The 144,179-nt window shown below is 41.1% G+C and overlaps 1 long non-coding RNA gene across 1 annotated transcript; it reads left to right on the plus strand.

Moving 5' to 3' along the window:
• The first annotated feature begins 51,975 nt into the window (after window positions 1-51,975).
• On the plus strand, window positions 51,976-114,534 carry LOC104007155 (uncharacterized). Its single transcript, XR_681277.4, has 3 exons — window positions 51,976-52,061; window positions 90,362-90,462; window positions 111,092-114,534. It is a non-coding gene; the product is annotated as an uncharacterized LOC104007155 (long non-coding RNA).
• The last annotated feature ends 29,645 nt before the right edge of the window (window positions 114,535-144,179 follow it).

Raw genomic sequence — 144,179 nt, forward strand, 5'->3', positions numbered from 1 at the left:
GGGGCGGGGGAGAAGGTGGTGAGGGGGGTCGCGCATCGCTCAGTGCAGGTCTGTGCTTTCACTTGGCCTGCGCTCAGGTCAGTGCGCCCCTTACTGGAGCACCCATGGCCTCCCGCGTTACCCCAAATTTTGTAGGCAGACTGTCAGAGTTCGAAGCCAGCTGTGTCCTCTGCGGGCCGTGTGACCCTAGGCTATCTGGGCTGCTCGGAGCCTTAGTTTCCCTAGTTGTGAAGAGGGAGGGTGTGACCATGGCCCGGAGCTCTCCGAAAGGCTGTGCGGATTGCTCGGTGGCGGGATGTGGAGCGCGTCTTCTATGATGCCAGGTGCTGGCCAAGCGCTCGGTGCAGGCTGCTCCAGTTAGGTCGATGCGATGGCGGGAAGCACTTTCCTCTGCAATGGAGAGACGCCGACACCCCGAGCCCGAAGGCTTGCAAGGCGCGCTCTCGCCACTGGGGTCGGGGATCCGTGGGTTCTCTATCCCGCTTATCCACTCCATCCTTAGCAGCTGTCGTCGGTCCCAGACCTCTACCTTGGAGAGACCAAGGCGGCCCAGAGCCCAGGAGACTACTGCGGGGTACGCCAGGATCCAGAAGTGGATTCTGACTTCTAAAGACCCCTCCCAAGCCAACGCTATCAGGGTCCCTGCAAGCAGTTGACTGTGGCGGAGGCAGAACCAAACCCTTTGCTCTGCCCGCGGCGCTCCAGCCTCTCACCCAGGACAGTGCTCTGGGCTGCAGCCGCTGCAGTGGGGTCGGGACACAGACGCCGAGTTAGAGGCCCCGCCGCTGCAGGTCCCTGCTTGGTCGGCGCGGTGACGGTGTCGCTGGCGGCGGCGGGGGCCTTCCTTTGGCCGCCCCGCCATTTAATCAGAGCTATTATCAGACAGGGCTTGCAGGATGGCGCCGGCCGAGCTTTACCCCCATTAGCACAGGGCAGGCTGGGGGCTGGGTCCTGAGGCCACCGCCGGTCCCGGCCAGCTGCAGCTTTTCTGGGGAGCTATGAGAAAGGCAGGCCTGGCGGCTCCGGCCTTCTCTACCCGGCCACTCTCAGGCTGACAAGTTATTAGAATTTTATTTTCTAGCTTCCCATCTGACCCTGACCAACTTCTGTGCCATTGGAGCAAATCACTGAATTTGTCTGAATCTCGGTTTCCTCATCTGTAAAATTGGTCCAGATAGATACATAACTCGAGGTTGTAGACATTAAATAAGATGAGGCATCTGAAGTGTAATGCGGGGACCTGGCGCGCTAAATGGTGTTATTACTACCAACGCACTAGAATTGTATCTGCTTTTTTTTTAAGTCCCCCTTTTTCATTAAAAAGGAAGTGAAGAGAAAGACCACGGTCAAATGTTTCAAAGAGGTCCAGTGGTTAAGGATTTGCTGGTTTTCCCCGCAACTGACTGGGTTCAAGTTTCACCCCCAGCATCCACTACCTATGTGACTTTGCGCAAGGCATTTCAAAGGATGAGCACTAGAACTTTATTGGACCGTCATGCACGATTCACAGCGGTGCCAGTAGAACAGTAGAATGCTGAGCACAGATTGGGCTCTCCATGTGTGTTATTAGCAAAACGTTTATGCAAACCACAAACATCAGATTTTTTTTTTTTTTTAGATGGTGTCTCACCTTGTCGCCCAGGCTGGAGTGCAGTGGCACAATGTCGGCTCACTACCACCTCTGCCTCCCGGGTTCAAGCTATTCTCCTGTAGCTGGGATTACAGGCGCACACCACCACGCCCGCCTAATTTCTCGTATTTTTAATACAGACGGTGTTTCACCTAGTTGGCCAGGTGGTCTCGAACTCATGACCTCAAGTGATCCACCCACCTCAGCCTCCCAAAGTGCTGGGATTACAGGCATGAGCCACTGCTCCAGGCCAACATCAGACTTTTAAAAGATCTACAAGCAGGCAACTTGTCTCCTAATCCTAAAGGATATTTATGTCAGGAAGGGGAGATCATCCAGGTTTAGGCTTAGAGGAAAGGGGGTGCGATTCATAACAGCATCTTCTGGTCCCCATTTTTCTCTTTGCATTTCCAGTGCAATGCCCTACTGATGCCCCACTTAAAGATAAAAGCTCAGCATCAAAATCAGTCACTATTGTTTTCAGATGTCTGGAAAAAAAGAAAGAAGCACTCACAGCAACTCCAGTATTGTCAGCATAGCTTCTAATCAGTAAAGTGTAATTAGCAAAGCAGGGCTAATTATTAAAGTGACCTTCTAAGTAGTGAATGTTTGTGAATGGTTGTTAAGTGGGATGTGCTGGGCACAGGGCCCAACCCTATGAACTGCCTGGGGATTCTTGTCATGCTCAGCTTGAGCCAGGACTGGCTCCAGCTCTCCAGTGTCCCTGAAAGCCTAGCCCTGTTTTTGGATGGACTCTCTCCTTCTGACATGTAAAGCAAGTGACTTATAATAATAAGAGCTTGTATGTGTCAGGAAGTAGCCTAAGCAACTTACCTGGATTATGTCATCTGATGCTCCTCATTTTACGGATAAAGAAATTAAGCACAGAGATGTCATGTAACTTACTGTAAATTACACAGCAAATATGTGTGGAGCACAGACTGAAACTAATGTCTGCCTTTCTCCCAAGGTTCTTATGTTCCCACCCCCCAGTTCTATTAGCCCCTACTCTTCTGCACCCTGAAAATACTTTGAAACTGATGGCAACTCAACTACTTGGGAGGAAAACAGACAGAAAACCTCAGAACATTCCTCTGCATCTAACGAGGCACCTAGGGGTGAAGGCTACCATACCTGGTAGGGGTCTGAGTACATTTGCTAATCAGCATGACTTGTTGTCATTTACCTTTGGGTCACTTCTTATGTTGTATAACTGTTAAATATATCCTATAACTAACATCTGGTGAGACCTAATGTGTATCAAAGCCTGTAGGAGGGGATTTTATATACATCGTTTCATTTTCAAATAAATTTCATAAATTTTATTTTATAATAAATACTGTCTGCTTTGCAAGGATGATCCAATGAGCCACACTTTTGTAAGTATTTAGAACAGAATTTATTAGAAATGACTATTGTTTATTCTTAAAATGCTGAAGAAATACATTTCTTAGGACAGTGATTTTTCAATGCATGATTCAAGGTCTATCTGAATCCAATGCACCTAAGAATTGTGTGTATTTCTTGGCTCCACCCAGAGCCCCTGGACTGTGGGCCCTAGGAGTTGAAGTGAAGAGTGGGGGGAATTTACATTTTAACCAAGCACCCCTAAGAGGCTGCTGAACTCTGGCCGGGCGTGGTGGCTCACACCTGTAATCCCAGCACTTTGGGAGGCTAAGGTGGGCGGATCGTCTGAGGTCAGGGGTTCAAGACCAGCCTGACCAATATGGTGAAACCCCACCTCTACTAAAAATACACAAAAATTAGCCCGGCATGGTAGTGAGCACCTGTAGCCCCAGCTACTCAGGAGGCTGAGGCAGGAGAATTGCTTGAACCCAGGAGGCGGGGGCTGCAGTGAGCCAAGATTGTGCCACTGCACTCCAGCCTAGGTGACAGAGCAAGACTCCATCTCAAAAAAAAAAAAAAAAAAGAGGCTTCTGAACTCTCAGTCTTCCTTATGGCACTACAATCTTTCTATCGGCCACATTTAGTTTTTTACTTGACTAGAGAAAAAGAAACAGGAACTCCCCATCTCTGCTGAGAAGCTTTTGGGATGACACAGAAAATACCACATTGCAATTTGTAACTTTCATCATTTCTTATCACACCCTTAACCCGAAAAGGTGGCTTCTGGTTCTGATAAGTCTGTTGTTTCTCTCAAGAATGGATACTGCAGGAGCATGAATGACTGCAGAAAAGCTACCAACAACACCCCACTCCCTGCCCCCATATACACTCTACATAGAGGGCACCGTTGAGGTGACTCTCCTTAGCTTGTCTTGCTACAGAGCAAGGACCAAGACATTTCAGAATGTTTGAAAAGACCAGAAGGGTCAGTAAAATCCACCCCACCTCTCATCTTATGGATGAAGAAATTGCAAATTGAAGCCTAGGTCAGGAAGTAACAAGTCCAGAGCCACACGGTTGGTCAGGTCTTTGAATCCTGACTTCAAATTAATGCTTGACATAAGCCCTTCTACATGAACACTCCTTGGGAAAAGCAGAAAGCTCTCTCGTTTTCTATCTCTGGTTTCCTAATTTGTGCAACTATACCTCTCCTGTGTGGTGGCTCACACATATTGGGCTTTTTAGTGATGATCGTGAAGATGGAAAAACTGCTCTGAGAACTGAAACTGAATTTCGCACCATGGTTTTATTTGGCCTTGAGCAGGGAAAAAAATTTGGAGTCTTGTCCTTGCCTGCCTTCAAGGATTTAACTTCTGGTGGAGCATCTTCTCATCTGGGTTGCACCACAGTCATCTTTGTATTTTAAGTTTGACAGAACTCCACCGGGAATTCACTCTTTTGGAGGGGAGAAAATGGGGCAACACTTACATATGATCAGATAAAATGTAAGTATTTGAAACAAAACTTTTAAGGAAGAGGAGTTAGTTGAGATAATGTGTACATCAATTAGGATTCTATACTGTGAATAGCGAGAAATTATTTTCAATCTGGTTTGAATAACACAATAAATTTGTTGGCCCATCCACTTAGTTTAAAAATAGCTTCAGGTGAAATGTGATCCAAGGATCAAAGGAAATCCTCTCTATTTCTCATCTCTGGCGTCTTGGAGTTGGTGCTATTTTTAGTCAGACTTCTCTCTGGGGTCACAAGATGGCTTCAGCAGGTCTCATGGCCATATTTCTCCTTGTTTGTACCCATTAGAAAATAGTTTCTCTCTCACAGAAGCACATGCAGAGAAAGGAGTCCAAGAAATATATCTTTACATCTTATTGACCCTGATTTGGGATCAAATCAAATCAGTGCCTGCACCTAGAATCTGGGGCAGGGGAAGTCCTCCAAAACCATAGGACTGAGACCAGACAAGGGGTGAATTCATTTAGGAGAAATGAGATCACTGTTGACAAGAGAAGGGACAGTGGCCTTGGGGAGACCATCGATAGTGGTTCACCAGCATGTGCAAGGGAGGTGGGAAAGGCAGGAAGGAATATCTTTATTCACCAGCATAATTTAAAAAAGACTGGAGTAACAGACACAATGCAAATCCCCACAATGACCAAAAATGGCAGTCAGTGAGGATTTGTCACAGCAGATTCTGTCCTCCAAACCTTATTTCTTTCCGGAACAATTTAAATGGCCCTTTGCTAGCAGGAGAGAAATTAGGAGGCTGAGAATTAAAGCAAGGTGGGGGAAGTGGTAGGAAGAGAAAATGTCTGTGCCGAAAAGGGATCTCAGAGATAATGTAGTAAGGGTGGGGGGGTGGGGCGGGGTGGGGGGTGCACAGTGGCTCACACCTGTAATACCAGCACTGTGGGAGGCCCAGGTGGGTGGATCACCTGAGGCCTGGAGTTTGAGACCAGCCTGGCCAATATGGTGAAACCCCATCTCTACTAAAAATACAAAAATTAGCAAGGTGTGGTGGTGCGTGCATGTAATCCCAGCTACTCAGGAGGCTGAGGCAGGACAATCGCTTGAACCTGGGAGGCAGAGGCTGCAGTGAGCCGAGACCATGCCACTGTACTCCAGCTTGGGTGACTCAACGAGACTCCATCTCAATAAATAAATAAATAAGAGATAATCTAATGTCAAACTCGTTTTAGAAGAATCTGAGGCTCTGGAATGTGACAACCATATCCAAGATTGAGAAACTTTGCATAAAAATATTTTTTTTTTCTTTTCAGGAAACCTGGATTGTATTTCTCAAATGAACCTTTGCAGAACACGGGTTGCTTCAGATGTTGCCTGTTTCTGTATCGCTCAAGAGCTAAAAATGATTTTTACATTTTCTAATGGTTAGGAAAAGAATCCAAAGAAGACTAACATTTTGTGACATATAATAATTATACAAAATTCAAACATCAGTGTCCAAAAATAAAATTTTATGGGAGGGATTGGCAAACCTTTTCTTTAAAGGGCCGGATAGTAAATATTTAGGTTTTGCAAGCCATATGATTTCTGTCACTATTGTCCGCCTCTGTCTTTGTAATGTAAAAGCAGCCATAGACAATATGTAAACAAATGAATATAGCTGTGTTCTGATAAAATTTAATTTGTCACATAGAAATGTAAATTTCATATAACATTCAAATATTACAAGGTATTAGTCTTCTTTTGATGTTTTTTCAGCCATTTAAAAATGCAACAACATTTCTTGGCTAGTAACCTGCACAAAAACAGGTGAGTGGCCAGACTTGGCCTGCATGGGCCATGCTTTGCAGACTCCTGTTGTATTGCCTGCCTTGGCAACACAGTGGCAAAGCTGAGTAGCTGTGACAGAGACCACATGGCCTACAAAGCCTGAAATATTTAAATATTTACTAGTTGGCCTTTTACAGAAAATGTTTGCTGACTCTGACTCTAGAAGGGTTCTTTTAAACTGTAATTTACATGCAAAGCACCTGGGGATCTTGTTAAAATGTAGACTAAGTCTGGGTCAGTCCAGAGATTCTGCATTTCAACAAGTTCTCAGGTGGTGTTGAGATATTGGTCCAGGGACCGCATTTGGAGGATTTTTCATTTACTCTTCTAATATCCTGTTATAAAATGCCTCAGAGGATCTCCTCTCTGATCATTCCCCCACTTGAATTAGAATCATTTTTGCAGGGGGATGAGAATCCGCATGTGAAATAAGTTCTCCTCTGATTCTTTTGAGAACCATTGATCCATTGATCTAGATTTTGTTGTTGTTGTTGTTGTTTGTTTGTTGTTTGTTTTTGAGATGGAGTTTTGCTCTGTCACCCAGGCTGGAGTGCAGTGGCACGATCTTGGCTCACTGCAAACTCCACCTCCCGGGTTCAAGGGATTCTCCTGCCTCAGCCTCCTGCGTAGCTGGGATTACAGGCTTGCGCCAGCACGCCCAGCTAATTTTTGTATTTTTTTTAGTAGAGACAGGGTTTCACCATGTTGGTCAGGCTGGTCTCAAACTTCTGACCTTGTGATCTACCTGTCTTGGCCTCCTAAAGTGCTGGGATTACAGACGTGAGCCACCACGCCCGGCTGATCTAGATGCTTTAACAGAGATTCAATGACAAATTCATGGAGGACTGGGTATTATTAGCCAGACAGTTAACCTTGGTGCTGTTGGGATTCAGGTAACTTTTATTTGACAAAGAATTAACAGCATATTTTAAAAAGTCATTAATCATCTAATTATTATGGCTGAAGGATTATTTATTTTTTGGTTAATCTCCAGAGAATGAATGCTGCTTATAGCATCTTGACTTTACATGAAGGCAGTGACTTAGGCATGCTGATTGCAAGCAAATTGATGCCGTCTTTCCCATTTGAATTGTGCATTTAGGACCTGCCAGATCTACTCATGTACAGATAGGTTTAAAGAGGAGAGACTGGGTTTTATATCCTCCATGTAGTAGCAAACCAATCCTTTCTATAAAACTCCATTAAGTCCTTTTACTGTTTCATTTCTTTTTCCTTCCTCCCCCCATTGTCTCCTTTCTTTGATGGACAATTATCTCAGATTTTTTATCTTTATTTCCAACTGTGGAAAACTTCTGAAGAATTAACCTTTCAAAAACATGCAACTCTTATATTAGAACTAAGAAAGAGAGGAATGAAGGGCTGTTAGTGAACATGGGGCTTGGGGCTTACAGAATGTGAATCAAAACTTTGGTTTCAGTTACAGCAAGGAGCAGACAGCCTGAGAGCCTGGAAGGATGGAGAATTGAGCAGCTGTGGAAATAGAACACTCATGTCCCTAATTGAGTGGGGAATCTGCACTGTGACGTGTGATGTGTCAGACACCCTGTTCAAACCACATTCGTGACGCTGTGGATCACATGACTGGAAAAGCACTACCCATTTTCTTTTTTTTATGCTTGTTAATGACAGAAAGCCAGCTATCTCATTGATCTGTGCACTTGATTGTGTAAGCCAGGACCATAAGGACCATCTGCTTCTTACACGACAGAAGGTGAGTGGAGGGAAACATTTTATTTAGAGGTTACATGGAAGTTCAGGGCATGTTGAGGAATTACCAATCTACCATTATTCTAGGTTCTAGTTGCTTCAGATGAGGTCTTCATAGGCATTTTTATTTTCATTTAAATTAGCAGAATTTCTTTGGAAAAGAAAAAGTCAAGTAGATGGAATTTAATGATGACAGTCTTTCTTTGGAAAGGGAGGACTATCTTGAATGTTCTCAAATAGTTGGTGATAGCAAAAAAAGTAATATTCTCCTACACACACACACCCCTATCTTGTCAGGGCTGGGAATGGCGAGTACAGAGAGCCTTCTATTCTTCACTTGATGCTAACCACAATGCAGAATGATTAGCCTTCTAACTTAAAAGGCCTCAGAGTAAAAGAAACCTGAAAATGAAAATCCCCTTAGACCTCTTAGAATAAATTATGTGGATTTGCTAAGTACACAGACTGGCCCTCTTAAAAGGGAGATAACCAGTTTAACTGTTGCTTTGGAAAGATAATCCAGGAGACCAATTATGAGTCTTATTTTACATTAGTGATTTTACACCAATAAATAGAACCACCTTGAGTCCTTTGTGGAGTGTTGTTTTAAAACAAAAACCTAACAAATTTGAAATCTGTTTACATTTAAAAGATAAAGTAGCAAAGTGTAGTGAAGAGGCTGCCAGACTAGGAGTCAGAAAACTGGGATTCTCCTGGCTCCTTCTGAGTGACCTGAGTAGGTCTGGGAGCCTTAGTCTTTTTCATCTGTAAGAGGCAGAGAAAAACATCTGCGTAACCTTCCTCATGGTATTTTAAAAATTAATTGTAGTTAAAATTCATGGCACTTTTGTGATGCACAAATGAAATAACAGATATAAAGTTCCCCTTTGAAAATTACAGATGCTAACAAAGGATATTTTGGAAGGTTACAATAGGCATATAGAAACTTTAGTTAACAGAATTTACATGACTATTTTGACATCAAAGCATGTTTCATTTCTCTTTCTCCTACTAGCCTCAGCTTTCTTGATATAAAAAATTATATATAATGTCAAAAAGGCTTAGAGATGGATCTTTCTTGATGACTAATTATAGGTTCTGTAGTTGCCAGCCTCCAAGATAGCTCCGATGAACTCACTTCCTGGTATGACATCCTTGTGCAGCCTCCTCATCCCTACATTATACCAGGATTGGCTTGTGTGACCAAAACAATACAGTAGGGGTTGGTCGGGCGCGGTGGCTCACGCCTGTAATCCCAGCACTTTGGGAGGCCGAGGCGGGCGGATCAGGAGGTCAGGAGATTGAGACCATCCTGGCTAACACAGTGAAACCCCGTCTCTACTATAAATACAAAAAATTAGTCGGGTGTGGTGGCGGGCGCCTGTTGTCCCAGCTACTCGGGAGGCTGAGGCAGGAGAATGGCATGAACCCGGGAGGCGGAACTTGCAGTGAGCCAAGATTGCGCCACTGCACTCCAGCCTGGGCGACAGAGCGAGACTCCATCTCAAAAAATAAATAGATAAATAAATAAATAAATACAGTAGAGATGATGGCATGTCACTTCCAGGATTAGGTTATAAAATACTGCAATATATATGTATATATATCTCCCTCCCTCTCTCATCTCTACCTCTGTTGGGAAGCAATCTGCCATATTATGAGCAGCTCTATGCAGAGGCCCACGTGGCTAGAAATGGAAGTCTCCTGCCAGTAACCTAGCTTAGAAGCAGATCGTCTAGCCCAAGTCAAGCTTCTAGATGATTTCAATCTTGCCAGTCAGCTTGACTGCAACCTCATGAGAGATCCTGAGCTAGAACCAACCAGGCAAATTGTACCCAGGTTCCTGACCCTAAGACACAGTATGAAATAATAAATGTTTATTATTTTAAGCTGCTAAGTTTTGTTATAATTTGTTACACAGCAATAGATAACTTGTATAGGTTCTATCAGGGAAAGAAAATGGCAGAAATGCAGATGATAAATTCTTTTGACCAGAAAGAACTTGACCAAGAAAGCCTGTTGGGCATATATTTCTTTACTCATCAGTTTAGCTATGATAAGGATTTAGAGGCAAAATGTCAATATATAGTAGTTTAAACTAATGACATGTTTTGATGTTGCTATTGCCCCTGATGAATCATAGCACACAGTTGAGGCTACTGTGCAGCATGAGAAATGGAATTCACTGAGGAGCAACGTATTTACATGTTTTAGCTATGTTCTAGTCAGGAAAACAGAGCTCATACAATAGCTCAATAGAGGGAATTTAACATGGGGATCCAGCCACAGAGACTGAAAAAGGCAAAAGCCAAATAGGGAATGGGGAGGCAACCCAGATTAGTAATACCAAGAAGCTTCTATCACTACTATAACCGGAGAAATTAGGTGAGCCATGTGACAGGGACTGGAATGACAATGAAAGCTATGAGACTAGAGATGAATGCACAGAGAAGCAGCCACTGCTGGAGATGCTGCCCTAATTGGAGAGAGACGGGGAGAAATTCTTCTACAGGTGGCCTGATCTTCTGCCGGTCTCCACCATTGGTCAACTAACCAGAATCCGTTTATAAAGAGAACCTTGGAAATGTAACCTGCCAAATTTGCCCCCTTGTGAAACAGAGCAGGAGAAGGGTGGGAAATGGATCAGAGGGCAAACAAATGAGCATCACCATCTGCCTCTTTTGCTACTCAGCATCTGTTCTCACATTCCTACCTACATTTATTTCCCAGGCATGCTTCCATCATTCATACCAATGATGACTCTTACCCATCCTTGAAAGGGAAACACAAAGCCCCATCAGTCATTTCAAAGTCCATGACTACTCATTTCAAAGTGTAGAATCACCAGGTGATATATTCTATAGTCATTCTACGTAATGCAACCACCTCTCCCATATGCCTCCTGCAGTCAACCTCATTCTTCCTAAGCCTTTGATTAATTGGGCAATATTGCCACTGCCTTTGAATAAGTGTAGATCTATACCTCAGGACATCTCTTAAGCAAAGTAAACAACAGAATATACTGCTTAAATTTGTTTTTCCACTGAGAGTTCCCTTCTTCACTGTCTGTAAGGCCTCCTTAGAGTGGAACATTAATGTCTTAGCTGGAACTCACAGTTGGAAACAGCTGATCATGCAGATTTATATGTAGACCAGGGTCAAGCTTTTTCTTCCTTCAATGACTGGCCATAGGGAACTCTTCATGCAACCATAAAATGTACTAAAGAAGAAGTGGTGATTCACTGAAAAAGTGCCCAGGTACTCTAAGACACCTACCTGTTCAAGCATTTTACTTGAGCTTTCCAGACCTGTTCAAGTCCAAATCTATATATACCATTCCCACTTAATGGTGCACTACATTTGTGCCCTCCTCAATTTATGGCTTCATGGGATACACAACACTTCAGTTCAATGTGAGTGGCTCTGTAGCATAGTCATTGGTGTCCTATACTTAAGCATTCAGTCTCTTCCAATACCCATTAGCAAGTGAGAAGCTATTTTCAAAAGGAAAAAAATATATATCAGCAGAATAGGACTATGGCTATGTTCCAAGATTTAGGATCTGTATAGGATCCTTCTATTGTGGCTTGCCAAAGGGCCACATAGCATCCTAATTTGCAACAGACACTTAAAGCATTATTTTCTCTGCAAGTCCAGAAGATCTGAATTGCAGAGCAGCTTACACTCCAGCTTGGACAAACTAAAGAGGCTTCTCAAAACTAGCAGTCTTACAAGTAACTCAGTAAAAGACTTGAAGCATCAAATTTAAATGTGGGACCTACTGCCTTCAAGATGTAAATATGGCCACTAAGCATTTTTACTACCAAGCAAGGTGAATGAACTTGTCTTTCATTTACACCAAAATGTTCTACTGTTTTTCACCAGCATGTTCCTGAACATCTGAAACTGGCAGGAATTATGAATTTTCATGGGATTTATCTTCCACCTGCTAGAATGCCTATGTCTTACTAAGGCAGCTAAGATACTTACACTTATTGCCCGCCAGGTCCAGTCAACTTGGTATTATCAATATCATGAGGCAGCATGATGTTCTCTGGAGTGTCAAAATGATCAGGGACCTAGTGGACAATATTATGATGGAGAGCAGGAGAGTTCTCATGGCCCTGAGGAAAGACAGTGAAGTTATACTCTTGCTCCTACCAAGTGAAAGCTAATTGTGTCTTGCTATGATACCAAAACCAGACAAGGAAACTACAAAAAAAGAAAACTGCAGACTAATACTCCTGATGAACATAGATGTAATAATCTTCAACAAAATACTAGCAAACCAAAATCCAACAGCATATCAAAAAGATAATACACCATGATCAAATGGGATTCATACCAGGGATGCAAGGATGGTTCAATATATAAATCATAAACATGATACATCATTCAACAGAATGAAGGGGAAAAAATACAATCATCTTAACAGATGCAGAAAAAGCATTTGATAAAATTCAGCATCTCTTGGTAAAAGCACTCAACAAATTAGACATAGAAAGAACCTACCTCAACATAATAAAGGCAATTTATAACATACTCACAGCCAACATCATACTAAATCGGCAAAATTCCTCCTAAATTGCAAGCATTCCTCCTAAGAACTGTAACAATACAAAGATGCCCATTTTCACCACTCTTATTTAACATAGTATTGGAAGTCTTAGCCAGAGCACCCAGGCAAGAGAAAGAAATAAAAGACATCCAAATTGGAAAAGAGGAAGTCAATTATCTGTTTGCTGATGATAGAATCTTATACCTAGAAAACTTATATTAGGCATCTTCAAAAGTTTTCTAGATATGATTTGATAAATGACTTCGATAAAGTTTCAGGATGCAAAATCAATGTACAAAAATTAGTAAGATTTCTGTACACAAATAGTGATTAATACAAGTGATTGATGTAATAAAGAACTCAATCCCAGTTACAATAGCTACAAAAAATACCTAGGAATACAGTTAACCAAGGAGATGGAAGATCTCTATAAAGAGAACTACAAAACACTGATGAACAAAATTACAGATGACACAAACCAATGAAAAGACATTCCAAGAATGAATATTCTTCCAACCCATGATAAAACAATCATATTGCCAATAGAAATAGAAATCTAAATTCAATGCAATCCCTATTAAAATACCAATATAATTTTTCAGAGAAATAAAAAACAAATCATCCTAAGGTTAATATGGAACAAAAAAGCCAGAATAGCCAAAATAATCCTGAACAAAAAGAACACAGCTGGAAGCATAACATTACCTGACTTTAAAATATATTGCAGGGCCATAATAACCAAAGCAGCATTGTATTGGTAAAAAAAAAAAAAAAAAAAAGACATATTGGCCAATGGAACAGAATAGAGAACCCAGAAATAAATACACATATTTACAACCAATTGATCTTCGACAAAGTCATCATGAACATTCACTGGGAAAATGGCATCTTCTACAATAAATGGTACTGGGAACACTGGATAATTGTATGCAGAAAAATGAAACTAGACCTGTCTCTCACCAATACAAAAATCAACTCAAGATGGATAAAGACTTAAATGTAATACCCAAAATTATAAAACTACTAGAAGCAAACATAGCGAAAACTCTTAAAGGCAGTGGTCCAGGCAAATATTTTATCACTAAGACCTCAAAAGCATAGGCAACAACAACAAAATAGACAATTGAAACTATATTGAACTAAAATGCTCCTGCATAGCAAAAGAAACAATCAACAGAATGAAGACACAACATCCTGAATGGGAGAAAATACTTGCAAACTGCTCATCCAACGGGGGTAGTGTAGATGTATACACACATCTGGAATTACATTGTAATTAATACACCACTTTATTAATTTAAGGATAATCTCAATCCAAATGGAGTCATTCTGTCTCTGGCCTTTGCTGAAGCCAAAAAAATGATGGGTTAAAATGGGGATGTATAACGAATCACCATCTCTGCATCTATTAACTCTTTGATGTTGACATTAATCTCTGCAAGTCTTCCAGGTATGTGCTATTACTTTGGTTTACTATTTTGGCAGAAAGGGATAGTCTCAGGGTCTTCAACTTGGTCCTTCTTACCACAATAGCCCTTACATTATTTAGGGAGCCAACAAGGATAGTCTCCAATTCCCTAGTATTATGTGTCCTCCAACTACGCAATATGGGTGAAGCGGTGGATCCTCTAGGTCTATTCTAAGTTTGACTAGGGCCCAAACTTCATTTATCACCTTAGGGGTAACTTTCATATACCTCTCACTTGGACCAGTGGACCACAGTGAAATTTTGGGTCACCAGAAATTAATGTAAACTCAAAGTCTAATAACTTCTGAAAGGTCTTGGTATTATTGTTACTTTTTCCATTCCTGGTGCATTGTCACTAAATTAAGTAATCATAGGTCCCTTTGGGAAAGGTGTGAAGAAAGAGTTACAATATATACTTATGGCAGTGGGACCTGCTTTCCCCTCAAGCCAAAGACTGGATCTGTCTTTACATGTGTCACAGACCCAAGACAATATTATTGATATTGTTTTAAACAATCATTGTTTTTCAATTTCCTATACATTTACCTTTTCCAGTGCTCGTAATTCTTCCCCCAAGTCCCATGCTTTCATCTGAGGTTTCTTTCTTTTTGTCTGAAGAACTTCCTTTAGTAATTTTCTAGTTCAGGTCTGATGACAATGTATTTTTTCAGCTTTTGTTTGTCTGACATTGTCTTTATGGCATCTTTATTTTTTAAAACAAACTTTAGCTTTCAGAACAGATTTTAGATTTACAGAAAACTTGCAAAGAAAGTGCAGAGTTCTTAAATATACCATACCCAGTTTCCTCTATTATTACATCTCATGTTAGTATGGCAAATTTTATTAAAAATAATTAACCATTATTAAAACATTATTATGTTATTAACTGGAGTCTATGTTTTATTCAGATTTCTTCAGCTTTTAGTTTTTTTCTCTTCCATGATTCTGTCTGGGATATCACATTACATTTAAACCTAATTCTTAGTCTTCACGTGACTGTGACAGTTTCATTGTTATTTTTGAAGGTGATTTCCACCAACTGTAAAATTCTCGGTTGGTCAGGGTATGTTTTTTCATTCAACATTCCATTGCAATGTTGGATGAAATTAGAAAGTGGAATATCAATGATAATGCAATTCTATTGTCTTCTAATATCTGAAGTTTCTGATGAAAAGTTAGACAAGTTTTGCTAATAAAATGAGTCCACTTAATTTGTATCCAGACCTTCTTTCTGTAACCAGCAATACATATTTAATAAATCAAAAAGGAGATATAATTATAAATTAAAGGAATCAATTGTTTGCATATGTGACTTATAAACTGATCTAATGCAGATTGGTATACTTTGCTTAATATTGTGATCTTGGTAAATAAGTAATATAATATCTAAAATGTTCTTATGTAAATCAACTCTGGTGGTCAAGAAAGGTATTTTGTAAAACAAGTTTGTGTTAAGTGATAATATAATTTACTTGTATGAATCAATCTTATTAATCAACAGGGCAATAAATGCTCCAGATAGATCACCCTTACATTCAATATATCCTCATACTATAATGTAAAAATACAATAACTAGCCATGATAAGCAACACATTCAAAAGAACACGAAATCAGACATAACAGAGTGTGAATCCTCGCTCCCTCTCTTGCTAGCTGTGGAAACTCTGTGACTCAGTTACTTAGTCTCTCTGAACTTCAGTTGTCTTACCCGTACATTGGGGATACTAGAACTTACCTTGTAGAATTGTGTGACGAATAAAACTATTTAATATATATACAGTCTCCAACATCCAAAAGGCAATAAATGGTAACCGTTAATAATGATAATAATTGTCATAATATTATTCATAATTATGGTTTATACTCTTTAATACACATGAAATATTTTTACAGTATCTGAAATGTTTTATTAATGTCCTTTGTGGTTGTATAGATACTATCTAATAATGCGGCAGCCCAGCTATGCTTCAGGATGAATTTCTGTAATGATTTTTCCCTTCCTTTTATTTCACATTCCTTTGAATAATACTCTCTCAGGACAGTCAATGTAATCCTGCAAATGCTGCAGAGAGAAAATTAGTGCTAAGGAAGTTCTCCTGAATGTGCTTGACTCTTGGATTTGTGGTGACAAGTTAGCCACAGGACACTCATCACAGTGAAATGCCTCCACCTCTCTGTCAGATGAATAGCAGTGGCTTATTAATAAGTGAGGAAAATGATAGCAGCCCTAGAGCATGAAACTTGTTACTCTATAAGGCATGCCCTCTGGATAATCCAGAGTTGTGCAGTGTCAGCATTTGAGGAATTATATGAACACAAATATGAATTATATAAATCTGGAATTACATGAGTTACATGAAATCAAACCCCATCTCAGATGCTGCATCTCAGGTGCCAGCATGTGGATGTATTCAGTAAAAGTTTGCTGAGTGAATGATACATAATTGATAGATGTACTAGGCATCTGGAAATGAAAGAAGGGTAGGACTTTGCTCCTGCCCTTGGTGGATGTATCATTGAACACCTAGTAATATAAAAGTAGAATGTGATTAAATTCTAAAAGTGAGGCTGGGGAGATCACAAGTGGACTTAAGTTGGAAGTGATGGATGAATAGGATTTATGGGTGAAGAGAAATAAGGAGAAATTCCAGAGAAGGACATAAGCATCAAAAGGCAAAAAAGTCAGGTTGAAGATAATCAAGGAAGGAAGGTGTTTTATAGAGAGTTTTATCCTGTTGGAATAGAGTTGTGAACTTTGCGGGTTTTAACCCAGCACAGGTGAAAAGAGGGATAGACAGAGTGGGAACTGTGGGTGGGGAACAGGGTGGCTGTTTGGTGGTCTAGATTTCAGGACGTGGGGCCACACAAGAAGCAGATGAGGGAGAAGTCTCTAAAGAAGGACTAACAAACCTTTGGTTACAAAGATGTTTTCTGGGGGAGTGGGGTGAGGTCTGGAAGGGGAGGGAAGGTGGAGAGGTGAATGTCCAGACAATTCCCAGTATTTGTACCTCATTGAATAGAAGAATGGCTTTACCATGCATAGAAACATGAAGTCAGGATAGAGAGCCATTTGTGGGAAAAATGGCAAGTGTGGTATGAAAGTTTGTGAATGTGTGTTAATCAGAACATCTGTACATAAATGAACCACAAGCTAGAGTGGGACTGCAGTGAAGCCATATAAACAGAGTAGAAATAAGAGTTGTCAGTGTTTTGGGGTAACCTCTGGGGATTAGTGGTGGGAAAAGGCTATTACAGTCCTCTCCTTATTCCCCCCAACCTTCTTTAAGATGGTATGGTACAAATGGTACAACAAAAGTAAAGTCTCCGATAGGCTTATCTCAACATTTAAGCAGGTGCAAAACAATTATAAAGGCTTTTCCTGCAAGCTTGGAGAAGCCCTGTTCTGTCCTTAGGCACTAAAAAAATTCTTTATGAGGTAGATGCAATGATATTCTGATGCTAGGAGCAGCCACCCTCTGGACTCTGTTTTTGCAGGCAACAAAGTCATCTATTAAATGTGTGTGGAGATGGATGCAGGGTGGGCAGAGAGGTAAACTGAGGGTCAGCCAAAGTGCTCATTGTACTTCATCCCTGCAAGGGTAGTGGAGCCCATACAATCTCTCTAGCCAACCATTAATCTTGTATGCCGCTTTTTCCACAGATTTAAAATGATTTTTAAAGGCACTTGTGCAAAACCGTACTCCCTCTAATGTGGGTTTAATAACAACGTTAGAAGTGTTTGTCATGCACTCACTCCATTCCCTTCACTAAGGGTGTGAATTCTTCATTTGAGCTCTTCAACTGCTAGCTAACCACATGCATATGCATCATAGACACATATATACAGAAATATTTTAAAGTAAGTTACTACACAGAGAGGCAGGCTCAAAGAGACAAAAGCTGGAAACCACATGAGCTGGTGAGACATTTGAGGGAAAGGGTCCTAGGGGAAGGACACATTAATGGAAAGAGAGCATTTCAAGACAGTCAAGGGTGCCTACTAGCAGCAAACACTCAAAGAAAAGAGTCAAAGATTTGGAGATTAGGGAGGCAATTGGTGACCTTAGAGAGAACAGGCTGAAGTCAGATGACGGGAGTGAGTGTGGGGTTTACCAGCAAGTGGAAGTGGCAGGTGTGACCCCCCTCTGTGAGAAGCTTCATCCCAATCACAAACCATTGTCTGGGAGCAGGTGAGACAGCAGGGTTGGAGTACAGAGAGCCATGCTGAGGCCCTGGAGCTCCATTTTAATGTTGTCCCAAGAGGCCCTTTTGCCAGGCTACTTTATGAGGAGAGCCTTTCAGCACTTGGGCAAGTCAGCCTCTTTGGGCAGGCCCATGGTGGCCCCATCAAAACTAAATATCTGGGCAGTGCAATGGAAGAGCTTCAGAGTGTACAGTTTCTGTTCTTTTGTAGCAATGATTAGGTCCACATATGTGTATCTGTGCTTCCCTCTTTTCCTTCCTTGGGCAAATGTAGTGACTGCCTCCAGGTGTCCCAGGCTGCACAGCTGGTACAACAGAGGCTCCTACTTCTGGACCCACAGGTGAATTTGACATGGAAGGAAATGGTCACCTCAAGGTACTATGCACTAGAGACATGGGGAAGGTGTGGAAATGTTGCCTGGGAAGGCTTCCTAGGAGTTTGCAACCTAGCTAACTAACCCACAAAACCAGCTAGAATTGGTGAGGCAAGAATTTCTTTATTGAGTGGCTTTATCCAGCTGTGAAAGAGAGAGTTGGGAAAGTGAAGGGAGGTCCCTGAGGAAGGGACTCTTATGCTCTGCCTCTCATTCTTCACACTATGGGACACCCCGTATGCATCTCTGCTTAGCAATTTAATGCAAAAATAAACTGTGTCTGTCTGCTTGTGGCTCTAGGAAAGAGAGTCATTTTATACATGATGAGCATGAATTCCAAATAAGAAAATAAGTGACTAAAGTTGCAGTAATAGTCATGTGGTCACAATGTGCTTGGGTCAGGAGCTGCCTGCAGAGAGAGATATGGCTTGCCCAGAAAGCTGAGGCTTGAAAGAAATAAAACACAAACGCACTGTGGAATGCCAAGCCATCCCACTGTGAGAACTGAGGCAGCAACTAGATATCATCATACCCACTCCGAGCTTATCTTCCTCGAGGTCTGGGTCTCAACGGCCCCTCCAAAGTAGGAGAGTTGTTTCTGCAATGCCTGGAGCTGCCTCAGCAAGGTGCTGCATGGACATCTTCTCTAATCTTTTCTGACGACAGGTCTGGTGACCTTTAATGGCACTTAAACTTTTTAAGGGAAAAAATATATAAAGTGCAGAAGCTTAAACAATCCAGTCCCCAGGATTAGCAGCCCATGTCCAGCCTTCGTCTTGAATCCTTCATCTTGCTCAGTTTCCCATTAACATGAGACAAGGTATTCAAAAGTTTGGGGTTTTGAACAGTGTGCTCGGTTTTCTTCATAGGTCCATTTTTGCAGTGTAATTTAAAGCCTCACTTCACAAATTCCTTTGCAACTCAAGAAGCCCCCCGAAAAATCTGAAAGTAATTTTTAGAGGAATATTTTGTGGCTCAGAGAGAGGCACTGATGGTATTAACATGAAACTACCTGTTCCCAATCCCCTTTCAATAGCACGTCAGGGAGCAAAGCCTCCCTTACAAGATCTGACAAGCGTATGTTCTTGAGGAAGTGGAGGGGAAGCTCTCTGTTCATATGACTAATTAGACAGACTTCATGCTGTGTTGCTCTTTTTTGATGCAGGTCCTGGTCCTAATTGTCAGTTTGCTCCTCTGGAAAGTAAGGTTGAGTTCAAATGCCAGTGTGGCCTGTTTTCTCTTAGCATTCCTGACCTGAAACTGATGCGGGGTGACAGGGAACAGACGGGAAAGAGACTCATTGCACTCAGAGTAAACCTTTTCAAGTTCCCCACAAGGAAGACTGGAACGCTAGAAACAGCTCCTAAGGGCTGTGTTTATCACTTAACGTGGCTTACATCAGCTGGGAGTTCTGCCCAGGAGATGGCTAGCCCCTGTGATGAGCACCCAAGCCCAAGCGAAGAGACCAGAGAAGCTTACTGGGCAAGTCCACTTGGACAGTTCTCCAAAGGGCAAGGCAGTTATTAGCAACGGACATGGTCAACGTGTTTGGGAATAATGCCAGAAAATGGGGTGTGAGGAACTGATTGCAAGAATGGCTGCAATTCCCTCCCTATAGCCATGCCCTTTGCAATGTGGCCTTGTAGCTCTTCCTAGTAAGAGGTGGGATGTTTCCTTACTCTTATTTCTGGGCTGGCCTCCTGTTTTGGCCACTTGAGTGCAGTAGAAGTAATTTTATGTAAGTTCCAAGCCCAGATCTTGAGAGGCCTGAGCACTTATAGTCCATCTCTTGAGATAATGCCATGTGTACAAACCAGAGGATGAGAGATCACATGCAGAAAGGCTGAAGTCTCCCAACTGAGGTCATCTACAACCATTCTGTGCCCAGTTGACCCACCATCTGACTGTGATGCGTGAGCAAGCCCAGCCAACATCAACTGCCCAGCCAACCTATAGACTTACCAAAAAAAAAAAAAAAAAAAAAAAAAGAAATGCTAGCTGGGTGAGGTGGCTCATGCCTATAATCTCAACACTTTGGGAGGCCAACGTGGGAGGACTGCTTGAGCCCAGGAGTTCAAGACTAACCTGGGCAACATAGTAAGACCCCATCTCTACAAAAAAGAAAAAGGAAAAATAGCCATATGGTGGTGCGTGCCTGTGATCCCAACTATTTAGGAGGCTGAGGCAGGAGGATTGTTCGAGCCTGCAAGGTTGGGGTGGCGGTGAGCAGTGATTGTGTCACTGCACTCCAGCCTGGGTGGCAGAGCACCATCCTGTCTCTGGGGAAAGAAAAGGCAATGCTTATTGCTTTAAGTGATTTAACTTTGGGGAAAGCATTAATTTAGATCATCTGAGAAGCAGATGCCAGCCAACATGGAATTAGATGTGCAAGAGATTTTTTGGATGAAATGCCTGTGGAGGATAAAGCAGAAAAAGAGAGAGAGGTGAGGAGAAACTTCAGCCTGAGATGCAGGTCTTATTTCCGTGAAGAAAGAGAGGAAAGGAAGGATTGAATAGAAGAGTCTCAGACTGTAGCACAGTTCTAGGAAAATTCTGGTCAGCCTGATGGGTAGTCCTTGAGCGGAAGTCACTGTCTGAGGAACCCTGCGTATCACAGATGTTGGCCTCACTGGGCTCAGTCTCTGGCTGGTAGCAGCCTGGGGGAAGCATGGCCTCCGCGGGAAATTGGGGATGAATAAAGAAGGGTAGCAGCTTGGACCATTAGTCCCCTCAGCAGAAGATCTGAGCAGCACAGGGCAGTTTGCCATGCAGCATTATTGGGGCAATAGAGAACTGCTCTGTAGGGCAAATAGGTTTCTGAGCCTCCAGGGATTTTTGTTGTGTCCTGTGCTTGATCTCTTTTCACCAAGCATGCCTCTTTGATTAAAACTAGAGCAGAATCTTTTCCTTGAATAACATCGAAGTTTTAAAAAGTTCTCTGCTGACTACAGTCCCTAAACTGGAAATATCCTAACAAAAATGCCACAGACCCAACATTCCACTTCCCTAGGAGGCAGAGAAATATGCAAGTTGTTCATCATTTTGCCTAAAAAGTGTCGCATGGTGTCCTCCACAGCGTGTCAGGAGGAAACAGAGTCCTTGGCTAAGAGGCTTTTCATTACCCAGATTTGAAATTGGCTTCAATCTGTGAGATAAAATTTATGAAATATTGTTGTTGATGACAAATCCTTTATGTATCTGTGTGGCCTGGATTAGCATGCCTCAATATTACTGTTTTCATAAAGCAATTTAATTACTAAGCATTTGCAATTACTATTATTAATTAGTTTTTTATAGACTTCTGGGAAGAAGATACAACCTCAGATTCAATTAACATTTATGGAGCTCTATTTATGTGCTAGGCACTTTGCCAGGGGTATATTTTATTGAATTCTCACCAAAACTATGGGAGGTACTTATTATCTCCATTTGTCTTGGTGATCACACTGTTGTACAACACAGATTGGATGGAGTCAGGTCTTCTGACTTCACAATTCATGTATTCAGTATTCGACAAACATGCTTGAGCATCTAGCAAATTCTAGGATCTGTACTAGAATTGTTGATAGTGATATCAACAGAGTTTCTGTTCTTGAATTGCTCATAGATTACTAGGGGAGACAGATATCATATTCACACATACTCACTGAGCTCTGTGCTTTATCTGAGAGAAGCACAGGGCACTTCAGACACTGAGAAATGACACCTGTTACGAGCTGAATCGTATTCCTCCAAATTCAAATGAAGAACCCTAAGTCCCCCAGTACCTCACAATGTGGCTGTATTTGGAGATAGGGCCTTTAAAGAGATAATTAAGGTAAAATGAGGCCACATGGTTGGACCCTAATTCATATGACTGGTGTCCTATTGAAGAGAAGAGGGGGACACAGACAGGTGTGTGCACTGAGGAATGACCACGTGAGGACACAGCAAGAAGACAGTAATCTGCAAGCAAGGAAGAACCCACCTAACAAGCCAACCCTGTCAACACCTTGAACTTGGACTTCTAGCCCTCCGAACTGTGAGAACCAAAGCTTCTATGGCATAAGACACCCAGTCTGTAGTGTTTTGTTACGGCAGCCAGAGCAGACTAATTCAGCACCTAAGTATACCAGGCAGGGTTGGGGACCGCAAGCTGACACAGGAGCCTCCCAACCAGAGAGGCAGCAGGATGTGGTAGAGACAGCATGGGACTGAGAGGAGTGAGCAGGCTTTTAGTCTCTGCCTCGCTATCGATGGACAGAAAAGCGTGTAGCAAGGCACGGCCTCTCCCCGGACCTCAGTTTTCTGTCTGTGAAATGGGGGGATGAGCCTTGAAGCATGTTTCCCAGTATGTGTTTCTTGGAACACTGACACCTTGAGACACTTCTCAAAAAAGGGATTGGTGGCTCTGCGATCCGATATATTTGGGATACTCACTCTCAGATATTCAGAATAGAGAGTTGCATATTATAGGTTCTGAAAAGTCCTGCAGGGAAAGAATCCTGTTTTATGTAGAATTTGCTCAACTTATTTAGCCATAGAACCCCATTTCCACGGCATACTCAATACTTGCATTCCAAGAAACTCCATTTGGGAGACTTAAGCCCAAGTGCATTATGTCTTTATTTTCCAACTCCAATACTAAGTGACTTAAAAAGACAGAAAACATTTTTAAAAATCTCAAGTATAAAATAGTCAGAGGCTAGGGGTTAGACCTGTGACTTAAACTAGGAACCCAGAGAAGTAGTTATAACAACAAGGACAAACAAAAAGGAGATGACATTAATTTGGACTATGCTCTACTGCCTGATTCTTTTTGTTTCTAACATTTACACTTAGTTTTTTCTTGACTTACTTCTTTGGCCAAAAGTCACTGGACAGTGTTGAATAACAGTGGTGAGAGTGGGAATCCTTGGCTTGCTTCTGACTTTAATACAAATACTACAGTGTTTCGCCTCAATTTGTTGTTTGCTGCTGATCTGGAAAGCTTTCCTTTACTACATTAAGAAAATACCTTCCTATTTCTAGTGTTGAAAGAGCTTAAAACAGGAATCGTTGATGACTATTAACAGAATTCTTTTTGTCTTTTATGGGGATAATCACATGATCTTTTCTCCTTTGAATTTTTAATTTAAAAATTATATTAATTGATAAAATGACCCTTACATTTTTAGGATAATTGTAATGTGGTCATGGTATAGTGTGATGCATTAACTGGTTTCAGAATTTCAGCCTAATACACTTACTGGCTTTCAGCTGACTAGTTAGATGTGTATATTACAAAAAACACTTAAAAGAAAACAGATTTGTGCTAATGAGAATTTCACCATATCCTATCAGGGTGCTTTAGTTCCCATTAGATAATCAAACTGCCCAGCTCTGGTTCAAGGTGACATTAGTCAACTGATAATCTATTTGAATATTCAGTAATGCATGCATAGAATTTAATAATCTCCAGAGAGGCACTTCTAAGGAAAATTCTGTCATACAAATTTCAGTTTGTACACAAACAAATATTATGGAAACAGTTGTTTTTTTAAGGTTAAATTATAAAATGAGACCAAAAAAACGCGCTTTAAAAGCATATGTTAACATTTTTCTTTTGCAAATTCTCCTTTATTAACTAAGTTTCATAAAATACTGATATATAAAAAATCTTTTTCTGATACACAGTTGCAGTTCTAGCTGTGAAAACACCACATCTGATATCTATTAAAAAATGCACTTACCTGTTTCTTTTCACATGATCCTAGGTAAAAAATGTGTTATCTTATCTAAACATTTTCTCAGATTGACTTTTAGAATATGTAAACAAGAGAGCTGGGCTAATTATTATGATAAAGTAAAGTGGAAAAAATCATTAGGACTGATACTCTCTATCTCTTATCTTAATAATGTAAAACAAATAAAGAAAATAAAACACCAGGGGAAATTGCATAGGGCTGATTTATTTTCTAGTTAACCAGTTTATTTCACATTTATTTTTGATTTAAATGCTTATTCATATCTTGATAGTAATTTTCAGATACACATCAATGTCAAATTATTAATTTATGCTCATCTCAGCAATGTTACTCAGCCATGGAGATAATCAGGCTTTGCAGATCTTCAGAAAAACACACACATTAAGTCTGGTAACATCATTAACCTCTTTTCTCCTGCAACCATTGCAGTAACCATGGAGCTCAGCCTGTGTAAAATCACTGCTACCAAGACCATGGGAAAAAACCTACATGATTTTTCTAATCCCAGGAATTCTTACATAACTTCTCTGCTAAATGAGGAGCATGATTCAATGGATGATAGAATACTAGGGCTAAGAGGGACTCTTGGTTTGCTGGTGATAGCCCAGCTGGCTTTATCACCGGTATTCTCTTAATTTTTTGAATGGCAGTTGAAGACAAATGCCATATCAAGAAGTTGAAGAAAAGTCTCTGATAATAGCAGAGTAGTAATACCCTTTTTATGACAACTAGCAGATGTATGAACCCAAGCTAGGGATATTCTCATCTTTGAGAATCACAGAATGCAAGAAATGGGTGTGAACTTAAAGATCCTTTTGTTCCACTAGCTCATCTTAGATAATGAAACTGGGTGCCAGAGGGCTTGACTGACATGCTTCCTCACTATGGCAGACAGCCTAGATGCTCATCTGTCTCATTTCTTTGTCTTGGGAGCCCAGGAAAACTACATTTCCCAAACATGTGGTTAGATTAGAGTACATGACTGCCCATGGGATGTGGGCAAAGGTGAAGTGAGTCATTTTAAGCTCAGCACAGTTCTCTTCTCTCACTCATTAGCTGAATGCAAAGGATCCTGGGGAAGACTCAGGAAATCCTAGAAGATGGTAGCACAAGATGAAAAGAACTGGCATCCCTGAAATACTACATGAGTGAAAAATATACATTTACAGTGTTATGGTCACATAATTTGGTGGTGACAAAGCTAAACCCAACACTTCTAACATCCTGTCCTTGATCCCAAGTACATATCATCCTTTAGGCAGAATTATTTACCTCCAAAGACCCCAAGGGATTTTTTTTTAATTGAAAACCTTCCAGAAGAGGGAAAATTTAACATTAGCAAGGCAGGAATGTCACAGTTGCGTGTATTTTCATTCTTTCAGATAGAGCTGATGGATAGTTGGGCAATTACTCAATGTGAAATGAACTGTGATTTCTTTTTTTTTTTATTGCTTAGAAGACATGGAGAAACTTAGCAATATTTAGATGCCTCTGGACCCTTCTCAGGAATCAAGGGAAATGACTCAGTCTGCTTGGGGGAGATAGGTTCATTTGTTTCTAGTGATTGCTTTTATACTTATTATTAGCTTGAAAAATGATTAAGAAATGATTAATGATTGAGGGGAATATTCCACACTACTCTGGCCTGTGGAATGAGTGTTGATCTCATATTCAGATCCGGATGGCATCTCTCTATAAAATCATGAATGAGTCCTACAGCCGTATCACTTTATCTTCATGGAGAGGTGAAGAAAATGTCTGCTACTCTTCCAGCCACTGTGGTAGACTCATTGATATACCCTACTGTGCCAGAAAGAGTGAATCCTGTTTCATAGTTTCAAATATTGAGGTTTTTAATAACGTCTCCTGTAAAATTTTTTTTGGTCCTTGTTATTTTTTTCTGATATGTATTTCTGATTTAAAAAATTTTCAGACTGGGACACAGTATGATTTGCTGTTAGCCTTCTCATGTCATTTATTTTACATTGTTTTGTTGGAAAAATTGGAATTGTTTTGAAAGATGAATGTTTTTTTTTGTTTGTTTGCTTTTTTTTTTTTTTTGAGACAGAGTCTCACTCTCTTGCCAGGCTGGAGTGCAGTGGTACAACCTTGGCTCACTGCAACTTCTGCCACCTGGGTTCAAGAGATTCTCCTGCCCCAGCCTCCTGAGTAGCTGGGACTACAGCTGCGTGCCACCATGCCCAGCTAATTTTTGTATTTTTAGTAGAGATGGGGTTTCACCATGTTGGCCGGTATGGTCTCAATCTCTTGACCGCATGATCCGCCCGCTTCAGCCTCCCAAAGTGCTGGGATTACAGGCATGAGCCACCGAGCCTGGCCAGAAAGATGAAATTCTTGATGAACATTTTTAACTTGAATTGAGCCAATTGACATGTTGTTCAGTTCCCAGACAGATGAGTTGTAATTGGCTTCCTCCAGGGACTGCAGCATAATTTTCAGGGGAGATTGAGAAGCAGTTTGACTTAAACCAATATCTATTTTAAGAAGTTAGAAAAAGGACAGCAAAATAAATCCAAATAAAGTAGAAGGAAAGAAATAATGAAGATGAGAGTAGAAATTATTAAGATAGAAAACACACATAAAATAAAAAGGATAAACAAAACCAAAAGTTTGCTATTTGAAAATACTAACAAAATTGATCAAGAAATCAGTTGGCAAAACTGATCAAGAAAAACAAGCGAGGTTGCTCTTATTTTCTACTATGTTCACTTAAGGCTATAATTTTCCCTCTTACAAACTACTTTGGCTGCAGCCCACAAGTTTTAAAAGTACATTTTTTGTTAGCATTACATTCAGACTTAATTTCCAATTCCATTATGATTTCTTCTTTGGCCTACAGATTTTTTAGGAGTATATTTCTTAATTTCCTAATATATGGGTGTTTTCTTATTTTCCATATGATTTCAATCATTTCAAATTTGATGAGAGTTTCTTTTTGACCTGTCATATATTCCTTTTTAAAAAATATTTCGTTTGTGATCAAAATACTTGAATTTGGTAGAGTTCTTTATATGCCTATTGATATAAGTATATAATCATGTTGTTAATGTCTTTTATGTTCTTCCTAATGTTTATCTGTCTGTAAGAAAACAGAAGATTTCAATAACATAATCACAAATAACAATCAGTTTCTGAGAGAGATGACTATAGATTTGTCTGGTTCTCCTCTTTGCTTTGTAAACATTTCTCTACATATTTTGAGGCCACATTTTTAGGTGTATACATGTTGGTCAAACAAACCTTTTATTGTCATATAGCATATTTTTAATCTCTAGTAACAATTTTTGCCCTAAAGTTTACCTAGTTTAATATTGATATACTAGTCACACCAACACTCCTTTGGTTATTGTTTTCATAGAATATATGTAAATACTATATATAAGAGGTTATATATATTGTATATAACTATCTTTTACTTTGTCTTTTTTATTCCTTATGTTTTAGACATGCATGTTATAAATTACATACTGTATCTTTTTCTTCTTAAACCCAATATGACCATCTTTGTCCATTTGACCCATTTATGCATTTGACCCATTTATGCAGTGAAAGGTATTATGTTAGAGAAATAAAACTAAACTTGTGAAAAAAAAGTTAGACCCCAGTTAGTAGCTTGGCTTGGGGTTGTAGACAGTAAGATTTATTTGACCTACTGGCTGGAAAAGCCCTTCCTGTGTCTCTGGATGGTACCCACACAAGTCAGAGACAAGACAGGGTCCTCTGGGGCATTGCTTTTTGCTTCTGAGACAGTCATCTTATCAGACGGAGCACAGAAGATGGCAGGCAGGGGAGACCTGCCTAGTCAGCCAGATCAGCCCTATTCACCCTGACTCCTAACACACGAGAAATGTCAGGCCAGATTGCCCTCACACCCGGAATGCCCCGAGGGCTGTTCCGTTCCTTCTGTAGTCCCCAGTGACTGGCAGCAAAGTGGCCATGTGCGGATTCTCAACCTTCTATGCACATTTGGGACTGTGATGTGGGAGAGAGTTTTTTTTCTGTTTGGGCTTTATCTAAGGATAATTTACTTCTGAAGGATGACAACCTTTTCCCCACTTCTATCCCAGATTTTAAAAATCTGCTGACATGATTCCAGTTCGTTCTGTAGCCTATTCAAGGTTAGGGGTGATAAAGTTCCCTGTGTAGTCCTGACTATACTATTTTTATGAGCTTGTACCTGTTTGTTTCTTCCATGTGGACTCTGAGCATGATGAAGAAGACTGCCTCTTGTTGATCTTTGATCTCCCTTGTATCCCGGCATGCCATCAAATGATGGTGATACGAAAATTGAATAAATAATCTAGGCAATAGGTATTTTATTGGTAGTATGGAAGAGTTCAGTAATATGAGATAAAAGATTCTTTCACGTTTATTCATAGACTTTTCTTTGGGAATTTATTTCTATTAAGAGGTAAGACAGGCTTAATTATTATTTATAACTTCAAGTTTAAAACTATGTCTTCTTTTTGTCCCAGTTTGTAGTGCAAATCCCTATTTTTTCATTAAATTCTTCTCAGCAGCTCTTGGTGTTTTTCTTCCTTCTGAGAGGAGTTGGCAGTGATAATTACTCAACATGGCAGTTACCTGGTTTTTGTCTGTTAAAATCTAACCGTCTCCATGATGTTCAGGTTTCAGTAGAACGATGTGTCACCAAGAATCTTAAGCCCTTGTGGCTCAATTCTTCCTGCCAGGTAGGAGATAAATGTCTTTCAAGACATAAGATGCTTTAAAGCAAGATTATATCATCTACAATAACACTGCAAGCTGTCCAGCTATTGGCTGACATTGTTTTGAATGTGAAAGAAGCTCAACATCTCCTCCAAGCATTTAAATTATAAAGTGAGATCTGTGCCCCTTCAACCAAAACAATCATAGCATCCATGAGGACTCTGCCCTGATGAAGATAGCTGCTTCGCAAATGGAGGAGGACTATTGGAAACCGAATGGACAAAGGCAGCTCTTTCTGAATAATGGCCTCTGAGAGAATCATGATATCATTGGTGATCATCTGGGATGTGCTCTGGGCTTTGGGTGTATAAAATGATTCATTCTAAGTTTTCAGTTCATAGAGTGCTGGTAGATGTTCAGGACTTAGTTTTAGTAGAATATAGGTTGATATCACATCCCCATGGTTGAAACAAAAAATAAATCTGGAAAGTTCTTATATGTTCTAAAGCAAGGCACAAGAGGCAGGACAGAAACTACCACATATTTGATACAGTTTTGGGATACTCTCAAGGCCTTCCTCCCTAGTATGGAACTGAGGCTGTCTCAGCCACAGACACTATTTGGGAGGTCCTCCTTTTCTGGCATTTAGAGGAAAGGAATTCATTCTGGAGTTAGAGAAGAAAGGGAAATTGATCTTGGGCACTGAGATGTTAGCAGAGCTTTACTAAGAAGCTACAGGATTATATTTAAAAAACTGATAATAGTAGTGCCCACAGACATACCAGGGGAAAACGGTCATAAGAAATCAGCATGGTATGGTGGAGGGAGGGCTACTAATGTCAGAGCTTCTCTATGGGAACCGTGTTGGCATCTTTGGGAGGAAAACTCTTCTTCCGAGGAGTGCCCTGAACAATGCAAGACATTTAGCATGCCTAGTGGTTAGGGCAGTAGCACCCCCTTAGTCATTGTTTAACAGTGCTCTCTGGGGGGTGATGCTGTCCTCCATCTAGGGCCACTGGTAGGTGTTCAAGAATCCTGTACCTGACTGGGCTTTGCTAGTAACAGACTGTGAGTTTCTAGACAAATCATATTACCTACGTAGACCTTTATTTCTTCATCTGGAAAGTTAAAAGGATTGAAAGTTCTATAAGATTTCTTTCAGCTCTTATGTCCCTTGGCTCTTTAATGTCTGAGTAAAAGAAATAGTAATGGGCTCTCTGGATTCTAAAAAGAAGACTAAGTGCACCCCCAAAAATCATAAGAAAAATTTAAGTCTGAGATGATTATCGAAGAAACTAAATATGAGTAGTAATGTTTAGTGAATTGTAGGCACTGTGGCTCCTTCAGGGCTGATGAGAATCTTTTTTCTTCTTATTTTTTTTTCCTTCCCTGAATAGTGACTCATTTCTATTTGTATTGGGTGGGAATGCGAAGGAGATCAAATAAAAGGGGAGAGTAAAAAGTTGTATAATTTTAAGTGAGTTGGATGAGAAATAATTTATAATGTCATTGCTAGCCTACTGTTCATTTCATTTTTAACATCTCCCCTCTTCCACCTTAGCCCTCCCTCCAAGGGCCAGGCTTTTATCACTGGGATCATTTGATAAAAGTCCTGCTTTGCTGTGTGAGATTGCAAAAAGGATCTGTGTACCCAGGAACATTCTCACCATTTTCAAAGTATCCAATTTTTGTCTCACTTTCTTGGTGGAAACGTTTCCCCTTGGGGTGTTCTTACTCACTTGAGTGCTTTAAGTCCACATTAATACACTTATTTAACTAGACCTTTAATCAATATTTCATGGGATGTATTGAGGAGACCCATTTAATCTCTTTTAGTCTCTGCAGGTGCAGGAGTGAGAGAAAGCACTGGCCCGAGAAGACGGGCGTCATTTACACACAAATGAAGATGTTCCTATTGATCATGGGCTTGTTGGGATAATAATACTTGTGATGAATCATTTATAGGAAAGGGACAAGGCATTTTATGTTTTACAGAATGGGATTTTTTGATCCTTAAATATGTATCAGAGTACCATTATTGAAGGAGTCAAGTATGACCACTGGATTGACTTCCTGGCAAGAGAAAACACTAATAAAAATAAAATAACTCGAATAGCCAGAAAAATTGGGACCACAAATGATTCCACTATTTGTAAATTGGGATATTCTGAAGAGATCTTGGACTTCTATCATCCATGGACAAATAAGACTCAATGAGTGGGAAGGTTAGAGTGGTGTTTAGAATGGTAATTTCTTTTTGGTAATGTTTACAGTATGGTGGTAAGTAGCCTGGGATTTGGAATCAAGAGGTCTTAGCTCAAATTCTGGCCCTAACACTGACTATCTAGAGTGGACGTTTTACTTTACATCTTTCAAATGTCACTTCCTGAGCTATAAAATATTGATTAATACGTACCATGTGTTAAGCACTTATTGTGTGCAAGGTAACCATCTACATTCTTAACATATATTATCTTTTATAATCCTCAAAATTATCTTCAGAGAAAAACACTATTGATTACTGTAGCCATGTAGGAAGTCTGTAAAGTGGATTTTTTTTCCCTTTTTTCTTCTATTTCAAGTTTTAGTTCCTTTGTCTTTTCACAGAAATTTTAGAATAAGTTTGTCTTATTACCTTACTGGGATTTTGATAGAAATTGCATTCAATCTATGGACCAATTTGGGGAGAAATAACATCTTCACTATGTTTAGTTTTCCAATCCATGAAAATGGTATGTCTCTTTATTTCAATCTTTGATTTCTTTCATCAGCTTTTCGTAATTTTCAAAATACCAATCCTGTACATATCTTGTTAGATTTATATGTAACTACTTCATTTTTCGGAGTAATTATAACTGGTATTGCATTTCCTAATTTTTGTTTTTACATATTCATTTCTATAGAAACATGGTTGATTTTTGTTTGTTGTTCTGGAGTTTTGCAACTTTGCTAACCTCACTTATTAATTCGAGGATTTTTGTCAGTGAATTCTTGGGATTTTCTATGTAGACAATCATTTCATCTGCAAATAGGGAAAGTTTTATTTCTTCATTTCCAACTCATATGTCTTTTATTTCCTTTTCTTACCTTATTGTGCTGGCTAGGACTTCTAGTATTATATTGAATAAGAGTGCCAAAAGTTGATGTATTGTAAATATTTTTTAATTTCCTGTATATTATCATAATGTTTTCATATCCTAAAACGAACAAAAAACCCTTTTTGACCAGGGCCAGACTGCCCCTCCTGGGGCTAGCCAATTTAGTCAGGAGCATGCCTTTAATATGCAAACTCACTAATTCACAGCCACATCTCCTCTAACTGGCTGTACACCCCAGATGGCAATATTCCTCTGTTTTAACCATCTGAGAGCCAGGTGCCAGGCAACTAGGGACCACCCCTGTGGCTTAAAGCCTGCCAAAATTATTTAAGGTAGCCAGTCCTAAACTGTTCACCCTGCTCTGTCTTGCCTTCGTCTCAAAAACCCCAATGAAGGCAGTGGCCTAAACCTTTCCCCTTCTCCTGTCTTCTGCCTCCTGACTATTCCAATGACTTTCCCATGTGACCCTGTGTGGACTGCCATGCCTCCTATCTCTAGGACCTGAGAGTATAATAAACTTTGCCTTTCTCAATCTCTCCTTTGTCTTTCATACCTATCTGAAAATCTCATAAAAGAATACGAAACAACCAACATTCTTGCTATGTTTCCAATCTTAGGGAGAAAGCATTCAGTTTTTTACTATTAAGTATAATGTTAGTTGCACAATTTTTGTAGATATTCTTTATCAAATTGAGAAAATCCTTCTTGATTTCTGGTTTGCTGAGAGCTTTTTATCATAAATGGATGTTGATTTTGTCTAATGGTTTTTTTGCATCTATTGATATGAGCATAAGCTTTTCCTTATTTAGTTTGCTAATATAGTGAAATGCATTAATTGGTTTTTAAATGTGAATCTACATTTGCATTATTGGGAAGAACTCCACTTGGTTGTGCTGTATTATTCTTTTTACATATTGCAAGATTTGATTTGTTAATACTTTGCTGAGAATTTTTAAACCTACCTTCATGGGAGATATTGATCTGTAGTTTTTTCATAATATCTTTGATTTCAGTATTGAGATTTAAAAAATTTAAATGTTACATTTTTGAGCTGGTGTATAGTAAAGCTATTAATTTTTCCATATTGTTCTATGTCAGCCAGCTCCTTGAAATTGTGTTTTAATTCTAATACTTTTTAAAGTGGTTTCTTGAATGTTCTAGGTAGACAATTGTTAGACAATTATAACTTTTGTTTACAAAAACACTTTGGGGCCGGGTGCGGTGGCTCATGCCTGTAATCCCAGCACTTTGGGAGGCTGAGGTGGGCAGATCACCTGAGATCGAGAGTTCATGACCAGCCTTACTAACATGGAGAAATCCCCTCTCTATTAAAAATACAAAAATTAGCTGGGCGTGGTGGTGCATGCCTGTAATCCCAGCTGCTCGGGAGGCTGAGGCAAGAGAATCACTTGAACCTGGGAGGCAGATGTTGTGGTGAGCCAAGATCGTGCATTGCACTCCAGCCTGGGCAACAAGAGTGAAACTCTGTCTCAAAAAACAAAACAAAACACTGTGGTCTCTCCCCAACTCCCAACTTGATACACTTTTTAGATATTTGTGCATTTTCTAGTGCCTCTCAAATCTTTACAACAATTTTAGTAATTTAAAGTTTACATGGTATTTGTACATAGTATTTACTGGTAAAATTAACCTCCTACCTACCTGTAGTTGTATTTCTTTTTCACTTGTAATTTTTGCAACTGTGTGCTCACTCTTCTGTCTCTCTCCTGACTGGACACATCAGAACTTTAACTTTTTAACTGACCTTAGAAATAATGGCCTTTAATTTTATGATGATCTATTCTTTCTGTAGATTTTTTATTTTATTAATTTATGTTCTTATTTTTAATTAATTTCTTCTTTAGGCTGGCTGTGGTAGCTCACACCTATAATCCCAGCACTTTGGGAGGCCTAGGCAGGAGGATCCTTTGAGGACAGGAGTTTAAGACCAGCCTGGGCAGAATAGCAAGATTCTGCCTCTATAAAAAATTTTTAAAAATTAGCTGAGCGTTTTGGTGTGAGCCTGTAGTCCCCCGCGATTCTGGAGGCTGAGGTGGGCTCACTTGAGCCCAGGAGTTTGAGGCTTCAGTGAGTCATGATCATGCTAGCACCCTCCAGCCTGGGTGACAGAGTGAGACTTTATCTCAAAAAACAAAAACAAAAACAGAAACAAAACGCCTCCTCATTTAATATTTTAGCTTCATTTATTGAATGTTTAGTTTATTTGTTTTCAGGCTATTGATTTTTCTTTGAGCACTCTTTGGACACATTTCATAGATATCAAAATATGTTTTCATTATCTAAATAGTTTAAAATTTCAATTTTGTTTTTGTCTTTAATGCAAGAATCATTTAGAAGGTTTTTTTTTTAATTTTTTTAATTGTTTTATTTTTGAGACGGAGTCTCGCTGTCGCCCAGTGGAGTGCAGTGGCGCGATCTTGTCTCACTGCAGGCTTCGCCCCCGCAGGGTTCACGCCATTCTCCTGCCTCAGCCTCCCGAGTAGCTGGGACTACAGGCGCCCGCCACCTCGCCCGGCTAATTTTTTGCATTTTTAGTAGAGACGGGGTTTCACCGTGTTAGCCGGGATGGTCTCGATCTCCTGACCTCGTGATCCGTCCGCCTCGGCCTCCCAAAGTGCTGGGACTACCTACAGGCGTGAGCCACTGCGCCCGGCCTCATTTAGAAGTTTTTAAAAATTTGCAAGTGGATAGTTTTTTTGTGTGTCAAAACTTAAAATAATCCTGATGTCATTACTTTGTAGTCAAAGAATGTGGCCTGAGTGACTTCTGTTAGTGGAGTTTATAGGGATTTCTTGTGGCCTACTACACAATCAATTTTTATTCCCATAGATATTTGCAAAGAATTTTCTAATTTGGAGATAGAAAATTCTATATATATGCAGATATATATTCAAATATCAAACTAAATTGTTCAATCCTCTGTATACTTACTTTTAAAAAGTCTTTCAAAGTTTTTCCACTACTATTGTAATTTTGTGAATTAGTGCTAATACTATCATCAGCATCATTATATATTTCAATGCAATACTTTTTTTGTACACAACTATTTTATCTATATTTTGAATTTTTGTCTTTTAGCATTGTAAAAAAATCTCATTTTCTTATTTAAAGCCATTTGCCTCTAAATCTATTTTGTCTACCACTAAAATAGTCATTTCTGTTTTCTTTGTGTTAATGTTGGCTTGGCATCTCTTTGATTATCATTTTACTTTCAGTTCCTCTATATGAGTTAATTTTAGTTGTATTATAGCATAAGACAGTTTTCTAAAATAGGAATTTGATCTACTCTCATTTATTTTGATCTTTAATATACTTGGACTTAATTACTTCGATGTTATTTTATATATTCTATTTACCATGTGTCTCTACCATTTTCACATTTTCCTGTGTTTACTGGTTGTATGGAGTTTTCTTTTTCTTTTTCTTCCCCCTTAGGCGAGTTGAAAATTTGCACTATTTGCTTTCCTTAAAAACAGACTTTATTTTTTAGAGCAGTGTTAGGTTCCTGGCAGAATTGAACAGAAAGCACGGAGTCCCTGTATGCCCTCTGCCTGCACACATGCACAGCCCTCACTATCAACAACTCCCACCAGAGTACTGCATTTATTACAACCAATGAACCTACACTGATGCATCATTATCATCCAAAGTCCATAGTTTACATTAGGGCTCACTCTTGATATACATTCTGTGGGCTTTGACAAATGCATAATGACAGCTATCCACCATTGTAGTATTACACTGAATAATTTCACTGCCCTAAAAACCTTCTGTGCTCCACCACCTATGTATCCCTCTCTGCTCCTTAGTCCCCAGCAACCACTGAATTTTTTTTTTATACTGTCTCTGTAGTTTTGCATTTTCCCAAATGTCATACAATTGAAATCATACAGATGTAGCCTTTTCGGATTGCCAGATTGACTTCTTTTACTCAGTAATATGCCTTTAAGTTTCCTCCAAGTCTTTCCATGGCCTGATAGTGCATTTTTTTTTAGCCTGAATAATATTCCATTGCCTGAATGCACTACAGTTTATATTGTCCATTCACAAGCTGGAGGACATCTTGGTGACTTTCAGGTTTTGGCATTTATGAATAAAACTGCTATAAACATCCATGTTTATAGTTTTTTGTGTGGACATAAATTTTCAACTCATTTGAGTAAATACCAAGGAAACTTATTGTGGTAAGTGAGTATGTTTAATTTTGAAAAAAAAACTGTCAAACTGTCTTCCAATGTAGACGCATCATTTTGCATTTCCACCAGCAATGAATGAGAGTTCCTGTTGCTCCACATCCCTGCCAGTATTTGGTGTTGTCAGTGTTCTGATTTGGGCAATTCTAATAGGTATGTATTGTTTTAATTGGTATTTCCTTAATGACATATGATGTGGGGCATCTTTTCATATGCTTCTTTGCCATCTGTAAATCTTCTTAGGTGAGCACTATCTTTTAATTACTTGAGTGACTGTTCTTAAAATTTTTATAAACATGGAAATGTATTTGTTGCATACTTAAATTATAAAAGCAGCACAAACTTGTTTAAAAATCTATTACTATAGAAGTCTAAACAGTAAAAGTGGAAGTCTGCACACCCCTGGGACAATCATTAATAAATATACTTCCAAACTTAATGATGCGTAAATAAGTATACATATAATTTTCCATATAAATATGACTATACCATATATGGTATAATATATTTAGTCTCTGCCCCTACAAATTTTGTGTGTAGTTGAAATCATATCTAATTTATTTCAAGACTGCTCACCTTTTAAAAATATTTTGCCTTAATATTACTAACAATGGCATCAAAATCACAGCCACATTACAATTCTTTAGCCCTAGTTAATCTTCTGCCATTATGTTTAGTTACCAGCAAGCCTTTTATTTGAAGTCTTCCTCTTTGTTGATTTTACTTATTGTTTTGCTGAGGAATTCTCTTGCATTTTTTTTTCAGAAGGGGCACATGTATGATGAACTTTTAAAGCCCTTGCCTTTCTTTAAACATATTAATTTTAGCCTACATGCTAAGTAATAATTTCATTGTCTTCCAGCGTTCTGTGTTGCAAAAATGAAGTTGGGCCTTGGTCAAATACTATTTCCTTTGTAAATAACTCATTCTTTCATCTTCAAGATTAGTTTAGAAATATAATATACAATTAGGTAAATTTCTTTATTCATCACTTTTGTTCAGTAGTCAATAGTGAGGTCTTAAATCTTTATTCATTTCAGTAAAATTGTCCTCTATTATTTCTTTAATTTGTCCCCCCTTCTCCAGTCTGCCTTTTCTTTCTTCTCTTTCTGTTAAGTAGATAGTTTAGTGAATTTCTATTAAGTGAATCTTCTAAATATATTCCCTAAGCCTTTTTTGTAATTTTTTAAATTTCTTTGTTTATTATTCTATTTTCTGGGAAATTTCTTTTCTTTATATTCCAGATCTCTAATTTGGTCCTTGGATGGTCCATTTTATTACTTTACATTTTAGCATTTCTTTTGACCAATTACTTCTTCTTTTTTTATTACTACTTTAAAAATAGCACCTTGCTCTTTTTCCATGGATAAAACATCCTCCTGAGAGCTTCTGAGGATGCTATTTAGAAATTTCTCTTCTGTTTTTTGTAACTTTTGCTTTTTTCAATTTCTTCAACATTTTTTCTGCTTGTTCATTTTGGCTCTTTTCATTGGTGTTGGTGTTTCTCAAAGGTCTAGTAATCTTTAATTGACCGTTTTTATTTATAAATGCATGGATTGCATTTTTCTTGGGCATATTTGTATTCATACTAGATTTCTCTCCGAATGGAAGGATGACTAAAGGTTGGGCCTCATAATGGGCATATTTCTCTTTTAGAGTGAAAGAGGGAGGGAAGTCAGGGTCTTATAACCTTGCCAAAACAAGGAAGACTGTACCCTGCTATTAGAAAACTTTTTAGGGCTTTCATTCCTGAAAGAGCCCCATTTCTTACCTATCCACCTACGCTGCATGGTCCATTATAAAGGACTAGAATTTCCTGGAGCTCTGCTCTACTTTTCTCTTTTTTCCAAACTCAAAAATTTCCTCTCCATCCCCTCCTCCCAACAGAGAGGTCTTGCCTCCATGGGAAGCTGGCAGACACCAAGGCAGACCTCTCATCTACATGCAGAGGTGCATGGGGACAGCAGCCCCACTGCTCTACCAGCAGTCTTTTACTTAATTTTTCTGAGGATTGCCCTGTAGCCAGGGACTACTCCACCTTCCTGTGCTAGTATTCTCTGAGTTTGGAGGTTCTAGAATCCTTGGGAAGAGCAGCTCTGTTCCCTGCAACAGCCCCTTTTTATTGTTGCAGTTTGTTTCATTCTGATTTCTCTATCAGTTTGATCTTACTAGTTTTCTAACTTCCAGAAATTCTCCCAAACATATGGTCTACTGGCGGTATCCTTTCCTGTTCCCCAAGGTGTAGCAAATTTATTTTTTAATTATATCATTTGTGTCATTTCAGATGAATTTTGGGAGAGAGAGGAGGTAAATATTTGTCATCAGTCTGTCACATTGAACTGGAAGTCTTCACCTAGTTTTAATCCATAAGTAAGGTTCTACAGGCTTAGCAATTGGAAGTTGTCACCAGTATCTAGATTCTGATTTTAATTGTCTTTTAATTTCTAATGAAATGTCCATATCAGGAGTTCTTTAATTTAAATTTCTTTTAATTTCTAAATGAAATGTTTATATCAGGAGTTCTTGTTCTAGGGTCCATGGGTTCCCTAGATATCAAAGAAGTCCCAATCTATTCTCCGGAGGGCTTTCAGAAGAAAGAATTAGAATAAAACCCTTTAAAAGTATTTCTTCATGGACATCTTAAAATGGCTATGGACAACTAATGAGAGATAAATAAGATCTAAAACCACATATATTCTTCAGGGAAGCTTTATACAAAGTGATTGTCTCCAGCATTTTACTATGAACAATTTTAAACATATAGAAAAGTTGAAAGACTTGTACAACAAACACCCGTATACTCACTCAGATTCTACAATACATTTAACTTTATGTGGTTTATATTACATCTATCTCTCCCTCTATCCATTCAAAAATTCTTTTTTCCCTTTTTATGTATTTCCAAGGAAGTTACATATATTAGTGTACTTTAGAAGATATTTTTAAAATGTCAGTCCATATTCTCTGACTTCCTTTCCACTCTTCTTTCTTTCTGTCATCACATTCTCATACCAGCAAGAGGTGAGCTTCTTTCTGGATACCAGGGCTATCCTTGCTTGGCTGGCTAGGGTGGAAGTTTAGACATGCAAACCAAACCGGCTGCTTTAAGGGCCAGCTGAAGGTCAATTCTTCTATAAAGACTTGACCAGATGGGTTGGCAATCCTTTCTCCTGTGATCTCAGAAACTTCAGGCACATCTCTGTGCATAGTAGATGCACTTGACAGCAATAACTTAAGAAATGAGGATTGCCACATGAAGGTTGCTGACAGGAGGGTGCTAAGTGAAAATGCTATATAAACTGCATGCTTCTTATAAGAGTAGATAAGAAGTTGCAGTTCTCCTGTCCAGTCCGGCACCACTGAACTGCCCTGTAAGTTCCCCCAAATAAACTCTATGTTTCATTCACTGGCTCTGGGTTCTCTCCTTTCACCTCTTGAACCTGGTGCCATCTCTATTGAAGTTAACAGGGGCCCAGCAGGACACTCTGTTAAGCTAGTCATCAGACTGGTGTTGTGATTCTTCCTCTATATGAACATCTCCCCTTCTGACTATAGCATACTATGCATGTATGTGTCTGTGTGTTTACATGTGCGCTTGTGGGGAACAGTGGGTTAGTGGCTAGGTCTTATTTATCTCTGTATTCAAGTGCTAAAACAGTTCCTGGAATATATTAAGTGAATAATCAGTGGATGAACAAAGGAATCATTGCTTGCTTGACTAGAATAGACAAATCAGTTCAAAACTGTTTTTGTGATCATCGCATTTTGACTTGGTAGGTTAAATTAGAATGATTGCTTTGCCTAAGAGTGTTTGTAGTCTACACAGTTGGTATGGTTTTGGCATCATGTTTAAAGAAAGTAAAAAGATGGCCCATGTGAGACTCTTTACATGATTCCAGGTTTAACACTCAACATCCAGAATAGATAATACTGAAAGAATGGAATGAATCTATCAGATCATAATCTCAGGCTCATGGCCAAACCTAATGTTGCCTGTTTTGCTTTGCCAGTGTCATCAGAAACCTTATATATATACACATATATATGTGGGTTTCCCCCATGCTGTTCTCATGATAGGGAGGGAGTTCTCATGAGATCTGATGCTCTAAAAGTGGCAGTTTCTCCTGTGCTCTCTCTTGCTCCTGCTGCCTTGTGAAGAAGGTGTCTTGCTACCCCTTTGCCTTCTCCATGATTGTAAGTTTCCTGAGGCCTCCCCAGCCATGCAGAACTGTGAGGAAATTAAACCTCTTTCCTTTATAAATTTTCCAGTCTCAGGTATTCTTTCCAGAAGTGTGAAAATGGACTAATACACTCATTTTTAAAAGCTTTCCAAGGTTAATTTTAGTAACTGATCTAACAATACCTATCTCAATAGCTGAAGTGAAATCTTGCATCTTGCCCCAGCTACCCTACATGCCATGCTTTCCTTTGAGCTTAGGTGATCCAAGAGCCATTCACACAAAAGAAACTCAGACAGGTGTTAAGTAGGAACCAACATCTATTGATGACTTGACACTATGCTAGGTAGTTTACATTGGTTGTTTTTGTCTCAAATCTCCTTCAATTGAGGGGAAATTGGATTAACTGGCTGAAATCATTCAGTTGAAAGATCTGCATGGTTAATGGTCATTGGTTGCTTTCTGACTTGAGATTAAGGGACTGTTCCTCCCCTTTCAGGTTTGTCTTGCTGGTTTAATATTAATACTGAAGAGCAGTGCCAGAAAACTAAGCCACCAAATCAGGCCCACAAGGGTTACTGAGCTCACTTCAATAAATAAAATAAAAGGGTACTTCAGTGTGTTCTCTGGTGGACAAGGTCAGGGGAAGACCTGGGCCGAGCTTTTGCTTTGTGCTCAAGTCACAGATTCCTGATCTTTAAGTCAAGGATGCAGACCCATTCACTCTCCACAGGTAGCTTGTATCCCTCTTGCTTTTTTTTTTCTTTTTTTTTGGTAACCCTAGGAGTTCATTTTACCAAAGATAACAAATGTGGCCCTGGAGGAGATTTAAGGAAGCAAGTGTGATTCACCCTAGGAGAACTAGGTCCTTCCTGAGCCCAGTACACCTGCAGGAAGCACCCCAGAAGCCTGCCCCATCCTGTGGCTTGAAGGCATCTCCAAGCACCATTCAGTGGCTGGTTTCCCTAAGATGCAACTTTGGGGCAGTCTGCCTGTGGGAGTAGATAAGAAGTGAGCTTAGCAGCATCTTTTATCAGCTGCTTATGCTCACAGAGGCCAGATGATCTTCAAGGAGTTGCTTAGAGATTTAAAGCACTGATGTGACAAGGATGCTTTGATTCCAACGTCTCAGCCATCTCCCTGCAGCCAGTGTTTACATAAACTTGAAAAAACCTGCCACTACTGTTCATCGCCCTCGTTTTTCAACCTTAATGGTAATTACATTCCAAGGACTAGGAGAGATTTTCCCTCTCCTTCAAGTCTGGGGTTAGATATTCCCTTTGACGTGGCGTTGGAGCTTTGGAACCCGGCGCTGGGGGCAGGGGTGGGGTGAGTTGAAGGAGACACTGCTTTCTGATAGGGTTTTTAAATCAATTCTTAGAAAGCTTTAGCTTGTTTATTTATTGTTTACTTTTTTATTATTGTGTATGCAGAGTTTTGACTTAAACTTGAAACTTATTTTTGCTTGAATGTATCAAAACTTTGCATGTAACTGAAATTCAAAAATGAAAGTTGTGGCTTTCTCCCTGCACTCAGTGAAGTTTGTGATCTCTTCTTCCCAAGCCCCTGGCCTCCTATTATTTCCCTCACCATGCTTCACTCTCAAACTCAGCTCTTGTCTTCTCTCTTTATAGCCCTTCTTTACAATGGCAAAGATGGGGCTGTGAAGGAAAGAGATCTGTCTCATCCATTCAGAATCCCAAATCAAGACAACAGGAAGGAATGTTAAGAATGGAGACTGCTACCCCCAAATCAAGGACATATGCCTGCCCTTTGGCCAGCTTTACATGTCTCTCCCTTACCCTCCATGTCCAATGGGCCTTGAATGTCCCTACCACCGTCTCTTTTTCTTCCTCAATCTATTTTTGTCCCATTGCAAGTGCACAGTTTCCTTTAAGAGTAAAGGAAAAACAAAAGACTTTGGATGGGGAAAAAGAGTAGCATGTGATGATGCAATTGCTTTTTCATCTTTCTCCACTCTGTGTTTCTAACCAAGCCCTAAAAGATGGAGTTGGCCGGCTCCAGTAGACCAGATCTTGGATTTTGAGCAACCTGGCCACTTCCAGGTAGTTTCTGATCTCCATTTGGCACAATAGGTGCCACTGAACACTGGCCCTCACCTGGTGCTTTGGCCAGCCCTGCCCCTAGGGTGATCATTGGGATGGTGCCAAGAGCTGTGGACACAGCCACCCAGATGAAAGAAATTTGGGTCCTGTTTCTAGAATCCAGAGCAAGGATGCTGGTGGAATCTTTCCTCTCCTCTCAATGGCCAGTATCTGGCAGACTTCTTCTTCATTTGCCCAGGAAAGCCAGCTTTCAACAGCACAGGATTTCAAGAGGTTTCATCCTGCTCTGGTATGCAAAGGTTGGCCCAGAGAAGAACTCCTGGCTTTTCTTAAAACCAATTCTGCTTGGCTGGAAATATGTACTCCATAGGGTTTGATAAACAGATCCTGGCATTTTTTCAACTTGTCTATCTTAAATGGAAATGCAGATGCAGATCCAAGTTTTGTGGGGCCTGAAATCTCACATAATTTTTAGGGATTCTTTTTAAGAAAAATCATAAAAACAAAATTGGGTACTCAACTTCCTCTTACGCATATCCCCAAAATGCCCATGAACTTTTCTATATCACTGACCTGATCAAGCGTGTGTTGAAGTAGAAGATGGAGTGGGAAGAGACAACAGTCTTGAAAATTGAGTTAAAATGTCTTACTTCATCAGCTTAAATAAACTAACAATGTATGATCAGATGAGCATGTTGTTGGGGTTCCGCCCAAAGCCCAGGCCGGGGCGTGCCAGTGAGGGCCCTGCAGCTCATACTTCATCCGCTTCACTGTAAGTCAGTTTCTGCAGGGATGCTTTCCTCTTAGATAAATGAAACACCCTTTCCTCCTCCCCAATCACATTACTTTATGTTTCTAAAATTGCCTCTCAAATGTTCTTCATACAATTTGAAAATATGAATCAAGAGCCTGATAATATTCATGCTTTAGCCCAGTAACTCTATTTTGCAATCTAGTATAACAAAAATGACTAGATCATGGTAGGACTTTATGCACAAAGATGTCTATTGAAGCATCATATATAATAACCAAAAATTGCATAGGCTTTAATGACAACATAGGAATGACTAAGTAAAACATGACATATTCATATTGTGGAATATTATACCATTAGAGACAATGAAGTTTTTACAAACTGCTTATAATAATGTGGGAAAATGCTAATATACTAATATCACAAAATAGCAGCTCACAAAAGTGACATAAGCAGTATATTTAATGAGCCAATTGGTAACACTGAGTTTCTAGCACTTGGAAAATACTGTTGCATTCATCACACTTATCTTCTTCAATGAGGAAACAAAAGTTTTGAACACCTTGGGTCCTTGGAATTTCCAAAATTGAGGGCCACACTAGAAGAAATTCTTATTTTAAAATAGCCTCTGATTTTATGTTATTTTCTAAAGATAATTCTTGATGTTATGCAACTGTGAAGAATCAGTACTTTTACATACCGCTTATAGAAGAATAATACATATACTGATACAAATGTATTTATACCCTTTGATGCAGTCATTCTAATCCTGAGCATCTATTCCAAGGAAATTACCAGGAATATAGAAGCATTATGTGCAAAGATGTTAATTGCAATGAAATATAATAAGAAGGCATTACAACTTACCTAACAGTAGAGGAATTATTTTTTAAAATCTCAGTGTACATCTATAATGGCATATTAGCCATGGAAATAGCAAAATAGAGAAGAAACAAAAAATATAAAGCAAAGATAAGGACATATAATGGAGCTCCAAGTAGGGTGAATACAGAAATGCATATTGAAGAGTTTATTTTCTTTACAAGCTCTAATACATATCAGCCACTGTTCCAAGCTCATATGAAGCTATTTAAACTTCCTAACAATCCCATGAGGTTAGTTCTATAGTAATCCCCATTTTTGGTTGGAGAAAGAGTACAGACAGGTTAGGTAACCAGCCACAAATCATGCAGCTGGTAAGTGGTAGAGCCCCAGTCCTTGCTCTGCAATCCAGCTTGGATGTCCTCGCTTGCATCTTCTATGCGGTACGACTCCAGAGTTAGCTCTAAGCTTTCTAGCAACCAACATGAAAGTGAAAGCCAGATCACTTCCTTGAGTCAATGTTAATAACAGGAGAATAAAATGATTTAGTATAAGCGATTCCTGACACTAAGAGAAAAAATCTCTTCTGAACACCACATAACTAGAATGCAGTGTTACTTAGAACTGGAGTAGAGACCACACCATGCTTTATATACCATTTTTGATACTCTTTCTTCATTGTGTGCCAAGCCAAAGGATCCTTCAGCAAGAATGACTCTATAGGGGATAGGTGGAAGTGGGGGAGCAATATTGTAATGCTCAGGTGCTTTCTTTAATGAGATGACTTGATTCAAGAATAAACTAAAGAATGCCTGGGAAAAGAAAAAGAGAGTATATTCATGATGCAGTACACTGTACTCCAGAAACATTGCTCCTCTCAGTCTGGCTTTTGATAGAGTGTAAGTCACTGCTTTAGCATTGTAATCCTATTTACCTTCACAATTCTCTTTAGGGAGGCAGCACAGGTATATTAGCTAATTAAAATGGAGAGGTAAAGGGGCTTGCCCCAAGATGCACCCAAGTGTTCTAACCCTTATCTTAGGATTGTCACCATAGATCAACTGTGAAATCAGTCACCATCCTGGGTCTATTACTCTCAGATAGCCCCTTGAGGCCTACGCCAATCCCTTTGTTCTCAGGGTGAGCTGCCAGAGCGGCCCGTGTCCATGTGCCATGTGGAGCAAGCTCCTTCCCTCTCAGTCACTGGGGGAGAGAATGTAACTTGCAAATGGAGAAAAATAGAAGTCAAAACACCCAACATGATATTCATCCTATCCCCATAGCTCTCCCCTATAGAACCCTGGAGAAAAAAAAAGAAAAAGTCAAAAGAAAGGCAAATGTGATGGCACCTAATACCCACTGGTGCCAACATTAAACCAGTTCTTCCCTCTACTCCCAGTTCCCAAGCTGGTAAGGAAGGAGCCGAGTCAGAGAAACCATGCGCTTGTGAGTGACGCTCCAGCCATGGCCTGCCTCTCTCAACCAGTCAAACACAGAGTCAGAGCAAAAACAAACACACAGGAGAGCGGGACTCTTTGTTTATGGTTTTAATTCTTTTAAATAAAAGGCAGAGGAATGGGTGCGCTGACTCCAAATATAACACAGAGCCCACGAAGCAGTGAATGAACAGTCACTCCCGTCTCTGCAGCCACCGGCTTTGTTCTGGGTGCTACCAGCATAAATACTCTATTCCATTCATTGAGTGTCCAAAACTTGGGGTTCACACTCTTTGTTTTGGTTTGGTTTCCGGTGGCTCCCATTCCATACCAGACATCATTATTATAGGGTCCCATCTGTGATGTAGGAGCCACTCTCATTTGACTGTGATGTTTTTCTATTTTCACCCATCATGGACATGTTTTCTTTTGGAATTCAATCTAACCGGAGAGGAATCTCTTTTCAGTATAGATTGCTATGCAAACTGCTTCCCTACAGACTTTCGTATTTAGTGTAGCAGGGAGTCGATTTCATTTCATTAGGGACAAGACCTGATCCTGTGATCTCGATCCTTTTAGCCATTGCCATAGAAATCCAGTTCTTTCCATCCGTCCACACGCACATCCACACATCCACACACCCGCCAAGCACTGAGCCCTTCCTCCTGACTAGGGCCTTTTACACGACCCCTCTCACTCACCCCCACTTTTCCTGAGAGGAGTCCAGTCCCCTCACCTCACCTACACCCCCAACTACTTTCTTTTGTGGCCTAGACACTTTTGGAACTGTACTCCTAGCTCGTTTAACTGATAGACAATTTCAGTGTGTAATTATTGGTGAATAGTAATGGTGTAAGATCATGCTTCTCAAATTGTATTGCATACAAAGGGCACTCAGGATGTTTTAAAAAGGTAAATTTGTAAGCCTTTGTCCACAGGAATTCTGATTCTTTAATTCTTACTCCTAATTTTGTTTGGTTTTGATTTAAATCAAAATAATACATGTGCATAGTTAAAAATCAGATAATACTGGATGACAGCGTTCTGCTTGCAATGATAGCAGTCTAGATTCAGAACCATGCTCCTCCTGATAACAACTGGAAAAACTAGACAAAATGTAAAAGAAAAATAGTCTGAAGTTCTCAGTGAAGAATTATGGAGCTAGATGATGGAAGAAGAAGGAAGCTCAGCGAGGTGACCTGGCAGTTAGGGCCACATTTTCCCTGGAGGTATTTGCAGATTCAGAAGAGGCAGCTAAAATTTGTCAAGCTTAGTAGAACTTTCGAGACAGTCACATGGCCAGGGGATTAAGTTGAAGTTTAGATCCCACCAAAAAAGCTTTGCGATGAGATCTGGAGTGGGTACCTGTGGGAGTAAGTCCATCAGAAAGCAGAACACTGACAGCCGGGTGCAAACAACTTCATTAAGTGGTGAGGGTAAAGTGAGGAGGGCAGGATTTCCCCTAGCACAGCTGTGTACTAAAGGCAAACCAAAACACCTTTCTGGAAGATAATAGCATCATTTTAGACTTTATCTGTACAGTTCTCCACATATAACGTCCAGCATGCAATTACAACCAACCAGGTACAGCATATCTGAATACAAACAATTAAGAGGAAAAACAACAATAGAGACAAATCCACAGGATATCCAGATAATAGAGTTATTAGATACAGACTTTAAGATAATTTAGCTGATATGTTAAAGGAAATTAAAGACAAGATTTAAAACGTTAGCAGACAAGTGAAATAGTCTTAGCTTAGCTGTTGAATGGCCAGATAAATATTTAAAAAATGGAAACTATAATTTAAATTTTTCCACAAATAAAACTTCAGCTTCATCATGGCTTTACTGAAGACTTCTACCCACCCATTTAAAGAGGATGTGAGACCAATGTACCCAGACATTTCCAGGGAAGAGAAAAAGAGTGGACACCTCCCAAGTCATTTTATGAGGCATTACTTTCATAGCAAAACTAGACAAAATTGGTACAAAAAGAGAAAATTATAGGCTAATCTCATCCTTGAAAATAGATACAAAAATTAAAAATAGATGGTAACTAAATATTAGCACACTGGACCTGGTGATAAAAAAAATGAATCATACATTCCAACCAAATTGGGTTTGTTCTAGGAATGCAAGATTAGTGAACACTCCAAAATCAATTCATAGAATAAAGGAGAAAAACCACACAATCGTTTCAACAAACAGAAAAAAAGTTACAAGTTCACCACCATTTTATGATAAACAACAACCACACACAAAATCTTTTAGCAAGTGATATGGTTTGGCTGTGTCCCCATCTAAATCTCATCTTGAATCTTAGTTCCCATAATCCCCACATGTTATAGGAGGAACCCAGTGACAGGTAATTGAATCATGGGGGTGATGGTTTTATCAGGGGCTTTCTGTTTGGTCAGCTCTCATTCTGTCTCCCGCCACCCTGCGAAGAGGTGCCTTCTGCCATGATTCTAAGTTTCCTGAGGGCTCCCTAGCCTTGTGGAACTGTGAGTCAATTAAACTTCTTTTCTTTATAAATTACCCAGTCGCCGGTATTTCTTCACAGCAGTGTGAGAATGAACTAACACAGCAAGCTAAGAACAAAAGGAAACTTCCTTAATCCGATAAATGATATCTACATAAAACTGCAGCAAAAATCATACCTACCAGTGAAATGTTGAATTTTTTTCCCTTTAGCTTGAAAAGGAAATAAAAATGCTACTAATCTTACCTCATTCAACATTGTTCAAGGTGTTCTAGTCAGTATAACAAGCAAGAAAATGAAATAAAAGGTAAAGTGGTTTACAACTGCCTTTATTTGCAGATGCTGTGTTAATGTGTATAGAAAATGCAAAACAATCTACGGATAAAATGTTTAAATTAAACAGTAGTTTAGTAAGGTGGCTGGATACAATGTCAATATTTTAAAAATCAATTGCATAGATTGTCAAAAAATTAAATTAAAAATGTCATTTGTAATAGAATAAAATAATACCAAATACCTAGAATTACGGCTAATGCAAAAAGTGTAGGGTTATTACCTAGAAAACTATAAAATATTGAAAGAAATTAAGACCTAATAAATGGAACTATATCATGTTCATGGATTACAAAATTAAATATTATTAAAATGTTAGTTAGTGTTAGACCACGCAACTGATCTATAGATCCAATGCAATACCAAACAAAATTTCAGAAGATTTTTTTTCCTTTGTGGAAATTTAAAATTTGGAAGCAAATTCTTTAAAATTTGGAAGTCAGATTAGAGGAGAAGAGAGAGAGTCCTGATTGGGTATAGACATGAACAGAACTTCTGGGCTACGGGCGATGTGCATTGCTTGACCTGGGAAATGGTTACACTGGTATAATCACTTTCACTCAATGCTCATGAATGTCTTAACTGCCCCATGCCTCCCACACCCAGACCTCACTCCCTGGAAGCGATCACTGCTAATTACATCCAGTTAGAATGCTCAAGCAAGCAGGTTTCTTTTTATTTTTGGTTTTTTTTTTTTGAGAGGGAGTCTCGCTCTGTCGCCCAGGCTGCAGTGCAGTGGCGCGATCTCAGCTCACTGCAAGCTCCGCCTCCCGGGCTCATGCCATTCTCTTGCCTCAGCCTCCCGAGTAGCTGGGACTACAGGCGCCCGCCACGATGCCCGGCTAATTTTTTTTTGTATTTTTTAGTAGAGACGGGGTTTCACCGTGTTAGCCAGGATGGTCTCGATCTCCTGACCTTGTGATCCGCCCGCCTCGGCCTCCCAAAGTGCTGGGATTACAGGCGTGAGCCACCGCTCCCAGCCAAGCAGGTTTCTTTTACAAACAATATGCCTGTGTCGTTTCATTATATGTATAAAATATATTTATTATATATTTATATAAATATTAATATATAAATAATATTAATATACTATAAATATAATATATAAATTATAAATTATATATAAATTATAAATTATATATTTATATATAAATAATATATGTTTATATATAAATAAAAACAAAATAATATATAAATATAAATATATTATATATAAATAAATATAGAAATAAAAATATATAAATTATAAATATATAAATATATAACATATTAGCATATACTATATTATATTATATTTAAATATTATATTAATATATTAATATTAATATATTATATATTTAAATTAAATATACTAAATAAAAACATATATAGTATATTATATATTTATATATTATATATAAGATTTATATATAATATCTAATTACATTTTTATATAATATATAATAATATATTATATAATATATAATATATAATATAATATAAAATTAAATATATAATTGTATTATACTATATATTATATAATATATAATTAAATATATATTATATTATACTATATATTATATAATTACATTATATATTACATATAATTATATATTATATAATTATATGTAATATATAATATAATATAATATTAAAATATAATATTAATATATAATATATAATATAATATTATATAATACATAATATAATATTAATATATAATATATAATTATATATTTTATATATATAAAACATATAATAATATATATTATAAATTATATATATAAAATATATAATATATTCCCAGTGTTTTGACTGGGAATAATATATATATAAATATATATATAAAATTATAATATAATATATATTTTATATATAAATATATTATATATTGTATATATTATATATAGTATACATATTATATATTGTAAAATATATATTATATATAATATATTATTATATATGTGTTATATATAATATATAATTATACATTATATATAATATAAATATATAATATATAATTATATATTATATATTTTATATAAGATATAATATATTCTTTATATATTATATATCAAATTTATACATACATATCAAAATTATACATAACTATGTTATGTTTAAACCTCCACTTCTTTTCCTGTAAACTTCAGCTTTATTTTAATGTGTTTTATAAAGATTTTATAAATGAAAAGAATCATTTTTAGCAATAACATGTCTAGGTGCAAGTCGTTGTTATTCCATCCATTTTGTATTTTCAATTTGAAATTCACTTGTCCCTTTAGCTCTGGGAAATGTCTTTGGTTGTTTCTTTGACAATTGTCTCCTCTGAATTCATTTGGCATCTTTCATTTTGCACTTCTGTTGGTTGGGTGTTGGACTTCCTGGTTTGATGCTCCTGTTATCTCTTATTTTTATTGCTCATAGTTTTTAATCCCTTCAACTTTTTGCTTTTATGCTCTGAGAGGTTTTCTAGATCTCTGCTCCCCAACTCTTCTATTAAAATATTTATTTCAGCAATCATATTTTTAATTTCCAAAACTAATGTCTTATATACCCTAGTCATTTCTTTGATTGTTTCCTATTCTTGATCTATGGATTAAATAGCTCTTTAAATCCCAGTGTGCCTACTAATTAGATTTTGTTCTTAAAAACAAATCACTGAACTTGAATGATGCTCCTATTCAGTTTCTCTTGGGCTTCCTCTTTCAAACTGCTCTTTTTCCTGAACTGTCGGGATGCCTTTGAGTGTTTATTGGTATTAAAGAATGGGAAATGGGAAGGCTAATGAGGAATTCTCTGGGTTTGGCCTGTTGAACTGGCAGGCATCTTTTTAAGGTGAGCAGATGAGGAGCTGATCACCATGTTGATGGCCTCCCTAAAGCCAGAATGAGGACTGCATTACTTTTAGGTGCTAACATCTATGGGAGCTGCCTTAATTCACCTTAGGTATTGTCTTAGAATATTTTTGCTGCTGTAACAGAATACCACAGAAGTTTATTTGGCTCTTGAATCTGGAGGCAGAGAAGTTCAAGATGGAGGGGCCACGTCTGATGAAGTCCTTCCCGTTGCATCTTAATGGGGCTGGAGGAATCTCATGGCAAGGAGGCATCCAGAGGAGACAGAAGAGGAAATAGGGCTGAACTCATCCTTTTATTGGGAGTCCACTTCCATGATAACTAACCACTCCCGCAGTAACCGTTTAACTCCATTCATGAGGGTGAAGACCTCATAACCGAATCACCTCTTAATATCGATGCATTGGGGATTAAGCTTTCAACACATGAACTTCGAGGGCCACATTCAAACCACAGCAGTATCCTGTGGTTATTCTCTTTTTTTTTCTTTCTTTCTTTCTTTTTTTTTTTTTTTTTTTAGAAAAATGCCCTTGTATTTTGAATGGGAATAAATGCCTGTTGGCCTGAGCTTTGTGCAAGAGTGGAGGTGTTTACTATTTCGTTGACAGTCCTCTCACTCTCCCTGGTTTTTGGCCCTGCTCGTTGTTTCCATTCTTGAGTGCATTGACTCTGGTTCTGCTGCTTTCAAATTCCTGCAGCTTTTTCAAGGCTGCTCTTTATTCTGTTCTGCTGCAAGCCACTAATGCTTCTCCATTTACTTCCTGTCTTCTGAAAATTCATTAAAACTTCATGTACGTTGGTGAGTATCCTCCCATTCTCTTGGCGGCTACATGCTTATGTCTTTATTGATTTTTAATCATCTTAGGACTCAAGAGATACAGAGTCTAACGTGGGGACTTTGTCTGTAATCTTGAAGCTGAGTCCCCTAATATGCTTAAGAGGAATCCCTTAAATTTCATACATATATGATTTAAGCCCAGATTTGTTTGTTTGGTTGTTTTTAAACACATTTTATTGTTTATATTTGAGGTTTACAATATGACGGTATGGAATACATTTAGATAGTAAAATGTTCACTTACAGTGAAGCAAATTAATGTATTTATCATCTCACATAGTTACTCGTATGTGTGTACATCTGTGACAAGAGCAGCTAAAATCTACTTATTTAACAAAATTCCCAAATACAATACAATTTTATTAATCATAATCTTCATGCTGTATATTAGATCTCTAGAGTTGTTCATCCTGCAAATCTGCTACTTTGGATTCCTTAACATATATCTCCCCATTTTAAGTCAAGCTTTGAGAAATAAGTAGAATGTGTATAGAAACAGAGGATTGTAGAAGACAGACCAAATAGAGGACATGTTTGAGCCGTGGTGTGGAGATAGGTTTGACCATGCTAGGTTTGAAAGACTAATGAGGACACCAACCTAGTAGGAGCCCAAAGTTCCAGGAGGAGAGTCACAGGAAATAGGGCTGGCAAAGGAATCTGGATCTAGAGCTTTTCGTTCTAGATGGGAAAATTTGGCCAATAGATTTTGAGCAAAGCAAAAAAGCAATGAAATCAAGATTTTAGAAAGATTAATTTGGCAGGACATGAAAAATGCTTTGAGAGTAGGTAGACCGGAGGCAGAGAGCCAGCTAGGAAAAAATTGTGATCATCCATTTGTGAAATGAGGGATGGTGGCAGCAGAAATAGAAAACTAGGAAGCGATGTAGGCAAATCAGAAATGACTATGTATGGTACTCAGTGACTGATTGGATATGGAGGACAAGATGATGCTAAGTTTTCAGGACTAGATAACTATAAAGAATTATTGACATTGATGTACTTAGAAAATTCACAGGCACCCATCTGACTTCCACCTCCTCTCTCTTCAAGATTAGTTTACCCATAGTAGAAATCTTGTTTTCCAGCCTACATTTCATAGGTAGTGGTAGCAGAGATGCCTGGTGGTAGTGATGATGGTGGAGACAGTAGTGATGATGGAGGTAGTGATAATGGAGGTGGTGGTAGATATGGCAATAGTGATGGCAAAGATGGTGTTAACAGTAATGATGTTAATGTTCAAGGTGGTGGTAATGGTGGTAGTAATGGTAAGAGTGGTGATAATTATGAGGAATGTGAGGTGAAATAGTGGAGGTGATTGTGGTGGTGATGGTGCTAATGGTGGTAATTGAGATTGATGGTGGTGGTGGTGACAATGATGGTAATTATAAAGGGGGCTTGTGATGGTTATGAGGAAGGTGGTGATGGTGATGACAGTGGTGATGGAGATGATCTTGGTAGTAGTGATAATGGTGATGGTAGCAGAGATAGTTGGATGGCGGTAGTGATGATGATGGAGGTGGTGGTGGTAATTGTGTTGGTAGGGGATGGTGATGGTAGGGGTAGTGGTGGCGATGTTAGAGGTATGGATGATTTCAGAAATGGAGGAAGTGGTATTAGTGGTGGTAATGGCGCTGGTGATGATAATAGTGACAGATGATTGTGGTGGGGATGGTGGTGGGCAGGGTAGTAGTGAGAGTGATTGTGGTGATTATAAGTGGTGATATTGATAATGGTGGTAATGATGATGGAGGTGGTGGTGATGGTAGTACTGGTTGCTGTAATAGTGATTGTGCTGTGGGTGTTGTAGTGATGGAGGGAATCACACTGGTGACTCTGTGGGTGGTGGTGATGGTAATAGTCCTTGTGATTGTGGTTGGGTGTGGTGCTGATATTGGGCACATCTTAGCTATGCAACTGTAACTTTAAGTCTTGATCTTACTCTTTATACACATAGGGACTTTAGGAGAAAAAGGAATAGGATCTTACTCTTTCTACATATAAGGACTTTGGGAGAAAAAGGAATAGGAATAGGATCTTACTCTTTATATATATAAGGACTTTAGGACGAAAAGGAATGTGGCTCTCCACAGAACTATGAGACCCTGCTCTATTCTCTAGCCCCAGGTGGTTAGATGAGGAGTGGAAAGCTGACTCAGGGGAGCCAATCTTTAATCCGAGTTAAGAAGATTTTCTTTCTTTTTCTTTTTTTTTTAGGGACAAGGCCTCCCAAAGTGCTGGGGTTACAGGCATGAGCCACTGCACCCAGCCTCAGTCAATTTTTTTTTTTTTTTGAGACGGAGTTTTGCTCTTGTTGCCCAGGCTGGAGTGCAAAGGCGTGATCTCGGCTCACTGCAACCTCCACCTCCCGGGTTCAAGCGATTCTCCTTCCTCAGCCTCCTGAGTAGCTGGGATTACAGGCATGTGCCACCACGCCTGGCTAATTTTGTATTTTTAGTAGAGATGGGGTTTCTCCATGTTGGTCAGGCTGGTCTCGAACTCCTGACCTCAGGTGATCCGCCCGCCTCAGCCTCCCAAAGTGCTAGGACTACAGGTATGCCTGGCCAAGTTAAGAAGAATTTCAACCTCTAGGATTTAGCTAAAGGCTTGGAAATTATATTGTAAGGTGTGAACATTTAAACTTAAGAGACTTGTGGAGTCAGAGCTTCAGTCATCACCATGGCAATGGAATGGTGCATAGAGTCGGGGTTAAGAAATAGCTCACAAGCCATGAGTAACCAGAAAAGGCCAATGTGCCAAGAGAAACAGCAGAGGAAGCAGGTGGGTAGAGAGAAGCAGAATAAGTAAGAGCCAGCCTTCATCCCGCCTGACAATGTCCAGGCCCCTTGTGTTCCCAGAGACCCATCCATGTCTGTTCTGGTCTTGTATGTCCATGAGCTTGCCAGTTGTATCTACTCCATAAACTTCCCTTTTATTTGAATTACTTAGTATGTATGGGTTTCTGTTTCTCACAGTGAAATACGAGGGACTAAGTTGTTCATGAAGTAAATTGCTCATTTTCCATGCTTTTTGCAGACTTCTTCAAAGGTCACTAGACCCTAGATACCACTATTAGATGCATTTGTGCTTGGGTCCTTCAGCCCTCTCCCAGACAGACCACAAGCCTAAGAATTTTATTTAAGACCATGTCCATTTCTCACAGGGTCCAAGCTTTACTTAACATAATCTAGTACTTAATAATTCCCCATTAGTATTTCCAAATTAGAGTTCCCTCCCCCAATGGGACATCACATCCTGCTCCTCTAGTTGTGGGAATGTCTCTAGATTGTGTCTCCCACACCCTCTTGCTATGATCTTGTTTCTCTGGTTTGCATCCTCGTGACTTACACCTTGATCCTTCTCTGCCTGCCTCCTTCAGATGCCTAACTGGAACTCTCCATCTGACTTTGGTTTGATTCACTCATAAGATCCTGACTCTGGTGTCTCTCTCCCACAGACAATGAAGCACAGCTGATGGATGAGCTGGACTTGGGCCTGATGCCCTAGTCTTCTGCTGGGTTGGGAGAGAGGGGTGGAAGCCTAGAGAGAACCCTTCTCTACTGCATACCATCCATGTGCCAGGTGTTCTATGACTTGGGAGTTCAGCATTCTTGCCTTCATTTTATAGTTGATAAACCTGAAGCTCAGAGAGCTGAAAGTAATTTGCCTAAGTTTATATAGTGAATGAGTGCCAGATCTGGGGTATGAACCCAGGTGGATTTGACTTCAAAACTCATCTTTCACTTTTAAACTGTGCTGACTTGCCAAGGGATTAAATAAACCAACATTTGTTGAGCACTATGGCAGTGACTTTAAGTTGTCCCCCAATGTTCATGTTCTCCTTTTTGCTTAATTGCAAAGCCCTGGTTTGTTTTGGTATAGAAATGTACCCCCCTAAAAGACTCTATACCCCAGGCTTCCTGAAGCAAAGTATGCCCATGCAAAGCTGGTATGATGAGATGGAAGGGTTAAGGCATGGTGGTGGTGGGAGGGAGGCTCCAGAAAGGCTGCTAAGAGCTTATAGTTGCTCTAGTTGATAAGTTCTCTCCTGTGCCCTTTCTTCTTGCTGCTAGAGAGCTCTAATGACCACTTTGGATATGAGGATATCCTGAAGAGAGCATCCATAGTCTAGAATAATGGAGACAGGGTCCCTGAGGTCTTCAATGCTGCCGTATTGGCTCTGGGCTCCCTGCTTCTGTACTGTTGTATGTGGAAGAGCTATAAATGCCTATTTTGTTTAAGCTACTTTTATATGCAATAGGACTCAAGCACCTTCTCTATATCAGACAGTATGCTAGCACTTTGATGTTTCGTTGCCCCTATTCCAGATGAGAATCCTGTTTCAGAAAGCTCAGGTAATTAATTTAACATCACACAGCCAGTTAAGTGGCATGATTTGACATATTGCTCTAGTATAATATAAATCTAAATTCCTGAACATGACATGTAAAATACCTGTGGTGTTCCATTTTGTTTTAGGCTTTTGAAAATGCTCTTCCCTCTGCCTAGAATTCTCTGCCTTTACTTTTCACCTGGAAAACTCCCAGTCATCCTTCATGATCCAGTCGAAGTGCTACCTCCTCTTTGCAGTCTTTGCTAAACAGCTGTCTCAGGACACATCTTTCTTCTGTGCTCCTGTTGCCGCATGCTGAACCTTATTAAGACATTGCGTTGCATAAGACACGTACATTATATTGCACAGTATGATAATTGTTTAGATACCTATCTCCTCTCTAAAATGTCAGCTTCTTCTTCTTCTTCTTTTTTTTTTTTTTTTTGAGATGGAGTCTTGCTCTATCGCCCAGGCTGGAGTGCAGTGGCTTGATCTCAGCTCGCTGCAACCTCTGCCTCCCAGGTTCAAGTGATTCTCCTGCCTCAGCCACCCAAGTAGCTGGGATTACAGACACCCACCACCATGCCCAGCTAATTTTTGTATTTTTAGTAGAGATGGGGTTTCACCATTGACCAGGCTGGCCTCGAACTCCTGACCTCAGGTGATCCCCCCAACCTGGGCCTCCCAAAGTGTTGGGATTACAGGCGTGAGCCACCGTGCCTGGACAGCTGCTTCTTTGTTAAAATTTTAGATTCAGGGGATACATGTGCTTTTTCGTTACATGGATATTACATGAATAATGGTGGGGACTGAGTTTCATGTACCTATCTCCCAAATATTGGATATTGTGCCCAGTAGGTAATAAAACGTCAGCTTCCTTAGAGGCAAGATCTTTCCATCTCTATTCTCAGCATTAGTTCACTGCTTGACACCAAAACAGTAAATATTCATTGAATGACTAACTGCCTGAATGAATAAAAGTAGGCAATTATGTTCAATGATACCTTTTATTAATAGTAAACTTCAGGGGCTTACTCTAGCATATTGAGGTTTATCTCTTCATGTCTCTAAAGCCACCTGGGAAGCAAAGAGAAGTATGTCCCTGGTGAGTTACTTTAAATGAAGATCTAAGATCTCAGGTCTCCATGGATGGACACCTTTCAGCTCATTTTTAACTCTCATTCCATAGCCTCTGCATCTAAAGATGATTGCAGCATATTTCCAATTCAAAATATCATTTTGTTGGGAGATGTGACTGAAAAGCTTATAAAGGTGGATTTGATTCTTGCCTTATTCCTTTCAAAAAATGGAATCAGCTCTAACACAGCATCCTTTTTTAAGATTTTGAAAAGTCTGAATCCATTTTAAACTAGATTGTGATTGACAAACCCACGGGAACACTAGCGAACAGTTAAATACTAATTAGCCAAACCCCTGCTACTCTCCCAGCTGTCAAAGGCAGAGATAGAGACAAAAGCTTCAGTTAAACCTGAGTTGGTCCCCAAGGAGGGAGAGGTCAAAGGGGAGTGTTCAGTCAACTGTGAGATTATGTGAACACAGTCCCAAGTAATAATCATAAAAAATCCAAATGTACCTTTACATATTTAAAAATACATTATACTGACATTAAAACTCTCTTTTTGTCATTTTACTCTCCTCAATCTTCCCATCATTTCAATATTTCCCATTATTTTTAGGATAAAATCCAAAGCCTTTCCCCTGACTTTCTGCCCCCAATAAAAATTTCCAGTTGTATTTGTCACTTACTCCTTGCCCTGGAGCACCTGCCCACTGGTCAAATATGACCCCAGGTACGTGGAGCTCAGGCTGAACTATACTCCAGCCTCCCCTTGGGCTGTCCAAATATGAGCTATCTATTCAGACTTAGCAACATGCTACCTCTTCTTAATCATCCGTTGAATTAAAATACCAGTTAACAACACAATTTCACTTATATAATCTCTTCTACACCTCCCTACAGCTTTAAGAGTTAGCTGTGGTGAAAGATAAATGCACCGAGACCAAGAGAGAATTCAGTGTCATTGTCCAAAGACACACAGACACCAGGTGAAGAGCCAGGGCTGGAGCCTAGAACTCGGACTGCAGCCCTTGCCTCTCTTGTCGCATCATTGACTAGCCTTCCCAGGTGGTGGCTCAAAGCCTGTGCCAGCTCCCAAGGAGGTTTTTCTGTCTGGGGAAAAGTGAGAAAAACATGATGAATTCTTCAAAAAGCTTAATCTAGTCAATTTACTAGACTCTCTTTTATTCTAACATTATAATTTTAGAATTAAAATGTAATTTATTTTTACGAAAGTAGTGGAAATAAGTTATGGTAAATTATTGTATAATTTATTTGACAATTAAATGTAACTGTATTATGTCAGAAAACCAGCTCTATTATTCTGATGACAAATTCCCCCAGGACTCCTTGTAGGCTGAGTTGTCCATTCTCTCGTTGGGCCACCCTGTCAGTAGAATAATCCCCCAGTGGAGCACCTGTCACTGCCCAGCTCCTATGTGTTTACTGGCCCTCTCCCCTTCTAGACCACGAGTTCCAAGGAGTATGAATTCTGTGCCCTAACACCAGAATACCTGTCTCCATCAAAATTGGGTAACCACCAAGAATATGATCTACATCTAAATGTGGGCTGCTGAACTGATGTTCAGTTGAATCAACAACATCCACAATAATAGTACCTAACATTTATTGAATATGTCCTAACTGCTTAAAATCACATTTTCTGCTCTACATGCATTATCTCATTGGAAGTCAACATCCATGAGCTGGATCATTGAAGTTTCAAATGGGATTCCATTTAGTCCAAGGAGAAAAATTTTGCAAACTGGATCATGCTTGGCCTTAAAAATAGGTAGAACAGGGAGAATGTAGACCCTCCTGTACGCTGGAATTTAAAAAGCATTGACAAGCTGCCCTTGCCCGTGAGATATGCACCCATCTCTCTCTTCCAAGCTCTACCATTGGAACTTAATCCTTTTCAGTAGTTCATTAGCTTTTTCCAGAGATTTCTTTTAAAATGCAAATAATCCTGGGAAAGTAATTACAAGGCATAAGATGGGATGGAGATATGAATGTGGTTATGAATGGTGGTGGCATGACAGGGGGTGTTGAGGAGAAAAAGTAGGGGAAGCTGCCTCCAGAAAACCCAAACTTGTCTGCACAAAAAGACTTGAACTCAACCACTGGGCATTAATTCTCTATTTTATTTTACTGCTCCTACCCCAGCTTCTCCCAACTGATTTTCAAAATTTGAGCAAATATAATTCAGTATTTTTATTTAGCCTAAGTCCTCTATTCAAGTGAAGCTATGCTAACACCTATCCTCTAAAGATTACATTGCAGTAAGAAGATTTGTTTCCCTGATAAATAGGTAAATTTGGGGGAATTCATAACTTTTATATAATTCTCACAGGCATTTAAAATTCTCAAAGTTTAAGAAACATCCATTTAGAGGAGATTACTATAAAGAATTAAAACAGAACTTCTTAAATTATGGACCACTGACGTTAGGATCAACTGGGGCTTCTTGCAGATTCCTGGGACCTCTAGCACACTACTCTTGAATTAGAAAATCTGGGGTGGGATCCCAGAATCTGCATTTGAAAATCTTCCCAGAAGATGTACTTTAAAATTTGATTTAAAATTAAAAATTTGAGAACCACTAGCTTTAAATGAATTAAGGTTCATGTTTAGTGGTATTGCATTATTCTGTAGTTATCCATATTTCTGAATTTTAATAGTTGAATAAATTCCTTGGGTTTTTCTGAAAGACAGTCATGTCATCAGAAGTAATCATTTTTTCTCCTCTTTTCAGTTTCTATGATTGTTATTTCTTCTTATTGCAATGGCTGTGTAGTAAGTAGATCAGGGATTGGTAAACTATGAGGCACAGTCCAAATCCATCTGTCTACTCTTTTTGTATGACCCATGAATCATTTTCACATTTCAAAATGGTTTTTATGAAGAACTTTCTTTATATCTTCCATGCTGTCTCTTGGCCAGCAAAGCCTAAAATATTTGCTATATGGCTCCTTACTAAAAAAGTGGGATGGTTCCTGTTGTAGACTAAGAAAGGTACCACCCAGAACCCCCGTGCTGTGCAGCTGCAGAGAGTGCGGTCAGTAAAGTGTCTCCAGCTGGTGAGGACTCCTCCACGGTGGGGCAGCTCACTCAGAGGAAACCCTCCTAGGCATCTCGTAACAGCTCTCCAAGTAAGATGGGGTAGAAAGGCCAGGCAAGGAGCACTTGCTCCAGAGTTACCATCAGCTTGGCCAAGGCTTTGCCGGGCTGAGTCACGGTCGAACTTCTTTCTTTAAGAAGTCCTGCTTCCCACTCCTGCCCTTCACAGGTTTTGATCCATAATGAACATCTTCTACCCCAAGCCCTTCCTTGACATCTGCTTTCGGAAAACCAACCTTTGGCAGGCTGTGCTGTTGAGTACAATATTAATAAACCTGATAACAACAAACCTATCTCCTTCCTTCCTTTCTTCCTTTCCTTCTTTCCTTCCTTCCTTCCTTCCTTCCTTCCTTCCTTTCTTTCTTTCTTTCTTTCTTTCTTTCTTTCTTTCTTTCTTTCTTTCTTCTCTCTCTTTCTTTTTCTTTCCTCTTTTCTTTTTTGAGACAGGGTCTCACTCTCTCACGTAGGCTCTATCATCTTATTTCTAACTTGGAGAGACATGACTCTTGTTCATTGCTATATAAAATACTTGTTGATTTTAAGTGGATATTCCTTGTCTCTTTAAATAAGTTTATTACTATTTTTAACAGTGATTATATTTATTAAGAATTTTATGAAGAATGGGTTTTACATTCTATCATACATATTTTAAGCATTTTTTATTTTTAAATTAATGTAAATGGATTACACTTAGAGATATCCTAACATTGAAACATGCCTGCATTCTAAACTTAGAAAACGATGTATGAGTTTTATTTATTAATTCACTTGCATAGTACCTGCTAGTGTTTTAATTTTTAACATTGAATAAGATTAATAGTACTGTAAAATTAACATTTTTTTGAGAAAATCTATGAATTTTAACACATGTATAAATCTGTGTAAATTGTGGGAGAATTGCTTGAACCCAGGAGGCGGAGGTTCCAGTGAGTCGAGATAGTGCCACTGCAGTCCAGCCTGGGTGACACAGCAAGACCCCATTTCAAAAAATAAAAATAAATAAATTGACCATGTTTATATGGGTCTATTTTTCTGTGTGAGTCCTCCAACTTTGTTCTTCTTTTTCAAAATTGCTTCGGTTTTTCTAGTTCATTTGCCTTTCTATATTAATTTTAGAGTCAGCCCATCTATATCTACAAAAATCCCCCAGAGATTTTGATTACAATGGAGCCAAACTTACAGATCAATTTGGAGAGAATGGGCACCTTGACTGTGTTGAGTGTTCCAATTCATGAATATGGTAGGTGTCTCCATTTATATAGGTCTTCCTCGATATTTCAGAAGGATTTGGCAGTTTTCAATATACAGGTCCTGCACATGTTATGTTAGTTTTATACCTAAGTATTTCTCTTTCATTTGAACTATTTAAATGGCATTTAATTTTTTTTTCAGTCTCCAATTGTTGATTGCTAATATATGGAAATACAATTGATTTGTGTATGTTAACCTTTTATCCTGTGATCTTACTAAACTCACTTATTAGTCTTAGGTTTTTTTGTGTGTTTAATTTTATCAAATGCTTTTTCTGCAGCAGTTTATGTATGATCATGTAATTTTCATTCTTTAGTAGTTTTGTATGGTAGATTACATTGATTGATTTTTGAATGTTAAACTAGCTTTGTATTTCTAAAATAAAACTCACTTGTTTCATTGGAGGAACATACAAGAAAAAAAAAACCCTACGGTAATACATTACTCTGGTAATGTATTAGTCCCTTAATAATTTGCTGGAATTGATTCAAGAGTGCTTTGTTGAGGGCTTTTTTTGCCTATATTCATTAGGGATACATGTCCTTAGTTTTCTTTTTTTTTTTTGTATTATCTTTGTCTGGTTTGATATCAGGTTACTGTTGGCTGCATGAAGTGACTTGGGAAAGTTTTTATTCTCTTCTATCTTGTGGAAAAAAATGTGTAGAATTGCTATTATTACTTCTTTAAATGTTAGAATTTACCAGTGAAATTACATAAGCCTGGAGCTTTCATTTGAGGAAGGGTTTAAACTACCCAATTTCATTACTACATATAGGACTAGTCATATTATCTATCTCTTTGTGGGTGAGTTTTGACAGTTTGTGGCTTTCAAGGAATTAGGCCATTTTATCTAAGTTGCTGAACTTTTATTCATAGGATTATTGCAGTATTCCCATATTATTTCTTTAAAGTATATGTTTGTATTGTTACTCCCTCTTTCATTTCTGATGGTGGTAATTAACATCATTTCTATTTTTTCCTTTGTCAGTCTGTCTATAGATTTTCCAATATAATCATTACTTCAAAGAACCAACTTTTGGTTTTATTAATATTCTCTATTGTTTTCTTCTTTTCAGTTTCATTGATTTCAGCTCTTGTCTTTATTTTTTTCTTTCCTCTGCTTGTGCGTCTCTATTTTAATTATGCTATCACATCTAAATACTTAATCACCTAATTTTCTTTCAACTCTTAAATGGTTGTAGTATGTCTTCAACCAATTATTCTTTAAAAATATGTGTCATATAATATTTTGAATCCTTGACTCTGAAAATTTACCTTTGGTGGTCATACATGAAAGCCAGCTTAGCTAGGTATAAAATTCTTAGGTTATAACACATCTTTTTTTTCTAATTCAAAGACTTCTATTGACTTTTCATGTTTAATGGTTACTATTCTGGTTTGTTTTGAGTAATTTTAATAACCGCAGTTTATTTACAAAATTCAGACTAATTATTTTGTTCCCATGCCAACAAAATACATTTGTTCCCAGACAGCTGGTGTGATGCATCATTCTAAGACTTTTTATGAGAGATAGAACCACATTTAATTTTGGCCACATCTTATTCTCATGACAGTTTGAATACTTGCCTCCGTTTTCTGAAAAAAAAAAAAAAAGAGAAAAGAAAAAAAAACCTTGAACCACAGTGTCAAAGACAACACATTTTTTTTTAATGTAGGTGTAGCTTCACTGACATCTAGCATACAGAGATGCAAATTCAACATATGGAGATGTCTGAGGCTACCCTGATTCTTGTTCCATCATAGGAAACTGGTTTTCCCTCCTGCAAATGAGAATATTTTCTTTATTTTTGCAATTCAAGTGTTTTGCCAAGAGGTTTACAAGTGTGGGTCAATTTTCAATAATTTTTATCTGGAATGTAGGGAGCTCATCAAGTCTCCAGGTCTTTCTTCAGCTCAGAAAAGTTGTATTAGATTATATATTTCATTATTTCTTTGTGTAGCATTTCTGGTTATGTACAATTCAGGCCTCTCCTTTGTAAATCAGAATGACTTGCCATTCCCTATTCTGTATGTCTACTGACTTTCAATTTTCATTGTATGTTTTTCTCTGTAGTCAGTTCTTATTTTGTTACCTTTTAATCTCATTTTATTCTCTTATTTTCAGATTTTTGCACCTATTTATTGAGATTATTTCTATTTGCACTCTTCTAAATATACCAATTATTTTTCTGAAATTGTTTTCTAAATCTTGGAGTAAATATTTCTTAATCATATACTTTTCTTCTGAGTCTCTGTTACATTGTTATTTTTCTTTTTTTTAATTTCCTAAAAGGTAACAGAGGTTAAATGGACATTTGTTTAATGAGTAAGAGGGGTAGGAAAGGTGAAATCTTTTCCAGATATTGGGTATGTGAATTACCTTTGGCCTCTCTTTGACTCTACTTATGTAATGGTTGAATTCACTTTTCAGATCTGTAGCTGCAGGCTAACTGATTTACACAGTTTCCAATCTAATACCCAGGCTTTCAACTAATGTGTCTTTCTATTAAGATGGCATCTATTCCTACATCTGATGTCCACCTGTCTGATAGTGATGGAATGCATGAACAAGCATAATTCCCATGGCTATCAACTTTCTTCCTATGTCTGCACATGCCTATAATAAGTTTCTCTTGGTGGTTACTAACCCCATGTACAATGCTCAAATGAAAGTTTTCTACCTGGCATTCGCTCTTTGACTGTAAGAAGATGTCATTAGATCAGAGAGGTTTATAGGCAGATGGGTTTATAGGCAGTAGTTCAGCTGTGTCTGGTCGTTGAAGGAAAGACTTATGCACAGTGTTCTGGGTGGTAAAACTGGAATCTCTGAGTCAGTGGTGGTATAAAATACAGTAAATACAGTATCATTCTACATTTTATCTCTTTTTTTGTATGCCCATTTATTGTGAAGTTAGAAGATACTAAATACAGAGCTATGAGCCAACATCATTTTGTGCCAGAAGTCTACTTCTAGTATATTTTTAAAGTATTAGGTTTTGTTGTAAAATCCAGCCAAAATCTAAGGCATTTATTTTGAATGAAGACACACTGCTGTTTGTCTTATCATATACACCTCCTCCTACACACTCTTATATGTAAATATGCCAAAATTAAATACTCACACTGTACACTGACTCCAGACACTTGATAAAGGACTTTTGAGATAATTTATAAATATCTATTAAAGTAAAATAATAGCAACCATTGTCAAAAAAAGCATCCACTTAAGTATATGCACAACTGAGGGTCTTCAAAATCATTTTATGTTGACCTATTTTTTTCATTTTATTATAATGCTGACATAATATTCTTTTCCAAATCACTTCAGAGTTATCAACTCCTCTCTCTCACAAATTCCCAGTCCAATTAGCAAATCCTTATGTATCCCATTAAACAATTTTTTATAGTGTCTTGCAGAGTTCCACATCCAACATTATCTATTTCTAGCCTGTGGTTCTTCCCATAGGAATTCTTTTGCAATTCTTAAATGTCAAATCATTTATTTTCAAAAGAAAAACTGATAAACAAATTGCAGAAAAATGTGTGTTTTTCTCCCAAGAAAGATTACTGCAAAATATAGGAAAAACTCATAGACCTCTGATTTATCATCTACGATAATCCTGCTTTCCACATTGGTCTCAACTAGTCCCACACTTCTTTCCTTCCTAATTGCAAAAGCATAGCTGCGGAATGGCATTAACTGTGGAACCAAAGGCAGGAAAATGCTCAATTTAAAAAGCTAGGAAGACATGGGCTGTATATAGTTATGCATTTTTCATTTAAAACATTTTTAGCAGCCATCTTACTGATTGATTTTCTTCGCCCTCTATTGGCATGTGTTTTTTAAAAGGCAGTTAACATGGTCCAAACCACTGTTTTTACTGTTTTTAGATCCCTGTTTTTCTTTGTTTGAACAATGGCTGTAATCATGTTTTCTCAGGTCTCTTAGAAGTTACATTAATAAGTAGCAGACAGTTCTGTCCCATGCATTCTAAAAGCAGCTTTCTCATGTGGCAAGACAAGAAAGGAAAAAAAAAATCATTGAACCTAAAATGAGGCCCTATATCTGAGAGCCCGTGAGGTCATGTCTGCACAGCATTTTGGAGTTCTGCTAACGTTTTTCTAATGGAGGTAGGGGTGAGTTGGTGATGACATAAAGGGCCCCTGAGAGGAAACTGTCAACTTTTGCTTGGGTGACACGACCAGTTCAGAAAAACAAGCAAACAAACAAAGAATGATACAATCAGCTCTCTACTCCTCCCCTCCTCCACTTGCAGAAATGGAGTTGAGGCTTGTCTAAATCACCTCCACAGCCTTCCTTTGCCTCCTTTGAAAATAGGTGTTGATGTACAAATCAATACTCTTTAGTTCTTACTACCCTCACTGGAAAAAGTACAAAGTTGGCCAAATGTGTTTCTGAAAAGTTTATTTCCAAGTTAAACCCAAGGCACAGTTGTGCCCACAGGACCATCTGTTGGCTCATCAAATAAGCACCAGAAAATACATCTGGTTGTGCATTTGGGAAACAAAGGTTAATTTCAAAATTGGCAGAAGAATTTGTGGGGGGATATCTCTCATTGTCTTGTGCAATGACTTATGAGATCACCTTAGTGAAGAAAGAACCCAAAGAGCATGGCCCAAGGGCCGAGTAAGGCAGAGAGTGATGAACTGCTCTGCCTCACAAGCTGAAGCTTGGGTTCCCAGGGCAATCCCCAGAAGGAAGAGAGCTGGCCCTGGAATAGGAAAGGGAGGACTAGGATGGCGGAGTGGAGGGAGACAGCCCAGAAGAGTGGCTGGAGGTTGAAAGCAGAAGAGAAAGCAGTCTCCCAGAAGTTCCCCATGGTGGGTATGATGGAGATACTTTTAATATCTGAATTGTTTGATATCTAGTCTTAAGTTTTTTTGCATTATATTGTCAATTCTCTTTATTTGCCGTATTTATATCCTATGAAGTTGCTGCAAACACTGAATCTTAGGGTGGGGAAGGCCTTTTAAAGCATGATGTCACAGGCAGAAATCATAAAGGAAAGATCAATGAATTCAATGCATAAAAATTTAAAAATTTAAAGCTGTATAGCAAAGAAACAAACAACAACCTACAAGCAAAATGACAAACTGGAAAAAAGCATTTACAGTATTTTTGAAGAAGGATTAATATTCTTAATGTACATAATTCTTTACAAATAAACAAGAACATAGAAAGATACTTAAAAGGTACAAGCAAGTGCTATGGACTGAATATTTGTGTCCCCAAAATTCATATGTTGACATCCTAATCCCCAATGTGATGGCATTTGGAGATAAGGCCTTTAGGAGGTAATTAGGTCCTGAGGGTGGAGCCCTCATGTAGGATTAGTTCTCTTGTAAGAAGAGACATGAAAGAGCTTGCCTTTCTCTCTCTCCCCTCTATCATGTGAAGACACAGCAAGAAGATAGCCACCTGCAGACAGGAAATGGCCCTCACTAGACTTCAGGTCTGCTGGCACCTTGATCTTGGACTTCCCAGTCCTCAGAACTGTGAGAAATAAATGTCTGTTGTTCAAACCACTTAGTCTTTGGTATACTTGTTATAGCAGCCTGAACTGAATAAGACAGCAAACAAATCTACCCCTCTCCAAAGTATAACTAAAGACCAGGAAAAAAAAGAAATAAAATAAATTTGAGATCACAGTAACCAAATAACTGAGAATTAGAATGATATACTTTTTTTAACCCATCAAATGGGCAAAGATGAAGGGAAAAATAACATCTGTTGTCTGTCAGTCTGTCGGAGAAAGAAGTCTACATCTACTGACACGGGGAGCAACGTGATACATGTGTTTAAAGGGCAATTCAGCAAGGGTAAAATATCGAAAGCCAGCACCAGATATCAAAAGTCTTGAAAATGTGCACATCATTTGCTATAGCAAATCTCCCCTTAGTATCTTTTTCTAAGAAAATTATTATAAATGTTCATCTTTAACTATAAGAATTTTTAACACAGTGTTGTTTAAAATAAGTACCCAACCATATCATGTTTGGGTAATTAAAGCATGGTAAATGCAGACATGGAGTATCATGTAGCCATTAAAAGAGCATTTTAATACATGGAAAGGTGTCCACAATATAAAATGTGATTAAGTGAAAAATCAATTTATAAAACAACGTCTTCAGTTATTCATGTAATCAATTACTTTAATAAATATTTGTTAAGTTTCAATATGTGCCGTGGCAGTGATCACATAAGTAGTACTATAACAGTCCCTGACCTATTTTTTAAACTATATGCACACAGAAATATATATTAGAACACATACACACAGAAAAAATACTGGAAGGCTATCCACTAAAGTATTAATAGTAGATATCTCTGAATACATGTGATTTTCATTTCTTACACTTTAATTATGATTTCTAAATTTTGTACGGTAAACTTATTTCCTTCTGTAGGAATACAAATCTTAATTTTTTTAATCATTTGCCTGTTTTACTCTCCTTTTCATTTTACATTCTTTAACCATTTCCCCCTCTCTCCCAGTGTGATATCTTGATGTAGAACCAGAATAGGAAATCAATTTCACCTGAAATAGTAAAGTGGCCCAAGACAGACAATGAGGCTGAGGAACTTTGCAGGCAAAGAAATGCATGCTGAGTAGAGTAACCTCCTATTTATCAGAAAGGAAGGAGAATGGTACCTATTCGGATTATCAGAGATTTAACTCACAGCCCAAGCTTATTTTGAGCATCTCCTTCTGTCTACTTGCACTGCCGCTTTCCACCTGGTTCCCTGAGGCTGGTTTTCCCACCTCCAATCTGTCCTATGTCTCATGCTCTCCACGCTACCTAATACAATCCAAGATCTTCAGCCTGGCATTCAGAGCCCATCTGCCTGGTCCCGGCCTACCACCCTTCGTTATCTTCCCTACACCTTTCAGTGCAGTCCAACCCAACCACTGCCTGCCCCGCTGGCCTGCCCTGTGCTGTGGTTTTGCTCATGCTCTGCCTGGTCAAAGCCATCCCTTCATTGGCATCTGCTCAGACCATACTTTTGCCACAAGACTTTTTCAGCAGTCTTCCTGCCAGGTTTCCCCATTAGCATATGTTTGTACCTGTATTATGGCACATGTCTCTGCCTGACATTACAGTTCTTTGTATGAGAGCTGTATCTTTTCTTTGTGTCCTCAGAGTGCACAGGAACCCAGTGCACATTTTCCCCACTGAATTCACCATGCTAAATTAGAATTAGCAATTTTCTTTGTATTTATTTATTTATTTTTATTATTAGACTTTAAGTTCTAGGGTACATGTGCATAACATGCAGGTTTGTTACGTATGTATACATGTGCCATGTTGGTGTGCTGCACCCATTAACTCGTCATTTGCATTAGGTATATCTCCTAATGCTATCCCCCTCCTTCCACCCCACGAGAGGCCTTGGTGTGTGATGTTCCCCTTCCTGTGTCCATGTGTTCTCATTGTTCAATTCCCACCTATGAGTGAGAACATGCGGTGTTTGGTTTTCTGTCCTTGTGATAGTTTGCTCAGAATGATGGTTTCCAGCTTCATCTATGTCCCTACAAAGGACATGAACTCATCCTTTTTTATGTCTGTATAGTATGGAATTAGCAATTTTCAAAGAATGAGAGTGTATAAGTGCACTGGCCACAAAATAGTCTAAATATTGTATTTTTTAACAGAAGAATACTTTATTTATATAGCATTCTACCATTTATTTATAAATCTCTTTCACATAATGAGAGCCAGACTGGGCAAATATTTTTATTTGCAGTTTCCTGGGAAACTGATTTATCTAATGCTACATGGATATTCAGAGGGCAGAGCTGAAATACGAAATCTGATTTCTTCCTTCCCAATGCAGTGCCTTTTGTTGAACTAACTGGTTTGATTTAGAAGGAACCTCAAGATCTTGCAGTATGAGGGGCATCATTTTAATATTCATTTTCATTGTAGACATTCTGATAATAGGAGCTTTTTGGTTATTTTGTGTCTGAGTAGGTTGGAATTTATTTTGTGATTAATTCATCTGGTAAACCAGCATTGTCAGTGCCTGGATGGTCCAGCTGGCCATCAGACATTTGTGTCCTGGCCTGTGGCATGACCTCTAGGTATTCCTCTCTTCCCAGGTGGGGGCAGGGCGGTCCTGCGTCACGGCTGACACTGCAGGCTTGCCCGGCCTCCTTCTCGGAGGTCGTTGGACCCTGTAGATTTTCCTACAAATGTCTCTGGCATTCGAGAGGAGAGTAAGCCCCACAGAGCCTGCTTGTTCACAGAGGGCCTTATCAGTTGTTGATGAGACCCTGTCTAGGCTCACAGACAGGCAGTTTCCTCCAGCCCCAGAGCCCGAGCCCGCTGTGGAGCCAGAAGAAGGTGATAAGCCTCCGAGAAGATTTTTTAGGAGCCTTGCCTATCTTTCACACCAAGTCGCCAGGGTACATTTTCCATGGTCGCCATTTACAGATAGGGTGGCTGCTCTCGGATAAGGCTGGGGGCCGGGAAGGGCGGGGGAGTCATTAAAGCGGGCAAATGGTTTTTCCAATTAGCTACCCTTAGGAATCCTCCAGAATTCTAAAGGCTTTGTCACTGACAACTTTTTTTTTTTTAATTGTAAAAGTTCCTCCCTAGCCGGCCAAGTAAACCCTTCCTGGTTGGCCCTAAAGCAATCGGACAGGGCAGGCCCAGAGCCTCAGAGAACGGAGTCTTATTGGGCTTTGACTATTGCGAATATTCTGTCTGCGGCTGCCAGGCAGGAAGGCTGTGGTGATAGGGGCGAAGGGGCTGCCACAGAAAATTCCAGTGTAAAGCCCAGTCACTCAGATCCGTCAGGCTATGGTTTATAGATTCTACCACAGACTGACCCTTTGATGGAGTCTTCCTGCCAACTATGTGGGGCAAGAGCAGAGAGTAACACAAAGAGATGGGTCAGGTGCTTGGCTGGAAAATGCGAGACAGGGTCCTATTTCTAGGACTCAGAAAACTTCTCTTTTCTGGACACCTTTTTTTTTTTTTTTTTTTTTTTTGAAATAAGGTCTTGCTCTGTCGCCCAGACTGGAGTGCAGTGGTGCAATTATAGCTCACTGCAGCCTCAAACTCCTGGGCTTATGCCATCTTCCCACCTCAGCTTCCCGAGTAGCTGGGACTACAGGCGTGCACCACCACGCCCCGGCACATTTTTGTACTTTTTGTAGAGACAGGGTTTTGCTATTTACCCAGGCTGGTCTCAAGCTCCTGGACTCAAGCAATCCGCCCACCTTGGCCTCCCCAAAATGTTGGAATCATAGGTGTGAGCCACTGCACCTAGCCCATGTTGCTTTCAGTTTTTTTAACTGTTAGTTTTGTTTTGGTCATTACCCCTAAGAGCAGATACAGAATGTAGCCTGCTAGGGAAAATTTGAGAGTAAAGCATGAGGTTTGGCGAGAATACAATGGTGTGTGTGTTGGTGTGGGTGGGTGACAGAGGCTGGCAGCAGTGTCAGATTGGCTACTCTAGTGTGGAGTTATTTTATAATATGCCATCCAAAAGGCCACTCCCTTTGTGGATTGAAGTTTTCCAAGAGTTAACACTCAGACTATTATCAATGCTGTTAAACACGCTGGCATGTTTTTCCCAATGTTGACTCACATGATAATCTTGCTAAGGTGGCTCAGATTCCACGGTGTGGAGCAGGCAGTCTGGGTCTAGCTCATGTACTTTGGCAAGATGATGCTTGTACTGCCTGTAGGAAGGTGACAGGAATAGGGCTATAAGTGGTAGCCGTAAATGTCATTATTATCATTATTATTTCTAGCAAGTAGCAATGATGTGAAAATGGACTGGGGCCATTACTATGAAAGGAACACATAAGCAAAGTAAAAATGACAAATACAAATGATGGGGCCTTATTTAAGCCTCTCTACCAGTCACAGAGAGAAAAACACTGGTAGCCGGTGAGCCAACTGTGTAAATACAATTGCAGGACAGCAGTTCCATTCCTCCATGGCTGAAGCTTGGACACTCTTCTTTCTGGTTTTTATTTTTCTTGAGAAACCTGAACCCTGGGGAGACAGGCATAGGTAGAAATGCCTTTCCATTCCGCTTGGAAGAAAGAATAAGCGGTCTTCAGATTAGGTTCCCAAGATTAATATTTATCTTCCTGTCCTGCTTCCTTTATTTTGGAACTTGATAACTCAAGGCGACCACCAGCAAGACCACCAACTATTCACCCTCTATGTAAAATTCCATGCTGGAACATGAGTTTTCTGGTTTATTTTGAAGGCGGAAAATAGGTGCTAACAGCCTCAGCTCCTGGTGTCAGTGCTGTTAGCCACTGGATACTGCTGGGTCCCAGGCAGCTCACTTTGAAAGAGGCAATTTGGGCCCAGCTGAAATGGTCATAATGTTGTCTGGAGGCCCCATGTGCCCTTTGAACTTTGCAGACAGACTCTGCCACTAAAGGGGCCTCAGGAATCATTTCGTAACATCAATGGTTTTTCTTTTCAGTACAGAGCTGGCAGAGTCATTAGGTACTTCGGTGTTTGTAGAAAGTGCCAAGCCCTTGGCAAATCTGGGTTCATTTACCAGGGTGGGTGGTAAGCTCATGTGTGTCTATTTATAGGTGAGGAAATAGAAGAAGAGAGAAGGTTACATGGAGCTGTAGGAATCTAAATCCTAGAAGGTTCTGGATCCTGCAAACTACACTGCCTAAGTTTGTCTCGTTGTGCATTTAGCACAGCATGATGGATGGGGTGGGGAGGCTGTGTTTCCCAGCTTTATGCTCCACAGTGGGTAGTTAGGCTCATGGACATGCTAAGGCACTGGTTTTAGTATTCCCAGGGCCCATCAGTATGAGACTCAGTACCCTCCTGACCACTCATACTGGCCACTTGGAAGTCACGCCTCCCTTGCTAATGGTACATTATCCCGCAGGTCTCTCTCTCACCAAGATGGAATGCAGCCAGTCGTCCCCTGGGGAATCCCCATACTTGAGTTACTATTTGTCCTAGCATTTATGAGTCTTCCTTTTCACGTATTTTTTTAATAGTAAAATCAAGCAATAGAAAGTATCCATTGGAAAAATAAATACAATGTATAATTTTCTTTTTCCTTAAATGAAAGACATCTCTTGTTCTCTTTTCACAATAGCGTCCCTTTAATCCATTATCTAATCAACGAGAATTTCAGTAACCCAATATTTTCAAAACGTATTGATTGTTTTAACAAAAGCAAGAAAAATAATAAAGTAAGTAAGACTTTATTAAGAAAATAATTTTAGAGTAACTTTCAAGATATACAATAGTAGGGGCAGTATACTTTCCACTTAATACTCAAATTAGTATTTGAGTACCTGGGACAACCAGGCATCAGAGGTCCCTTCAGGGAGGACCCAACTTCACTAAATCGGAAACTCTAGAAAACCCCTGCCCTACCCTGCCCCTGTCATCTCTACAGAACTGTACCAAGACCTTGAGGCACACTTCAGAATTCTCAAAAATCCATCCAAATAATTCCGTCTCATTTGAATGCTAAATGCAGTTTATTGCCTTTTAACTCTGAGAATCATTTAACTCTTTGGATAAATGGCATAACTCAGCCAACCAAACTACTGAGTTTCCTAGAGTTCTCAGATTTCCTTTCATTCTAGAAAAGCCAGGGGCTTTCTGCGAGAATTAAAAAGGAGGTGATTTCTTTTTTCCTTTTCCAAATTTGCCAAGTTGTTTTCAGTGGATGTCAAAGATGTGCTTATTTTTGTTCAATGCTCAGTTTTAGGCCTTTTAGACTTTTCCTTCCTCCTGCTGAAGGGACTTCAGAATTTAAAGTAAATATTTATTTTACAAAATCCTTGCCTTAAGCAACCTAAGTGTCCATCAATGGATGAATGGATAAACAAAATGTGGCCTATACATATAACTGAGTATTATTCAGCCTTAAAAAAGAGAGAAATTCTGACACATGCTAGAACATAAACCTTGAGGACATCATGCTAAGTAAAATAAGCCAGACACAAAAAAAGACAAATACTACATGATTGCACTTACATGAGGTACTTAGTCAAACTCGTAGAGATAGAAAATTGAATGGTGGTTGCCAGGGGCTGGGCGTAGAAGGGAATGGGAAGTTATGTTTAGTAGGTATGGCGTGTCCATTAGGGAAGGTGACAAAGTTCTGGCAATGGATGCTGGTGGTGGTTGCACAACAGAATGTAGGTATATACTTCATGCCACTGCACACTTAAAAATGGTTAAGATGGGGCCGGGCAAGGTGGCTCAAGCCTGTAATCCCAGCACTTTGGGAAGCAGAGGCGAGCAGATCACCTGAGGTCAGGAGTTTGAGACCAGACTGGCCAACATGGCGAAACCCCATCTCTACCAAAAATACAAAAAAAATAAGTTGGGTGTGGTGGCAGGCACCTATAATCCCAGCTACTTGGGAGGCTGAGGCAGAAGAATCGCTTGTAGCTGGGAGGTGGATGTTGCAGTGAGCTGAGATTGCACCATTGCACTCCAGCCTGGGCAAGAAGAGTGAAACTCCATCTCAAAAAGAAAGAAAGAAAGAAAGAAAAATGGTGAAGATGGTAAATTTTATTTTATGCATATGTTACCACAATTAAAAAACTATATACTATGTTATATGGGTTTTATCATCCTTTGACTGGTTCATGTGATTCTGAAGGGAGATGCTGTCCTTTCCCCAGCACTGGGACAACTCCGTAGCTTTCAGGTCTTGCTAGCACCAAGGCAGCGTGCTGTCAGGCAGATGCCAGAGTTCAGCCACCTGCAGTCAGGATCGCTGATGTCCAGGACATTTCACAGAGGCTTTTTCCTGGGTCTGTGTTCTTGGCAAAGTGATAATGCTCCTAATTAGCACAGAGACCTGCGTCCAGACAGCCTGACAGGCCAGGCCCTTAGACGTGGGGATGGGGAGGAAGCCAGAGGAGGCTCTTCTGCAGGATATGCTCCCAGGCTGAAGCTGACCCCAGCTAGGAGTGGCTGAGCACCCAGCTGTGGGGAGGCAAGGGCTGGAAGGAAAAGGGGGGCCCTAGATAGAGAGGGCAAGAGGAGAATGTTTTGCTGACAGAAAAGAGATATGTTTTAGACCAACTTCTAATGCTTGTGTGGTTTTAATCTCATGGTCAGAGAGCAGTGCTTTTCAGGATAAGCTGACTTAATTTACTGTCTTCTGTGCACTTCTTCCAATGAGGACCCAGGGAGGCTTCTGCAAAAGAATTTCTCTGTCCTTTTCTGTCTCCTCTCTTTTTCTCCCATAATTAAAGCCCACGAAGACTTTGCTGAATGATTTATAACAAGTAGGGGAACCTTAAGAGCAGAACTTCATCTCCCACAATGTGACATCTAGCCGTTTCTCTTTCCCTGTGACAGGCCCTTGAATCTTAGAGACTGTGTACCTCACTGACCCCTATAATACTGTAGTGAATTCAATGGTGGCACCCCAAAACATATGTCTACCTAGAACCTGTGCGTATTCCCTAATTTGGAAAAAGGGTCTTTGCAGATGTGATTAAGGATCTCAAAATAAGATCATCCTGGATAATCCAGGCAGGCCTTAAATCCAATGACAAGAGTCCATATAAAAGAAAGGCAGAGGGAGATTTGAGGCACGGAGAAGGCCAAGTGAGAATGGATACAGAGATTGGAAAAATGCAGCCCAAACTGAGGAACTGCTGGAGCCACCGGAAGCTGGAAGAGGTAAGGAAGAATTGTTGCTTAGAGCAGTAGTCCCCAACCATTTTGGCACCAGGGACTGGTTTCAGGGAAGACAATTTTTCCACACACCAGGGAGTTGGAGGGGGATGGTTTTTGGATGATTCAGATGCATTACATTTATTGTGAACTTTATTTCTATTATTATTAAATTGTAATATATAATGAAATAATTATACAACTCACCATAATGTAGAATCAGTGGGAGTCCTGAGTTTGTTTTCCTGCAACTAGACAGTCTTATCTCTTTGGGGAATGGCAGACAGTGACAGATCATGAGGCATGAGATTCTCATAAGGAGCATGCAGCCTAGATCCCTCGCATGCTCAATTCACAGTAGGGTTTGCACTCCTGTGAGAATCTAATGTCCCTGCTGATCTGACAGGAAGCAGACCTCAGGCAGTAATGCTCCTTCACCTGCTGCTCATCTCCTGCTGTGTGGCCCGGTTCCTAACAGGCCACAGACCAGTTTGTGGCTTGGGGGTTGGGGACCCCTACCCTAGAGCCTTCAGAGTGAGTGTGATGAAGCTGACACCTGATTTCAGACTAAAGGAATAAATTTCTGTTGTTTGAAGCCACTGAAGCTTGTGGTAATTTGTTAGAGCAGCTCTAAAAACTGACTACACCGGGATGCTTGAACTCTCCTGTGCACACATCACCTGGGGACCTGCCTGTGAGACAGCAGGTCAAGGCTGGGGTCTAAGATTCTACATTGCTGAGACATTTCCCATGACACAAATGTTGCTGACTGTTCCACACGCTTTGAACACACAAAAACTAGTTTGAGAAACCGACTTTCAAACAGAAGCACAACAAATGAACATTTTAATTATGTTCGGCTGGGAGCCACTGGCTAACATTCAATTTTGACTTGGGCCTCTGTGCTCTTTACCCTTATTTGTGGTTTTTATCACAGTAGTTGTCCTGATGTGTTCAGTGCTATATAGAATGCCATTATCTATGATCTCCGCCCCAAAACTTAGAACCAATAATTACTTTTGCACAAAGGTCTCTGTGTCTCATCTTCCTTACTTGTTAAACAAGGGACTTGGACTAGCTTTGCTTAAGTTTCTTCCAGTTCAAACTTTCTTTGAGTATGGGATACTTTTCACACCCAGAAAGAAGATTCTGTGGGTCTCAGTTAACTACCTGTGCCTTCAAACACCATCCTTTACTTTAACCTCGAAGCCTTTCTCATCATTTTGTCCCACACTAAGGAAATAAAGTATCCTAGATGGGATAGAATACTCCTTGCTCATTGCTGCTGTGATTTTTCTTACTAGTCAGCTGAGGTAGCCACAATGAGTGGTAAGCTTTCTGCTGAATAGCTAATTCCCATGAACTAGTTGTCTTTCTGATCTGTCCTCTATTTTCAAGGAGTGTGTGTGTGTGTGTGTGTGTGTGTGTGTAATAAACTTCACTGACTTCATCCCTGTGGTTGGCTCGTGCACATAACTGAGTGAGAATGCTGACTACATCCAGACCATGTAGCTGTAATCTGCGTTCCTTTAGCACAATCCAGAAAATACCCATCTTCTGTGGGTGTTGCTCTGTGGGCATAAAGTGACCACTGTCTTTATCAGAATGTCACTCCCTTAATACGTGGTTTTTACAAAAAGCACTTTACTCTCAGGATTGACACTGCAGAATTTTGCAAAGATGCTATACAATGTCCAATAATCCCAGCCGGACAGCCATTTTCAAAAGCCACAATTCAGTTCCTCTGTTCTTATTGCCCAACCACACTCCACTCCTTGAAGTAAGCACTTAAAAGATTTGGTTTCAAAATATCCAAAAAATGCATAAGGCAGGAGCCACTCGTCAATGACACAGATTTTCCAGCCCATCGAAAATGCATTTACCTTCCTCACAGGTCTAGCAGGCGCCTCCTCACTGACCTTCACAGGCAAGTTGGAATGGAAGGGTGTTGCTGGAAATGGAGTGAAGTCATGTTAAACATGTCCCCAAATGTTTATGCTGCGGAGTGATCAGTAACCACCATCTTCACTTTACTTTGATTCATTTTGTTTTTCTTCACTGCCTCACCCCTCTTCTCTTCCTGTTTCTGTCAAACTTGTTCGGTGATGAAAACAGTGATCCTCACAAAATACCTAATAGCTGTGAAGGCTGATAGTAGGAACACAACAGGGCAGGAGTCTGCTTGTGGGATCTGGGGACGGAGGCACACGTAGGACCAGCGTCTTCTCCTGGTACCTCTGGCTCTATCTGCTCCGTGCTCTGCTCTTTCTACCTTGCAGCTTCCTCTGTTTGCTCAGTGTCTCTGTTCCTCTGTTGCTTAGACTTACACGTGGCACTTTCCAGCCACCTAACCTGTTTCTTGCTATATGTAGCCTTCCATCCAACTGCATTTTGGCAAATTCTTTCCATGTATTTTAGTTCAAATTCGCAACGGAAAGAATTTGATCATATGAGTACCTTACCTTTTCATTGGACCAATGGAAGATTGCTGTCTAGCCTCTTATTGGTGCTCCCAGATCATGTGATCTTTGTCACGTGACTTTCATGGACCCAATCATCTGTGACTCAGGTACCACAAGGTACAAATCATGGCCCAGGTGGCAAAGGAGTGAGGGCTGGGCAGGTTCCTTGTGAAGAGAGTTTAGACGGGGCTGGCAATTTCCCGGGTACAGGCTTTCCTCATCTTACCCTGAAGGGGATCTAGATATAAAAACCAAATGAGGAGCTTCAGGGGATTGGAGGCCACAGGACACGGAGCTACAGAGTAAGTACAGCCCGCCTCCTGGATTCAATCTTGAAACGTGAGAATGAGTGAAGCCAGAGTCACAGAGAATTGAAGCTGACCTCCTTGAAAACAAGACCAAAGAAGTGTGTTCAGAAGCCAAAAATGAGCTGGAGTCCTTGTAGAGGCTCAGCCCAACATATCAAAACATTGTCAGGGAGAGGAGGCCGAGGCCTTGCTGGAAGCGGCGGGTGTGAAAGGGCAGGAGAGGAAAGCTCTCAGCTGTGAATGTGCGCTGTGCTTGTGGAAGTAAATCGGGCCACAGCCTGCCACACTGCACATCAAGGGTCATGGCACTGTGTGAATTCCATTTGCAGGTCCCCTTTTTAAAAGGCAAAGCTGGCCTTCCTGGCTCTAATGGAGAAGAGCAGCTTCAAGTTTACAGCCAGAGAGGAGGACGTTTCCCTGGCATCGGGAGACTTTGATTGTCTGGGCTGGGTACCCCATTGCTTTTGTGGTCCTCAAGCCCCCTGCCCATTGCTACCTCCTTCGCATTTTCTGTACTCCACTGCTTGGTCACTTTTACCAAAGATTTCTTATGTTTGAATAGCCATATGTGGCACTAAGAGTGACTTGACTTAAAAGCTAATTCAATAAAGCTTCTGGAAGAAAATAAAGAATACTTGCACAACCTGGAGATGAGCAGGGATTCCACAAACAGGACATTAAAACACTAACCATAAAATAATAAAAATAATAATTTGGACTTCATCAAAATTAAAAGATTTTGCTCATTGAAAGACACTATTGAAAACATGAAATGAAAGCCAAAGACTGAGAGGAATATCCCAATGTGTATGCTTAATAAAGGACTTGCATCCAGAATACAGGCATACCTTGTTTTAGTGCACTTTGCTGTATTGCCTTTCATAGATATTGTGATTTTTACAAATTGAAAGTTTCTGGCAACCCTGAATCAAGCAAGTCTATTGGCACCATGCTTCCAACAGCATGTGCTCATTTTGCGTCTCTGTCATATTTTGGTAATTCTTGCAGTATCTCACACTTCTTCATTGTTATTGTTATTATTATATCTGTTTGGCGCTATGTGATCAATCATGTTTGATGTTACCATTCTAATTGCCTTGGGGTGCCACAAACTGTGCCCATATAAGATGGCAAACTTAATTGATAAATGTTGTGTGTGTTTTGACTTCTCCACCAACCAGATGTTTCCCCATCTCTCTCTCTCTCTCAACCTCCCTCTCTTCTGACCTCTCTATTCCCTGAGACACAAAATATTGAAATTAGGTCAATTAATAACTCTACAATGGCCTTTAAGTGTTCAAGTGAAGAGTTGCACGTCTCTCACTTTCAATCAAAAGCTAGAAAAGGTTAAACTTAGGGAGGAAGGCATCTCAAAAGCCAATAGGCTCAAAGCTAGGCCTCTTGTGCCAAACAGTTAGCTAAGTTCTGAATACGAAGGAAAAGCTATTGAAGGAAATTATAAATGCTACTCTGGTGAACACATGAAAAGGAAGTGAAACAGCCTTATTGCTGACATAGAGAACATTTGAGTGATTTGGACAGCAGATCAAACCAGCCACAACATTCCCTTTAGCCAAAGCCTGATCCAGAGCAAGGCCCTAACTCTCATCACTTCTGTGAAGGCTGAGACAGGTGAGGAACCTGCAGAAGTTGGAAGCTAGCAGAGGTTGATTGGTTCCTGAGGTTTAAGGAAAGAAGCCATCTCTGTTACATAAAAGTGCAAGATGAAGCAGCAAGTACTAATGTAGAATTTGTAACAAGTTATCCAGAAGATCTAGCTAAGATCATTGATGAAGATAAATACACTAAACAACAGGTTCTTGCTATAGACAAAACAGCTTTATATTAGAAGAAGATGCCAGCTAGGACTTTCATAGCTAGAAAGGAGAAGTCAATGCCTGGCTTCAAAGCTGCAAAGGACAGGCTGACTCTCCTGTTAGAAGCTAATGCAGCTGGTGATTTTAAGTTCAAGCCGATGCTCATTTATCATGCTGAAAATCCTAGAGCCCTTAAGAATGACGCTAAGTCTGTTGTGTCTGGGCTCCAGAAATGGCATAGCAAAGTCTGGATGACAGCACATCTGTTCATAGCACATCTCTTCATAGTTTATTGAATATTTTAGGCCCACTGTTGAAACCTATGGTACAGAAAAAAAGATTATTTTCAAAATCTTACTGCTCATTGACAATGTTCTTGGCCACCCAAGAATTCTGACGGAGATGTACAAGGACTTTAAGGTTGTTTTCACACCTGCTAATACAACATTCATCTGCAACCAATGAACCCATGGACCAAGGAAATATTTTGACTTTCAAGTTTTATTATTTAAGAAATACATTTTGTAAGGCTATAATTGCCATAGAGAGTGATTTCTTCTGATGGATCTGGGCAAAGTAAATTGAAAACCTTCTGGAAAAGATTGACCATTCTAGATGCTATTAAGAACATTTGTGATTCATGAATATTTGTGATTCATGGGGAAGAGGTCAAAATATCAACATCGTATTAGGGTTCTCCAGAGGGATAGAACTGATAGGATATATGTATATATAAAAGGGAGCTTATTAAGGAGAGTTAGGTCACACGATGGCAAAGTGAAGGCCCATGATAGGTCATCTGCAAGCTGGGGAAGAGAGAAGCCAGTAGTGTCTCAGTCTGAGTCCAAAAGCCTCAAAAGCAGGGAAGCCAACAGTGCAGCCTTCAGTCTGTGGCTGAAGGTTTGACAGCTCCCAGCAAACCACTGGTGTAAGTCCGAGAGTCCAAAGGCCAAAGAACCTGGAGTCTGATGTCCAAGGACAGGAGGAATGGGAAGAGGCATCCAGCATGGGAGAAAGATGAAAGCCAGAACTCACCAAGCCATCTCATCCCACCTTCTGCCTGTTTTGCTCTAGCTGCAATGGCAGCTGATTGGATGGGGCCCACCCACATTGAGGGTGGGTCTTCCTCTCACAGTCCACTGACTCAAATGTCAGTCTCCTCTGTCAACACCCTCACAGACACACCCAGAAACAATACCTTACCAGCTATCTAGGCATCCTTCAATCCAATCAAGTTGACACCTAATATTAACCATCACAAACATTGACAGGAGTTTGGAAGAAGTTGATTCCAGCCTTCATGGATGATTTCGAGGGGATCAAGACTTAAATGGAGGAAGGAACTGCAGATGTGGAACTAGCGAGAGAACTAGAACTAGAAATGGAGCCTGCAGATGTGACTGAATTGCTGCAGTCCCAGGATAAAACTTGAACAGATGAGGAGCTGCTTCTTACAGATGAGCAAATAAAGTAGTTTCTTGATGTGGAATCCATTCCTGATGAAGATTCTGTGAACATTGTTAAAATGACAACAAAGAATTTAAAATGCAAAACTAAGTTGGTAAGGCAGCGGCAGGCTTTGAAAGGATTAACTGTAGTTTAGATGGAAGTTCTACTGTGGGTAAAGTGCTACCAAACAGCATCTCATGTTACAGAGAAATTTTTCATGAACGGGAGAGTAAATCAATGCAGCAAACTTTATTGTCTTATTTTCAGAAGTTGCCACAGTCAGTTGATCAGTCAGTAGCTATCAATATTGAGGCAAGACCCTCCACCAGCAGAAAAATTATGACTCAAATTTTTGAGGTGATTGGTAAGCTAATTACTCTGATTGATCATAATACGTTCTATATATGTACTAAAATATCACACTGTACCCTATAAGTATGTACAATTATTTCATTTCAATTTAAAATAATAAAAGCAAAAATAAAAAAGATTACAACTAACTGAAGCCTCAGATGATTGTTAACTTTTCTTAGCAATAAGGTATTTTTAAATTAGGGTATGTAAATTGTTTTGTTAGAGAATGCTGTTGTACACTTAGTAGACTACAATGTAAACATAACTTTTATATGCACTGGAAAACCAAGAAATTTGTGTGACTTGCTTTATTATAATATTTGCTTTATTGTGGTGATCTGGAACCAAACCCACTATCTCTGAGGTATGCTTGTGTATTAAGAACACCTACAAATCATAATAAAAAGACAAACAATACAATAAAAAAGCTAAAGACTTGAGTAGACATTTTCCAAACACATAAATGGTCTAGGAACACATGCAAACTGCTCATTATTCATCAGGAAAATACAAATGAGAAATTACAGTGTGTTATCACTTTACAATCACTAAGATGGCTATAATTACAAAGACTGGCAATACCACAAGTATATCGACTGGATGTAGAAAAATTGAGCTCTCATATATTGCTGATGGGAGGGCAAAAGGGGACAATTACTTTGGATGACTGTTGATCAGTTCTTTAACTGTTAAGAATACACATTCCCTGGGAGGCCGTGGTGGGTGGATCACCTGAGGTCAGGAGTTCGACACCAGCCTGCCCAGCATGGTGAAACCCTGTCTCTACTAAAAATACAAAAATTAGCTGGGCATGGTGGTGGGTGCCTATAGTTCCAGCTACTTGGAAGGCTGAAGCAGGAGAATCACTTGAACCTGGGAGATGGAGATTGCAGTGAGCTGACATCACGCCATTGCACTCCAGCCTGGGCAAAAGAGCAAAACTCTGTCAAAAAACAAACAAACAAACAAACAAAAAAAACACCACATTCCCAAGGAAGGAACTATTGATACGTACAACAACATCGATGAATCTCAGAACAATTACGTTGAGTGAAAAAGACAAACATCCCCCCAAAAGAGTACATATTATATGATTCCATTTATTTAAGACTCTAGAAAATCCAAACTATAGTAAGGGAAAACAGATCAGTGGTTGCTTGGGGGATGGGGATGGGGATATACACGGGAGTGATTACAAAGAATACAGGGAACTTTGAGAGGATGACGAAAATGCTCATTTTAAATATGAGCCATTTGTTGCATGTCAACTATACCTCAATAAAATAGTTTATTGGTATATTATATAGAGGGTATATAATACATTTAATATTTTTAAAAAATAGTCACTTTGTTTAAAGTGACTCGAAATAAAACAACAACAAAAATGAGAACACATGTTCTCCATGAGCCACAAATTCATTCCAAGATATTTATCTGAAAGAAATGAAGGCATTTGTTCATACAAAGATTTGTTCAAGACGGTTTATGACAGTTTTATTCTTACTAGCCAGAAACTGAAAATAACTAACATGTCAATCAACAAGTAAATAGATAAACAATTTGTGGTGCATTTGTATAATGGAATATTACTAACCATTTCAAAAACTGACATTCACAAAAGTCCGATTAAATCTAAAAAAGATATATCCCAAATACAAAAGATTACTTTCTTTGTGATTTCATTTATATGAAGTTGAAGAACTTGCAAAACTCATCTATGGTGATAGAATCAGAACAGTGGTTTTCTCTTGGTGGTGGGGAGGTGGGAGGTTGAGTGGCTGGAGGTTGATGACAAATGGTCTGAGAAACTTTCTAGGGTGACAGAAATGTGTTATATCTTAAGTGAGATATTGGTTACATGATGAAGTGGATACTGTGGTGCTCTGCTCGGCTGCCCTCTTCAAGGCCGACATGCCCACTCCCTAGCTGCTAGGATAACCCACACCTGCATTTCCGACTGAGCATTGCCCTTGGTCACAGGGAACTGCCTTGCCCAGACATTTCCCTTGCAAGGGCTGAGCCATAACAAATGACTGTCCAGTGCAGAGATTCCTAGACCTGCCCTGCTTGCCTCACTTTAAGACACTCTGAAGAGCCATTCCTTCTCCAAAGCTCCCCATAGAATTAGCTAAAGCCTTAGCTGCAGCTTCATTGTGGATTAGCTTCTCCCTCTTTCCAATCCAGCTTTCTTCATTTATTTACAGGTTTATTGTTGAGAGTATATACCAGTAAACTTTCTGCACATAACTTTCCACTTCAGCATTTGTTTCTAGAAGATGGAACTACAATTGGTCCTAGAACGTGAAATTTAAAATGGGATTTTAAACCTGGATAAACAGCCAGGGCTGTCAACGAGATCCCATTTTTAGTGGGATGTGGAGCATGAATGCTCCTTAGCAGACTGCGTGGTGTGATGGTTACAACCTGTACTGACAGTGGATGTGGTTAGGACATCAGTGGATGGGAATACATTAGTTGGTGAACTTGAGTGGAACGAGAAAAGTTGTAACCACAAAGACTGTGGCACCAAGTGGCTGTTGCTGCATGCATGGATTCTTAGAAGATTATAACCAGCTCAGGATGATTAATCACCGGTTCATAAGCAGTGAGTTTAAGAGAAGTTTGACTTCTCAGCCTAGCAGGTCTCCCTCCCAAAGGCCAGAACTCTGTTTCAGAAGGAAGGAGACCCTGATAATTGGGTGTGAAACATCTGCTATGAAAATCTTGAGTGCCTAAATAACCCGGAACCCACTTGGTGTAAGTGGCTCACTCTTACCTGTTAGAAAATAGTAGCCCTCCCCTTGCTTGAAGAACATGCAAAAAGCACAATGAAATAATTACAAAACAATGTTTGTCCTCACTCAGGATCTCACTGCCTCTCACACCATCCCACTTACTTACTGGCAATAAGACCAATAACAAGTGTTAAAGCTAGGATCTAGCTAGTATGTACTGATGGGTCCCTGCGTGTGCAGGATCAAAAGAGGAGGAAATAAAGTTGGATAAAGAAGAGTGTATTGGTATGGGGAACTCTCCAGTATCTAGGATTTAACTCCTTGGCAAGGATCCCTAAGTCAGGCTAATGGGTTGCTAGAATGGCTTTTGGAAGCTTGAGAAAAGTGATGGCCTCCACTAAGTGAAGGACCACCTGCAGAACTGCTGTGGCAGATAGGGAGGAAAGAATCAAAAGCCTCGAAGAATTGGGTATGCTAGAACAGGTATATTTCATAAGGCCAGGAAACTTACCAACTGACCAAGTTTGGGAGGAGGGCCCAAAGAATGTGCTAAAATTGTCATGCAGCTCAGCGGTGACTGTCTTCATAGACCAGGGCTACCAACAGGAGATGTGAATACGAAACTGAGCTCCTGAGAGCAAAGGGGATGGCTGGATCCCAAAATCGTAGAGGGTAGGTGGCAGCGCTTAACTATCAGAAGCAATGTGGGCACAATTATTACAATAAGCAGCAAAGGCAGCGTGGTGGCCTTGAGGACAGACCAACGGAGAGATGAAGGTGGTTGACAGAATTTTGTGCTCCTAGGGCTGAGAGAGTTGGGCAACAAACAAAAGCATTGCTTAATATGTGCAATCAAAAGAAGACAAGGATGAATGGTCAGATGCCTGTGGACAGCAGCCCCAGTGAAAATTCAAGATTCCTGGCTGTTCTCAGACATGGAAACCATTGACCGAAGTATAGGCCAAGTCCCTTGAAGGAACAATTCTGCAAAGCCACAGCATGCATACTCAGCAGCAATTTTCCCAGTCACTTGGTAGTAATTCTCCCAGTCACTCAGTAGTAATTTTTCCAGTCCTTCCTTTTGGCTACTTATTCAGATAACTGTGCAATGAAGAAAGAAGAATATATATAGGTATTTCAGAAATTGTTGGATAACATAAGGTCTTGACCTAGGGAGTTGACATTGATGCCCAGGAGCCTCCAAAGCAGCCATGGCCTACCTTTTAGAATTAGAGTGTATGAGGAACAGATAATAATTGGAGCCCTGAACCTAGTCCAGCTTGCCGCAGGCTCACTGGCCTCCTGGAACCACCCAGTATCATTTTTGCAGTTCCTGAACATGTAATTGGAATTGTCATACTTGGTAGTTGGCATAACCATTGCTCCTGGATTTTGCCACCCAAACTTCACTTTCTACCTTGAACCGTTGTTGGTCCATGAAGAACAGCTTGGACTCAAACCCCTTGGCTCTTCTCAGTCTTAGCTGTTGAACACACCTAGATTTAGTCTGGAAACCACATCTGCTCTGACTGGCCCAGCCAGATAGACATATCCACTCTCAGGGGAGATTGCATACTCTTAAGCCAATGGTCTAAACTTCCTATTGAAAAATAACCCAGACCTGGCTTGTACATCTTCCATTTTTTGTTTAAAGAGATATTAGAATGTGAGAAATGATATTACACCCTAAGATCAAAGCTGAAAACATAGAGTAAATAGATCCTGGGCTCCACCAATGCAAGTGCAATGCAAGTAAATATATTCTGTATGATACGCCAATAAAAAACAGGGATACATAGTTACTTGGAGATGGAATGGGTAGCAGATGTGCTTTTTTTAAAGTACTATCAATAAACAATAAAATTAGCTACCATTCTTTGAGCAACTACTAAGTACTATGAATGTTCCCGTATGCCTTCTCATCTAATCCTAATGACCACCCTGTGAGGTGAATGGCATGCCCATTTTATAAAGAAGGAAACTGAGGGTCAGAGAGCTGAGAAAAATGACCCAAAGTCATAAAGCTTGTGAGAGGCAGCCAGAATCCCGGTATGGTTTGCTGATTGTGGAACCAGTGCTGTTTCTGCCACACTAAACTGCATCCTGATTACGGAGATTTGCAGCCCAAGCACCTCGGAGAAATTGCTTGGCTTCCAGCAACTGGGCTTAAGAAAATATGCCTTTTCTTTCATGTTTTTGAAGACAGAATCCATCATAAAGGGCATTCCTTTAAGACCTTCTGCTTTGAAGTGATAAAAGCTAGATTGAAGGAAGGCTCCCAGGCTCCTGATCTTGGTTCACCCCTGCCCTGAGAGCCAGGAAATGTGATTTCTTCTGCCATCTCTTTCACTTATGGTACTTGCTCTGCTTCTTGGGTCTCCAGTGATTTTTTTTTTCTTAAGAAAAGAAGATAGCTTGGGTTAATTTCCAGTTCTCCACAATTTATCTGTACTGAGCTGGAAGAGTGTTGAGTGGGAAAGGGCTTCCTTGTCCACGAGGGCCTCGCAGCTCTTCAACACCCACCACTTCTGCCTCATGTCAAAGGCAAGCAGATCGGTTTATTAAATAGCTGTCAAACCGAATCAGCGAGCACCGAGAACACACAGAGGGGAGATTGGATTAGAGGGAGAGGACATGCCACGCTAAACAAGGGCACAGATTTATGGCTTTGGCCATGTACCCTCAGAAATGATGCCCAAGGTAGCTATGTGTTGGGGGCGGCTGGGCCAAGGAAGTGAAATGTGATATTCACAGGGAAGGACTGAGGCATAAGGTGTTTCCAGTGACCATGCTTTTCCTTCCTGGCACTCAGAGCACTTGTAATTAGCATATAAGTAATGACATGTGTTTATTTGGTAAATGACTCTCTTCCTCATCAAAGTATAAGCTTACCCAGGGTAGGGGCTGTTGGAGGCTATTCACTTCTATTTTCCAGTGAGGGCACATGGCTGGCATCATAATAAGATATGCTTGCAACATTAACTCCACTGAAGACAGCAACTCCTAGACTGTCACCAACTTAGAAAATATGGATGATGCTTTACTCACCAAAGGGAATTCACAAACTTGGGTTCTAATTAACACTTTCATAGATTGCCCCTGTCCACTTTTCATAGCCCCCACAGATGAGAGGCAATTTGAACTAAAGAGGAAAACAAAGTGACAGATACCTGCTAGCCAATGTCACTTTAAGCCCAGTGGAAATAGAAATGTGTGCATGAATGATTACTGAGGGCATTTTGGAAGAACTACTGGACTAGATTCTTGCCCTGGAGGGACCTAGACTATAGCAGAGAAGTAGTCTTTGTATTTCCCATTCCAACATCTTTCTTTTATTTGTCATCATCTGGGATTTTATCTCAGTGTCCACCTCTTCCATACGCCTCACATGTGTGGTGAGGGAAATGTCCCCACTCTTGGCTCTAGGAGCGGGGACACCTCTGCCTCAGGCCTACACTAATCGACATAATATCATCCACTCACCCCAGCAATGGATGCAGTTATGATTACATGGTCTAATGTGGGCCAATGAGAAGGGAGAAGATATGGGCTAAGGGTTTCCTTACTTCTCTGAGAGAACTTCCAGAACTGTCATTCTTTTTCTTTCTGAATGCAGGAGAGGAAACGTGCTCCTTGCCTCTCTCCCTCTATCTGACTCAGTTCCTCATAATCCTCATATATGTACTGATCGGTGGAAACTAAATGCACCCAAAACCCTAGAAGCTGGGAAATGCAGTCTTTGACTTTCCAGCCTGTTTGGGATTGGAAGGTGCTAGAAGGGGCTGAAATGAGCATTGAATGAGCCAGTTTGCAGCATCTGCTGTATCACCTTCTTTGTTACTTTAAGAGTAGTGACTATTGATCATGTTTTTGAAATCTACAAGAACTTCGAATAGTGAGCAAAGGAGTTAAGAATGTAACTATGGGGAATTGGGACTGTCTATGAATAGGAAAAATACATCCATGTTTCATGTTTATTTCCTTTGTATTAATTTTAGAAAAACAATAATCTTACAAAAGTGACAAATCAGATGACTAGATGACTACTGCAACCATCTAAGTGTGAAGGGTGGTATCCTGGATGGGGCCAGTTGAGAAGGAAACAAACTCTCAGATTGAGCCATATCACTATGATAGAGTTGGGGGACCTTGTGGTTAGAATTTTTGTAGTTGCTTAAATCAGAAATACCCATATGCTGATTTAAGCAGAACGGGGGCTTTATCACTAAGGCACAGTGGTGTTTGACAGAACCCTGGGCAGAGGAGCATTACTGCCAGGGCTCTCTGTCTCTCCTCTTTCCTTTCTTTTCTTCACCTTCTGCATTCTCCTTTGTATCTACAGATTGGCTTCCTCTGCCTCCCCATGTGCCTAGGGGGCGGGGAAGGTGGGGTGTGGGGAGTGGAGAGGTCGGGGGTGGAAGCAAGGCCATGACAGCTCTTGAGTTTGTATAGCCTTCTCTCTCACTCCCATGGAAGGGACGCTGCATGGTCCAACTGGGGTTCAGGCTGACCCCTGAGCCAATCAATCAGGTCCCAGGAGGAGGGACGGGGGCAGTTCACAGGCACCCAGGCTCACCTCTATGAATCTGAGAATGGTGATGTGAGGTACATTAGCCTTGTGGGCGCCTGTCGTTTCCAAACATCGTGCAACGGGATGTGGATTTGCCAGGCACGAGTTGGCAAGGGAGAGGAAAGCATCCATGATGATGCAGAGGCTTCTGGTCTGAGGAAGAGGATGCAGCACCACTTCTCTGGATGCAGGGATAAGTTGCCTAGACTGAAGTGGGAGCCTTTGAAACTACAGCAATATGGGCTGGGGCAGAAGCAGTTGAAGACAGAGGTCACTGAGCATGGCATCGATGGCTTTACCCATGTTTGAAGTGGCCTGAAGATCCTTTCAACCCCAGTAAAATAGAGAATGGTGATAAGGCCAGTTTGGGAACAATCAGACATCTGTGAGATTAGCAAAAACCTAAGGCTCAGGGAACCTCTTAAAGCCTCCCTACAGGAGAGTCGCCCCTTTTGGTCCTAGAACATAGGCCTGAGCCCGCCGACCAGACTTAAATGTGGGGAAGGCAGGGCAGTGTGGGGTCAATAGCTGCTTGCATGGCTACCTGTTGGCTTTGTGCCCTGAAGAAAGAGGAGATTTTAAGTGTGGGCTGAGCATGAGAAGGGAGGCTGCCATCATTTTATAAAAGTTGTGTGATTATAAGCAAAGTGGGGAGCTGGGCCAGGGGAGCAACAGTGGGTGGCATATGCTCTTCCTCTCAACACCCATAGCAGACATGGCTAATCGGTCAAGGAGCTCTTTCCCATAGAGCCCTGACAGCATCCTTCTCAGCACAGGGCTCTCGGCAGCCTCTGACAGTCTGTCAGTACATGGGACAACCTACATCTGCTCAACCCGATCTAGGCAATGGATGGCAGGGAAGGCAGGTAAGTCTGGGTCAACATGGCTGAGCCATGTATTTTGTGGAAAACTAAGAGGGTTGTGGCAACCATAAGTGTGATTCCAACACAAAGTTTTAGCTTCAGTGTGAAGGTGGCTTAACATTCTAACCAGTGTTGGCCTACTGCTGGAGACTGTGCTAAGTGCTGGTTCACAAAATTTCATTTCATCTTCACAGCAGCTCTACAGGGCTAGCTACTATTACTAGTGCAGCATCTCCTACTCATGTTTACAGATGAGGGAACCGAGATCTGAAGAAGAGAAATGACCTATCCAAGTTCCCCCAGCTGGGGCCAGTTCTTCTGTTTCACCTAGAATTGGATGTTTCAACTCCTGGTAAGTATTCTTTCCACTGCCCCAAACATATTTTGATTTGAGACTAGATTCTTCTGCTGTTTCCCAGTAAAGAGAATTTCCCCAAACATCTGTGCCATGTGATAGCCCCTTAGGGTCTTGAGTCTCCAAATGTGGTCTTCAGATTAGTTGCATGAGCATCCCATGAGCACTTGGCACAAATACAGAGTGTCCAGCCCAATCCCAGAGCTCCCAAATCTGCATCTGCATTTAAACAAGACGCCCTAGGATCCATGTGCACAGTGAAGTTTGAGAAGCTTAACAAGGCACCAGCCCTTCCAAGTGTTCCAACCTGGCAGAAAGGGTTCTACAGGCAAACAAGTTTGGGAAACACTGAATCCTATCCTGTTCTTTCACACATCAGCATAGTAAAGGCTTGGAAGGGTCCTAAAGTAAATTTTTTAAACTTTGCTCAACCAGATGTTTTCCAAATTTGCTTGTACATAGACTCTGGATTCTGTATGAATAGCATTTACTCATATCCCACGGATTTACTGTTTAACAAAAAAGTTTGACATGTGATTATAGACTAGCCAGATGAAACCCTGCTTGTGTGTGCACTAAAAATAATGGAAAGAAATGCACCAAAGATTGATCTAGTAATCAATTATTTATCATTCCCTTAAGGTGACAGCAGCACTGCCATTTTAAGGGCACCAGTATTATAAAATGAAAAAAAAAAGCACTCAAAAAGGGAAAACAAAAGCAATCTGTGAAGGGAAAAAAAGGGTCATAATTTGGTTTGGGCAGGAGTGTTTGACCAAGAGGAAAGTGGATGGAAGAATAGTTGTTTCATTAACCTATTGCAATTTCTCATAGCCTTACACTCATGAACACAAAGCAGCATAAAATGGGATCAGAGGCTATTTTCTACTGACTAGTTTACATTAGTGATCTCATTTTATTTCTACAGCAAATCTTTAAGGTAGATATTAGTATCCTCATTTTACAGATGAAGAAACAGGGACTCAGGAAGATTTGGTCATTTGTTAAGACTTGTGCAGCTAATGAGCCAGAAGTCAACCCCACACTTTGTGACTCAGGAGTCCAGGCCCTTTAGCCATTACACGATTTTGTGCAGAAAACAGTGGAAGGCTGGGCCCCTGAAAGACTGTGCCTGATCTCAGCCTGCAGTCCTAGGAGAGGATGAGGGAGGCCAGCCTGTGAGCTGTTCTTGTGGATTGCCAATCCCCTTGTGATTGACATGCTCCTCATCACCAGCTCCAGTATCTGTCTCTGCTCCTGTGTGGGCTGCTCTAGGGTCTGGGACATCACATGTCTGACGCAGCAATTAGCTTGTTGTACTTCATCTTCCCGCTTGCCTCCAGCTCCCCCAGATTAATAGAGAGGAGCTGCTGCAGCCAGGCAGTCAGCCACTCCCACCTGAATGTGAAATAGATTACTGAACAAAGAAATGAATTGAGAGAATTGGGGAGTGAGGAGGGGGCCAATAGCTACATTGCCTGTTTTTAAGCAACAACTGCTTTTGAAGTCACTGATTGCAGGAAAGGCCAGACCCAGTTTGGCCTAGTTTGGTGATCGCTAACTCAATTACTTAATTTTCAAGGAAAACATTTGCTCCAATAAATAAAAACAGAATAAACCACAAGACTTAACTGCCTCCTTTTAGTGAGCTTCAGTCCCAGGCCTGATTTGCAAAAGGAAAGCAGCTGGAGAGAAGTGCACTCGAGGTGGAGACTGATAGTGGAAACAGTAATAACAGAAATAATCAGTATCAAGTTATCAGCGCTATTCTAAGAGTTGTGCATATTTGAACCCATTTAATCTTCACATAAACCCTCTGAGATAAGCACAATTATTATCCCCATTTTCCAGATGATAAAACTGAGGCCCATATACTTCACATCATTTGTGCTTAAGGTTACACTGCTGGCAAGTACTGGTTAAACATCCAGAAGACAGACTCGGGACCCAGACTGCCTGAGTTCAAATCCTGCTCTGCTGTGGTTTTCTCACTGGAAAAACGAGGTGTTACTAGATGCCTCTCTGCCAAACCTCAGTCATTTCTTAACACCTTCACATTCTTGGGCCAACTCTCATTCAACAAGTACTATGATTTTCTTAAAGCTTTCTGTGAGCGAACTGTTTTTGAAAGTTTAAATAACTGTATTTCAAAAGAAACACATCAAAAAGTAGATTGAGAACTAGTATCTCTTGTTTCAAATAGATGGTGTTTATGAAAATGAATATTACAAGAAAAAAATAGGATTACCTATATCTGAGATACAGATCTTTTTCTTCCTTGTTACAAAGAGAGGTTAATAAGTGTTAGAAAGACATGGGAGATCTAGTGGCCCCAGTCTACAATTTTCCTCCTGGAAATAATCAGAAGTATTGAAAAAGAACAGAACAGGAAATGCCTTGCTCAGGATCACAGGTCGGGATAAATGTCACATGGCTTGTTTCTCAGCTCTTTCTCCTACACAAGACTAAAACAGCATGGCAGAGGGCTGGCCCCCAAAAGCTTAAAGAGCTCTGTGTGGGCAGAGGTATCTGTAGCTGTGGTCAGGCCCTATCAGGTGGGCTGTGAGCCAAGCTTATAAAGAGAACTTGTGATGAGTGTACCATCTTTGTCCCATTCAAAAGGGATCTTCCAGCAAGGTGGCCCAAGCTGATCCAAGTAGTACTATGGTGGCAGTTAAGAACAATATATCCAGCCTGCCCTTCCTTTCAGGCATATGAGAGGATTACACTCTGGCCTCCACCATAATGTAACATAACACACGGCCGTTTGACTTGCTTTGGCCAATGAAATGAGAGGTTATATGCTGCTTCCTGGTGGAGGCATTTAAGAGCAGGTGCACAATTCTACATGCTCTCTCCTCGGCTGAGACTGTGAGTCCTGGGCCTCATGTAGAGAGGGCAGCACGAGAAGATGGAAATTGCATCAGCCTGGGTCTCTGAGTGATCACTATATGGGGCAAAGCATTCCCCTGCCCCATACCAGCTCCCTACTGACTCACAAGAACATCTGTATTGTTTTAAGCCACTTTGATTTAGGGCCCTTTTGAGACCAAACATAAACCATCCTATGCTGACTGCTTGGGGATGAAGCTCTTACATTGGCTGCCAAGGCTACAGATCCAGGCCCCTGTGGTCTGGCAGGCTGTTTCTCGGAGCTGGCTGTCCCTTCCTTTGTCATAGCACTGCCTTTTCACCACCAGTGAAGCTGCAAATCCATTGATGCCTCCAGTGCCATCTACAGCCACAATCCTGCCAACTCTGCACATCAAGCTCCTACTGACCCTGGGGCCCTGAGCCCCCCAGTACCCCTAACCCTGGGTACTGATTCCTGACCATTCACTTTGGTCACCAGCAGTTTTGTAAAATGAGACAGCTCCTCCCTATCTGTGTGCTACCCTCAGTTAGGTGTGCCCCATAAGCAAAGGTGCTTGGTGTCCTCGGTGCCTTGGGAAAGCACCTGAAACATAAAGATATCTGTCCTTCCCAAGTCACAGGGTTGTTGTGAATGTCACATGAGAGGGAGAGTTGTGTGAGAGTCTTGCTCCATGCTAAGCAAATAGGCGAGGGGTTCTAGGGATGATCTGCCACGTGACTGTCTGGGGTAGAGTGTCTGCAGAACATCTGCATTGGAAGCTCTCCTGGGTCCTTACTGAGTGAGAAGCACACAGCTTCAAAATTAATAATGTAACCGAAGCCTTTTAATTCCTTTAATTGAGTTACCCAGGAGGAGCAATGGGAGCACCTGGCTTTCTGCCCTCCAAGGGCTAGACAACAACAAAAGGATTAAGTGTACCATTAAATTGCTTCTGGGCTTTTCCTAACCAGGAGCCTCCTCCGCCTAGTAAAAAGAGAATTTAAGAAAAAATGGGGGGAGGGGGAGATCGAACAGCAGATAAGATTGTGGAGGGAGATGTGAGGAGCAGAAAGGATAATTGGCCCTGAATGACAAAGGCCCATATCCCACTGCCGAATATACAGTTGCTGACTACAGTGGGACTCAGAAATGAGTTCATACAGCTTCTTGCATGCTCAAAAGTCAGAATCTTGGGACTGAGGATGGGGAAGAGAGAAGCTGAGGGGCAGAGAGGAGAAGCAAATTGCCCAGGAGTGCGTGGCCTGGAAGGGGCAGAAGCAAGACTTCACTGAAGACTATTTGGCTCCAAAGCCCAGCATCCTCCACGGTTGCCATGATTTATCTGCCTCATGGCAGGGGTGAGGGTGGGTGGAGAAGTGGAGGGGAGTGGATGAAGACAGAAACTGGAGTAAGCAGTGGCCACCCCAGCTTGCCAGCCAGGGGCTCCTGGCCAGGAGGCACCCTGCCATGTCCCCAGTATAAATAAGGCTGACACAGAGGAAGAGGCAACAGACAGGCAGAGGGCAAGCTGCCTACCCAAGGGGGTGAGCTCTTTGGTTTTACACATGCAGCCCCCTGTGCATGTACTTTTATGGCTGCTATCTTTTCATAGCTTGAGAATGTTATGTTCTGGGCAAAGTCCTCTCTCCAGGCCTGGCCTTGGTCTACTCTTCCTGACATGCACCACACTGCTCCATTTACAGCTTTGTTGAGAAAGTATTTGTTGAGCACTTGTTATGTGCAAGGCACTTGCCTGCCTCTGGGGATGAACGATGAATATGGTTTCCTTGCTCTGGATGAGTGCCCAAGTTAATAGGAGAGACAGATCATTTCCATTCAGACTGATAAGTGGTGTTATGGAGGGAAGCAAAAGAAAAACATCCGGGCTCACTGGGGTGGGGTTGGTTGGGGAAGGCTTCTTGGAGGAGGCATCAGCTTGGTCGAGTCCTGAAGGACAAGAGGTGAGGAGCAGAGGAGAGCATGAAGACGTCATGGTGGTGTGGAAGACAGGTCCTGAGTTCACTGCTATGGTATGAATGTACACCACATTTCCCTGTGTCTTTGTCTCTGTCAATCAGAATGCCTTTAATTTTGAGTTGTAGAATAGCCAACTCAAATAGGCTTAAACAATAAGTGGACAACTATGCAGATGTAAAAAATGAAAAAGAGGCCATAACTACAGAGAGTAGAGACTTAAAAAATCTTAAAAGAAAATGAAATGAAGTACTCAGTTTTCTAGAAAAATAGAAATGAAATTGACAAAGAAATAACAAATCTGGATACATCATGAATAATTAATAGATAAAAGTCTCCTTGGCAAAAAGAACATCAGATGGTGGGACTGGTATACAAACTGATAATTGAAAGCAAAGGGGGAAATAGACAACTAATTTTATAGTCTTCTTAACAACACTGAACAAAGAAAATACCAAGAAATAATTTTAGAATGATATTCATGATGAACATATATGAAAAAAATTCTACATAAAATATTAGTAAATTAAATTGAGTAATGAATTTAAAATATCTCAGGAATGTAAATATGGTTTAACAAAAAAGTCATGGAGTAATGGAAGAAAATCATGTAATTTCCCCTGTAAATACAGAAAAAGAATGTAATAAAATTTCACAGCTATTTATGATATGAAATCCTTAGCAAGCCATAAATTCAAGAGAACTTCCTTAACCTGTCACAAACCAAGGGCAAATATTATACTTGATGGTGAAACTGTAGGCATATTTGTATTAAAGTCAGCAAAAACAAGGAGGCCTGTTATTACCTCTTCTGTTCCACATTATACTGGATTTTCTCACCAATGCAATAGAACAAAGGAAAAATTTTAGATATAAAAAACAGTAGGAAGAGGTAAATTACTACTATTCATAGATTAAACAGAAAACCCAAGAGGATTATAAACTATTAGCACTTTTAAGATCTTAATAAGATCAATTGATGCAAGATCAATATACAATGATCAGCAGTATCCATGTTTACATGAAACAACAAATTAGAAAATAGACTAGAAATAGGCTTTATACCCACAAAACTATAAGTTGACTAGAAGTATATCTAACAAAAGACATGAAAATCATCTATGAAGAAAATATAAAATGGTACTGGATGACATGGAAGATAAATAGATAAAGAGGTATACCATTTTCATGGACAGACAGAATATTAATAAATCTCATAAAGATGTAAATTCCCCTCAAGTTCATCTATGAATTCAATGAAATCACAAGTAAAAAACCCACACATTTTTCCCGTGACATGCCAGTTGATCCTAAAAGTAACATGGAAAAAAGAATGGCCTAGAATTGCCAGGCACTTTTGAAGAAGAAAGTGTGGAAATTTTCCCTAAAGAGTGATCAAGGCTTAATATAAAGCTCTCATAATAAAGACAATGTGGCATTGGTAGGGATGACACTAGAGAGCTATAAACAGACCCCCACAAATGCATGGAAGCATTGCCTGTGAAAGATATGGCATCACCAGTCACTGGGGAAAGGGTTTTCTGTTTATTGAATGTGCCAGGCCAGTTGGTTATCTGTACCAATAGAACTTGGATCTTTACCTTAAAGAATACACGAAAATGCCTGTAATCCCAGCACCTTGGGAGGCTGAGGTGGGCGGATCACGGGGTCAGGAGATGGAGACCATCCTGGCTAACATGGTGAAACCCCATCTCTACTAAAAATACAAAACAATTAGCCGGGCATGGTGGCGGTCACCTGTAGTCCCAGCTACTCAGGAGGCTGAGGGAGGAGAATGGTGTGAACCCGGGAGGCAGAGCTTGCAGTGAGCTGAGATCATGCCACTGCACTCCAGCCTGGGCAACAGAGCAAGACTCCGTCTCAAAAAAAAAAAAAAAAAAAGAATACACAAAAATAAATTCCAAATGAATTAGAGATGTAAACATGAAAAGTAAAACATTGAGGGAAAAATGAAGAAAAAAATATTAACACAGGTACAGAAAAGAATTTCTTAAATAAAATACAGTTAGCAGAAACTATAAAAAGTTTGATAAATCTTGAAAATGTGTTAAATTAAAATATTGTTATAGATAATGATACCATGAATATAATGAATGATATTTTATTTATATAGGGAATTAGAAATGTGATGATATTTGTATGCACACAACCTTCAAAACATTAGTATGTAAATCATAAAGAACTCATTAACAAATGCAAGACAAAAACTCTATAGAAAAGTAGGCAAAAAAATATTGTGGCAGAGATGGTGAACTTTCTTCTAGTATCCTTTTCCTCTTATTCCATGCGATAATAGAACACCTGGATTTTTTGCTTACCAATGGCTGCCCTGCCAAAGACTACATTTTCCATCTTCCTTGTAGCTAGGTGTGTCCACACGACTACATCTGGGCCGATCAGATGTTAGTAGAAGTCATGTGGGCGTTTCCCAGTCAGGTATTTTGAAAAAGGCACTGTTTGCACAGCACTTGGACTCTCCCCACCCCCTTCTTGTAGGCTGGAATGCAGACTTTTTTTTTTTTTGACATTAAAGCAAGTTTATTGAATTTGTATAACATACATTTTGAATTGTATAATAATGTTGGAAGGTTAGAAGCATGCATAATTTCTTTTTATTTATTTTATTATTTTATTTTATTTTTATTTCCATAGGTTTCTGGGGGAACAGGTGGTGCTTGGTTATATGAGTAAGTTCTTTAGTGGTTACCTGTGAGATTTTCGTGCCCCTATCACCTGAGCAGTATACACTGTACCCAATTTGTAATCTCTTATCCCTCACCCCCTTCCCACTCTTTCCCCCAAGTCCCCAAAGTCCATTGTGTCATTCAGACTTTATTGAAGGCTGGGAGTCATCTGGTGAACTGAGACTGGGTTTCACCATCTTGGCCAGGCTGGTCCTGAACTCCTGACCTCGTGATCCATCCACCTCTGCCTCCCAAAGTGCTGGAATTACAGGCGTGAGCCACCGCGCCCGGCCCACTGTGCAATTTTTAATGGCAGACACATCAGAAACAAAGATGTCAGAATATTTTTATCTAAATAGGTATTGGTGCATCCTAAAATGGGAAACTATTCAGTATTGATATTTATTGACATCAGTAAGTTTATTTCTATTTTTTAAAAGAAAGCCTACAAGGCAATAATCAATCTATTGCAAGTTTGTGTATTTATGGTGGGCCTTTGTTTGTGTGGGTATAGGATTGCAGGATGAGGAATTTTAGGGTATCAACCATGAAAACTCAAGCGCCTATCAACCACAACAACCTTTCCCCCACTGGGAAGAGGTTACCTATCTCTCCCAGTCAATGAAATGGGTGGGCTGCACCTCAATCAATTGTGCAGGGAGAATGATTCCCTTGGTTTGACACTGAGGAGGTCTCTTACATAGCAGATGTGCTTTGCATGGAGAAAGAGGTGGACTTAACCAACTTAGTTGGGGCTAAAATGCTGATTTTTAGTTTTTTCAGTACATTTGAAACATTTTATAATTGATAAAGTTTTAAAGAAGTTATAACAGAAAAACTTACATTTGAAATAGCAGCCAGAGACTTCAAAAACCAAGAGATAACCTTTGTAAGAAATGTGTAAGATCACTATGAAAAAAACCAGAACACTTACTGAAGAGCTTAAAAGAGGATAGTTAAAATGAAATCTTATGCTAAAGCCCAATATATAGAATAGATGCTAATATTTGTTGTGCTAATGGATAACAGACTCCATTTATCAAGCACTTACTTATGCCAGACATCCAGCAAAGTACTTCACGCACGTTGTCTCATTTAATCTTCCAATAACCCAGCGAAGCAGGGATTACCATCATTCCTGCTTTGCATATGAGAACACCACAGAAGGTTGAGAACTCTGTTCAGAAGCAGAGAATTAGGAAGCCATAGAGTCAGATTTTAACACAGGAATGCCTGGCCCCAGAACCAAGGATCTTTGCTGTGCTGCAAAACCTCTGTCATTTAAGTGAGGTGAGGTCCTGGAGATACAGCCAAATATAAACTTCACTAATTCAGTGTTTCTCACATTCTCTTCTGTCTACTGTTCTGCTTTCAACTAATTTTAAAGATCCATTCTGTGTCTTTGGAGTTAAGCAACATAGGGGTGGCAGAAACAAGGTGAGATGACCCCAAGAGGGAAGATATGTCTGGGGCAAAAAAAGTGAGGGTGCTCCATGCTTGACCAGGAAAATTGGCTACTGGAGAAAATCCTTGAAGTCTCTGTGATGTGTTTGTTTGATTTGGGGGTTTTGTGGGATTTTTTTTTGGTGGGGGAGGACAGGATCTTGCTCTGCTGCCCATGCTGGAGTGCAGTGGTGCCATCATGGCTCACTGCAACCTTCGCTTCCTGGGCTCAAGGGATCCTCCCGCTTCAGACTCCTGAGTAGTTGGGACCACAGGCTCACACCACTATGCCCAGCTAACTTTCAAATGTTTTATAGAGACAGGGTCTCATTATATTGTCCAGGCTGGTTTCGAACTCCTGGGCTCAAGTGATCCTCCCGCCTCGGCCTTTCTAAGTGCTAGGATTACAGGCATGAATCATCACGCCTGGCCTGTGATTTAGTTTTGATTGACAGGTGATATTCTGCCCCAAACAAGGGGGTAAGAAACTCTAGACTCCAACACACTGAGGTTCAAACCTCAGCTCTCCCACTTATTAGGTGTATGAACTTAGGAAAGTTATTCGGCCTCCCTGGACCTCAGTTTCTTTATCCAAAAAAAAAGGTTGTCAAGGTTATATGAGGTAATTCATGAATAGTACATAACAGAATTTAGCAGGTGGTAAGCCTGAGTTATCACTTACCTATTATCATCACTGTCATGGTCATTGATTTTTTTTTTTTTTTTTGAGATGGGGTCTCGCACTGTTGCCCAGGTTGGAGTGCAGTGGCACAAACTTGGCTCACCACAACCTCCGCTTCCTGGGGTTCAAACAATTCTCCTGCCTCAGCCTCCCAAGTAGCTGAGATTACAGGCATGTGCCACCATGCACAGCTAATTTTGTATTTTTAGCAAAGACGGGTTTTCACCATGTTGGCCAGGCTGGTTTTGAATCCCTTTTGAGTCCACCCACCTCAGCCTCCCAAAGTGCTGGGTGTTGTGGTCACTGTCACTATCATACTTTAGTGCCTAGACACCACCCCCAGCACCTCAAGGCTTCGGTCTTCCTGCTGCTCTGGTCCAGCTGGTCAAGGTCCCCTCAGCAAGGGGCTAAGTGGATTTCTCATTCCCTACGGCTCATGATGGACCAAGGCCCTGGGAAATGCCCACTGCATCAGGCCCATGCACAGATCTCACAACTGAGAGTTGTTTGTGAAAGGCGGAATGAGAGACTGATGACTCAAGATAAGATAGGCAATCAGCTCCGACTCACCACTGCAGACTTCTAGTCTACTTGTAAAATGAGTCTTGTCATTTATTTGACAGTCCCCAGGATTTCACAGAGGGGGAGGGACAAATAAAGCCAAGCCCCCAGCAGAGTGTTCCCAGTAGCCTCAAGTGTGGAGTTTGCTGTTCTTGGGGCCCCAGGACTTGGTTGAACCTCTCAACATCCTGGCTGTCTCCAGGCTCTCTCCATTCATTTCAGCCAGTGTTTGTTGAATGCCTTCTGGAAGGGATGACATCAGGGCAGATTTCCTCTTTAGTGGCCAGCAAAGTATTTCTGTTTCAAATAAATTCAGTTTGGTTCCAGAAATTTACCTCAGAGCAGAAATGTCCAATCTGTACCCCTCTGACCACCTGCTGCCCTTTTGTCTTCTGTTCACTAAGTGGTCAGGATCAGAGGCTTTGCCAGGAAAGATCTGGGTTCAGGCCACTCACACACTGTGTCACCCCAGTCTTCACCTCATTCTGCTACCAGTTTCACAGGATTCTGATTGTGATGGATCAATCAGATGGTGCATGTAAAACATCCAGGACTGTGTGTGCCTCATTAAACTCATCCTAAGGAAAAGATCTGGTGAGGCAGAAGACTCTGGAGTCATTTTATCTGCTTTACATAATGTGTCCTCATGCCTCAGGTAGCCGTAGAATCCTTTGATGCCATAGTCATGAGGAGAGGAAGGCCCAGTCCAGTTATGGTGCCTGGCAGCCATGCCGGTGTAGGGCCAGGGCTTCTGCTTGGCCCGGCACCCGGCTTCTCAGTTGATGTCTTCCCCACCCACTTCATGCCTTGGGTTTGTCTTCTGTCAGTATCCTCAGCACCCAGAACAGAGCCGGGCACAAAGCTGCATCTCAATTAATATCTGCTGAATGAGTGATTGATTGAAAGAATGAATGGCAGAAAACAGAGAAACAGTGAAGGGAAAAAAATTATGACCCCACAGTCAACTGTAACTGCTGCCTACTCTTCAGTATCTCAATCCACAACACCTTCTCTCCTTTTTGTAGCTTTCCTGGCTCCCCAACCAGGCTTCCCTCCATGCACACACCTTGCCCATCACATCCCTTTGTTCTCCCCCACTCCATCTCCCACCCTTCCATGATAGCATAGATTTTTCTTTATCTCTTTTCTCTTAGAAAGCCTACAAAGAGAAGGGAAGGGGAATGGAGCCCGCTGGTCATGGGTAACTCCACTGGGTAAATGTGGTGCCCTTACATCACCGAGCCTGGGTCACGGCAATGGAAGGCCCTCCTTAACGCCAAAGGAACAGAGGAGCTGAGTGGCATCAGAGGGTGCACATCTGATGTGAGCCTGGAAGTGAAGGGTAGAGCCTACTCACAAGAGCATTTAGGAAAGTTAAAATTAAAAGAAAAAAAAAAGCCATAGAAAGAAACGGTATTATCGTAGAGTCCACTATGACTACCCAATGAGGTAAGGGGCGTGAATGGCATTTCTGTAACATAAACCAGGGCTTCTCAAACTGCAATGTGCACAGGAATCACCTGGGGTTCTTGTTTCAATTTGCATTCTGTTTTGGTGGGTCTGGGGAAGGGCCTGAGATGTTGCATTTTCTAATAAGTTCCCAGGGGATGCTGATGCTTCTGGTTGGGAAACCCACTTTGGGTAGCAAGGGTTTAGTGGAGAAAGCATCAAAAAAGCTTCGCTCATGTTTTATCTCATCTTTTAAAAGATGTGAATGGGTCACCCTGACAATAATGGAAGGACTCTGAACATCCCAGGGTTCAAAGGGGTCCTCTGGTCCCACATTCCCTCCTTTCACCTTCCACCCTCTGCCTGGACTCTCCCAGGCACAGGGCAGCCTCCTCCAGGAAGCCCAAACTGAAGGGGGTTGGAAATCCAAAGAGCTCAATTTCAAACCTCTCACTTGCTCCCCAGAGCTGCATCAGCTCCCACACATAAATGGGGGTGGCTTCTGTCCAAAGAATGCTTAAGCCACATCAAATTAAATTTCACTGGCTATTGTGCCTTCTAAACAAGGGATGCAAGAAAGTGTCTACAGGTGTTTTTGCCTCTTTCTTCCCACCCCACCCCCCAGCACATAAACACTAGACATTGAGCACCTGAGGAAACTGTGGGTTCTTTCTTTATTTATTCCCAAGGCTTTTGACATAGATGTTTGGTAAATGTTTGTTGAATTAGTTAACAAAAAGTTTGACTTTCTTTGGCTACTTTGACAAATCGAATTAGATTCTTTTAAGGCAGCCAAATTTCTTTTGCATGACAGCACAGGTTTTGAGAGCTTGAGTGGATTTACTTAAGGTAACTGGCAGGGAGGCAGGAAGAAGAAAAATAACAAAACTGGTTCATGTAGCAAACTGTAATACTAATTGCTCATAGTATGAGGAGAAGAGAATTGGCTTATCCTATATCACACACACACACACACACACACACACACACACACAGAGTTTCACAATGGTAGGTATCTTAGATCTTGCCTAGACCTGAGATGACAAACACCTGCCATGAAGAAAGACCCCTCTCTCTCCGTTCCCATGCCCATGGCAGACATTACTAATCAATCACAGCACTTTCTCAGCTAAATATGGATATAATCTCAAAATCCTCAGTTTTGAATCCAACATTGGTTGTTTCTTCACCTGCCCACTGCTGAACTCCTATGTTTCTGAGCATAATTTGTCTGAGTATGTTCTTGCCAGGTTATCACCTGCTTGTAGTTCTCTTGTAAAACTGCATACCTGTGTTTTCTTTGCTGCCCATAAATCATAGCTCAGCTAGAATTGAATTACGTTAAGGGAAAAAGAGGTGAGATGAACAGTACACTCCATTTTACAGGGTATTATGAGAGTAGGGATTGCATCTTATACATTCATTCATTTATTGACCAGATTTTTATAAGAAACAGGCACTGGTTTGGCCTGTGTTTAATTCTACATGATAAGTCCCCTAATATGTGTGTTTGTGCTTGTATGAATAATGGAGATGGATGGATGGGTGGGAAAATATTTGATTAGTCACCTCTTATGGGGTGATGCCTAATAATCCTGAGCCAGGACAGCCCTCCCCTTTTGCCTCTTTCTCTGCCACAAGCATGTCATTTTCTGTTCCTCTTTTTCCCCATATTTATACTGAGCACACTCTACATGCAGCTTTACCTGCATGCAGTCATCAAGAGGAAAACACATTCACTTTGTCTAGAGGTTTTTCTAGGAGTGTCTTAATCTGTTCCTTCTAGGCTCCCACCCAATCAATCACAATGATTATTTCTGTCAATGGAACTCATCTTTATGGAGAGTGTTACTGTGGCCAGTAAGGTTCTGTCATCTATTTAAGTAAAATTCTGTCTTAAACCTTTTACATAAACTGTCTTGTTTAATCCCAAGCACAGAGAGGCCAAGCAGTTTTTCTGAGTCCATTTTACAGTTGAAGAAATAGAGGCTCAGAACACCACGTGATTTCTTGAGATCATACAATTAATAAGTTACAGAGCCGAGATGTAAGTCCAGTCCCCTTGACTCCCAAGTCTGTGCTCTTGCAAAGAGGACTGTGGTTGGTTGGAGTCTCAGAAATGAGTTATTGGTAAGGTTGTACCAAGAAATCAGACATTTCTGCAGTTTATAATCATCTGCTTGCAGAAAGAGTCATTTTCTCCAAAGATAGTGAGAAAGATGGTCACATGGCTCTTCCTGATGATGCCAGGAATGCAAGGCTCCTTGGCCCTCGCAATCCCCATTGTCCAACTCTCCCTTGGGTGTAGCTAAGCCTTCCAGAGGGGAAGAGCTAGGCCAGAGTTGACAGGGTGCCCTGCATCTTCCACAAAGGGGCAAGGGATTCCTTCCTTTCAGGCTTCACCCAATTAAGGATTTCTGAAGAGAGAGCAGGAGCATCATTCGGGTGACATCTTTCTCCTGGCCTGCCTGCTCCATCCCTGCCTCCAGCCCCACAGGCCGCAGCTGCAGTGCTCCAGTCCAGCTGCCCCTATGGACAAGTCTGGGAATGACCCAGGCACTGCATGTTAGCTCCTGGCTCTGGAACGGTCCCCATTGCCTTGTCCGGGCCACGGCCACCCGGGCTCCCCTGCTGAATTTGCTGTGACTAGGAAAGCCCCACTTTGTGTAATGGTTTAATTATCATGTCAATGTGGATTCATTAGCATGGCAGCTGTCATTGCAAATGGGGGAGCCAGGGGGCTCCTAGAGCCCCTGGGGTCAGGCTAATTGATGTAGTGAACAGAATACTGTATTTATTCAACAATGGTTTGAGTTTCTCTTCTGACCTGGGAAACGGAGTGCTTGCTGGAATCAATAGCAGCTGAGTTTTCATTAGCAGCCCTGGGACAACATCCCTGGGCTTAACCCCTCCAGACCCACCCAGTCTTGGGCATCCCATTAGAAGGAGAGGCTGTAACTTCTACCTCTGCTAGGGACAGATAAGATGTGGGGGGCCCAAGTAGGGGAAAATATGTTCTTCACTCAATAGGAAGTGTATGACTAGGTTACAGTTCTCCTAATTTCCACAAGGGTCAAATTCTTTGGGTCACTCTTTCCACTGTGACCCTTCCAGCTAGTTCAAGGTAAAGAACAACTTGGTGTTAATAAATATTTGTTGAATGAGTAATAACTCACTTTTTTATTGAACACTGTGCCAGACACTGCTCTACATCCAACTGTATCAACTCATTTAATTCTCACAACCTTCTGAGAGGTATTGTTCTGGTTATCCGTTGTGTACAACTAACCACTCTTACTGTCTGAAAGCAACAACTTATTGTTATTATGTCTCACTATTCCACGGGCTAGGAATTTGGATGAGGCTTATCTCTGCTCTATTATGTCTGAGGCCTCAGGATGACTTGAAGGACTGGAGGTTGGTATAGCTGGAGGCTGCCTGGGCCTCTCTCTCTCTCCCTAAACACACAGCTTCTTCAAATGGCTAGCTTGGACTTCCTCAAGCATGCTGGCCTCAGGGTAGTTGTGCCTCTTCTGTGATAATTCGGGACTCCATGAGACCAAGGTGAAGCTGACAATTCTTTTAAAGGCTACCCGTGGAACCAGCACAATCACCAGCCAGGTCAGATTTAAGGAGAGTGGGAAAAGGTGACACCTCTTGAATGGAGAGGTATCAAAGAATTTGAGGCCATTTCTAATTCTCCATAAATACTATGATCATTTCCAAATACAGACGAAGAAACCAAGGCCCAGGGAGAGAGTAACTAACTTGCCCAAGGTCACACAGTTAAGTGGTACCAGGATTTGGTCCCTGACAGTCTGGCTCTTGAGCCCTTAATTGCCACAGACCTACTCTATGACCTCGAGTAACTCACTCCTCTCCTTAGGCTTTGGCTCCTATAAAGTGAAGGGGTTGGGCCATATTCTCTCAAAAGTCCCTTTTAAGTGTCCAGAGATTTCTCAGAAAAGTCAAATCAAGAGGTGTAAGAACCGGAGTCAATGGTAAGGGGGTGTCTGGGCCTTTGGAATAAATTCAGGGGCAGTGAATGCACTGCCAGAGGCTGCTCCCCAGCCTCTATCAGGCCTTTATTTACAACCTTGAAACATCTCTAGAGTGGGACTCTACCCATGGACTTTTCCAGCATCTGATTAAGAGAAGGAACCAGCACTAAAGGGAACCTTTCTGCAAAGGAGAAATTGTCTTGACAGCTTTAGGCTGCCAAAAATCCCATGCGGATCAGGCCCCTGGGGAGTGAAGTTGTCAGGGCTGGTAGTTTTGTGGATGGGACTAGGACAAGAATGGGAACACAGTCTGGCTCACACAACACAAAGTGCCTATGTGACCTCAGGCAAGCCATTCAACCTCCCTGAGGCCCAATTTCTTCACCCGCAACTTAAAGAATTTGACTAAATGTGGGAGGAAAAATGGGCTTCATCATTGGTGCCAACTTTAACTGATTGCAAGTGGCTTCCCATAGGCCTGTGCACAGGGTCTGCAGACTGTGCTGAAACTATGCAATGTGATAGGAAGCTCCCTGGAGATGGAGTTAGTGAGAGGCACCTGGGTTCAAATCCCAAATCCTCTACTCAGTAATTTTGTGATCTTTGAAACTCCATTTATGGCCTTTTCATCTGCAAAGTAAAAATCATAAGGCTTTTCTTCATAGAATTGATGGGTGACTTAAATGAGATGACATAGACAAGCCTGTCAACCCAGAGCCAGGCACGCAGTAAGGATCAACAATGTTCATTCAATCTGAAACCTACAGTCCATTGGGATACACAATGCCAGGCAGAAAGGCCTTTAGGTATGTAACTAATTTCTGCTGAAGGTAGCAGAGCCCATGTTTTAATAGTCTGTGACATTTTAGAGGAACTTTAAGGTTGTAGTGAATGCTGTTGACATGATAGAATATGGAAAATATAAAATAAATACACTTTTCTCAACTGAAAAAATGAGAATAATACCTGCCTACAAAAGATGCGTAAAAGTGGACATTCAATGAGGTAAAATTTGTAAAACACCTAGCATATAGTGAGAACTTGGTCATCAAGGGCCTCTGTGGCAGGGAGCTGCAACCACATCACCCTTCCCTCACCTCACATCAAAGAATATAAGCTGGAGAGAAAAAAAATCCATGAATAGAATCAACATAGGAAAAACCTTAAGTTCATCTTTTACTCTTCAGCAGAAATTGCATCTATGAGTAAGTTCTAAGAATGTAAATGTTAGGCATTCTGACCATAAATCTGGCAATGTCGGGCAAGGAAAACCAGAGTCTGATGATGTTGTGGCCTCATATTTGGATGGTGACCTCTCAAATTTAGACCATCAAATAAGCAAATGGATGGGCATTCTTCATTGCACCACTACAACACTGATTATTATCCAGTATTACATAGTGAATGCTTACAATGTGCCAGGCACCATGCAATGCATGCACTCTGGATGTTCATTGATTTCTTTAATCCTCACAGTAAACTGATGGGACAAGTCCTACTATGATCACCATTTTCCAGGAGGGCACGGAGATATTTGGAAATGTCCAACATCACACAGCTAGTAGGCAGTGGAATTGAGCCCGTCTGGCCCCAGAGCCCGTGTTCCCAACTACACTACATCTGAGTGACAGATTTTGTCATTTTGGCTTTTTTAGGGAAACAACACTGCATAGGAAATCTACCACTCTTATAAGCCAGGAAGGCCTAGGGAGTGATGGAACCAGGCAATCCCAGGTTCCAATCCCAGCCCCAGGCCTTCCTATCCTTATGACGCTAGGCAAGAGACTGACTAACCTTTGTGAGAATCACTCTCCTCGTCAGTAAGGTGGGGAACCCTACTAGGATAATGCCTGTCTTGTTCCGTTGCTGTGAACGCTGAGTTAGACGATGTGCATAATAGGCTTAGAACCATGCCTTGCACATAGTAGGTGGTTAATTATTGCTCATTTCCTCCTCTTTAAAACAGTATTTCATGGAATTTTCAGCCTCACTAAGACACTTATGATAGGTCTGGGAACTAAAGAAACCTCAGAACTCCAAATCAGTAGAGACATGTCTTCCACATGAACCTCTGTTAAATACTTTGTTATATGGATATACTTTTGTTATATGGATATAAATACTTTCTTATTTGCATATATGTTATATGCAGTTTTGGGGTACATTTTTCAAAAATAAAAATATAGTTTTTTGATCACAAAAAGCCCCTCTCTGCTTGGGGTTTAATGTTGACATAAGAAATAAAGCTATGATGATTCAAGAATTTAAAAATTAAGATTTATACAAACAGACCAATAATGCCCACAGATTAAAACCGAGTATTTCTTTTCCTTGTATTTTGTAGGTTCATCACCTACTCTCCCCAGACTGCTTTTTCTTTTCATTAGACAACACTTCCTGCAAATTGTTTCTAACTTTGAGTAATTTGCTGACTCTCACTGGATACACTGTCCCTTTCCCTCCACCTCTGACACCCATTTTGCATTGTAACCAATGCAGTCTCCCCCACCACCACCCCCCTACCTTCCACTGGGAATGATCTCTTTATCAATAATCCGACCCTGGAAGCCCAATGGGTGACTTTTTAGTGCCCCCGACACCAATGCAGATGGGGGTTTTGGATCCCCAGTGTAATCCCAGCCTGAAATGTTACCAGGAGCCCCACGGCTCTTCAATTACCTCTCTTGGCCTGTCAAGACCACAGCATCTCAAATTCAGTTAGCTGGTCTTTGGGTATCAGCCAAGGCCCAGCCTCTGCTCCTAATGACAGCCAGCTGAGGGGACACTGAGAGGGGCTAAATTCAATTTGCAGCCCTTCTAATGAGATTAGGGGAGCAGGGTTTTTTATTTTCTCCAAAGTTTGCCATGGGCAGGATGAATGATGGCCCAGGGATGAGCTGTCAACATCAACAAAGGCTCTGAGCTGGGAGAGGGGGATGGGAAGCAAGGATGGGCAAAAGAAGGAGAGATTTTCCAGACAGAGCCAAGGAGCCCTGAGTGAGTCGCCTAGCAGGTGACAATGTCTGGTTGGCAGAATATCACTCTGAGGACAGGATGCAAAGTCAAGAACGAATCTGCAAGAAAGGCAAGTGCCAATCATAAGCAATATTGCCAGTAGAATCTCTGTCTTTTTTTTTTAATGCTTCTGAATTATTGTCCATCCCTTTTAACTGGCTTTTGAAAAGTCATTAAGCAAACTATATTTCTTAAAATAGGCCAACTCGCAAGAATTTTTCTAATAAAAGAGCAAGATTTCCACTGCTCTTTAGCCTGGAATAGCTCAGTCCAGCACATCTCTTGGCCAAGCAGGCCTGTGAATCTCCCACCAGGGTAGCTCCCATGAGCTGGAGTCTGGACAAGCCAGGACCTCCAATGCATGCACTGTGTTGCAGGTGGTGGTGAGGAGCTGGAAAGTATTTCACTTGATGTGGAGTAACTTTGGGGTGAGGTGTGATGTGCCGACATTTTTCATGGGTGTTCTAGTTAGCACCTGCCTGTGTTTGGCACCATAACTGGGAGTAAATACTGACTCCTCCCTGAGTAGCTTCAGGTCAGATGCAGAGATAGAGGAAATTGAGTAGGATATTCTTCTGGGTCAATGTGAGTGAGATAGATGGACATCTCTTTAGGGAATCAAGAGAGGAAGAGGTCTCTGTGATTGGGAGACACCAAGAAAACTTCGTTTTTAGGAGGTGGCCTTGAGCTGTAACTTGGACTAGGGTGGTATCTAGGAAGGCCAAGAGAAGAGACCCAGACATTTCCTTTGTGGCTAAAGACCTCAGTGCTTCCACTTGTAAGCCCAGCCGTACTTTGGTCCAGGGTCATTCCTGGTGGGGACTACAATGGTCCTGGACCCTAGGCCTGAATCTTGTCCTCTGAATATTGATTTGTTCACTGCACCTTCTTAGAGATCATCAGAGATGGTCCATTTGCACAGCAAAGCTCCTGCCCAGCTTCTGGTCCCACACTTGCATCCTCCATTGGTGTGAAAATCCTGCACTAGAGCCAGGCTGTGGTCCTGGCATCTCGAGTTGCCTAGATATCCAAGTTCTTCTCTGAATAGCAAGAGATGGGACACACATACTTTGTCTCTTGTCCCCGCCCCCCAGACACTGCCTGAAGCCTTGTTCCTAATGGACCAATAACCAGGGATCATGACATTGCTGCTCTTCCAGTATTTCCCTGTTACATGGGAATCCACCCAAACCAAGGCTTTTACTCAGCCTCAGAGCAGGTCAGCTTAAGTTAAAACCCTTCTGGGCAACTAATATGCACCCATTAAATATTTATTGGCTGAATTGGGTCCATGGAGGAGGAAAAACTTGATTGAGGCTTGAGCGTGGGACGTTTAGACAAGTGGCTAGAAGTGCGAAGGCATTCTCCCTAAAGGCAAAAGCTCAGAGTCAGCATCTTGTTGTTTATTGTTCAGAGGACAACAGTTTCTCTCCTTTCACTCTTGATGGCCAAGTTTAGACCGCCATTGCCCAACAGTCTCCAGGACAGCTCATCAGGGCCCTTGGTAGCCCAGGAGGCCCTTGGTCACTCAGGAGGCCCTAGTGATAGACCCCCTAGTCTGCCTGCTCATGGGAAGATACTGCTGATTTCCATAGATCAAGAGGGTTATTCTGCTCACACCACAGTATGACCTTGGCCATCAGCCAGATTAAGTATAGGGGCATGTCATAGCTGGAACTCTCAGAGTATATTCTCCATACAAAACACAAAACCACTTCATGGCCTGTGAAGGATCCTGTCTAATTGCTGGGCCTGCACTAAACTGAGTTATCAATCCTATCCCCACAGGTCCCTACAGGCCCAATGCTGTAGAAAGAGACAGTGCCAGTCAGGGCCGATTTGCTCGTGTGGCTGCTTTTATGTTGCGAATAATTCCTGTATTCTTTTTTCTTATTCCACCGACTTTGATTAAAATTCCTTGTGAAAAGATATTCTATTCCAGGGGATTTTTGTGCCATGAAGAAATGAAGACACCAGAAATTCAAGCCAAAGGCCTGGGGCTTCCTTGGCTCTTCTCCACTCCACCTCGAAAGGCATCTGTTTAGGTCCCAATAAGGAAGGTCTGTCCCTGGAAGACACTGTCTCACAGCACTTTGTATGAACGCAAGAGGCAGCATCTATGGTGGGAAAACACACATGATCAGCCAGTCTCACCAGTTGATTCTGCCTTAATAAACCCCAGCCCATGTCCCTTGTTCACACCTCAGGCAACTTCTGAAGTGGAGAAATGATCTGGAGGAAGTCGAAAAAGATAAGAATGGCAAGGATACAAAATGACCAGTGATCACTACATGATGCTTATTAATGGAAGACCAATTCCTCAGGAATCAGTTATAAAGCACATTTTTTTACCACGATGGATTTTCATGTCTACTTTTTTATATGAGTTTACACAAGTCTGTGAAGAAGGTGACTGTCTTAGCTTTGCTGTAGCATAGAACTGTGCTATAACAAAATACCAGAAACTGGCAGCTTATAAACAGCAGACATTTATTTTTCATAGTTCTGGAGGCTGGGAAGTTCAAGATCAAGGCACTAGCAGATTTGGTGTCTGGTGAAGACCCACTTCTGGTTCAAATAAGGCATCTTCTTGCTGTGCCTTCACATGGCAAAAGAGACAAGGCAGCTCTCTGGGGCCTCTTTTTATAAAGCCACTAGTCCCATTTATGAGGGCTCCACCCTCATGACCTTATCACTTCCCAAAGGCCCCACCTCCTAATAGCATCACATTGGTGATTATGTATCACCCTATGAATTTCAGGGGCATACAACATTCAAATCACAACAGTATCCTTATTCTCATCTTAAAGATGAGGAAGCAGAGGTACTGCAAACTTAAATGAGTCACCCAAGTTCAGGCATGGGTGAGCCTAGGATGCAAGGCCAATTCTATCTGACACCAGATACATGGCTGTATGGGCTCCACCACATTTCATCGTAGTACATAACCTATGTGCATGAGACGGCCTGAACCCCTCTTCCTTCTCCTCTGTCTTCACTCCTGTGCAGATCTCCAGACCCTTCTACCCATCCTAAAATGGTGGAACTCATGACCCATCAAGAAAGGATCCTCAGGGAGTGGCTCCTTGTGGGTCAGCTTCAAAGTGTCAGGGAAAGAAACTCACTCCTGTTTAGGAGCCCCCTAAATATGCGGAATGTGGTGCAAAGAGCCCCAGGCTGGTGATGCTGTTTGGCTGTGTCTCCACCCAAATCTCATCTTGAATTGTAGCTCCCATGATTCCCACATGTTGTGGGAAAGACCCAGTGGGAGATATTTCAATCATGGGGGCGATTTCCCCCATATTTGTCTCATGGTAGTGAATAAGTCTCATGATATCTGATGGTTTTATAAGGGGAAACCCCTTTCACTTGGTTCTCGCTCTCTCTTTGCCTGCTGCCATGTAAGAAGTGCCTTTCACCTTCAGCCATGATTGTGAGTCCTCCCCAACCACGTGGAACTCTGAGTCCATTAAACCCCTCTCCTTTATAAATTACCCAGTCTCGGTATGTCTTTATCAGCAGCATGAAAATGGACTAATACAGCTGGCCTCCACAGCCCCCCTGTTGCCAGCTCCCGCTGTGATCTTGGGCAAGTGACTTTCTCCTTCTACTCCCAATTCCCTCTTGGCTCCTTGCCAGTTCCAATGCTCCCAGATTCTAATTCTCCCACTGTCCAAATCTTGGGAATGGACACTCAAATACATTTCTTGTTACCTACAAATTACGGTTTGCTTTCATTCTCCTCTTCAATCCCAGTCTTCCCTATTTGCTGCACAGAGTTCAGCAATGCATTGTTTCCAATGCAGAAGCTCACGCCAGTGCACTGGGGCTGCTAAAAACACCCCGAGGGCCCACCCCTCCCAGGGCGATGCCAGACCAGAGGATGGAGCCCTGGGTCTCTTCACTTTGCGCCACATTATCACAGAAAGGTGGATTAGAAGTTATCTCCGCTCTGCTTTCTCTCAGAGCTCCTTGGCAACACAGCCGCCTCGATATAAATATACACCAGCAACGTGCGCAACCTCATACTCCACGGCGAGGCCTCCAGAGGCCCCGGGGCAGATACCGCCGGGGAGCAAGGACATCAGGAGATCCCCAGGACACAAAGGAGTGCCAGCCTCAATGCTTCAAGGTCAAATATGGCACCCATCAAATAAAACGCCTGTGATCCTGATAATTCTCTGGCACCCTATTCCAAAAGCTGGAGGTCTTTAATCTCTTTGAATAGCCAAATATTTCACAGTTGATGCTTCTTTTGCATTCTTTATAATTAAACAAGGCGCCAAATTTTTAATACCTTTCCTGTCTTTCTCTCCCTGGTGTTGCTAATGTAACACATTCAGGTCAAATCTCTGTTGGTTTTGGTCACTGGCTGTTTCAAGGCCTAAAAGGAAAGAGTGAGATCTTTCAAAGAATGGAGATTAAAATCAAACACAACGAAGGAGCTACTTTTGAATGTAATAATGTGGAACACTTTAAAGTCGAATTAATTAAAGGAAACATAAACCAATGCATTCCTGGCTCCATGTTAACTGCGGCTGTCTAAAAGACCTTGAGATATTCAAGAGACCAGTGTAAATAAGTTATTTTGGTTAGCACAAGCTCAGGGGCCTGCCACTTTCCTCTCGCTGGTGCTGTCTTTGGTAGAGCCATAGATAGAACCAGCCACAAACTTGATTCAGGCATAAGCAGGAGACACACGCATCAGCATAAAGGAGGCTCCAAAAAAGGCCCTCTTGCTTGGAGACACAGGAACCAGACTCCCCAGATGTCTCTCACTTACACAGCAATCCTCCTCAGACTTAGGAGGCTCTGTCAAACATTTTCAAAATTACAGGGAACCTGGAAAGAAAATACAATAAAGAGATCAGAGACCTAAAGTGCCAGACCAAAGAGAAGAACCAGAAAAAGCAAGACGTGTTCATTGTAAATATTTTGAAACTGTATTCTTATCTCAGTTCAGTGCTGTGTACTGTCTTTTCTCTGATAATTGTAAATATTTAATGTGTTATAGCTCCATCTCCTTACTGATACGGGAAACATGAATAAATCCACATGGACAGGATGTGTGTTTTCCACTTGCAGACTGCCTGAGAGAGTGAGCATCAGGAGGGGCTGCTGTGGACAGTTGCACAGGCTGTGGCCTGTACCAGAGTGCCTGGTGGAGGGGCCTGGAAAAGACACCCCAGCCACCTGGCTCAGAGAGGGACAGAAGAAGGAGTCACTGTTCATTCTGAGCAAAAAGCCCTTTTGTATATGTAGTTAGAGCTAGGGGCTATGTGTGTGTGCTTTTTAGAGATTTACATTTTACTAGTGTGAGGGGAACTGAGCAGAGCTCACGGAAAAAGTGTTCCTGTTTATTGAAATAAAAATTCCAGAATTTTTTTTCAGTCTCAGTATGATTTTCTCTAAAACTAAAGTACAAAAATGTTTATGCAGTTTCCCCTTTTCAATTCCCTCAGCAGCCGAGGTCCTTTCTTGGGACCTGATTTTCCTTGCAAACTGACCAAAGGAAGCTTCCAGAAGCAACTGTCCACTACAAGAGGAAGGAAGGTGTGGCCATGAGGGAAGACGGAGGCTCCAGAGGTCCTGGCTCTGCAGAGACCGCGGTGCTGCCTCCCAGCCTGCCTGACACCTGACTTGGTTTGCACAAGCGGGTGCCCAGGCCTCCGCAGAGTCTTCGGTTCTCCAGGTTTCCCATGCCGCCATTCTTGATCAGTTTTCATCTCACCTCTGTGGTTTCCTACCTCCTGTAGATGCTTCAGCTCTGCCACTGAAGCCAATGCTGCCCGCTTCCTCCGGTGACAGCAGCAAAGCAGGCAGCAGTGGCCTTGGAGGCTCTGGCTGGACCCACTGTCATGCATTGTCTTCCACGGTTACTCAGGCACCTTTCCTTTACCTGGAAAATATCTCTGAGCTCAAACATTCAACTCACATCTTGGAGCCATAACAAATAAAGGAAGACGGCTTTGGTAACTCAGTAAAGCTTGGGGCTGCAGTCTTGATGAGGAGGGCAAGTTCCGAGTCCAGATGGCTTGAATTCCAATGCAGCTCTGCAGCTTACACACAGCGGGCCCTTGAGCATGGGATCTCCTGGCCTCAGTTTCCTCAGTTTTAAAGAGAGGGTAGTAACAATAGTTCAAGCCTCATAGGGTTGTCCTGAGAATTAAGGATTAACACTTGTGAAGTTGCTTAGAGTAGTACTTAAAAGATTAAGTGGTCGATTAGCTTAGCTATTATTCGGTTAACTATTATTATGATTATTATTTCCAGATGGCTTGAGAGTCAATGGGTGGTAGAGCCCCAGAAACGTTTATTGCTTTCCAAATGGCCTTCCAAATCTGATGCTCAGTTGCCATGTTAGGGAACTCCTAAGGCACAGTAGGCATGGTAGGCACACACAACACACACATGAAAGTACCAAGCACACATAGGTATACACACACGTGTACACACAAACTGATCCATGCCGCCATATGCATACACATGTACATACATGCATAACTTCAGGAACAGTCTGGGGCAGAATCTCCAATCAAGGTTCCATGGGAGATGACAGACTTTACTTGGCTTAGCTATCATCCAACTGATGCCTGGCCTAGATACCAAGATGCCACGGTACAAACTGTGAAATGTGCCAGTGCCAGGTCTCTACTGGGTCAGCAGAAGGCCAGCTCACAGAGGGGCCCTATGGGTGAATGGTATTTTCTTCAGAGTCCTAGCTTAGGATGCTGCAAAGACCTCTGAGAATGCCAGTCTTTCCCCTCTCTCTCTCCCCCAGAAGAAGTTTCAGGGGATTCTACAGGCTAACATTAAAGTTCACAGGCTGGAGGGTCCCAGCTGCTGCTATTATATCAACACATGGGGGCAGGTAGTGATGGCTGCTCCTCCAGAGAGACTACGTAGCAATGCCAAAGTTCCCTGTCTTGGTACAGAATGACTGCCCAATAAAGAGTTGCTGAACAAATGACCAAAAAATAACAATAAATCCCAGCTCAGCGACTTATTGGCTAATACCCCTGGGTAAGTCCATACCATTTCTTTACCTTAACTCCCTCCTGCATAAAATGGAGATAATCATAACTACCCACAGGTGTGCGTGGGGACTAGTTGTTAAACCAAACCAGAGACTCGATGCACAGTAGTGGCTTTCCTCTCAGAAGTGGCGGGGACCCCAGGGAAGTGCAAGCAAGGGACTTTCTCTTTAGGATGAGCATCTGTGGACTTTGCACTTTGCCATGGAGCCAGGAAGAATGATGCCTGAGCAAAAGTCTGTGATGAGGACACTCCCAGTCAGGAAAAGCCATTCCATCCTTGGCCCACTGTGGGGGTAGGGGGGGGGGCACAGTGCAATCTCCCTCTGCAGAAGGCTCAGATGGAGTGTGTGCTGCATTTCACAGCTCAGTCCCCAGCTGGTAAGGCAGGGGCGATCTGCCCAGAGCTCACCCTGAGCGGTGGGAATCTCCTTGGGCTTTTGCCATCTTTATCAGTTTTATGGCCTCTTTTTGTTTTGCTTATTGAATTTGTCTTTCAGGAGAAAGGACTAGGTTTGGGAGCAGAGAAAGCAAGAAGCAAATGTGTTTGGACCCAGGTTCCAACAGCAACTGAGCATACCATAGACCCTCACAGCAGAGAGAGCAGCTCTGCTTATGGAATAAAAGACAGCAAAGCCAAACACAGTCCCTTTGGACCTTAATCAAACAGGCTCATCTGATTAAAATTCTAGGACAGTCTCCCAAAGTCTGATTTTCTAGATGCTCCAAGGTGTTTCCAAATATTTCAATAGCACAAAACGTTGGGATATACTGAGACAGAGTTCAATATATACAAAATTTACTTTGATTCATAATAATAAACACACTCACACATGCTAAGCTATAGGGTTTATTTGGATGCAGGGTCTGTCAGAAAATGATGAGAGTGTGCTGCAACCCCAGAGAGGTGGAAATCATCGCACCAGACAACTATTTTACGTCCCTCTTTGGACTGGAAGGTCATAAATATTCTTCCCACAATTTCCAGCTGTATTTCACAAATGGGATGTAGAGAATTACTCTATGTTCTTTAACCTGTCTTTTTCTGTGGTTTTGAAGATCACTTAATAGTTTTCTTGCATCTTATAACATCTTTATTATGTGAGATGGGGGATTCTTTCTCTCTTTATAGCTTTTTCTCTACTCTCAGCCTCAGCCCCTTCCCATACCTAAAGATGTGTGTCATTAATTCATTTATTTATTCAATGAATGTTCAGTAAGAGTGTATTAGAAGTCATGCTACGAACGGGGGATGTATACTGAACAAGACAGACATGGTTTTAGCTCTTAAGAAGCTCACAGTCTAGTGAGGAGACAGAAAATATGTCAACTTACATGACTGAGGATGTAATTAAGAGGTGATGCTGTGGTGTGCCACCTGGATCCCCATTTAGCACAGGAGAAATCATTCTGCAGCTGCTGGGAGTTCCGCCAGAACACAGCCTCCACTGGACCCTCTTGGGGACTGCTTCACCTGAAGACAGCTGCCTCATCCAGGGTCATGGCCCCTTCTCAGGGCAGTACACATTCCATGTCATTTCACCCTGTGCCCCACTCTGGATGACTCCAAAGGGCCATCCTAGCTTCTGAGTTCCCACATTCGCAAACCCTTGGCTGCACCTTCCTCTTTCCATTTGACTGTTGACCTGGGAAGCAGCCAGAGTTGTGTTCTCAACCAATGTCCCTTCCTCCACCAACTCTTAGAAAGAAGATAGCAGAAAGCAAAAAAAGAGGACTGGTGATGGCTTATGACATTCTGGAAGGTGACAATCTCCAGAAACAGGGAGAGCTGGGATGATGGTGGCAAGAATCTTGAAGACAATGCATTGATGAAGTTGTGGCTTTTTCATATTCCACTGTTTCAGAGTATTATAGAACCAAATAGGAAAGAATGCCCCCTCAACCAGGCAATAATACATTGGTGAAAACGTGGGAATTATTGGAAACTGGATTTAAAGCTCTGAATATTAATGTAACTTTCAGCCATAGAACTGAGAATAGGAATAAACTATCACTGGTAAATAAAGCCTATAGCCAGGGGCAATCCACATAAGCTATGTGTTGATAACACTAGGCTTAAACTGCATTCACTTTTTTGAAAATGAGTAATGCTTCTGAACAATTTAATGGTACTAGGTATTGGAATTTAAAAGGGAATACATACCAAGAATAATAAAAGAAAAAAATATATATTCTTTATTTAAAAATAAAAAATAAAGGAAAATCAAGGAAGTATGAAAATTAGAAACCACAAAAGAATAAAACAGATTTCAGATTAAAATATATGAATTATAACAACAAATATAAATAGATTAAACTTATCTGATAAGAGTTTCATATAGCATGGAGAAATCAATTTCAACCTCAGACACAGACACATAAATACATTAAAATAAAACTTTAATCAAAAGTATAGCATACAATTACCAACAAACAGAAAATGGCAATCCAGATTTTAATGTGAGGTGTCAAAAATTACCAGTGGATGAGGTACGCAGTCTTTCCCTTCCTCTTTCATCCACTTGGTTTCCTTTCCCTCCACCTTCTGAAGATGGAGATCAGCTTCAAGGACAGAGCTAAGGACAAAAAAGCACTATATTCTACATAGTGGGAATGTGGGGTCAAAGGGTTGGAACTTGGTAAGACATGACATGTCACCACATTATATGAGGCAAGAAGAATAAAGGCTAAAGAAATTGTGGGATATACAGACAGTATTATGCAACCTTGAAAAAAGGAAGGAAATTCTTGCAACAACATGGTTGAACCTCGAGGACATTATGCTGAGAAACAAGCTAGTCACAAAATGACAAACACCATATGATTCTATTCATATGAAGTATGGAAATCAGTGAGAATCATAGAAATAGAAAGTAGAAAGGTGGTTACCAAGGGCTGGGGGGATTTAGTATTTAGTAGGTCTGGAGTTTCAGTGTTGCAAGATTAAAAGGTTCTAGAGATCTATTGCACAACGATGTGAGTGTACTTAACACTACTCAACTGAACACTTAAAAATGTTTGAGGCCGGGCGTGGTGGCTCACACCTATAATCCCAACACTTTGGGAGACCAAGGCGGGCAGATCACCTGAGGTCAGGAGTTCCAGACCAGCCTGATCAACATGGAGAAACCCCCGTCTCTACTAAAAATACAAAATTAGCTTGGCGTGGTGGCACATGCCTGTAATCCCAGCTACTCGTGAGGCTGAGGCAGGAGAATCGCTTGAACCTGGGAGGTGGAGGTTGCGGTGAGCCGGGATAAGGCCACTGCACACCAGCCTGGGCAACAAGGGCGAAACTCCGTCTAAAAAATATATATATATTTAAGAAGGTAAATTTTATGTTATTTTTTACCACAATAAAAAAGAAAGAAGAAGGAGAAGAAAAGCAACAAGATAAAAGGAACAGGCCTAACTGACTTTCACAGAATGTTTCACCCAACTGCAGCAGAATACACATTGTTTTCATCGGCACACGGAACAAACATTCTCCAGAATAGACCACAGCTTAGCATAGCTTAGGGCACAAAATAAGTCTAGATAAATTCAAAAAAGTAGGAATCAGATCAAGTATCTTTTCTGACCACAGTGGAATAAAATTAGAAATCATGCCTGTAATCCCAGCACTTTGGGAGGCTGAGGCAGGCGGATCACCTGAGGTCAGGAGTTTGAGACCAGCCTGGCCAACATGGCAAAACCCTGTCTCTACTGAAAATACAAAAAATTGCCAGGTGTGATGGCAGGTGCCTGTAATCCCAGCTACTCGGGAGGCCGAGGCAGGAGAATTGCTTGAACCTGGGAGGCGGAGGTTGCAGTGAGCCGAGATCATGCCACTGCACTCCAGCCTGGGGGACAGAACGAGACTCCGTCTCAAAAAAAAAAAAGAAAAAGAAAAAAGAAAAAGAAATCAATGACAAGAGGATACTTGTGTTTGAAAAGTATACAAACACATGGAAATAAAATTGTCTGTTGGTGCACACATCACCACTTTAGGATGGCTCAGAGCCTCCCAGTTCACCCCATAGTGTAAGCTGCAGTAACCCTCTGGGGCATCACCAGAATCTTTGTTCTAGAACTTGGAATTGGAATCTCCCTAGAATCTAATGATTTTGCAGTTGTTAATCATTTGACACTTTGTGATTTCACAATATCTTCTTACATCTCTATTAAATATATGCTTCCTCAAAGTACTCTAGGATATGTTAATTTTTTAATTAAAATTTTTAATTAAAAAAGATAAAAGAAACAGGACAGTGTTGCTGAGAGAGTTCTTTTAAAATAGGAGAATGACTATTTGAGAATTCTAAAAAATAGATTCCAATGTCTCCTTTAAATATTTTAGAGAGAAACAAGTAAAAATTAGAACTGTAAACTTTCTTTTGTAAATGAAACACCAACTAGGAACTAGAATTTCTCAAAGAACCTCATGATTTTCCAAAAATTAAAAAATAAAATCTATAGGCCATGCACTTGGCCACAATGTAGTAAACCAGAAATTAAAAACAACTATTTAAATTAAATCTCAAACTACTTATTACCCAAAAATTTAAATTAAATCTCAAACTACTTATTACCCAAAAAAAGGGTAAAACTTTTTTTTCTAAAATTCTTCAAAGAGCAAAAAAAATGGTGATACAAATTATTCAAAGTGTAATGTCTGTAAAAATATGCCATATGAAATGTTTGGAATTTGGTCAAAGCTACATGAAAGGAATATTCTTAGCTGAAGTTTTTAAATTATTAACCAAACGATTAAAATAAAACAATAGTGAATTCAAATAATTAAGCTATACAAATTTAAAAATAGAATAAAAGAAAGGAAAATTTAATAAAGATCAAGGCAGAAATTAATAATTTTAGAATAATAAAGTTGAGAAATAATTCTGAGCTGATTATTTGAAAAGACCAACAAATATTTAAAAACCTAATTTTTAAAAAATTAAATAAATAACATTAAAAATGGGAAACATAATATAATTATAGATTTTTCAAATTTTAAGTATACACTTGATCATAATACCTCACAACTGGTTAATGATTTGGAAAGATCAATGCTACATCCTTAGTGATAACAAATTCTAAATTAATTTCAGATAAAGTATAAGAATAAAGCATATGTAAACATTTATATTACCTTACAGTAGAAAATAGTCTATAAATCTGGTATCAAAAGCAGCAACCATAAAGAAAATAATTGATCGACTGCCTCACATTAAAACTTCTATACAGGGGGAAAAACCCTAAAAGGTAAATGACAAATTAAGAAAATATTTCTAATATGTGTGATAAAATATTAAAGACTAATATATAAAATATATGACTAAAACAATAAATAGTAAAATTGATAAAATTGTCATCTCAACAGTCAAATGCAAAAATTTAAAATATTTGAGGCTTTTTAGTTGTAGCAGATATATTCATTCAACATATACCTATTTAAATATATATCATATATATGACATATTTTTTCAGCTATTGAATTGGAAAACATTAAAGAATAACATCACTCTTTAATATAAACTCTCTGGAGTGTAGTGGGGTTATGTATCAAAAAGTCATAAGACGTATACATAATTCTACTAGAATTACACTTCTAGGAATTATCCTAAGGAGATACTCTGAGAAACATGTAAATATTTAGTTACAAAGATGCTTGCCATGTTTTTGTAAAAATGATATCCCCAAATTGGGAACAGAACACTGATTTTTGGCAACAGGAGATTGGTAAACTTAATTATGAATCCTCTATTTGATGGACTGCTATATAATCAATAAAACTTATGTGGTACATCTATATTTGTTAACCTTGAAAGATGCCAACAATATGTTCAGTGAAAACAGCACACTACACTCTAAACAGCAATAACTCATTTTTGAAAAATATGTGTATGTCTACACATGTGTAGACATGTACATATGTATTTTCTTTCAGACATTTCCATTACTGATTGGTGAGATTGGAAGCACTTTGTTTGTCTTTTAAGTTTTCCACCCTGAAATATGATGTGTTATTTTTTATAGGAGAGAAGACAGAAAACATTAAATAAAACCTATTACAACATTTTTTAAGGTATAGGCATTGGCTACGGTAGAGCTACATACTTCTACCATTGTATTCTATCACACATGTTTTACATATATCAATTTACATGTTCCTTTTGTCTCTGTAGCTATAATTCCCTTGAGGACAAGCACTGTTACTATCTTTGTATGCCTAGCACCTCACCTAGTGTTTTATACATTGTGAACATCATTAAATGTTGGTATGTTAACAGGAAAAAAAAATGAAGGCAGGGAGGGAGGAAAGGGGAGAGAAGAAATGAAGGGGAGAAAGAGTGGAAGGGAGGAAGAGGAAAGGAGGGAGGAAGAAAAGGAGGAAGAGAGGAAGAGAGAGAGATGGAGGGATGGAGAAAGAGAAGGAGGGAAGAGAGAAGAAAGAGGAAAAGAGGAAGGAAGAGAGGGAGAGAAAAGAAGAGTAAATAAAGGGAAAAGGAAGAAAGGCAAGGGGGGAAGAAAATTTGGTTATAGGCATCATTTCTGCACAAATACATTTTTATTTCCTGGAATTGAAACCAAAATCCCAACCACAGCTGCCTCCTATGCCCAGTCCACATGTCTGCCATGTTGCTCTGTTTCGGATGCCTGGTAATGCTGTCGGTTACAACAGTGTTTTAGGGCTCCAGCCAGTAAGATCCTGTCTAAGAAAACATTTTCCCACAAGGTATCCTGCCCTTCGCAGATATTTGCTAACACATCAACAGCTGGAGCACTGCATAACACAGTTTCTCAATCATTAGCAGACATTACCTAATTGATAAGGGCGTCCTTCTAAGCAGCCTGTTCCCAGTTCTGTGTGACACACAATCAAACTCTATTCCCTTTCCCTGTGACATCAACATTCTTGGCTGAGCCATTGGAGGGGAACTCCTTTTCCACCCAAGATAAACTGGAATCTGGGGCTAGAAGCATTCCCCTAGGGTCCCCACAGCCACATTCTCCCACAAACTCCCACCTCCTCAGTCCCCAGAGTGCTTGATTCCAGCCATGTGGCTGCTCCTCAGGCCTTGCTGAGGTTGACGGCAGTGCAGCTGTAGCTCTTCACCAGCTCCCTGTGACAGCGGGAAACAGATTGGAAGCACCAGGCATTTGGTGTCAATGGACGTGCACACATGAACCGCTGAGGCTGGGATCATCTCTCCCTCTCTCTTCTCTTGTGACTCCCCCTACAAAACTGTACATCAACATTGAAATTGTCCATCTGGTCTTTCCTGGCAATAGGCTCCTTGTGATAACATATTTCATTAACAGTGCTTGGAGATGGCCTGTGAACCCAGGAAGCAAAGGACCCTGGCCACTGATGGCCAGCTCAGGCCAAGGTGCGGACAGATGCTCAGGAAGAGCCCAGATGGCAGGAAAGAGCCTGAAATGAGGCTCTAGGCAAGCCCATCTCCTGCCTCGTCCAGTGCCCACTGACCCACCCAATAGGTGTTGAGTTTCCTTGGCATGCCCTGCAAATATGATTGCAAAGGAAATTTTTGCTACCAAATTGGTCCCTACCCCTGAGATTAGAGGAAAGACACATAATCAGTAGGCGAGAGTACACAGAAGTTTGTTGTCTGTGAGCCTTTTTCTTAATAAATGAAAGGTTGATTTATCTTATCTTTGTCTTACAGCATAATGGGGAATTTGGACAAATAGACCCAGCTTCAAACACTGGCTCTGCCCCTGCTGGCTTTATAACTTTGGGCAAATTTGTCTCTCTCAGCTTCTATTTTCTCATGTGGCCTTTGTGAGGATATAATAAGAAAACCTACATAAATCCCCAGTCTGGAGTAGGTTCTTGGTAAGTGCAAGCTTTTTAAAAAAAATCAATGTGCATGAAGATGTATAGATATATACGTCTAGATGGCCAGTTTTCCCCCTTCATTGGCATTACCTTCCCATTCTGTGTGGTTATTAGCAGAGCTGTCTGAAATCCAAAGCAATGCAAACGGCGCCCAGTGTCATCTCACCCAGCAATAGGCCTCTCACAGGTGAGGAGCTTGAGGCCTATAGAGGGACAGTGAGGGTACAACTGGATGCTCAGGGTCTTGGCCCCAAGCCTCATCATTTGCTATGTATGCCTGGCTGCACCCCATGTTGGTGGAGTTGGGTAACTGGGCATGGGCCTGCTCTCAGCTCTCCTCCATGAGGGGGACGCCACAGTGTCAAATCGGCCCCCATCCTGCCTAGGCTGTAGAGCATTCACACTTGGCCTCTTGAGGATTCAAAAAAATTTCTCCATATTTCCCTAGTTTCCTGTTCTCATCAAAGTTTGGCCTCCACTAGAGTGTTGAGCCTAAGATTTTTGCTAAAATAGCCCTCTGTGGAAAGACGCCATGGGTCTGAAAGAAGCCCCCATGCCCTTTGACTTGTAGCTGAGTGGCTGCACACTGGCAGGCTTTGGGTCCTGGCTGGTGAATGGGTTCAACAGCCATATTCCATACCTTCACCACTACAGGGCCTGGTCACTGGGTGGGGTCAGGGGCCACCTCCATCACCGTTAGTGGCCAAGGGAGACCATGCTGGTTTCTGACCCCCCACCATCCCCCACCCCCTGTAAAGTGCAGAGGGTCCCTGGGCTGGTCTGCCTTGTTTCAGCTTTTCCGTCTGACCCTGCAGGGTCTCCTAATCCTGGGAGGCCTTTGGCATTCACCCTCCTCCCTCAGGAGTACTGTCTCTTTCCTTCTAGGTGGGAAGGAATGATTGTAAGGACCTCTTCCAGTTCCAACCTCATAGGATTCTTGTGGTGCTGATCTCCAGGTCCCTCCTTGTTTTGCAAGACGCTGCCCTAGGCCTCTCTCCAGCCCCAGTTACAACTGGAGCAGAGAGCATGGGGCCCCTTCTCACTATCCATTCCCGCTCCACTTAAGAATCTGCATCTCCAGAGAGAAGGACGCTGTGCAGAGCTCCACCTCCAGTCACCTGAGCACATGGGCGCAAATGACGTGACTTTTCTCTGTCATGAGAATCCATCGGAGACTGAACTAAGTAAACTTTTATTTCCATATCTCATTCTCTTGAAGAGAACACAGTCATAACTCCACAGAGAATAAACATATGCAGTCTAATCTTTCTCCTTGCCGGGACAGTTTGTTGAAATTGGTGAAATGATGCAGGCCCCGCTGAAATGGCTTGATAAGCGTTGTAAGTCCCGTTTTGTGATTATTAAATAGGGAGGGTAATCCTGTTGCTTCTGGTCATTTTTTTAAAAACCCTCTCTCTTACCTGAATCTAACTTCTTCTCATGTTGCACTGTGGCTTATACACATGTTGAGCTCATGTGTCTACCAACGTGTGTGCATATATGCAAATTGGACTTCTTTCCTTTGGGAGGGTGTCTGTGCCTCTAGAGAGAAAGAAAATTCCACCCTCATTTTATGATTCCCTCACTGGGTTGTTAGTGACATCATGAAAGAGAAATCAAAGTTTGAGTGATTCATACTGCACAAGAATTAAGCTGAAGTAAAAATAGTTTATGCATTTTTCAATACACAAAGATTTCTTTTCTTAGAGCAGCCGTCAGCAAACTACAGACTGCCGGCCAAATCTGGCCCATAGCCTGTATTCGTATGACCTGTGTGAGCTACAAATTTACATTCCCATTTTTAAATGGTTGCAAAAATCAAAGGAAGAATATTTCCCAACACAGGAAAATTACATGGGATTCAAATTTCAGTGTTCATAAATAAAGTTTTATTGGAACACAGCCTTCCTCATTCATTTATTCATCATCGGTGACTGTTTTTCATGCTACAAAGGTGGGGTTGAGCCTGTAAGCAAAAAATGTCTACTACCTGGACCTTTACGGGAAATGTTTGTTGATTTTCATAAATCTTTCTTTTTTTTACAAATCTATTTTTTCGTACAGTTTCATAGATGGAGGAACTGGAAATCCGAGAGGGAATGGGATTTAAAGAATGTTCTCAACGTGACTGAATCCAAAGAGAAGCAGATATTTACCCCCATGAGGTGCAGATCCCTTCCAATTCCTCTGCTGTGCGCTGTCCATCAGAAGATATCCCAGGCTTACGGAAGAGCTGTTGAAATGTCCATTAAGAAAAATTGATTCTGAAGTGTGACATCATGTCCTTGAAGACACACGATATCATGACAGGACATGATATAATGTCCTGTGCAAATAGAAATTGCGTTGTCAGAGACCCGATTGCTTCAGGAGGAAAGATATGGCTATAAAAATAAAATCATAATTTATGAAACTGATGCTTGTGGTAGGAATGTTCAGCGTTGAGTGCTCCTCCTTACCATGAACCCCAAATTTTGTGTTAGATCCTACGTGACCAGTTGCTTACCTCCTTTCTCTTTTATTGACAAAATCTCATAAGGACTGAGTTTTCCATGCTTATTTAATTTTTTTTTTTTTCCGGCTTCTGCCTTCACGCAATAATATTGTTCAGGAAGGTTACTTTCAAATTCAACTTCTTACATACCATTGAAGTAGCATCAGGTGAGAATTCTTAGATCTTCTTTTTATTAAAAAAAACTATTTCTAATAAAAACACTGTGGGATTATTCATTTCAGTGTAGCAGGAAGTTTCAGAGAAAATAATGTGCATATATTTTCTATGTGCCAGAGTATAAGAGGCCTAAGAAAAGTCAGGAAGATAAGTAGTTTGCCCATTTCATTTCCTGGGGTGAAATGTAAAAATTCTGTTATGGCTCATAAATGACACTTGCCCCAGACCCGAGTTATGTGCTCTGTTTCCACAGACGTGGTGGCCTAATATTGACACCAAGTGTCTTTTTTCAGCTCAGGATCAGCCTAAAGAAAACGGAGATATGAAACTTGACCACCTTTAGAGACACACAGGTGCCTCCGCTTTGACCGACAGGGTGGCAACACAAGGACGATGGGGTCACCACAGAAAGGTGGAGCTGGGAGCACTGGGCGCTTCCATCTCTGAGAGTCACCGGGAAGTGAGTGGGCGAGTGAGGGGTCCATTTAGCAAGCACTGGGGGCAGTATGCCCTGAGTCCCCTTACCTTGTCTCAGCCACACACTCCAAGAACATCACCTCCTCCTCCCACCATCCAGCACACCTCATGTCTAAATAATACATATTCATATTGAGGAGTCAAAAGGATGGCTGGGCAAGGTAGCTCACACCTGTAATCCGAGCACTTTGGGAGGCATATCACTTGAGGTCAGGAGTTCGAGACCACCCTGGCCAACGTGGTGAAACTCCATCTCTACTAAAAATACAAAAATTAGATGGGCATGGCGGCTGACACCTCTAATCCTAGCTATTCGGGAGTCTGAGGCAGGAGAATAGCTTCAACTAGGGAGGTGGAGGTTGCAGTGAGGTGAGATCGTGCCATTGTACTCCAGCCTGGGTGACAAGAGTGAAATTCTGTCTCAAAAAAAGAAGAAGAAGAATCAAAAGGAGATTCTGCTATTTATTGAGTGCCTTCTCTGTGTCAACCATGGCACTGGCGATTCCCCGGGACTTTATCTTATTTAATTCTCACAACATCCCAGAGGGATGGTCATCATTACCCATGTTTTTTAGATGAGGAAACTGTGCCCCAGCAAAGTTAATTATTTTGCCCCAAACTACACAGTTGGAAACCCTGGGAAAACAAGTCTATCCAGGTTGACTGTTCTTTCTCCACACCCCTCACTGTTTCTCTAATAAAATGAATCAGACTGAGACAGCATTAGGGTGATTTAGGGTTCACGCAAGAAGGAATTCCCCAAGAGCCAATGATGTTGCACATTGGAAAATAAGGAGGGGCCTTGTGGGGTGACCTCAGGCGGATCTCAGATGACCTGTCCTGCTTGTCTGTGGTGGATGGCAATTGTGGAGTTGGATGATAATTTCTAGAAGTTAATATTTTAAAATCTATAAAGTTCTGAACCCATTGGCCAAGTTATGACCGAATTAAGAATTTCTAGGCTTCTCCATCTCATTGGCCATGACACCCAAGGAACTTAATGTGCCAAGAAGTTGAGTCGGCCATCACAGTGGACCCCACTTGCCTGGACCTGGAGGCTCAGCAAGGGAACTCAGACAGAGGCTGAGCCACTGAACCCTGCTGACTATGACACTTCACACTTTTGCTTTCTCTGCTCTCTGATGTTAATGGCTCATCTCCCCCAAGGTTCTCTTTTCACCTTTTAACCATGTGTCTGTCACCTCGGCTTGTTAATGGCTTTCGGGCATCCTGAGGCACAGCACAGCGCTGCTGCTCCACAGAGACTCCCGCCAGCCTTTCTCCTTGGTTAGCGGTTGCTTACAACTTGTAAATCAACACATTAGTCACAGTTAAATGTTTCCTGAAGAACTTTCCAAACAACCTGGGAGTTTGGGTTAGAACCTGGGACAGTGACAGGTGCTTTCAGGACACAAACCACCTTGTGAGCCAATCCATGGCAACATCTGAGGATGACACACTGCAAGGCCAGGCCGCTCAGCACCTAGAGCGCCTGAAGAGGACACATTCATCGGAAGAAAATAGGATTAAAATAAAAGGAATTGCTACTGCCAGAACTTCCCTCAGGAGTCCTGGTTGAGTCCCCACTCTTTAACTTAAAGCCTCAAATATCAGTTTGAGGAAATATCAGCTTGTTTGGAAACTCATCTGTTCTAGCTTTGGATTTATGAACAGGGCATTTTTTTTTTTTTTTTTTTTTTTTTTTTTTTTTTTTTTTGCTTTTGAGAACATGGATGGCTGTGTCTTCACAGAACAGAGACCGCCACACCCTCTTGCGCTGTGGAGACTGAAGGAGCCGGGGGGAGTCCTGACTCCTCATGCCATTCTGGAGAGCCACACAGACTTTGGTGTTTGCGAGGTGATTTTCTCAGGCCTTGGGGCCTAGGACCTAGCGTTATCTAGCCCAACAATTAGAGACATTCAAAACGGGACTGGGCTACCTTTTGAGGTACTGAGTTTCTTGTCACTGGAAGGGTGTGGCAGAGACGGCAGAGATTCTAAAGAGGGAGTTTCTGCACCAGGTGAGCAACCCAATTCCACACACATTTGCCAAGGAGCCACTGTAGGGAGTGGGAAGGTGATATGGTTGCTGCAGGCCACCTGTGCAGTCATGTGCTGGGTTTGTTCTAATGCCTCAGGTTAAAAACAAAGACATAGTAAACCCCTCCATGTAGGATTGGACTAGATGTCATGCCCGTATGCTGCAGTTCTTGGGTAATGCTGCAGCAAGATCACTGCCTCACTCATGCACTGCCCACCTTCTCATTTGTGAAAAATCAAAACAATCTGGTTCTGCAGGAAGGAAGCTGCAGTCAAAAAGGAAAGGGTCTGTGCAAAGCTGTGACAGGAGAACAATCAGCTATAGCGCTGGGCTGCCCCCTCATTGACTTTTTGGAGATGACAGAACTTTCTCTCCAGTTGTTTTTTTTTTTTTTTAACAAAATTAATTCCTGATTCATAGTACCAATATTCTACTGACGTGTATTTCAACATAGATATGCATGTAATAGATGCTCAGTAAACACCATGGAGTGAATGACATAGATTTCTCTCTAAGCTATAGGAATTACTGACACAACAGATCTGAGACCTTTGGAGGAGGAGTAATCATATGGCTTTTAACTTCTCAGAAAGGTGGGTCCCTAAATACACTGCTATGAAAAGAAAGTCTACTGCCCTGGATGGCAGGATCAGCAGTTCTGCTGATATTAGACTAACAGAAAGTTTGGGTCCACCTGCTATATTTTGATTTACTTATAACCACCATTCAAACTAAGACATCTTTGAGAGTGAAAGGGGATTCTATTAATAATGACACTGAGGTGACAGGTAAATAGGCATTGTCCCTGAGAGGTGGAATATTCAGCTATCTGTCTCAGAACCCATGTAATCTGAGGCTGTCACACATTAATCATAGGAAAGTAAATGGCTCATGTGGAAACAACTCTAGAGTCATTTTCTTCAACTCTTCTTACTTTACTGAAGATGCTTAGGTCAGAGAGCTTAAAAGGCTTTGCCCAAAACCTCGCAGCTTGGTGGTACCAAAGTCAGGCTAGAAGCCAGGACAGCTCATTCCCACCCAGGGCTCACGGGCTTTTGTCATTTATTCCTCTGTGTGCATAGTCCAGGATACTCACTTAAGGCAAATGTGGCAAAGAAAAGGGCACAATTACAAGCTCTTACCAAGCATAAAACAAGCATTTGTGCTTTGACTTCCCAGGTGATTTTAGATAAAATATCTCATTTCTTTGCATTCTGTTTCCTGACTTGGAAAATCAAGAGAAATAACTGTCCTGCCACCTCTGGGTATAGTTAGGAGGAATGAGATAAAAATATAAATAAAGAAGCACACTGACTCCTCAGGCAGAGAGGAGTTGTACATGTACATGTATAGTGGTAGATGTTATTGCACTATAAAACTATCCACAATGTACTAGTGGACCAATAACTAAATAGTACTCCTGAGTCCTGAAAGTGCTAAAGTGACCCACAATACCTAACTTACCTTGTGAAGCAATAGTAATTTATTGCAGGGAAGGGCATGAGGAAAGACTGGAGGAGGGGCAGACGGGGAGCAGGGAGAAGACTTAGTCACTGTAGCTACGATGTCCCTAACTGAAGGGTAGAAAATGATGAAGACACAGATACATGCTTCATTTCTAAACACTTGCAGAAAATTTTAACATGTTCTTACTATCCTTCCCTCAAATTCCAGTGTGATGGTTTTATCCAAATGGGAAAATCTCAATAAACAAAACTCCCTAAATTCCTGTTGGTATTAATGAAGCGTTGGATGACTGTCCCAGCTTAACTTATGTGCTTTCCACAGGCCATCCTGGCAATCAGCCACTGGGGGTCAAAAGTGATAGAGCATTATGCAAATGTAAGTGGGACTTGCTTCTCAAGGTGCGACTTTGCTGCACACTGTACAAATTGGTTGCTTCTGGTGAGGACAAGTCTCCGATAAACTTCCTAGGTATTGCTGTATGTGACATTTGCACAGCTTTCAGAATGAGACTTTTATTTAAATAGTCTCCTGGCATTCCAGAGGCAGGAGTTTTAAGCCAGGTGACATGTCCCAAGAAAGCCAAGTGTTGGGTGCAGGAAGAGCAGATCAGCGTGTGAGCTTCTGCTACTCAGTGTCAGCTTCATTCTATGGGCATCTCATGTGAACCTATGGCGGTGAGTGTGTAGAGAATGTAACAGGGAGAGAAAGGAAGCTCACTGGCAGGGCAGGAACTGATGATGAATTATGAATTTGCTATTTTGCACCAAACTGGAGCTGCTTGGGTTTTTGCTCATGTCTTCTTTTCTTCAAGGCAGAAGGCAATCTATTTCAGGCATGTCTTCTTTATGGAAATCCAAAAGTCTAAAACACAGGAGCAACATCTCTTGGGGTACTTGTGACTTTTAGGAATAAAATTAAGTCATTTAGGAAATGATGCTATGGGTTTCCTTGAACCCAAACATCTATACCAACATATAGACATCTGGCCCCAACATGTGAGAGGTGTGATCTGACCAGAAAGCATGCGGACTTTCCATTCCTAGTCCCTTAACAGGCAGTGAGGGTGATGACATTTTCAAGTCTATGGAAAGGGAGCATTTAAGGCTGTGTTTCTTTTATTCTGAGACTTTTATGCAGGGCATAGGGGCTTGGTCAACAAGAAATATACAATTGAAAGGGTGTCTTGGTTACCAGGGTGAGAACTATCAGAGAAGAGGGAAAAGTGGTCAATTTAAGTAAATGGCTTTTAAGAAAGAAAATTTCAACATGCTTAGGGGGTTCATTGAAAAGCCTCCAGAGAAAGGAGATCAAGGGTCAAATAGGGGCCCCAAGACAGCCAGGTGCTCTTGTAGAAAAACTTTTTCACAAAACTCTTACATTGCTACCATTCCCCCAGAAAGGATGCAGGCACTGAAAGGCCATCCAGTGAGCAAACCCCAGCTCCACAGGAACAGAGACGCACATCAGAGTGGCCATAAAATTGTAAGATTGACTCATTCCCAAGGAAGATGACAGAAAAATCAGAAAAAAATGTTCAAAGGAATTCAGGAAATCTGAAGCAGGAGACAAGATATAGCTTTTCAAGGGGCACAAAAGGAGAGTAAAGGGAAATGCTGTCCCTTTACTACTGGAGGACGTGATGTAAGGAGGAGAGACGGAATCACAGATAAACACTACCCTCTCTAGAGGGGTAAGGAAGAGTTATTTCGCCTGTGAATGTAAACAGAAAATGAAAAATAAGAATGAGCTTTCCTTAAAAGTACGCAGTGTTTTACACTTTTTGGAGCACTCTTGTGTCATCTTGAAAGTCAATGGAAAGATCTGGAAGGTGGGGAAAGCAAAGGGAGTAGAAAGGACCAGCAGATTGGATGCTTACACCTGTTTCAGTCGTAAAGGCAGAGTATGATTTGCACAATCTGAGGGCGTGTGATCCGGGCTACCAAGGGAATTGCCCAGGGACTAGCTGGGTGGGAAGCATAGCAAACCATGGTGAGTCTGTGGAGTAATTTGACATAAACCTCTTTAAACTCAGTCCCTATGCCAGAAAATTCCTGCCAAGGAAAGATATAATGCTAAACCACTTTGGCAGCATTTAGAAGTAACCAGGGAATGGAGTAATATTTATTCACTAATTTATTTATTCATTCAACAAACATTTGTTGAGAACCTGCTGTGTGCAAGACACTGTCCTAAATGCAATGACAGCAAACATAGTGTCATAAAATTAAGTTTTCTATCAGATCAATCTAATTAACCTTCATATGACAGCCTGGAAAGTTGGGTTCGAATTCATTGCTGCAATCTTTCTTGACTTTGAAAGTATTCTAGTGTGTCTCCCATGTTATAGCCCTCAATAAATGAAGACATACCACGTGTGCTTGTGCACAGAGAACATCTGTGCTTAATGAATGCATCAATACACACCATGAAATGGGTCAAGACTTACATCTCATCTGCTTGTCTAACTCTGTTAAATAGACAGGGCAGGTATTCTGCAGATGAGGAAACTGACATTCAGAGAAGTTAGGTACTGTGCCTACGAACCCACAGCTGGTGAGTGATGCAGCCAGACTTGGCACCAAATCATGCCATGTCATGAAGTTTTTCAGGAATAGATTTTTCTTAGTGTTGCATATGATGGAGCAGAAGACAAATATGCTAATATACAGACCATAAAAGGCCAAATGTGAGGATAGAACAGCACCTGTTAGGGCCACCAAATAAAACACAGGGTCACAGGAAGTCCAGTTACATTTAAATTCCAGATATGTCCCAAATAATATTGCCCTTTTCTTTATTTCTTTAGCTTTGCTTTATTTTCTGGTTTGGGTGATTGTTGTTGTTGTTAAATTTGGCAATTTGGCAATGCTTTCTGGGATCCACTGGGAAGTTATAAATTTTGTGCCTAGGGCCCTTGTCATGCACTCTTTTGGAGCCGAAGTGTCAATTTCTCCCAAGAAGTTGGTTTTGGGAGCTGCCTCAATTCATGTAATCTGAAGTTTGCTGCCTTCTTTAAAGGAGTGTTCTGATTCGATAAAGCAGGCAGGCAACCCAAAAAGCAGACGGACAAATGTCAATGAGACTGTCAGCTGCCATGCGCAAATGCTGACTTGAGCTTTACAGATACATCCATCCTCCTCAACCCTCATAACGTTGCCTGAGGGTCAGCTGTGACCTTCTCCATCATACAGCCCATGAAACTGAGGCCCGAACAGATCAAGTGTGAGAGCTGGGGATTAAACTCATGCAGACCACACTGTGCTCTTTGCCATTAAGCTCCAAAATGAGCAAATGTGCATTTTCCAGAAATTGGACCTTAGTTGCTTTTACAATATTTCTTAACAACTTCCAGCAATGAGACTTGCACCAGAGACAAAGAGACCCTGAAGTCAGAGGACATGTGAAGAGGCCCAGGAGGGCTGTTAAGATGTGACAAGCAATGGAAAGGTGTCAAGATGACAAATGCGATCTTGCCCCAGGCACTAGAATTTCCCTGTGGGGACCAATCTAATTAAATGAAACTTCCACCTTCCTGGACTGGGTTGAAGCTGTTAACATCTCCCCATGGAGTTTCATTCTCCCTCACTTCCCAGGAGCCCATCCTGTGGGGCACTCAACTCGCAGCCTCACTCTTCTACTCCACTGCTCTTCTCCCTCCAGAGCCCCCAGCAGTCACAAGGAAATGAGGACAAATGTGCCTAAACCATGGATGTTTGGTGAGAGAGCTCTGTAAGGGAGCAAACTGAGATGATCTCAAGTGTGTGTCAGTGGGCACAGAAGTAAGAGGTGTGGAGTTTCCCGGTACTTTTCCGATATCTGTTGAATTTGCCAACTAAAAGCAGAAGGCTGTGTCCTTTAGCGTCTCTGACTTTAAGTCCTTGATTATCTATCCTGCTTCTTCAGAAAGAATCTACTTTCATTTCACCTCTAGCATTCACGGAATGGGGTGAAGAGAAGGGAGAGAGAGTGGGAGAATGAGAGAGAGAGAATGTTCAAAGTCAGACCTGTCGTGGGCCAAACCTCCCTTCCACCCCCACAAGTCTGCCCTCCACTCTCTCTAAAAGGCTTTTTGCATGAGCGATCCATACAAATTCAATTTGGAACTCTCAGTAGAATGGCCACATAGAACCAACGGATAGGCGGGGTTAAAAAAAATAAATATATGGATCATGGTCAGGAGGGGAACTTTAGTTGACAACATTACTCTCACAGTCAAGGGTTGAAGGCCAGGAAAAAAGGTGGCCCCAAATGTTTCAAAGATGTTCTGATCATACCTAAAAACAGTTGGTACATTCTGGAAGAACTAGGTAAACTCATCAGCAGTCCAGAGACATGAATAAAATTGTGACACTGGACCAGCTATATAGATAATGAGACATGCCATCTGAGGAGGAAGTCAATATGACAAAATGTAATCCATCTCTTATTCCACATTAATGAACTCCATACATAAATTCTTATTCAAAACTATATCACTGGCCTATGTTGGTATAGACTTCTAGTTGAGTAAATCTCTTCTTAGTGAGAACTTGCTATGTGTCAAGCTGTGTATGCACAACCCTGTTTAATCCTCATGACACCCAGAGCTTGCTCTTCCCCCTGCCTAACACTTTCCCCAGAAAATCACACGGCAGACTCCTTCACTTCCTGACAGTTTGGGCTCAAACGGCAACTCTTCAGAAAGGCCTCTGGGACCATCCTACATGGACTAGCACTGCCCCCACCATCCTCTGTCCCCTCACCCTGTTTTATTAGTTTTCATAGCTCTTATTTTACATATGGTTTTCTCCCCAGCATTCCCTATGGGCAAGGTCAGACTTCAATAAGCATCAGGAATGACTTTGAAAGGAACAAAATGCAGCTCAAAAGGGAAACACTCATCTTGGGGTATGCATATGTGTCTGTGTGTGTGCACATGTGTGTGGGTTAGGAGAAAGGCCTGTCCTTCCCCACTGACTTGGCGTTAGTGCTGCTTTATGGGAGAATACTCAGGAAGATGTTTTTGTTTGTTTTCTTTAACACATACACAGTAGTTCACAATGTACAAAGGAATTCTGTGTTCTCATTGGAGCTTTGCAATGGCTTCCTCTTGTAGATAGGCTGGCTTTGTCTATTTTACAGATGAAGAAACTGAGTTTCGATAAATGAGAGGACATGCAAAATGTTTTGAGGTTAGTAAATAGGAGAAAAGGGGCCCAGAAACTTTAGTGCATCAGACACTGGAGGAAACCCTACTATAAGGAAGTTGTATTTATAAGCCAGTAGCCAATCAGGGAAGATCAAAAGGAAACTGACCCAAACCAGTTTCTTCTCAGTGCACTCTAAGGGAGAAAACGTGTGGACACTGGAGACAGGCCAGGGTAGTTTGACTCCCACCTCCACATCTTAATTGCTATATGCTCCTGGGCTTGTCACTTTGTCCCTAAGAGCCTCAGTCTACTGATTTGTAAATGGAAATGGTAGTGTCTCTTTCAGAGCTTGTTGTGAGGATCAGAAATAACACACACAGAGTGCCTAGCACAATACCTGGCTTGGTGAGCAGTAAAAAGTCACACTTCCAGAATCTATTGCTAACTAACTTACCAAAGGCAAGGTAAAATCTGGTTGGCTGTCTTTCCAGGTAAGAAGTATTTTAAATGTGTTAGTTACAGTTGTCTTAGATTCTGAAACTTAGAGAAAAATCTACTTGTGAGCTTCCTCTGCAGGGTCCCTGCCTTATTTGTCTTCAAGTCCAAGCTTAGTACTGAGCCAGCTGGTTATTCTTGTCACACCTAGTCCATCATCACAGTCCAGTCGCCTCCCACCTCTGCAGGTGGCCCCTTCCACCCAGGGCTCAGCTTTCATTCTTAAAGCACTGTCCCTCCCACCTGGACCCTATGTCCCCTTATCCAGAACCCTTCCCCTCACATACCCCCACCATCTCCTGGACTTTAAGCACTGCTTCTTATTAGACTTCCTACCTCGGGCTCAAAAAAAATCCCTTTCCTCAAAGCCTCCACTCCACCTTCCTTCTCCGTCAAACCACTGCCTGAGCTCACCCATTTTTTCTAGACATCACTGGTGTCTGGCATGACAGCTCTGGCATGGGTAACCCTGGTGTACTTTGCAGCACTTCTTCCCATCGTTTACATTGGCAGCCCCAGACAACTGCCTCTTTCTGTCCTCTGTGCCTTTGCATATTTGAGTCCTTCTTCCTGGAATTTGGTGAACTGCTACTTACACTTTGCAGCACAGTTCAATATTGTCCCCTTCTTGACTCACCCAGGAGGAGTTAGTCCCATTCTCTTCTGCCCTTCCACAAGACTGGGGGCATGCCTCTTATAGATTTTGCGTGGACATCTGTCTCACTGTCTAAGGGAGAATTGACTTGCAAATGGAAACTATGGGTACCATAACTCTGCTTCCTCCTCTAGAGCACCCTCTCAGGTGTTCTCTGGTGTAGGCTGATCTGGCATTCTGGTCATAGGAGATGTCCTGGCCCCCTCCCTGCTGCCACACCAGCCTTCTGTGACATTCTGCACCATGCACCACAGTAAGGAAGGAAAAAAGGGAGGGAAGAAAGAAACGTTTTCATCCTTCCTCTCACCAGGGTGTTCCCTTGGAGAAAAAGGAAGACAACGCATTCTGAATACATCCATTCTTCTCTACTAACATCTTTTCACCCCTCTGATAGGAACTTCTTTTCCCTGGGCCAAGTTTATGTGCACTTCCAATAGCTTCTTTCTCATGAGGATCTCAATTTCTCAAACAGTTCCATCAGGTCTCTCCACCAGCCTTTGGCAGCTGCCTGGATGTGTCCAAGCTGCAGGCTGAGCACATCCAGGCCTCTATGTGGGATCCCCACCACAATAAGCACAGTGCAGGTTTTCCTTATTGCAAACTCCAGCATCTGCTTTCAGACTAGCAGCCCAATCTTCTCCAAAAGGAAAGAGCGGACCCACATTGGAGGCAGGGCTGAGATGGAATTGTACATGGTTTTTATAGTTGCAGTGGGATCTCATTTATGAATGTGTATCTAATGCTATTTGTGAACATTTAAACTGTCATCGTGGGATTTAACATTTTGATGTAGTCAATTCTGCTGCAACATGACATAAGTGTTTTTAAAATTCACCAGGCTATGCAGAATCACACAAGAAAAACAGGGCTCATGGGAAAAACAAAGTTAGGGCACAGCAATCCAAAACTTCACTAGTGACACATTTAGAAAAAAAACAAAAAACAAAAAACGACAGGAACATGGTAAAAATATGACAAATGATTACACATGATGAAGGGTTAAAAATATATAGAAATATCATAATAAATAGGGTGCTTTACCTTGAAAGGAACTTAAAAATCTGCTCGAGGGAATGGGAAGGTTACAGTTTGTGAGGTTACTGTGAAGTGGTGCAAATAGTACCAGCACACAGCCACTCTCCTTTTAGGGAAAGATTAGGCTGCTAGTCTGAAAGCAGATGCTGGAGTGTGCAATAAGGAAAACTCGCACTGTGCTCATTGTGGTGGGGTCCCACATAGAGTTCTGCATGTGCTCGCCCTGCAGCTTGGAAACGTCCAGACAGTTGTCAAGGGCTGGTGGAGAGACCCAGTGGGACCCTTTGCATGAGAAGGAAGCTACAGAGATATACACAAACTTGACCCAGAGACAAGAAGTCCCTGTCAAAGGAGAGAAAAGATGTTAGTGGAGAAGAATGAGCATGATCAGGATGTTTTGTCTTCTTTTTCTCCAAGGGAAAACCCTGGGGAAAGGAGGGATGAAAATATTTTTCTTTCTTCCCTTCCTTCCTTTCTTTCTTACTGTGGTGCATGGTACAGAATGTCACAGAAGGCTGGTGTGGCAGCAGGGAGGGGGCCAGGACACCTCATATGATGAGAAGGCCAGATTAGCCTACACCAGAGAACATCCAAGAGGCATGGCATCCGTAGTTCCCATTCACCATTCTGGAAATGGGCAGAGTTGTAATATGAGTTGTTGATGTGTATAGCTCATAATTTACACAGTGAACCAAAGTAGTTGGTAGATATTTGAGATGTTTGTGTGGTTGCATAGTCCCACACAGCTCACTTCAGCTAGGTGCATTTTCTGCATTTGCCTAGTGTTTCTCCTGGACAACATCATGCATATTATACTCAAATTATTCTCTAATATATCAATTGCATTGGAACAAACTCGCATTTTTAAAACATGTGCTATTCCAGAACCGACTGTACCATCCATCAGGCTTTGGCCAAAGTACTTGCCCTCACTCATCTTTTTAAATAAGGACATTCCCCACCTTCCACCCCTCACCTCCAATCACATCTGTACAGTCATGGGATACAATTTTGAAAGATCATTTGAAAATAGGAAGCACCTATTTTTGAAAATGTTTTTCATATTTTACCAGAACTAATATTGCCATTAAATTTCTTCCAAATAACACAAGGAAGGACCGTTGGCTCACAGTCTATGTCTTTGAGACACACAACTTGCCCGGCTTATACGCCCTGCTTGGTTTTCTGAAGACTGGCCCTGCTTTTGCTCAGGTATGTGGTCTGTTTTTGCCATCTGGCCTCACTTTCTGCCTAAAAGAACTAGTTATAAACTTGAAAAATATAAGAAAATCTCCACATAATCTGGGAGTTGGTGATTTCTCTTTAATAGGTTATCCTCTGTGCCCTAATTAGAAAAAAGTGCCTCATTTGGATGGAAACCTTGTGGCAGGGTGACACAGCCTGGTCAGTTGTGCATGGTTGTGGTGACTCCAGCTTGGGCTGAGCTGGGCGCGTGTACTTTGGTTCCGTGGCATTGAATGTTGGACCTGGAGACTCCCCCACAATGAGAGAGGAGCACATGAGGACAGGGAATGAAAACCTGTCCTGAGGCCCTTTACAGATGTGAGCAGGAGATGCCCCTACAGACATTGTTTGAGGGTTACCCAGGCGGGATCCTGTGTCATAAGCTGAGTCACAGTCCAGGCAAGGGAGGTGGGAACAAATGCCAGCCCTGGCAGCCAGGCAGAGAGGTCAGGGCCGGGCAACCACGTCACCATGCAGCATGTCCTCAGGTAGCTGCAGTGTCCTCTGGCCTTTGTTCCCTGGGCCTGAATGGGTGTCCCTTCTCCACCTTTCTGTGTAGGGGACTGAGGCTGTGGTAGGCTTTTGGGCAGAGCGAGAACTGCTTAGATTCTGGGAGGGTATGCACCCTATACCAACCAGGGAAGATTTTATGAGCAGGGAAGCTTGGGAGGTCCTGACCAAGGACAGTGATTTTCAGAATTCTTTTTAGCCGTGGAACTTTTCCAAGAAGGAAACATTTGCAGAACCCAGGCTGCACCAGGTAAAGCAGGGAAGGGGCTGCAGCCCCACCCCCACCTCCAGCTCTTTCTCTTCTCCCTCCTCAGGATAGAGATTCCTATGGTCACAGAAAAGAATTTGAAAACCACTGATTCAGTCCAATGTCTCCATTGTCCAGATGAGAAAGCTGAGGCCCAGAGAGGTTAAAGTGCCCTGCCAGTGATCACACAGTAGGAAGTGACAGGGCCACTTTGTGAGCCAGAAGCCCTCAGGTTTGCCTTTCAGTCTAAAGCCAGGAAGACGTTTACAAAGCTGGAGAACCAGGTAGCGGAGAAAGGAAATGCTGGCTCTGAGCTGTGCCTAGGATTTGAGCTCAGGGTTTTCTCCTCTCAGCACCCCACTAGATTCATAGCACAGCTGCCACATGAACGTGGAGAGCAGTGCAGATGTCAGAACAAAATCTCCAAGAGGCTTCAAACAACACCAGGGCCATGGGATGAATGTTAGTGCCCCTACCCCATATTCACACATTGAAACTCTAACCCCAAATGTGATGGTATTAGGAGGTGGGGCCTTTGGGAGGGTAGAGCCCTCTTGAACAGGATTAGTGCCCTTATGAAAGGGATCCCAGAATGTAATTAAACTAAAGAGCTTCTGCACAGCAAAATAAACTGTCATCAGAGTGAATAGGTAACCTACAGAATGGGAGAAAATTTTTGCAATCTATCTATCTGACAAAGGGCTAATATCCAGAATCTACAAAGAACTTAAAGAAATTTACAAGAAAAAAACAAACAACCCCATCAAAAATTGGGTGAAGGATATGAACAGACACTTCTAAAAAAAAGACATTTATGCAGCCAACAGACATGTGAAAAAATCTCATCATTACTGGTCATTAGAGAAATGCAAATCAAAACCACAATGAGATACCATCTCACGTCAGTTAGAATGGCGATCATTAAAAAGTCAGGAAACAACAGATGCTAGAGAGGATGTGGAGAAATAGGAATGATTTTACACTGTTGGTGGGAGTGTAAATTAGTTCAACCATTGTGGAAGGCAGTGTGGCAATTCCTCAAGGATCTAGAACTAGAAATACCATTTGACCCAGCAATCCCATTACTGGGTATATACCCAAAGGATTATAAATCATTCTACTATAAAGACACATGCATACATATGTTTATTGCAGCACTATTCACAATAGCAAAGACTTGGAACCAACCCAAATGTTCATCAATGATAGACTGGATAAAGAAAATGTGTCACATATACACCATGGAATACTATGCAGCCATAAAAAAAGGATGAGTTCATGTCCTTTGCAGGGACATGGATGAAGCTGGAAACCATCATTCTCAGCAAACTAACACAAGAACAGAAAACCAACCACATGTTCTCACTCATAAGTGGGAGTTGAACGATGAGAACACATGGACAGAGGGAGGGGAACATCACACACCAGGGCCTGTTGGGGGGTAAGGGGCTAGGGGAGGGATAGCATTAGAAGAAATACCTAATGTAGGTGACGGGTTGATGGGTTGAGCAAACCACCATAGCATGTCTATACCTATGTAACAAACCTGCACATTCTGCACATATACCCCAGAACTTAAAGTATACATAAAAGGGATCCCAGAGAGCTCTCTTGCTCTTTTTTCCCCCCAAATGAGGTTACACAGATAAGTCGGCAGTCTGCAACCCAAAGAGGGCCCTCGCCGGAACCCAACCTGGCTGGCACCCTAATGTCTAACTTCCAGCCCCCAGAACTCTAAAAAAGAGGTTTCTGCTGTTTCTAAGCCACCCACTCTATGGTGCTTGGTTAGAGCAGCCCAAATGCACTGAGACACCCAGGGAACTTCCCTGAGTGAGAAAAGCATCAGTTCCATGCTGAAGCAGCAATTAAGCACAGGGTGGCAGTGAATGACTTTGAACTGAAACCACCCCGTCTCACTTGCCTGTTGAGAGTTGGAATAAGTGTTTTGAAAGAAGCAGAAGGTGACAGGATTTGCTTCCATTTTCCAAGCCACTTCACTTTCAGGGAGAAGTCACTCGGAGCCAGAGCTTGGTTTACTTGTGCAGACTTGTAGCCCAGTGGAGGCTCTATCTGTTTGTCAAATCTTCCAGGCCTCTTTGCAAGTGGTGGCCAGTGACAAAGGTGGGTCACAGTGAAGCACCTGAGAATTACTCTGCAGCTGCGGATCCAGGAACTGGGAGTGGGGAGCAGAAGACACAGTGAGAAGGGCCACATTCTTTTCCCTTCCACTACGGTTATTTATTTTTTCTTTTAGAGGGGAGAAATCAGATAACAAAATCCAGTCTCCTGGACAGGAGAGAATGAAAAAGACAGAGAAAGAGGTAGAGGAGGAGGAAGAGAGAGAAGAAGAGGGGAAGAGAGAGAAAGATGAGGGATCAGGGTAGGGAGAAAGAAGAAAGAAAGAGAAAAAGAATTTTCTTTTCCCATGCCACAAAGGAAGACATGAACATGAACATGAACTGGACAATGTGTATTTTAGTATTTAACAAAAGGGATTGTATTCCTTTAGTTTCAGGGATAACAAATCTATATTTGTAATGGGAAACCCCATTGATCCCCATAGGCCACCAACCCTATCCTTTACCATGCTACCTCCCTCCCATCTATGACTGTGCCTCACATGAACAGGTCAAGGGCAGCTGGAGACCTTGGATGATGTGGCACAAACCAGATCTCCTGAGAACAGCCGCAGCCCACAGGTCTGGTTCACTCCTTGGGGCAAAGCTTCCCAAGGGAGGAGAGGACATGGTTTCTACCAGGAGCTGACTGCATGCTCTAGCTTGAGTTCTGAGCTGCATGATCGTCCTCCGAGTGGATCTTGTGGCACTGGGGCCTTTCAAACCACCCCTACTCTGGAAATCACTCAGTGAAGGCATTCAAGAGGAATAAAGGAGGCTACACAGAACCCAGGGTGTGTTCATGTCTCTACCCATGATTTTTTCAGTGACAGGTCAATGAAAACTCATTTTAAATGGCCTTAAACAAAACAAACCAACAGTGACACGGGCATTCTCTGAAGACATTAGGTTGAGGGCAACTTGTTACACAGAAAATATAACAGAACCATGCCCACCTCAGAGCGTGGCTGGGAGGATCTCTTGAGATACATGCATGACGTGTTCGGTGATGGGCTGAATGTGGTAAGAGCCCAACTAATATCAGCTATAAGTATTCACGTTCCTCTAACATAGCTATTTTATGTAATCTCTAACCTGAGAAGGTATGATTTTCTGCATTTCGAGAGGTATGCCATTTAGAATGTAGGTCACAAATCAATCAAATTAAAACACACGCACATCCTCCCATCTCCCTTCCTTTGGAAGCCTGACAACAAACTGCTTAATGTATGCTATTTGGAACCAGATGAAGTGCTCACAATGCAATCTACAAGTGTGATGCCAGCAGAATCTGCGTTTTTGATGAAGAGCCATCATCACTTGGCTATTCCTGTCTTCAAAATAAATAAAGTTTATAAAATAAATAAAGAAAGAAAAGATGTGGGGCCAAAACTTAACAGAAAGTACTATCAATGCCATCACATTTAAAAAATGTATTCGAGGTTAAATATTGTACTTTGTCTCTATGAGCTCTTTCCACACGACCCAACCCCTTAGCCCAGCATGACATACCTCATTTTATTGCACTTCGCAGATACTGAGTTTTTTACAAATTGAAGTTCTGTGGCAACCCTGTGTTGAGCAAGTCTATCGGCACCCCTTTTCCAACAGGATTGCTCACTTCCTGTCTCTGTCACATTTTGATAATTCTCACAATATTGAAATGTTAATCATTATTATATCTGCTATGATTGTGACCAGTGATCCTTGATGTTACTATTATAATTATTTTGGGGCACCACAAACCACACCCATTTCAGAAGGCAAACTTAATAAATGCTGTGTGTGTTCTGACTGCTTCCCCCTTCTCTCTTTCTCTCCTGGGGCCTCCCTATTTCCTGAGACACAACAATATTGAAATTAGACCAATTCATAACCCTACAAAGGTCTCTGAGCACTCACATGAAAGGAAGAATAGCATGTCTCCCACTTTGAATGAAAAGCTAGCAATGAGGAAGGCATATTGAAAACCAAGATAGGCCCAAAGCTAGGCCTCTTGTGCCAGACAGCCAAGTTGTGAATGCAAAGAAAAAGTTCTTGAAGAGAACTAAAAGTGCTACTCCA

The sequence above is a fragment of the Pan troglodytes genome, chromosome 6, assembly GCF_028858775.2.
Source record: "Pan troglodytes isolate AG18354 chromosome 6, NHGRI_mPanTro3-v2.0_pri, whole genome shotgun sequence".
NCBI classification, from domain to species: domain Eukaryota; kingdom Metazoa; phylum Chordata; class Mammalia; order Primates; family Hominidae; genus Pan; species Pan troglodytes.